This window comes from Vipera berus, assembly GCF_964194415.1.
Source record: "Vipera berus genome assembly, chromosome: 2".
NCBI lineage: Eukaryota > Metazoa > Chordata > Lepidosauria > Squamata > Viperidae > Vipera > Vipera berus.
This window is the reverse complement of record NC_138203.1, coordinates 37,199,400-37,312,940: the sequence shown is the minus strand read 5'-3', so window position 1 is coordinate 37,312,940 and position 113,541 is coordinate 37,199,400. Positions and strand designations below refer to the sequence as shown.

At 35.8% G+C, this 113,541-nt stretch overlaps 1 protein-coding gene across 1 annotated transcript; it reads right to left on the bottom strand.

The window, feature by feature from the left end:
* Positions 1 to 24,277: 24,277 nt before the first annotated feature.
* Positions 24,278 to 107,746, bottom strand: VCAN (versican; the record flags this gene model as incomplete). Its single annotated transcript, XM_081321118.1, has 14 exons — positions 24,278 to 25,450; positions 25,835 to 26,017; positions 27,305 to 27,449; positions 44,747 to 44,829; positions 46,416 to 46,574; positions 55,702 to 55,815; positions 57,292 to 57,405; positions 60,427 to 65,514; positions 73,524 to 75,698; positions 82,577 to 82,870; positions 88,802 to 88,929; positions 89,053 to 89,227; positions 93,975 to 94,352; positions 107,686 to 107,746. 14 exons carry the CDS (start codon positions 107,744 to 107,746, stop codon positions 25,320 to 25,322), a joined length of 9,228 nt encoding a protein of 3,075 aa, XP_081177244.1. The 3' UTR covers positions 24,278 to 25,319.
* Positions 107,747 to 113,541: the final 5,795 nt, after the last annotated feature.

The window sequence follows — 113,541 nt, the reverse complement described above, 5'->3', positions numbered from 1 at the left end:
TATTAGGATTTCTAGATATTTTTTCAGATTACTTTCTATATTACCAGAATATGCTGAGTTATGTATAGGACAAATGACTTATTAAATTTCTTCAGCTTAGAGTTCCCAAATATGTGGGAGTTTGTGTATCCATGATCCTTGGGAATGATGAGTGTTTAATTCTAAAACATCAGGAATGCTCATGATATTTCTGGTGGAAAATAAAGGTAGCAAAGTATAGTAAGCACTGGATGAATCTGCTCAGAATTAATAGCTCTGATAAAACAAACATTAAACCATGACTAAGTTATGTTTAACAAAAGAAATTTCAGATAGTGTAGATCATGCTGTGATTTATTGTGTAATCTTAGGCTCTGTTTGTGGGATTTGTTCCAAGGATCATAAATGTCTTTATTTGGATTCAGATAATAGAATCATATTGTCAGTAATTACATGATTTTCCTATATATTTCTGGACCATAATTCCAGCAAAAGGAAAGTCTTGTAACAATATATTTGTGGTTTGGTCTATGTACCACAATATTATAACTAACCAAGGGATTTTATCTTGACTGTTTTCAGAGGATTGTGCTCCAGCGGACAGCTAAAATAGCATATAGTAGCATTAGAAAGCATTCGCACACATTGCTAAACTTGTGTATTCTATGCAAAATGTTCCCATGTCAACATTCCCGAACAATCAGCGTGTTGTATAAATGACACAGAAATAAAATATCTAATGCTCATGGATTGATTAAAATACACATTGCAAAAAGAAACGTTGATATAATTGTGCAGACATGTAAATGAGTATCTGTAACTTAGCAGAATGTTCATTAAAGATGGAAACTAAATGGAGAAATTTTAAGGTGTGAATTGTTCATAAAAGAATAGTAGAATGATAGTACACTGGTTTACTTCAAACAAGATTGGCTACAAAGTTTGAGTGAAATTTCATAAACATCTGCAAGCTTTATTGAATAAAATAACACGAGATACATAAGACTAGATGCATGATGCACCTGTTTCCTCCAATGCCCTAATTATGGACACACCTTGAAAATATTCAGATCTTTTGTAATTGCCTAATACAGAATTAAAAAAACAAGGAACTAAAATATGAGAGGCGAAAATTAAATGGGGCAACCTCAGCTCGGCTTTGTGGGCCACAAAACTAGCAGTAATAGCAAAGAAATCGTTCATAGTTTTGAAGGGCAAACTACTACAAATTATTTGTTCTTCCCAACCTGAGCACCCTCAGGTGGTATTTTTCAGTTGACCGGGAAGCATCTAGAGTGGAGGTTGTGAATACTTATTCATGCAGTTCAGAACAAAGGATGTTTTCCTTATCCTTATGCTTGCCGACTTCAACTATCTCAAGATCATTTTTTTTTAAAAAAATAATGTCTATATTTCCTATTAATTGCAATGTGATCAAGTGCTAATCACTTTAAGACAAAACTTGTATTTTGTAGCTGCTTTTCTGGAGACAGCTATGTGGTACACTATATGGTATCTCTGCATTAGAAATGTATTATACTATAAGAATATTTTATTGCCATTCAAATATAAACTAGTTTCAAAAAACTTGATCTTTACATAATGGTCATATCGGTGGGAAAATTAGTACTACATCCTACAGAGCAATATTTTTTAAAATGACTGTACTTACACTGTACTTGTATTCAAAATATATCTGGTATTCTCTTCAAATATCACTATCATTCTTGGGTTTACTGAAAGAACCTGTCTGGTCATGCAAGGGAATAGACGGGTTTATTGCTTGCCATTATTTTGCGTTAGAAACTTTTTTTTTAAGAAACTTGAACACAAGCTTAACTTTTATACTGCCATTTATTCACATAGAACTTGTTTTCCTAACTGCAGCTTTTCATACTAATGATGAAAACCAGTGGTGGGATTTAGCCAGTTCACACCACTTCGGTAGCTAATTTTTTGTTGCCCGGACCCAGAATGGACTTCCAGAAGCAGCATCCACACAGAGAACTGGTTGTTCACATGTTAGAATCCCACCACTGATGAAAACACAGAGATAAACACCTATTTTGTAATTAATTCTTTTAAATACAATATTGTGAATAGGGTTTCTAAAATCAATTCAGCTATTTAATTTTCATGTTTAGAAGTAAGAATAAAGAATAAAAAGTAAGAATAAAAGAACCAATAGGTAGCAGCATATTTGTTATTTTGATATTTTTTTTTATTTTATAGGTCAACTATTAACACTAAGTGAATTAATATGCAATTTTTGTTAATAGAAAAACCATTACATTATAATTAATGTTGCAACTTCTTTAAATGTATATCCAGAAGGTTCCTTAGATTTTAGTGCAGCTATTTGCATGTAGGTGAATAAAAAAAACCCAATCATGATAGAGTAGCAATTAATTTTTTTCATTTAAAAATAAAATGTTATACCCAGTTTGATAACCATAATTCTAGTTATAGTGCCATGTATTAAGTGTGTACTCTAACTGAAATTAAACATTAGATGCTTCAACAATGTAGTCAGATGAAAGATCTTATTAGGATTTTTGTTTTTTAATCTTGTGCATGTAGAATACTTTGGAGATGAATAGCCAGATTTTTGCTACTGCTGTTGGTCATTTATTCACGTATTCAGCATCAGTTAACAAACTTAGGTCTCTTAGATTATACCATTTAAAATACAGGACAGATTACATTTGTGAATACTGTGCACACTCAAAGGTAGTGTTCTGTCATTGTTTTCTAATTCACTTCTTAATTTCCTTACATTGAATCTTTTCTATCTTTTGAAATTTCACATTTCATGTCATTCTTCAGAAATCTGTTCAGTTCCTGTCACAAAAGCTTGTTTTCTTCTGTGGCAGACAACAATTCTTTTAATGTTTTAATGCACACTACATTGTAAAACACTTTCTGAAAATGGAGTTTGATCAAAGATTAAATATAAAGGATTTGATCATACACAGCCCTCGGAAAGGTTAATCTTGGTGGGTTAGTCTTCATAATTTACACAGGGCTTTTTCATCTACAGAAAGGTTGTGTATGAATGTCATCATGCCAAGTAAATAAAAGATTGTTGAAATAATGGGAGCTACAGACTAAAATTTCAGGATAATTTAGTACTTGCTTTATGACCAATATGCAAGTCTTCCAATTTAGTACAATAAATCAAAAGTCAAAACCATTTAAAACTAAGTAATGTTAATTGGCTGTAATGGGATCAGTACACCTAACCCAGTGTCTCTCAACCCTGGTAACTTTAAGATGTGTGGACTTCCAGAATTCCCTAGTCAGTATGTCTTGCTGGTGAATTCTGGTCACCAAAGTTGAGAAACACTGCTCTAACTAAGGCAAGAGGCAAGAAAATACACATGAACAAAGGCAAAAATACTTGTCCCTAGATAATGTATGCAGGATCCAATCTGGGTCAGTCATCGGGACCAGAAGTTTAGTCTTCCAAGCTTTCAAACTCGTACTGGAGCCCATCTTCAGGGAAGTTCTCTCTAGCAGAGTGTGAGTTGTTCTGTATGTTGTATTTATAGTGCCTGTTGTACGTGACTTTTAGATGTTGATTGGGGTGTGTTGATGGCTGACCTTAAGTCATTAGCTGCTTGTGCTGCCCAGCCCTCACCTTCTAAGTACTTGATAGGCTGGTGGTAAATCAGCACACCCATTGACTGACAAGGAGCCTGTTTCCCAGGCTTCAATCACTTCCCTGGCTGTTTTTGTGCCTGCTTGCACAACAATCTTAGTAGCTGCAAAACTGAATGTATATCCTTGTTCATTGCAGTGTGAATCTACCAATGAGTTCGGGTCTCATCACCTGACCACTTGCTTGTGTTCTTGCAATCTGGTGGTTAGCTTCCTCCCTGTCTGTTCTACATACTCACAGGGGCAATCCATGCAGGGGATTTGGTAGATTACATTGGAAGTATCTCCCACCTCCAAGCAATCTTTATACGTCATATTTGTCCTCGTATGGTAGATGCCCACTTACCTACTTGCAGATCTTGGAAACTGCAGTCTACAGCTTCCGAAATGTTTTTGATATATAGCAGGCTGTGCCATATGATTGGTCTTGTACCTTGTTTCTTCCTTTCTCTCCCCACTCTGTTGCACAGACATTTTGTGACAAATGATTTTGCGTACTCATTCTGCTTGAATTGTTCACGCAGATACCTACCTATTATTGGCTGATAATCTCATTTAATTTTGGAAATATTTGCAGAGCTACAGTAAGTGTAAGATTAGGACCAAAATGGGCAAGGCATTGAGAACATATAATTGGTATATTATGCCCATTGCCTTGGGTCCTATTCCATGTCTAAATTTATAGCTTAAGATCAAATATTTGAAAAACATTTGTCACCATATGAATCTTCCCATAAATGACCTAGATGGAGACTGTTTTACAGGAGTCACTGTCATCTTCCAAGATCTAATTTTGAAACTCTTCTATGGAGACTTCCTGCCACTCGTGATGAATCTTCTAGCACCAGATATATTCAGTTTTAACTATTATGTTTTATGTTTCATACATAATTCTGAATGGTTTCCTGCTCTATCATTTTTTATGAATATATAATTCATAAATGAGAATAATGTTTTATTCTCAGAAGCCATCTTGGAATATAACTGAGAAACAGCATAAAATACCTATAGAAGTAACAAACATGCATCCTATGGCTGCTTGTATTAAGAGATGCACATGCATCACAGACTTGATATATATCACAGATAGAGCTATTTTTGCCACTGTTTACTCTTGTCTTTCCATATCATTTCCTATTTTTGGTACTCAGTTCATTGCAAAGTGAAATGCAGCTTCATTAATTAACCAATTTCATGGCAGGAAGGAAGAGGAGACAAATTCCCATAAGGATCACCAACTGTGTTAGCAAATTTGCAGTGGTTGGAGGAAAAAGTGTAAAAAAAACAGCTCTTGAAATAACAATACCAATAAAGCAGATTAGGTATAGAATCAGGATGCTTAGTCCAATAATTTTTGGCAGTCTGAGTAAATTCCCATGATAAAACCTATTTACCTAAACTCTGGTCTGAAATGGTTATGGGAATAAAAACAGTTGTATTTTTTTCCTAAAAACTCTCAAACCTAGTCTTATCCCAGCCTCACCCTTTCTAATGGCTCCAGGGAGAACAAAAGCAATTTGAGAAAATAGTTCTTAATAGCTTAGTCCAGGGGTCAGCAACCTGAAACAGTGAAAGAGCCACTCGGAACCGGTTCCCTCAAAAAAGGAAAAACTGGGAGCCGCAAAAAATATGTGGGCATGCATGTACATGCGCACATGTGCAGAACAGGGTTTGACTGAAGAGTGGAGCCAAGGTGAGATATGCACCTACCCTGCATATTTGAATTGATTGGTTGAACTTTTTTAGTCCCACTTTTTTGGGGGGGGACTACACATAGCAGAAGACTGGGAGCCGCAGGAGACGGCTGAAAGAGCCGCATGCGGCTCCGGAGCCGCGGGTTGCAGACCTGTGGCTTAGTCCATTGTATTTACACACTTTTTTGTAGCTTCTCCTACTGTATATAAACTATTTCAAATGTAAAGAGCCATCTGATCTCTGATACAAATAGGTTTTCAGTACAAATCTTGTATCATGCCTGACCATTAATATAAAACTAGTCAAGTCAGAATAAAAACTTCAGTATATTTTCATATATTTTAATAAAATAGAATTGCACCTTAAAACTGTGAAACAATCTCTCTATACAGCAAGAATGGCCAAATTTACTTTTCCCATAAGTCCAGTGATAAACAAATGTGCATTTAGTATGATGAAATAACTTCGAAATGATACTATAAATGTTGAGCCAATGCTATTCTATGTTAGTATTTGAAACCAAACCAAACCAAGTGTCTTGCAGAAATTGGAGGAAGGCCGAAAAACAATTTTCTGACAAACTTTTAAGTAAACTTTGCCAAAAGAAAGGTTGGTAGCTAGGTGTACTTACAAAAAACATCAGTGTGTAAATAAGAACAACTTGGACATGGGCCCAATAGTCACTTGATTAAATAAGGCTGCATCTGACCAGGTCTCATTAGTCATTGATAATTAATGTGCTACATTATTAATGAATTGCACATAGTTTTTAGACATCAAAGAAGCAATAAATTTAGGTCATAATACAGAAGGGAATTTTCTGTCTTAAATGTAATGACATGGGATTAATGCATTGGCACTGTGACACTTAAAATGGAAAGCCACACAGTCTCCTTCTCCCAACACAAGGACAGCTTACTAACAATTTCCTGGCTACATGTCTACATCTCTCTGCTTATATCTCCATGTCGTCCACAAATGAGGCAGCCCAAAGAATACTTAAGGTGTTAGAGTTCATCAATGATTTATTTTCATCAATGATTTAGACAAAGGGATAGAAGGGAACTCATCAAATTTGCAAATGACACCAAGCTGTCAGGAGGATACAGAAGGAGCTTGACAGACTGGAACACTGGACTGTATCTAACAAAGTGAAATTCAATGATGAGGTTCTATATTTAGGCAAGAAAAACAAAATACACAGGTACAGAATAGGTAGTACCTGTTAATAACTAGAGAATAGGTAGTTCAATAGTAGTATCTGCAAGAGGGAACTTGGAGTCCTAGTGGACAATTACTTAAATATGAACCAGCAGTGTGCTGTAGGTACAAAAATACAGACCTAGGCTGCATTAACAGGGATAGAATCAAGAACATGTGAAGTATTGGCACTGCTTTACAAAGACTTAGTATGGCCACACTTGGAATATTGCATCCAATTTTGGTCACCACAATATATAAAAAATTGCTGAGACTCTAGAAAGAGTACAGAGAACAACAACAAAGATGATTAGGGGACTGGAGGCTAAAACATACAAAGAACGGTTGCAGGAATTGGTTATGTCTAATTTAATGAAAGGAAGAAATAGAGCTGGCATGATATTAGTATCATAATATCAAAGGGGCTGCCATAAAGAAGAGAAGGCATTCTCCAAAGCACCTGAAGGCAGGACAAGAAGCAATGGGTGGAAACTAATCTAATCTAAACTAATCTAAACCAACCTAATGGGTTGGGGTTGGGTTTTATAATCGGTTTTAACTTCAATATGTATTAATTTATTACGGGCATTGTTATTTAATTACTTTTTAATATTTATTACGGGCATTGTTATTTAATTACTTTTTAATTTTTGTATCTGGTTTTTTATTATGTATTGCCCTGTTCACCGCCCTGAGTCCTTCGGGAGAATGGCGGTATACAAATTAAATTATTAAATTAAATTAATTAAATTAATCAAGCAGAAAACCAACCTAGAAATTACCTGACAGAACAATTAATCAGTGGAATGACTTGCCTCCAGAAGCTGTGAGTGCTTCAACACTGTAGGTTTTTAAGAAGCAACTGGACAACCATTTGTCTGAAATGGTATAGGTTTTCCTGCTTGAACAGGGGATTGGACCTCCAAGGTCCCTTCCAACTCTGTCAATTCCTGCTGACTCAGGAATTCTGGGAGTTGAAGTCCATGAGTCATAAAAGGGCCGAGGTTGCCTACCCCTGGGTTAGACACTGCTGTCTTCCATAGGCAGTGGTGGGATTCAGCCAGTTCGCCTCACTTCAGCAGAACTGGTAGATAATTTTTTGTTTTGAATGGATTTCCAGAAGCGGCATACACACAGAGAGCCAGTTGTTCACATATTTGAATCCCACCACTGTCCATAGGCAATTTTCTCATGCTGTACCACTGTTTCTTCTACCTTTTTTTTTTGGTCTCTCTTTTTAATACATGAAAGAAGAAAAGAACAGGAGAACAGTCAATCTTTGTCTTTTTATTTGTAGTATAGAAGCCTTCTAGCTGGAAACATCTCAACTGTATTTGCTGTCTACTGTTCCTAAAATTAATTTCTGTTTTCAAAAGGTTACAAGGAGGATCTGAGGTTTTTTCAGCCCCATAAGCTGTGGTTGAAAATGAACAGTTGCAGGTAGGGGAAAAAATCAGCAACATCCATCCAGATGTACATGGAAAGCCTTTCTGTTGATTCCTAGGAATTGTGATCTCAGCCAATACAAACAAGGGACTGTGATTGTAACTGAAGTGCTTTTCATTATCTTTTTTTTAAAAAGTAGATGAGTTCAAAGGGTTGAAATTTGATGCAACCTTCTGAAAACTTGAATACCAGTATGTTGTTGTTTAAGTTTTATACAAGAACATAGAGACTCTGTGTCTTTTCCCCAAATCCTTTTATACACCATTTCCAATTATCAGTGAATTAGGATTTTTATGGTAACAAAAGATAAAAATTATTATCAATTAAAGATGAACAGGACAGATGACAGGAATAGTACTGAGTTCTGCAAACCCATGGGGAAAATAAATAAATAAAGTTACCAATATTTTTTGGGAAGATATCCAATTTGGATTAAAATTCTATTGGATTCTGATTATTTAAAATATGTTCAAATTGTTTTCAAGTCTCAGAACACACTAGAACTATATGATTGATTTTGGTCTCAATCAAAGCCTAGAAGAAGAAGCAAGGACAAAAAATTTATATCTAATATTTAATTTAATAAAAATTAAATATCACTCAAGTGTGTTCTGAAACTTGAAAAAAATATGACCTATTTTTAATAATCAGAATCCAATAAATAAAATCTATTTGTATTATATTTATATGCTGGAGATCCACACCAATGCACTACCTCTTCTGTATTTCATGCCCATAAAGGGGCAGTAGGGGAAAGGCAGGACATTAAAGATTGAATTCTTGTCTATTTTCTAACTGCCCTTTTTCTATGAGTTTGCTAATCTGAGTTTATTTCTTTCTGCTTTTCTTCCCAGGCATAATTGCTTTCATGGTAACATGTACCTAGCTAGTTGCTAAAGTGTACATAGACCAGTAATCTATTTCTTGTTAATAAATTTATTTCCAGTTATAAAACTTGCTTCACTAAACCTTGTTCAGACTAGATCCCCACTGTCAGGAATGCTCACATGCAAACACACAGTTCAATCTCCAACACATATCCTACCTTTGCTTCATGGACAAGGCAATTGACATGGGTACTTCCTTTAATGCAATTGTGAAACAATTGTGCACAGTATTATGAGATGAGAGTGGTGGCCCAAAGTCCCTCTGTGAGTTTGCCTGACTGGTGACAGTATTAAATTGGAATTCTCAGTTCTAGTTCAACATTTTGATCAGTGTGCCACTCTGGATCTCCTTTCTGTAGACTAATCCACAAGAATCCATTTCCTTTTAAGGACTGCTACCAGTAGTTAGTTGACTCTTGGGAGAACTTGGGAATCCAAGAAAGAAGAGGATGCCAAAGCAAGTGCTCCCCAACTTTTTCTAAAATTAATAAATTAGTAAGCCAAATCAAAATTCCATTTATATTGCCTAATTTCCAAATTCCGGTATTACCAAGCCATAGGTCCAATGAAACTTTGTAAGGCTTTCTTCTGATTAAACATAATCTGCCAAATTATTCTTTAAATGAAATTATAGTAGAAGTTCAGTTGTTCTGGATATTGTCACATCCATTATCCCTATGGAATTCCATCTTAACTTTTTTTGGGGGGGGGATTAAGAAAATTTGCATTTCTCAATAATTATGATCCAGTTTGTCTTCCCATATATTTTACAAATATCCTTTAACTGAATAACATCCTTTGGTGTCCTAAAAATCATGCTAAGATTCAAGAATTGTGTTACTAAACTATCACATTATCTATCCATTTCACATTTTTTGAAAAGACTGGTCATCCCGGGTTAAATGGTTTTTCCAGCAATGCAAAAAGAGTCGCAATACATCGCTACATGTCACATGACATGGTGAGTTTGACACTTGTGTCTTAGAGGATAGTTGATGGGCCATGGGATACAGTAAAGTAGAACACAAATAGCCAATAACATCACAAACTTCATGCAGTTTCAAGGTCCATCTTTTCAGCCATTTGAATAGCAGTGGATATTAGTATTCAGAAAAAGAAAAAAAAATTAACTGAGCTGAGCTGGGATACCAGCTGTAGACAGAAATATAGAAGTGGCTTGCTATTACCTTCTTCTGGGATGTATTTAAATTTCCAACTCTAGTCAACAGCCTTAGGATCTTTTAGCAGCATTCAATCCAAAAAACTATCCAGATTTAAGCCTGATTAGCTTTTTCAACATAAACTAAGGTCAACCACCTGAGCTGGGCTAGGAGTCAGGACTGTAACATTAAAAATTCATAATAATAATAATAATAATAATAATAATAATAATAATAATAATAATAATAATAATAATAATAATAATAATAACAACAACAACTACTACTACTACTACTACTTTATTGTCACTTTGAATGTACACCATTTGGCATACATCAAAATGAAATTTCGTTGCATACAGCTCTCAAAGGGTCACCACCTCTTATATACACTCCTTGTTCATGGCTGTTCAAAGATGTTCAATGAATAGTTTATTCTTTCTATGTGTATTCCAGACTGTAGATGTTTTTCCCCCTATATATTTTCTTTGTGGTTTTTCTTTTTTTCATTCTTGGGTAGATTATTTAAATTCCAAAATCCTTTATGCATAGCCATTCTTCCCACAACTCTTGCTTTGCTGAGTACAAGGAAAGCATTAACTACTCAGTGTGTCAATTTCTGCTTCAATTGACCCCAATGTAAGCAAATGTTTCTTTTTTTTCCACACCAAGATCTGAAAGCCTTGGGTTTTTTTTTCCTTTATTTTTGTGCATGTCAGAAATAAATAGATAAAGAGCTCATCTTTCCCCAAATTGGTGCCTTCCAGATATGTCAGACTTTAACTCCAACATCCCAGGCCTGGAGGTTATCAACTGGAGAGGGCTGGTATCTTTGCAAAAGCCAGTTTTACTTTGGAGCGCTTAGATCCTGCAATAACACCATTAATGTTATTAAACAATAATATCTGCCTATTTCAGGTGTTTGTGTGTGTGTGTGTGTGTGTGTGTGTGTGTGTGTGTATCTACTTCTTGAAGCAGTAACTGAGACTCTTAAGCCACAAACATTGCCTAAAATTGTCACAATGTCACAATGTCAGTCAAGCTCTGTGTTACTTTGTATATACATCTTGAGAGGGACCAGGTTTCACATAGGAAACATTCTTACAAAGAAAAGCACACAGCAGCATAATTATAATTTAAAATATTACAATCAGAATAAAGTGTCTTATAGATGCCTTTCTGAATGTTAAAGCCCTGTTGTATTGCCTGATTTCAAAAGGAAGTATTAAACAAATTCTTTTTTATACTCAACTATACATGCTTTCCATCACAAAATCTTTCAAGCAATTTAGCCAAGAAGCAAAATAAAGCAACAGTGTCTCTTTTTTTTCGATTTTTCAAGCAAACCTCCAAAACAACATACCACTTTTTCCCACATATTTCTCAGGCATGTGAGAAAGGTGATTCCCTCTTCCACACCCTTAACTAAAACATTTACACAGATCATTTCTGCAATTACTTCCAAGAGAACTTTTCTATGACTATTTCAGACTTGCTACAGTAAAGAAAAAAGAAGCAAGGAAAAAAAGAGAGAGGGAACGAGCCCTGAAATGCTTTCCTTGACATTTTTGGCTGTGATCAACTTGGTTTGGTCTGGCATCTGCAGCTGGTTTTACATAACTTATACACAGTCCCACAGCAACTCCAATTACTCAAAAATGACTTGGTCTTCACAATGTACTTCTCTGTTTTATGTCCAGAATATCTTGGTAAAAAGGAGGTGGGGAAGAGGGAGAGAGAAGACACAACATGAACCCTGGAGAGATTTCTTAAATGAATCTCATGCCTTCCTTGTCTGTTGAATGAAAAATGGCTGGGATAAAAGAGATTTTCCCATTCTGGTGTCTTCCAGATGCACTGAACTGACCACCCACAATTCTCACCCAGGATACCAAGTTGAAGAAGGATGGGGTAGAAAGAAAGTGCTGTAAGTCAAGGAAAATGCAAATGTGTTATAAATGGGAGTAGGGAGAAAAAGGAATACCATCGTACAAACAAATTTATATGACTATATATTTTTTTTATTTCGTTATAAAACATTTATGACAATTGGCAGTTCAGTTCTGTCTGGTTTTATTTTTTTGCTGTTGCACAACAGTGAAAGAAAACTCTATGGCCAAGTAAGTATGGCAAAATGCTTAAAACATCTGCCACCTTACCTCTTAATGCTCATATAGTTATTGGCTGTTTTACAACTTAAAAACATGGAAAATAAATCCAACAGGGAATTACTTGGTATGAGGTTGATTTTCAGTCTACTTCACTAGGGCGAGATATAAAGATTTTACATTTTCTGAATAGCACTTTATGACAGACATTTGTTCCTTCACCTTATATGGCAAAAGTCATGAAAGGTAGATGTTTGGAAAATCAATCCCAGGCAAAAATATAAGAACCTTTTCCTGCAATATTTTAAACTAATACTGAAGCATACATTTCTTAGTATAGACTACAATCCCATATATACTATCTGGGGTTATTTTATAGAGCTGGTATATCTCATAGTATGCATCAGCAAGATATTTCTGTCATTGGTTATAAACATAATAACGGAATTTAAAATACTGCATGCTTCTATCCCTGCCCTACCTTTTAATTGATAGTTAAAATAATATTGTTTCCCTAAAGATTATGTTGTTGTTGTTAGTTGCGAAGTCGAGTCCGACCCATCGCGACCCCATGGACAACATTCCTCCAGGCCTTCCTGTCCACCTAAAGATTATAATACTATATAAAACATGGTTTTCTGAACCCAGATTTTATGTAAATGATTGCTTTTTTATTTTATTTATTAGATTTTAATACTTTATTACTTTATAAATAACTCAAGGAGGCAGACTTAATAATACTTCTTAATACTTCTTCCTGCTCCTATTTTTCTATATTCACTATGCCTCTTTTTCTATTTTTTTTCTATTTGCTATGTGTTTCATTGACTAAACACATGGAAAACCATAAGGACAGATCTTTCCTACAAACAAAAAAGTAGAATGGTGGTTTTGTAATTTGACTTATACCTTGGCTTGTAGTAACACTGAAGATAACTGATGAATATAGAAATTATGGTTATGCAAAAACTACCAATATATCAATTCTCACAATTCTAGCTATATGATCAGGGAATCATGAATACGATAAAAGTAATGAATTTTTAGGATTATTTTTTTAGGTCAAGTAGTAAAAAAAAGAATTTCCATGCAAATATATTTCCTTAGCTGAGTTGATCTCTGAACTGCCAGCCATAATGCTACTATCCCTACCAACATTTCATAGACACTATTATTCTTAGAATGCCTGAGTCTCAGTTCTTATTCACCCATTCTAAATTATTGATCAGAATAAAAAACTATTTAATAAGTTTATTTGACAGAAATTGTTTGGTCATATCCATGGGCAAAAGACCATTAAATCTTCCTTCTCTTCTTCTCAATCAGATGATAGATGCATAACCTTTTAATATACAGACATAAGACTTCTGCCTAAAGGTTATACACAGTCAATAATGGGATCTTGTTTTGCATATTTATGTGAAGACTATGCCCAATCACACACAATTAAATTTATGTTATCTATTTTATTAGCTTATGCTAGCCCATGCAAAAGATTAAAATTGTATACCATTTTGAGCTGGCCTTTTTAATTTGCCTCCATATATATTATAATTTGGGTCACAGAATTAGTTTTGACTCAGATGTTGTTCTAATTCATATTCCATTTTGGAAAATGCCATGCTGTCTTCACTTTGAAGCTTCTTTGAAATGGTGGAAAGGAAAATAAATACCAGCAATCCCTGCAATGCCACAAAAATGGGGCAGAAAATTTAAGTCATCTACTTGTCATAAATCTGAATACAAACTTCAAGAAAAGAGTGTGGAAGATTCAGAACATCCCAACCACCAGTCTTCTGGACTAAGATCAGGGTCTGAGAGAGGATGTAAAAACAATTCCTAGTAGACTATTGAAATCTAGCAATGAAAAAAATAAGGAATGTGCAATCTCCTCTGTCAGAACATCTAGATCATCTAAATGCTCATCACATAAAACATTATGTAGGGTGTTATGTAGGGTGATGGATATTATTAATATGTTTTGGCCCATGGCATTCTTTTTCAATTGCAATTTGGCCTTGTTGCTTCAATTTGTTTCACCACAATAGAGCATTTTGAGGCAAGAATGACATTTTCTGAGGGCTGAAGACTAGCTGGAAAGACTAGTGTGGCATTCAAGTACTCTGAAAGAAATCTCTGGATAAAAACCTGAGCAGATTCTGCCTTGTATACATAAAACAAAAGTGCTGTTCTTGAGCACATTGAAAAGTTTGCTGTTTTTCAACCTGCTTTCTTGGAATTGTATGGAAAAAAGTGCTCTCTTTATCTTGAAGCAAACAAGGTAGTAAATCTAGTCCATAAATGAGCTACCCTCAGAAGGCCAGATAGTTGCTATAAAAAGCACTCTGTTTGCTCCTGTGTTGCTAACATCAAATACTTTTCATGAACTCCTGAAAGTGCAAGTAATTATTGGGAGCTGATTTCTCATCTGCACCATCAGATGATAAAACATGTGCATTTCATGAGTTCAACAGAATTTATCAGAAAGCCATTAGCTGTTTATACCACAAATATCTCCATAGCTTATCTCAACTCTGGAATTTTGGAAGCTGAGCCTTACATGTGGCAACTTTTGTGAAAGCCAGAGGCATGCTTTTTGCCTAGTGTGAGAAAAAAGTAGCAAGGAGATCCAACAAGATAGGCCCATTGTACTAATGCTAAAACTAACAGAAAGGTGAGTAAATGTAGTTTAAATATGTATGTCCAGTACCTGCAGACAGTTACAGTAACTACATGTTCTGAGGTGAGGGAAATGTTTTTTTCACAACTAGATCTAGATCAAGGTGTCAGGAACTGTCTGATAGCAAAGATGTCCAAACTGTTATGACTCATCTCAGAGGATTCTGAGTTAAGCATCTCCACTTTGGAATACCTGTGGCCCCTGAACTATCCCAACAATGCATTAGATTCTGTCTTTTGGAATATCACGTACTAAGTTGCATATTATTTTCTCACTATGGAACGAACACTGAAGAAAATTGCTACTAAAATTTAGGAAATTTTGCAATGTTTTGACAAATCTGGTATTCATTAAAGAGAGAGGAGAAGTGGAAAATTGAAAGTGTCCCTTTGGTACTAATGCTTAAAATTTTCACCAGCTGCATATACTGAAATTGGGAGTAGGATGGCATACATTTAATAAATGATTATTATTATTAATCCAGGACAAAGTAATAATAATAAACCTTTATTGTCAAAGTACAACATGTGTACATTGAGATTAGCTGAGCCTCCCCCCATGCTCCCTCCCCCCAACACACAGTGACAACAAACCCTCCATCCTACCACACCATGTGAACCAACTACACCACACACCGGCCTCCCAAGTCAATTCTGCATAAGTTTACAGACATTATATCCCATTCAAAAGCCTAACAGCCCACAGATAAAAGCTGTTTTTCAGCCTGTTGGTACAGCTGGCTATACTCCTGTATCTCCTACCCGATGGTAGGAGAGTAAAGAGATACCGTCCAGGGTGTGAGTCATCCCTGAGAATTTTCCTCACTCTTCCAAGGCAATGAGCCCTGGTGATGTCATCCAGTGGTGTCAGGGGACAGCCCACAATGTCTTGTGCTGTGCTCACTACCCTCCTGTCCACAGCTGTCAGACCAGCATACCAAACCACAATACCATACAAGAGGACGCTCTCTATAGTAGACTGGTAAAAGAGGGTCATTAGCCGTTGTTCTACCCTGTTCTTCCGCAAGACCCTGAGAAAGTGAAGCCTCTGTTGGGCCTTTCTAGCCACCTGGGTTGTATTAACTTTCCAGGTCAGATCTTCACAGAGGTAGACTCCCAGAAATTTAAAGGAGGAAACTCTCTCCAAGCAGTTCTCCCCGATGTAAAGTGGGGCAGGTTCCTCCTTTTTTCTCTGAAGTCTAACACCATCTCTTTCGTCTTGCCGATGTTTAGGTGCAAGTTGTTGTTACTACATCATATGGATAGTTTTTGTACCTCTGCCCTGTATGCTGTCTCATCCCCACCTGTAATAAGACCCAAAACAAAGTGAGAGCTTCCAAAATGGTGTCTTTGGCTGTGACACTTCATTATTTACTGAGCAAAAGATTTTTGTGGTGCTAGCATAGACATGCTTTCCAGAAGGACCCAGGGATTACTGTTATAATCTAAGCATGAAGCAAAAGAGCTATGCACCAATGAACTTGCAGTTTCTTCCATTAGAACAGACATGTCAAACTTGCGATGTCATGGGATGTCGCGCAATGTATTGGAGCTTTTTCGCCATTGCCAGCAATGGGGTGGACATGGTTTCCCAATGAAGCATCTGGCCCGCAGGCTGGCAGTTTGACACCCCTGCATTAGAAGCTCCTGGATTTACAAATATTCATTAAATAAAAATTAGCAGTCCTTGTGGAAATAATAGTAAATGGGATCCTTACCAGCTAGCTATCAGCCAAGATCCAATGCCTGCAAATGTAGAAAACTGGGGCAACTGAGGAGTCCAGAAGAGAAATTCAGACAGCAGAATATCAAACTGTTAATCAGACCAAAACATGAGATTTGCCATCTTAAACACAAAAACAATCTTCTTAAAATAATGGAAAAGCATCCAAGAGGAAATGGCTAATATGACATTCCATCATGGCTGATCATGATCTGAAAGCTCTTATCATAAATACAGCATTCAAGGGAAATATATAAAGAATAAACAAAATAGTATCCAGGACTGATCCGGAATACTGTCTGTCTATCTATCTGTCCATCCATCCATCTTTTGGGTTGTTAGAAATTATGATTTTCTTCCAGAAATTCAAAGTGGTATAATTCTTTCTGCATATGTTCCCACAACAGCATCCCTTTTGTAACACTGGTTAAATAGATGTGTTTCTATGGTTTATTGTGTTTCGCTCCCTTGCAGTTGACATGGGAACAACTCTTTTCATGTTACCATTCTTCTTAATGCACAGAATAAGGCTGATCTTCAGCTATTGGATTGTTTAATTTCTTAAACAGAACCAGTGCAACATAGGCCACCTATGTCTGACATCTAGTGGTAGCTTGATAAAATTATTAGATGTGTCTTTTCTCTGGATCACTAAAATTTGCTTCTTTGGACTTTTTTTTTTGACAAAAATATATATCTTTGTGGAATTAGAAAGCAGCTGGTTATTCCAAAGCTCATTTCTTGTCCTTTGAAAGAGCTGAATTCTATTACTACCCAAAGAATCATCTAAATGAGCACAGCTATTGTTACAAAAGAATTCAGCAGGTGACAGATGTTTAAATCCTTGTATGAGAAACCTTTTTTGCTAAAATATTACTTTCTTTATACTAGTAGCTTTGCAAATCATACTTCCCAAGAAGAGATGAGTGGGAAACTTGCTCAGCTTCCATTTTAGTGCAAAACGTCAAGACATTGTACAATTTGTGTTTAACTACTAATGCTCAGAAGGCAAAAAGCATGCACCTTGATTAGCAATGATATAGAAGTAGTTTTCTATTGCTTTCTTCTTTTTGATCTCCCAACATGTCTTACAGGTCTAATATTTATTGAAGATTTCAGTTCAAAGGCTAATCATGCCCAGCCCTGCTTAATTCTGAATCTAGACAAAGTTGGCCAGGTACTGCCAACTGCTAAGTCACTTTTTATTATCTATAATTACTCATATATCAATATTTGCATTCTTGAGCACTTTTTGTGTTCTTTGCCTATTTAAAAAAATCATATATTATTTCAGGAAAATGAGCAGAAAAGTGATTGTGGAGAATGCTCATTAAATCAAAAATAAGCTTCAATGATACAAAAACATGCATAATATAAACCTTTTCCCCAAAGTACAGTGTGAATTTCTACCAAAATATGAGTGATGTAAAAACCACAACAAGCAAACCAATGAAAAAAAAACAGAATAAATTTAAGAGCAGCATTGTTTGCATAGTAGTAAGTGTCAAAAATGTCCAAAAGGCAATTTGTTGGAGCACAATCAAAGCTTTGCAAGTGGGAGTGGTGCTGACACATATACAAAGGGCTAGAGCTGTTATGCATTTCCTTGACTACCATTCTTGACTTTTTTACCCCAGTTGGGAAAGCCACTGCTTGAGTTTTTAGAGAAAGAAAGACTGAGATCAACCCTATCACATTTGTCCATATTTACTCCTGACAATACTGCAAACCCACAGCAACACCTCTGCAGAAATTAAAGATGACTCTAATTTCTAGAAAATTTGCAGCCATCTTGGAGAAAAGAAAGACTTCAGCTAAGGTAGAGACACACTGCTTTTATTTAGTTTCAAGGTCATAGCCTGGCAGTAGATGGTTCTCTAACAGCCTTTCTTTTAACAATGGTTCAACGGCTGATCCAGATTAGCTCTGAGGCATCATTTCAGCAGTGCACTTCTTTAAACACTTAATGACATCCATATGTTACGATGTTTCTTGGCTTTTACTCTTTTTCTTGGATACATCTTGAAAAGACTTTGGCTCCATAACTTGAATAGTTATCTCAAGCCATCGTTCTTTGCAAATGTCCTTGTTAATTTTGGCTTTTTGCCTTCATTGCAAAAGTTAACCTTTAAAAAAATGATCCCATTTACTTCCCCAAATTGTATTCTCTGACCAAAAAATGTCACTGTTTTATTCAGCTATTATTAGCATATTTTATGAATTCTAGTAACATAAGGAACAAAGTACACAGATAAAGAGCCTGCAATAAATTCTTATTTTTTGTTTGACGTAGTGGAAGAACATTTAATAATTCAAATGCACAGGAGTATGGTTCAGTAGTGGTATCCATATTCCATTTTCAGTTAAGACTGAGGACATCTCTGCCAAAGGACTGGTGTAGCTCCAAGTCTACCTGCATTCATTCATCATATTAAGGTATATTTAGCAATGGCTAACTGAATAAGCCACAACTAGATGGATCTGTATGTTATAGTATGCTAGTAACAATGGTTTGCCAAACTTCAACCTCTATAATCTTTTGGGACTAAAGCAGAATTTGGAATCTTTAAAATACACTGAATACATTCATTTATCAGAAGACAAACAATGAAATTGCCCTTTGGAATTTTTATGGGCAGGTTGCATTCATCCATATTGGGATTCTAAGAAAGCTTGAAAGGGGTTCTTTTACTTTTACTCTATTTAAAATTGCCACCCTATTAAGGCTTCATGCTATACTCTTCTATATAATGCATAGTTCACTAGAAAGAACATAACTATAAAAGAAATAGTTCTGCTGGATCAAGCCAATATGGTTGTTTTAATTTTTCATTGACAGCACCCTGGGTCTGGTTGTAAGATGAGTGCTCCACAGATGTTTTAAATCAGGCATGTCAAACTGCTGGCCCGCAGGCCTGATGCATCACGATGAAACCGCGCCCTCTCCATTGCTGCCAATGGGGAAAAAGTCGCGATACGTATCGCGACATCACGTGACGTCGCAAGTTTGACATGCCTGTTTTAAATAAACAAATCTTCCAGGAACTGTACTACTCCTTCTTTTTCTACATCAACTATTCCAGAGGGCAAGAATCATGATAGTGCAGTGGTTAGAGTGCAGTATTGCAGGCTAACTCACTGCTCACTCCAGGAGCTTGATTCTGCCTGACTCAAAGTTGACTCAGCCTTCCATCCTTCCAAGGTTGATAAAATGAGGACCAGATTGTCACGGCAATATGCTGATTCTGTAAACCTCTTAGAGATGGCAATAAAGCACTATGAAGCAGTTTATAAGTCTAAGTGCTACTGCTATTGCAATTAACCTTCCAGCAACTTTTTCTGATCTCCTATCAACATTCCTTAATATGGCTGTTAATATATTGTGTGCCAAAATATGATTTCCTGGTGTTTTGGCACAAATATGTAATCCAGGTTTTGTGGTTTACAGATGAGTATCTGGTGAACTCAACCAACTGGTTATTTGGTACACCATGTTTTACCAAAATCAAACCATGGTCAATTTCAGTATGTTAATAGCTTATAATGAATTTTGATTTTTCTACATTAATGCTTGTACTTGTAATGCTTGTACAATGCTGAGCTACAAGTTTCCATAATGTGATGAAACACCCCTACTAGGAAATCAGTGTAGGCAAATGACCATTATGAGCCAACTTCCCCACCCCAAAAATAAATCACTCTGACAGATAACCACTTAGCATGGTGGAAAAAAACCAATCAAAAGAAAATTATATCCTACAAACTTTTGATATAATGCCCTATATTTAAGGTGTATGAACAGGATAAACAGGTTTTGCTCTATTTAAATTAAATGATATAGAGTATCAGAATGAAGTTATTAGAATCTCACAATGTAGGAACATTTGGGCTATGAAAATTACTTGAATATACTTACTTTCCTCAAGTTGAGAAAATAAATGTTAGGGCTAGATGCAGTGTTCTCCCTTCTGCACTTTTTCAAAATACTCTTATATCTCATTTGCTCAATGCTGATCACTGATCTGAATCTGGGAGATTAAAACAGTACATCCTATTTTATTCTGCTTTACAGTATTTTACTATAATATATATGAGGTTTGGCACCTTCTGCATTAATATCAACATATGTCCAAAATGGGCAAGTTGCTGCTTCTTTTTGACACAAACTACTGTGATGTGCATAAGAAGTATTTCTATATCTAAAGTAAAAATAAGAAAATACATAATGCAAACATGACCAACCAGTATTTTACCAATGTATTTTTGAAAAGTTGCTGGTTATTGATCATAAATAACCATACACTCATATAACTGTGTGTTTTATACTTCATTATTTTATTATTTTCAGATATATCATGGTTCATTTTTAAAGGAAATATTTTTTCCTGGAAACTTAAATGAAAAGGGTTGTATTTTACTCTTTCCTAAAAAGAATTATTCAGACCAGGGTTCTTGACATTTCTGTCTTTCATTGATGTGCATAAAAATGAACATTTAAGCAAAGAACTGATTTGGATTGCTTCTGTGTTTTGCAGCATATATTAAAAAATGCTCATTAATTCCTGCCAGGAAAATTTCATGGATATGTCGATGAAGACAACAGAAATGAAGCTGAACTCAAAGAAAACTTCTTAAAAAATGTGCGGTGCAATATAGACATCTTGAATATCAACTTCAGACACCTGCCAGCATAAAGGTTCTCACAAATCTACTATATTTTTTATTTAATTGCCTGTCAAAAATTAAATGGCGATCTAACTGGATTATGCTGCTTGAAGTTTATGCTGTCAATATGCAGTTTATGAGAGCACTCACAAAATGTTAATTCCAAGTGTGCCAACAATGTAAAACACTAACTATATACACACATATATACACATACACACACACATATGTATGTATATGTATATTGTATTGTATTGTATTGTATTATATATTATATTATATTATTATTCTGTATAAAACAAGCCTTAAATAGCTAACCTGTATATGTGTATGTAAGTATTTGTGTTAAGATTGGATGGGCAGGGATTCCTTGTGATTTGGTTGCCTGGAGTTCATCATCTATTGAAAGATTCCAAGCAAATGCCAAAGACCAGATTTAGTCAATTCAAAGCAGCACTTGTAACAGAATAACAGAGTTAGAAGGACTTCTAGTCCAACCCACTGCTCAAGCAGGAAATCCTATACCATTTCAGACAAATGGTTGTCCACCCTCTTCTTAAAAACCTTCAGTATTGGACCACCCACAATTTCTGGAGGCAATTTCATACCACTGGTTTATTTTTCTCACTGGTTAGGAGATTTTTCCTTAGTTCTAGGTTGGTTCGCTCCTTGATTAGTTTCTATCCATTGCTTTTGTGAACTATTTGCCAAATATAGAAGTACAGTAGCCTAATGCTGGAATACCACTTTGTTCTTCTGAAACCTGATGACAATTTAAAGCTCCTGTTTATAGCTCAGAAAGACCTCTTCTTCCTGTGCTGATTTTTGAGTGTAGAGATTTGTTCTTCATTAAAAAATAAAAATATTATTTTACAATTGTTCAATTAATGAGTGGAGATTGCATTAGGATAATTATCTAATTATCCTGGGGAATCTGGCAATATTGACCAAAGAACCATTCACTGTTACAGCACTGACACAGGATTCAACATCTAGTTGCAGTCATGTTCTCACTGGGGACCAGCAATCCTTGATCTTTAGAATCCCTTTTCCATATTAGGTAGTTTTAATGGGCTACCGAGGGAAAAGTGGATCAGCTTGAAAGCAACTGTATGAACAATAAGCATTGATCTTTTGCACTTCCTTACAATATACATGGTCAGTTGAGAGTTGAGCAGAGAGAAGTTATAAATCTTGAATAATTTTCTTCAAGGCAGATGAGCAAAGCAAGGAAAAAAGGAGGAGGAAATGCCTGTATATATGAAATTCTATACAGATCATGGCGCTGTTATAATGCAGAGTTGTAAAAAGAAATCCGAGTTTCTTGTTCATTTTCTGAATCAATATGGCAAAGAAAGAAAATGTATTTCTTCATTTAGCACAAGGTTTGATTTGCTTCTTTTGAAATGCAGCCCAAATAGATCATGTTTCTGTTGCATTTTCACATCATTTGAAGAAATTTTGCTACTATTGGGTTAGGTCAAAATTTAATAGCTTTTCATTTCCCCTAATTTTCTTTGTTAAATTTCTGGCTTAAAAGCTACGAACTGTGTGCTCATATAAATCAAAGAGCAAAATACAAATACTGAAAAACATTTCCCCTAATTTTCTTTGCTAAATTTCTGGCTTAAAAGCTATGAACTGTGTGCTCATATAAAACAAAGAGCAAAATACAAATACTGAAAAACAGTGACAAAGTCTACATTGAAGTATTTTTGCATAAAACAGTACAAAATATATCATTAACTGAGAATAGTCTTAGTTTATACACTTACTATATATATACACACGGTATATTATAAAACAGCTTTAATGAATCATTAACTAATGATTGTGATCTACTCAATTTTGCATTAAAGGTTTATCGACTTGGGTTAAAAAGTTATTATTAAACTGTAATAAAAACACTATGAAATTGCTTGTATATCTAAGTATTTGTTGTTCTTAATTATCTGATTTCATTCTTTAGCAGAAATTGACCTTACATTGACTTAAATTTCAAGGACATGCAATCAACAGGAGAAAGCAGAGGAGCAAGTAAGATTTCTTTGGTGAGTCAGAATCATATATAAATTTGAAAGATCCACATTATACACAATAAAAAGCAAAATATAAATAGCAAAAAAGGACTTTAAAAGAAAACCAGGAAAATATGCATGGTTTAAAAAGTGATAATCTTTTATAAGATTATGACAGATCAGAATAATCAGGTACAGCCTGATTTTCTAATTTCACATTTCATAAAGTTGGTTGAAATAATTTGAATTTATGGATAATTTTAGCAAGAAATAGTACAGCAAAGAGGAAAATTGTGATGTACTCATTCTAATTCAATATCAGAATAACCACCATAAGACTGCTCGGTTTCAGAGAATGATGGTTCAGATGCAGATTTCCTCCACAATTTAATCAATTTAATTTTTGCTCATCACAAATTAGGGAATTTATCCATTATTATGTGGATTCATTATAGCATTATGAATGCTAAATAATATTATATAGGAAATATACCATATATGAAAGACACCAAATCAAAATTAACTCTTATAAATGTATACTACTTGAGCTTGCATTCAAAGGAAATATTTCCTACATAAAAAGTTGTGCATTGATCCAAGTCCAGTTTGTTGAAGTTGAGAATGCCCAAGAAATCTACTCATAACCTTTATGACCATTTTGGAAGATGTAAAGGCAAGCTAGATGAATAAATGTGGGGTCTTATACTGGATACTTTTAACAATAAATATCATCACAGACTTTAAAATTACCCTCTTCTATACCTAATTGTTCTAGTAGATTGTGTGAGGTTGAGTATTAAAGAAAAGATAATACCTGTCTTCCACATTTGAATGTACTATGAAAAAGAAGCATACAATATATTTATGGGCTCATATTTTTCAGAGGCAAAGATTGTGATTGTCACACAACTATCATTCATATTACCATAAATAAATGATCTGATTTATTAGATTTTATTTTCCCTCCAAGCATAAAAACATTTGAAACCAATTCTTGCTCTTCCCAATGTATCAGTTGGGTTTGACAGCTGTCAGGATAGAAAGAACATCCAATAAATTATATCTGTATGGCTTACTTCATTTATTTATGTACGCTTCACAGCTGCAGCATTCATACACAAACATTCATTACTTTATAAAAAGATTAAAAATGGTTATATATATTTTATATACAAAATTATTTACTTTTTTAATTTTTATTTTACAAAAAAGTAGGTCTATATATCTCCATCTTAAAATGCAGAGAGCTGTAAAATAGACCCATGATTAGTTTTGAAAAAGTTGATTTTTTTTAAAAAAATGGCTCTGGTTGAAAATTAAAGTATTAGCCTTTATTACTATTACTATTAATATTATTTTTATTATTAATCCTACAGGCCCTCCTTGTCGACTTTTTTAAGAGTCCTCAAGTCCTTTGTGATCAGTGCCAAGGCTGGAAAGGACAAAAGTTAAGTTCCATATTGGAGTCACTTCTTCTAAGTTGCTCTTATTTTCCTGTTCCTTGTGAAAGCTTTTCATTCCATAAATTCTACAGCTCTTCATTAGAAAATAGCTGTTTCTTCACCGAGATACTACTTTCACAGTTCATCTTCAGCTTGCAATAGCTGTGTCTCCTATGTTTACAAAATGATTGCTGATAACAGTTTAAAATTATTTCCAGCCTAATAAAGTACCTCCAAGACAAGCAACATAAATGATTAAAGATCTCTGAAGCCAAATGGTCATAAATAAGCCTGAACTTAGTCTGACATCTTATTGTATATACAGGTTTTTTTAAAAAATACAACACACTTAAACACTATTAAATCATCTTATTTACATTATCATTGGTGCTAAAATGGAAGAGTTTAATTACTACAGGTACTGGGGGAAAGAATCAAATAATCCCTCACCAATGACATACAGAAATTAACATACTAGATAGGCTGGAAATTATTCCATTTTCAATATTTTCATTTGTAGCCATCATTGATATGTGTTGTAAATACTCAGGTCCATATGTATTCCAAAATGCTGGGTAATCCTTTACTTTTATAAGGCACCATAAGTTAGGGCATTCTGGCATGGCAAATGTCCCACTTTTTTTTACCAGAGTGGGTTCAGCGCCTTGAATCCTGCCATGTCCTGATCCAACGATGAAAATGTTTTGATGAATTAAATGAGTTTATCTTTCCTGGTGAATAATTTTTATAATAATATTTTTTAGAATAAGTCCTTTGGAATGAAGATGCTGAAAAGAAAAACAAAGAGAAGGAAAGCTTTACAAATGTGCTAACCGAAGTATAAGCAGGATGAAGGAATGCAATGCATAACATATGTAGTCAGATTCAGACATTGGCTAGTGTACTATAGTCTCTTCCATAGTAAACTTTTTTCCCATTCTCCTGGTAAGTATCAAATCATTTAGTTGCCCAGTTCACTCAATTATTTCAACTCGTAGAACAAAGATATTGAATAAAGTAAATTCAGTGGTCAGATCACTGTGTAGAGTAATGATTGAAGATACTTTATGGGAAAGAAAAGTTGTTCTTCCTTTATCCTGTAAAGGTTTTCACCAGGATAGCAAATGATTTAAGCATAAGCAATCATATTTTCCTCCACATAATCTACTCACGATTCATGCAGCTAATTTTAGGTAAATCCCATCGCCCATTTCCTTGGCATCTGATTATTGGAACATGTCGCTGGATGAAGCCATCTTTACAATGGTATCTGATCAATGAGTTAATTTCATAACGGGGCTTCATTTTTCCAAAGGTCTTTGCATTTTCTACCACTGGTGGCTGGCCACAAGCAACTGAAAGTACAAATTACAATTTTTATAAACTGTAAGTTTTTATGTATCAGTCAATCTCAATCTCTACTCATTCATCGGTGGGTCTTCAGATCATATATTCTAACCACACAAAAAAAACCTATAAAACTTAAACCAATGATAAAAATAGAAAACATAGGAAAATATGTTATCAAGTTTAAGTGCATTTTTGTACAATTCCTATATACATTATTTGAAAAAGTTTTTGTCCATTATTCCACTAGAAGACTACATGTTTCTAAAAAGCTGCATTGTGTATATTATACTGCATGTTACATACATGGATATAGCACTTCCTTGTGCTATAAAAGTGGTTGTTTATGCAAATAACTAATCATTCATACAAGTCTATAGTCCACTATGACATGAGGTTTCCACTACTGGCCCAATGTTACAATTAATTCATGAATAAAAAAACACTTTACTTATTGGTGGTAATAAAGCACCTAAGTGGCCAGAATATATTAATATTGTTATGATTCCAAGTTTTGTTTGAGAGCCTAGAATTATTTGTTCAATGTGTGTAGCATATCCTTGTATCAAACTTCACATGTCATTTCAATGCATATTCCTTCAAGTTATAAAAATAATGTTAGAGTTCTTTAATATTTATTTGTAAGCACGCTAAGTAATTTGGTGTCATCAGCAAACCCAGCTATCAGTTTGTCAGCTTTAAATGATTTATGAAGACATAAGATTCATTGACCAGACTTATTCCTCTTATATATCTTAGTTGAAAACATGGACCACTCCCTCTCTATTTTCTGTTCTCTAAGCAACAAAAGAGTCATAAGATATTCAATAATTACTATGCTGGCACAGATTGGTGAATAATCTCTGAAATTTCAATGCTCACAAAAGCTTACATGTTCATATGCTTACTCAATTCTAAGAATTTGAAAAGTCTTAGTTTTATAGTACCCAGGTTGTTCTTTATATCTTCTAAAGATATTTTTATTTTTAATAATGCTTCTCACTAATTTAATTAGAATGGAAATTTTTACTGGTTTCTTTGTTCCTTCTTAGCTACATTCTAATCTTCTGATACAGTTATATTCCTTTCTTTAAGACAAGAAAGTAACTTTATATTTATATTATTTAAGAGCTCCTGGATATATAATTTCCTATATCCAATTTTTTTCACTGCCATAGCTCAACTTGTAATGAGTTGCTCATTTTTCAAGCATTAAAATCTTGCACATACAAGTTTATTGAAGTTTTAAAAGCAACAGTACATTTATTGCATAGGTCTAAATTGGACTTAGTTACCTGTTCCTTTCTTGCATGTGTAAGTGAGATGATAATTGCATGGTACATCATTCCACTGACCATTTTCATGCCAAATTATAACAACACAATCTTCTCCAGAAGAAAAGAAACTATCTGGCTGTTTTGGTCTCCAGTTTTCATATTGCTGCAGAAGACAAAACACAAATAATCAGAATGTGAAACCCAGCAAAGTTGTATTTGAATAAACTGAGCACCAAATAACAAACTGCAAATGTTGTCATCAGAAAAAAAAGTCAGAATAGAATATTTTAGTCCACTACAGATATAAAATTTACCATTTAAAAATGTACCTAATAGGAGAGGCTGAAAATCACTTTTACCGCAGCACGAGAGTACAAAACTTTCTATTCCTGTGAAAGCAAAATTGTGGCAGCAGTATCCACCTAATTTCTGCTGATACTGAAAAATTAAAAAAGCTTTCAAATCAGTACTTTTTAGATTTAATTTATAAGGTTTCTAATTTTTACATATTTGAGTTTCTTGCCTTCACTTTTCTGTAAAATGATACTACAGTTACTGTGAAGTAAGTTTAGATGCTTTGCGTTCTTCTCAAGGCAAATCTGCCATGGATGTCTACAGCAACATTATCTTGTTTATAAAGTTAAAATACTATATCTAATCCTACCTTGTACTCTGTCCAAAAAAAAAGAGTTTGCCTTTCAAAAGTAATCCCTTTGTAATTCTGGTCGGGTGTGTATTTCCTGAAAATGTTCTTGATTTACTCTAAAGGTTATCAAAAGTCTTTCTTAATGGCACAGTCAGAACAGCACTACAAGCAGTCCTCGACTTACAAATATGACTGAGCCCAAAATTTCTGTTGCTAAGCAAGACATTTGTTAAGTTGCATTTTGTCCCATTTTATGACTTTCCTTGCCACATCTGTTAAGTGAATACGTCAGTTGTTAAGTTAATAACACGGTTGTTAAGCAAATCTGGCTTCCCCACTGACTTGGCTTGTCAAAAGATAACCAAAGGTGATCACATGACCTCAGGACATTGCAACCGTCATAAATATGAGTCAGTGGCCAAGTGTCTGAATTTTGATCACATGATCATGGGGATGCTGCAACGGTCAGAAGTGTGAAAAGTCACTTTTTTCAGTGCTGTTGTAACTTTGAACTAAACAAACTGTGGTAAGTCGCAGACTACCTCTACATTATTTTTGCCTTGGTTCTTCTTTTAAGAAAAATGATCAGGAAAGGGAATAAATAAAAGGAATGCTTGAAGACATCTACCTCACTATTCCTTAGGATGTTATTTCTTTTCTCTTTACTACTAGAAATTAATGGAGATAAAAAAAATAATTTCAAGGAAAGCAAGCATGTCTATAAATGCTAGGCACTTATCAACGAATCCATCCCATAAATGGGTAAAAGACAGGAATTTCAAGGGCTTTTTTTCTTTTTCATTTCAGCACTTGGAGTTGTTTCATATACACACTTGTAAAAGGTTCAAATTGTTTTGTTTTAATCTTTAAAAAGTAATCCAAACACAGTATTTTAAGTACATTTTTATTAATGAACTAAATGTGCTGTTTAGTTACTGGAACCATCAAATATCTTTATGCATATAGTACATATTCTTTTTTACCGGTTTTCTAACACTAAATTTGCTTATCAAATGCAATGTTTTAATTATCTAAGTAAGTTAATTGCAATATTCTAATTTGGGATGCATTAAGCCTATTGCCAGTGCCAGGTAATAAAACATATTTTTATTGTAAAGAGATGAAGCAGTTTTCTTCAAGGCTTGATCAAACCACAGCGTGCCTGGACTTTGAAGTTGCAGCTGTCAATTCATTTCAAAAGGCTGCTTTACAGCTGTTTCCTACATATGTGGTTGAGTACATAGCATTCAATGACACATTGTTTCATATTGCCAATTGTTCAAGATTTAATTCTAGTTTAGGGGTGTCAAACTGCCGCCCACAGGCCGGATGTATCATACCGAAGCCATGCCCATCCCATTGTCGGCAATGCAAAAAGAGTTGTGATACCTCAGGACACATCACGTGACGTGGCGAGTTTGACACCCGTGTTCTAGTTGTTCCTTTAATCTGAAAGAATCATTTCAGATTCATTGTTTGACTTGCATTCTCTATATTTTAGAACCTCAGCCTCAGTTTTGGCTCAAGAGAGCTAAATGATTGCCTCTCTCAGATTATTTAAAATAACAGAATTGGAAAGGAGCTTGGAGGTCTTTCAGTCAAACCCCTGCTCAAGCAGGAGACAGTGGCTGAGGAATTCTGGGAGCTGAAGTCCACAAGTCATAAAAGGGTCAACTTTGAAGACCCCTGCCCTATAGTATAATTTTCTCCAGCACCACTATTCACAGGTATCAATTTTCCAATGGTCCATATTTTCCAGTGATGTATTACAACTATGAATATCATCATGCACCTTTGTATCAGCCTGATATATCTGCATTTCAAAATTTACTCTGAATCTATAATAGTTTTGCTCCTAAGTACCACTATCTTTATTTCACTTTCTCTTGGAATTTTTAAACCTAGAAATATATCATTCCTAGGCCTAAGATACCAGTTTCATTTCTACTTATTTGCATTGATAGGTAGTTTTGCCTGTTGATTGATTGACTGATTGATATAGAGCAGATTAATTCTTGCATTCTCTTTTTTCAGCAAGTTTTCTTAAATCTTTTTGTTTGCTTTTAAACATCAAAATGATATTATTATTATTAGCATATTTGAGGTTGCGAATGCTTCTCCCAGCAGTTTTATATATTTTGCATCTAAGTTAATATAATAGGGCGATATTTCATAACCTTAGCATACTTTCCTCCAAGTGCTGAACAATTTAGTTGTTGTACTTCTTGTAGCTCTTATTTTTAGATTGTTGAAGTCTGGATGGAAACATAAGGAACATTTTCTGACTAGCACCAGATATTAGTGCAAATGTTTAGTAATTCCAGTATTATTTAATGTACTCTTTTTTTGCTACCGAGATATAAATTGATCTTTCCCTGAGTTTTCTATACCAGTATAAAAAACATACTTATGTGGCATTTTTAATTTAATTGTCTTCTAAAGTTTTAAATAATTCTGGTGGGTTTCATTAAGTCCTGCAATTCTGCTCTTAGGCAGTATTTTCTAGAGTTCCTTTAATTCATTTTTAGAATATTGTTGATCCAACCTGTATAGTCCATGATATTCAAAGTTTAGGAAACAGCTGAAAAATGATAAGATACTAATTTATATTATTTCAACTATACCTTTCCAATTGCACAAATTGCTTTCGTTATGAAACTGTGTTGACTCTATGAAATGGGGTTTGTACAAATGCTCTGAGTGTACATTCAGTTTGTAACTAAGAGCATTTAAGTTCCAGGTAAGTCTTGGAAATCTTATGATCTTGCTACAAAACAACAAGAATAATAAAAACTAGCAAATTTTTGCAAACAAAAAAAAATGTTTCATATTGGATATCATCACTATGCACATTTGCTTTGGCATTGTAATTCTCACATTGTTTTTACCAATGCCAGACCCACTTAATACAGGCCCTTTAACTGCTTTCTTAATTCTTCATCCTTCATAGAAACTAATTTTTTATTACCTTATTTGGGCATAAATTCATACAACAACATTTTAAAATATAAACCAACTCTTTGTGAGACAATTAGATCTTGTTGTTTTTTTTCCTAAGTAAAAACGAAAATCAAATTTGCTGGCAGATATTAATTTGTTGAGGAATCTCAGCATACGAGATGGAAAGATTGTAAGCAATACTAACAATCCATATTTATTTTATTTTTATTTTTATTTTAATCCCATTTATATCCTGCCCTTCTCCAAAGACTCAGGGCGGCTTACAATTTAAGCACAAACCAGTGTGCTTAGCAATAGCCTTCATTCTATGTATATGACTGCTTATTAGGGCTTTCGCCCCCCTCCCCAAGCGGCATTATTACAAAGTCAGCTTATTGCCCCCAACAATCTGGGTCCTCATTCTACCTACCTCGGAAGGATGGAAGGCTGAGTCAACCTTGAGCCTGGTGGGATGCGAACCTGCACTAATTGCAGGCAGCTGGTGTTACTTAAGGAGGCATTAGCCCACTGCTCCACCAAGGCTCATACAGCTCATGCGACAACCCAACCCTTAAATTCTCCCACTGACTGGAAAATAGATTACCGTATTTTCCGGCGTATAAGATGACTTTTTAACCCATGAAAATCTTCTCAAAAGTTGGGGGGTCGTCTATACGCCGGGTCATCTTATACGCCGAAAAAAAAACAAATCAGTCGAGCGTCCCCGTTCTTGCAAAGCCGGGCCGCCCCGCGCAACCGAGCTATCTCCGGCGCGGCTCCAGGACACGGCTGGGCGGGAGCGTCGGGCGGCTCTCCCCACGCGAAGGCGGCGCTGCCCGTTGGCTCTTGGCCCGAGGGGAGGGGCTCACGCCCGCCGGACTCACCTGTCACCAGTTCTAAAAAAGAGGCTGCGGGCGGAGCTGCCCCACCCTGCGCCCAATGGGAGAGGTTCAAGGCCTGGGGGGGAAGCAGGAGGGAAACGCTGCGCCTCGGGGGCTGGCAGAAGCGCGGGAGCAGCGGGAGGGCCGGCAGGGCCAGTCGGGCCTTCGCCTCCTCTGCGACGGACAGGGAGGGCAGGGCATGTAAGTATTTTCCGGCGTATAAGATGAAAAACCTTGAAAATCTTCTTAAAAGTCGGGGGTCGTCTTATACGCCGGAAAATACGGTACACAAATTAATGTGAAGAAAATGAAGAAAAGTGAATGGCCCTCTTTCATGACAAGATATCACCTCTTAAACTCCAGATCTGTAATCTTGCCCCAAGATAAGTCTGGATTTGATTAAAGAAAAAAAAATTACCAGTGCAATATAAAGCTTATGGGTTAGTCCTCAGTGTTAAAGACAGCTTGCCTTTAATTAGGGCTGTTTCAAGCAATGTAAAAAGCAAGAGATCCTATATTCATATCTCTGTTCTTTCTGTTCTTAAGTCTTTCTTAAGTCATAGATATTGATGACAAGAGTTGGCAAAGTACAAACTGTTTCCCTGAATTGTCCAAAAACAAAGTAACAACGAATGGCCCCACAATCTGTTAAGTAATTACTTCATTCAAATAATCAGAATATCTATAGATATGTGGAAGCTCAAATCAGCTATTCCACATTCATTACAATTGGATCCAGAGCTTCTCAACACTGACATACTGATACAATACTGACATACTAAGGAGCCTTAGTGGAGCAGTGGGCTAATGCCTCCTTAAGTAACACCAGCTGCCTGCAATTAGTGCAGGTTCGCATCCCACCAGGCTCAAGGTTGACTCAGCCTTCCATCCTTCCGAGGTAGGTAAAATGAGGACCCAGATTGTTGGGGGCAATTAAGCTGACTTTGTAATAATGCCGCTTGGGGTGTGTGTGAAACCCCTAATAAGCAGGCATATACATAGAATGAAGGCTACTGCTAAGCTTGTAAGCCGCCCTGAGTCTTCGGAGAAGGGCGGGATATAAATGGAATTTCTGTTCCCTGATCTTTTTCTTTTCTTCTGCATGGTAACAGCCCCAATTAAATGACAAAAGATATAGGCCAGGGAAAACTAGAGCTGGAGAAGAGATGGACATTCTTTCAGAAGACGTGTAAATAATTTCCTTTTCATGTTTAGGATTAATTATATTTTCCCAGATTACTCTTTTTTAAATGGGTGCATGTTTCTTCCCCCATTTTATCAATCCCAAATGATAAATTTTGCTGAGAAACCCTGGCTAGGTTAAGATACTCAATAAATTATATACTTTAGTAGAGTTAATTATATGACTGCATTCCTATTTTTATCCATTTGCATTAACACCCATATCATGCCAAAAGAGGTAAGTCTGCCTTCTTAACAGCTTAGTGATTTGATAATTAATAAGTAATCCTCATACTTCTTCAATCTTTGAATATTGCCCAAGTCAGAACCGGTATCTAAACAATTATCTGCTGTGTAAATTAAAACTAAGCAATTGTTAAATAGAGTTTATTTGCAACAAGTTTAAAACACGGCCAGAAATCTTAATTATATGGTGCCACTAACTAGAATTTCCTTTTCCATAATCCTCTCTATATTCTGAAAAACACTCTTCCATTGTAGCAGAAACTTGTCTGGAGCTGGTTATCTACACAGTGTATTTCTTATATTGATCAATGTGCTCTATAATTTAGTAACAATGTCTTTCCATGACCAAATTCCATCTATTAGACAAGTGACCTGCTGAGATTACCACAGACAAAATCAATCGAAGATCTTTCGTAAATTTGTTTTCTTGTTGAAAGAATTCATTTCAATGCACACTTTTAAAAATAAATAGATTTTTCAATGTCAAACGCATGGTTACAAATATCCTTGAAACTTGAGCAGCTGAATTTGCTAATAAAACTGCAAACTACAATACATCCTGCTGTATTGCTGCATAATGCATGAAGTCCTGAAATTAAAAGATTTTTTTTTAAGTAATTACTTTCAAAGTTCTTCAAGGTCAGGAATTTTGTAATACAAACACTACAGAAAAGCATGTCCTTTAAAATCTAGTTTTTTACCTTTACTTTACTCCATTTTTAAATTTCCCATAATGCCCTTGATTTAGCCTCACATACCTGCCATAGTCAAGATGATCACTAGAGCCACCTGAATTTGGACATTTACAAAAAAGCTGGTGCAGAGATACAGATTTGAAAACCAGAAGTGAGTCAGATCATATGCTGAGTAAACACATAACACTTGCTAAGGTAACTGCAGTAGCTCTTTCTTTTTCTAGCTCTTGTGTGGCTGCTGTCAACAGCTGAAGCACAATCTGGGGGGGGAACAGCTTTGCTTGATTAGTTGCTAATGGACAGCAGAATCTTTAAACATCCTCCACTATCTTTCTGAAAAAAAATTGTTATGCTTTATTGAAAATATAATAAGCAGGAAGTGGTCTGGATACCTTTGTTAGTGGGGACATGTAGGTTATTCCAGATATGGGAATCAGTACTTACAAGACTTGAATACAATGTCTTGTACTCCTTGTGCTATTCCCTAAAATAACAAGTTCTCCCTACTATATTTCACTGGACAGATTCAATTTTGGAAATATCAAGGTCCTACCCATTTAAGTATTCCTAACAGAAGCTGTAAGGGATGCGGTGGCTCAGCGGGTTAGGACGCTGAGCTTGTCGATCAGAAGGTCGGCAGTTTGGCGGGTCAAATCCCGAATGCCGCGTAGCAGAGTGAGCGCCTGTTACTCGTCCCAGCTTCTGCCAACCTAGCAGTTTGAAAGCACATAAAAATGCAAGTAGAAAAATAGGGACCACTACGGTGGGAAGGTAACAGCGTTCCGTGCGCCTTTGGCGTCTAGTCATGCCGGCCACATGACCACGGAGACATCCTCGGACAAGCGCTGGCTCTTCGGCTTTGAAATGGAGATGAGCACCGGCCCCTAGAGTCGGAAACAACTAGCACGCATGTGTGGGGGAACCTTTACCTTTACCTTTAACAGAAGCTGTATGTATTATGCATGCCCTTGTACACCTAACATCCTATAATACCCTTTCCATCTGTATCTTTGTATAACATATATCTTGGCCTTCTATTTTCTTGGATCAGTATGTCTTTTATTATCTTTAAATACTTTTGCACTATTAGGGCTCTCATTATCCCAATTCTATTTTATTCTTTTTCCCCTACAATCCTTCTAAATATATATGCTATATATTTTAAGGGCCACTTACACACTGCATAGCAGCCAATCCAGGTTTACACCAAAAATATTAAGCTGGCTTAAATCTCTAGTGGAAAATTGTCATTCCTGAAGCTAGAGCCATTGCTTTTAGGTAACTGCATATTGCATACATCTTCAACCTTTCAGAGCAGCTGTCTATAGAAACAAGAAGGGGTGTTATGTAAAAAAAATAAGTAGACTTAGTATATCGTGCATCTGAAAATCAGTTTGAAATCTAAACAATCCCCTTCAATACAATAAATATTTTAAAATTAGCCAGTAGATGGTGCTGTCTAATCATTACTGTTGTAGGCTAATCAATGTCCTTGATTAAATTATACTAGAAATATACCATTCCTTTGCTGCTCAGTAAAATGTCCGTAGAAATTAACTGTATGTTACCTTGTGCGTTAGGTGAATATTTTCATCTTAATGGTATCTTTTGCTAAATGTGCTAATAGTCAATAAGAAACTGAGAAAGATTTGAAGGACAAGTTGTACAAGTTTTAACAATTTTTCGTTGTTGGACTAATGGTTTGACCAAAATATTTAGCACATAGTCTTAGAATTCTCATTTCCATTATTTCCCACCTTATAAGTATGAAGAACAAATGGACACTTCATTTTTCTGTATAACGTAATAATAAAGATGCTCATATGTCAAGGTCAAATTCTGGAGACTACATGGGCACACCCATATCCCTTTCTTGACAACTATACAAAACATGGTTGCCAGTGCTTACTGTATTTTTCCCCATTTATTGTCTAAATCCAGATGCCAGCAAGTTACAGAAGCATTTAATGCTATTTGAGAGTCCTAACAAGATTACGAAAAGCAGTTTGCAAAATAGAACAAAGTATATTATTACTCGAAACATGAAAAACCAAGACCATAAAATTAAAAGGAACACAATTAAAACATTACATGATATATTTTTTTAAAAAGGAAGAACATATAAATGGAATATTTTCACTGTCAAAATGCAATCGAGGTGGTGTTAAGCTAACAGGAATTTCATAGGTTATTTTTACTGCAAAAATCTGTATGTCTGTCTGCCTGTCTTACATTGAGATTATCATTAACAATTCTGCAAAAACTAAAATACTTATAGATTATATTTTTCTCTATGCAATCTTTAAACTTCTGTTTGTGGGATAATATATCTGTAATATTAATATTAATATAAATAAATAGCATTAATAAATAAATAAATAGCATTAATAAATAAATAGTAATATGAATAAAAGCAATGCTAATTAATACAAACACAACAAATACAAAAGCTAGTCCCAGCATAACTAATCAATTGAAATATAAAATATACAGGAAAACAGAAATTAGATGTACTGGAATACTGCATCCAGCTTTGGTCACCATGATGTAAAAAAGATGTCGAGACTCTAGAAAGAGTACAGAGAAGAGCAACAAAGATGATTGGGGGATTGGAGGCTAAAACATATAGGGAACGGTTGCTGGAATTGGGTATGTGTAGTTTAATGAAGAGAAGGGTGAGGGGTGACATGATAGCAGTGTTCCAATATCTCAGGGGCTGCCACAAAGAAGAGGGAGACAGGCTATTCTCCAGAGCACCTGAGAGCAGGACAAGAAGCAATGGATGGAAACTAGTCAAGGAGAGAAGCAACCTAGAACTAAGGAGAAATTTCCTGACAGTTAGAACAATTAATCAGTGGAACAACCTGCCTCCAGAAGTGGTGAATGCTCCAACACTGGAAGTTTTTAAGAAGAGACTGGACAGCCATTTGTCTGAAATGGTATAGGGTTTCCTGCCTTAGCAGGGGGTTGGACTAGATGACCTCCAAGGTCCCTTCCAAATTATTATTATTATTATTATTATTATTATTATTATTATTATTATTATTATTATTATTATTAATAATAATAATAATAATAATAATAATGTATAATGCCAGATGAACCTCCATCAGAATGGCATCAATAGCCAGACAGCCATTTCCTTTATGATTCCCTACTTAATTTTAGCATATCAAATGGAAATATTAAAATGAAATCTTACAATATTTCTTAAAAGTAAGACAGGAAGGGCAGAGCAATCAGTTCCATAAGCTCATTGTTAAAACCTTATTTTCATATCAGACAATTTTGCATAGCACAGCTTGTTTTAATAGACAATTTAAAATAGGAACTTGGATTGTCTCAGAAATAATGAAAAAATGTAAAAGGTATATTTTATGCAAAATGTGTCTATGCTACCATTCCTAATTAAGAGGCGTGCAGTACCACTTTCTATGACCTCTGAATTAAGTTCAATCCACTATTACATGGAATACAGTATGAAAATCAAAATGTATAAAAACATGGGTCAAAATAGCAAGCTCAGAATCTTGATGATTTTGGAGTATTAATTTATTAATCTATTCTTTGTTCTCCATGCAAACAGCTTAAATACACAGTTAATGTATATTTTAGATCACTGTTAGGCAACAAAATATGGAACTATGGCTATAGGATTATAGATTTTGTTTTCCAAAAATAAGCCCACGCCATGTTCCATACTGCACAGGGGAAAAAATACTGATTTTCTTTATAGTATTATGTGGGGATTACAACTGCATAATGCTAAAACCTCCAAGTTTAACCCTTTGTATTAACATGCATTCCAGCCTTCACTATAAAACTACACTGTAATTTTAAAATCAACAGTAGTCAATATCTAGCTATGCAGGTGCCACCTTCCAAAAGTCGGCAACCAGCATAGCAATTGTGAAGAATTCTGGAAGTTACTGCAAGACCGCACATCTGTAAATTGTACAGGTTGGGAAATATTGTTTTATGCAAATCATTGGACCCCACACATTGCTTTGTCCTTGCATCTTCCTCATTTTTAGCATAAAATGCACCTTTCTTGAGTCTCATTCCTAATTCTCATTGTTCTATCCCACTCTATTATTTCTCATGAGTGCACGATGAAGATTTGGCACTGTTGGAATTATTTTTATTTTTGCTGTCTTGCTTTGAGATTCCCTTGAGATTAAGATGGGAGCCTGTGAAAACATTGGATTATCTAAAAGACAGAAATCCTGGTCTCTCTTACAAAATCATCTAAAGCACAGGTGTCAAACTCGCCGCGTCACGTGACGTGTCACAATGTATCATGACTTTTTTCACATTGCTGGAGCTGGGGTGGGCACGGCCTCCATGTGATGCAACTGGCCCACGGGCTAGCAATTTGACACCCCTTTTCTAAAGAGTAAATAAATATCAACATTACATCATTTCAAATTGTTAAGGTATTACATTACAATTTGATGAGTTGCATGTTTGAAAAGTATTGGTCATAGATAATAAAACTCAGATGAATGTTTTCTGTGGAGGATAATATTGAGATGGTTGCCAAAACAACAGATGTAAGATAAGAATTTCATTTAAAAGTTGCTAAAAAAAGCCTGCTGTTTAAAAATAATAAAAGTGAAAGATTCCTGATACAGGTGGTCCTTGCTTAATAGTTATACATTCAGAAACTCTTGAAAGATCAGGTGGTGTTGAATGAGGAGTCCAAATTATGGTTCCTTGTAATTGTAGCCACCACAGAGTCCCTGCAGCCACATGATCACAACTGAGGTGCTTAGCAACTAGCTCACAATCACAATATTGCAGCATCCTATAGTGACCTGCATTTGTGACCTTCACTGCCAGCATCCAAAAGCAAAATCAATGCAGAAGACAGCAGGAGGTGGCAAATGGCAACCATGTGACATCCTGCTTAATGATAGCATAGGATTTCTTTAACAATGACAATAGGAAGTGCTAGAACTGCTATTGCTAAATAACAAGTCACATGACTTCACACTTTAAGACTGCATTGCTTAGCAATGGAAATTCCAGCATCAACTACTATTGTTAGCTGAGGACTACTTGTACCCACATAAATACGTATATTAAAAAAATTCCTACCCTCAAAATTGCTAATCTTTTAAATTTCTTTTCACAGCTATTTCAGTTTTTTAAAAAAAATAATGAGCTCCAGGACAAATCTATGTTTAATGTCTCTTGAAGATAAGAGCCTACTGTCAACTTTAAAAAATGAGCATGGCTGCGGCCATCTTCCTTATTCATTTTTGGTTGACACATTGAAAGTGGGGAGGGGGAAATTGCCAGGTGCATTGCTAGTCTAAATAAACCTTTGTCCCTGGGAACCAAGGTCATCGGCTGCTCCCAAGACTGCAGGCTGGATGTTTCGTGAGAAGCCCGCCAAGAAAATGTATTGGGAAACGTAGTTGCTTGCATAGCCTTAGGGGTGGGATTTCTTAACTTTGTATTGAGGAATTGTTACATGTGTCTTCAGACTTGGTTTCACTTTTGACATGCCAATCCTTTGTAACTAATAAACATGTTCTTTGAGGAATTTCCAAGCCTTGAAGTTCTGTTTTATTTGTTTTTGTCTGTCGGAACCATGACACCTACCTTGTTTTGCTAAGCAAAAATATAGACTAAAGCCTATTTGGTAGGCCTCTGTACTACTCTGAGCCGGGATGCGATTTTTTTATATTAAGCAATATATTTTAAGTAATTAGAGCAATAGGCTTTCCCCTCTTTAGAGGAAAGCAAAAGCAAATGTCTTATTTTATATACCCCTCTATTTTGAAGACCAAAATTTCTGTTTAGTTTTCAAAATCCCTTTATTGCAGGATTCCAAGGATGTCTGACACAACAGTCCTTTTATGTGCAATCTGTCCACAGTACTCTCAAGCTTGTTTATTTGTTTTATGTAGAGCAACTTTCCTCTACAGCAAGCTTATGCTTTCTCTTTGCCAAGAAAGAAAGAAAGAGAGAGAGAGAGAGAGAGAGAGAGAGAGAGAGAGAGAGAGAGAGAGAGAGAGAGAGAGAGAGAGAGAGAGAGAGAGAGTGAGTAATTTTGGCTTCACATTGGTGTGCTGGAGTCCCATGTTACAAACATGTGAAATGGGTCTACATTGAAAAGGAAGACCCATGACAGCTTTAAGGTGGAACTTGCCTGTTTAGTCGCTGCCAGCAAGCCAGAAGCAAGACACAATCTGGCTGCAGAAGCCGCCCAGTGCATTTAATAAAGCCCTGTATAATAAGAATGAGTTCACCACCATACAAAGTACTAATTATCAGCAGTATTTTCCAGAGGATGTGAATAACTCCCCCTTGTGAGAAAAAGGCCCAAGGCACCACTCTGGGTCACTCTGCTTAATGTGAAATACGAATGGGTCCTTAAGACTGCCATGCTTGTTTGCAAAGGTCCTGAATAGTGAAACAAGTTCAGTAGGAAAAGATTAAAAAACAGTATCTGTTGTTGTGGGTGGGGGTCCCCTCTTTACATAGTTAGGCTTTGATGGTATCAAAGTTGGTAATCAGGAATCCTACTGCATTATTTGAGATTCAGTTTCCCAACAAAGTTTTTGAATGCATTCTAATGATGTCTGAAGAGCTGCACTGATTCATGACACACATATATCATTCTGCTTTTTATGAGGCCTGAGCCACTGGAAACCAACTTCAGTAAAACCTTGGTTAAAAAAAAACATACTTTAGGCTGTGTTTAATCATCACTTATGTACCCCCACCCTTATCCTTGTATGCTCATGTATAGGTGGATTTCTCCTGATTTTGGCATAAATCCAAGTTTCTCAAGCTTTGAAGCATGTTTTTTCCCCCTACCCTTCTAATGAAGCAATAAGAAATTCAGCAAGAAAAAGGTAGCAACTCATTAGGTTGCTTGTAAATCTGAAGACCCTATGTATTTAGATGTAATAGAAACTCATAATTTTAACAGCACTTTTAATGGCCTGTTTTTAAATTAGAATTTAGGCTATATCCATAGCCTCAAATGAATCAGCTGAAACATCAATGTTTTTTTCTCATTGTCTGCAATACTAAGATTTCTATGAAACGTAGTTACAGTTTTCAGGAAAGTTTCTGATGTTGTCTTAAAACCAAATATAGCCATTTAAATTAAACAGTAAACAAATGGTTTACTAAGGTAGCTTCCCAATCTGAGACTTTAAATATAACTAGCTGGCTTGGATTAAAATCAGAATCAGCTTGGATGTTTCTTTTATTAAGAAGCAAGACTTGATTTTATTTCAAAAATGTTTCTTCTGAATATTAGAGGCTGCCCTTCACAACATTACAGAACTCCAGAGAAACAGCCAAGTGGGTTCATACTTGTCTTGTCTAGATAAATTTAAATATTTACCTGCTCTTTGGGTGGCTTACTTAATCTAAAAATATTGAGACATTATTGTGCAAATAGATATAAATAATCTTGTTTCACTCACAAAAAATCAGAGTTATGGCTTGTGGTTACCTCTGAATAACCTAACATTTTTTATCTCCAAAGCTTTGCTAGCAAATGATTCCTATTGCACTTGCTGGGACTATTTTTAGTATGGTGCGGCATATTAAAAATGCATTGCAAACTGCTATTTTTATTTTAATTCTAATACCTTTACAACAACTGATTACTTATTCTGAGAAAATGTAACCTGTAAATTCTAAAAAGGAAGAAATAGATTCTTAAAAGTTATCTAATTCATTGTTTTGTGATCATACTCTAGTCCCATTTTAGATTAAACTTAATTGTGAGGAAAAGGCATGCTGTGTTAGCCATCCCTATTTTGGAGCATTCCAAATGAGTCAGAGCTGTAACTTCTAGAATTCTCTGCAATTTGAAGAGCACTTTATTGAGTCACCAGCAATTATCGGCAGTTTATGTAAGTAAAAGAATTGTAATGATTTTTTTTGTACAAAAACCCGTTGTTGAACTATAGCTTACATTTTATTTAATTAAAATTTAATGACACTAGGTATTATTTCCAGGAACAAATTGTAAGATGAGGGGGGTCTTCCAATCAGGCTTACTGTTAGGGTTAGAATTTCTAATGGAAATATTCTTGGGAATAAAAGCTTTAGCCCAGGTTCACAATTCATGACTTCTCAAGGTATTAAAGAATTGGAATACACGTAGTGACATTCAGAACCCTTACTACTACTGTAGTTCATTTTCATTTAAAAAAGAGCACTATATAGACAAAAATGAAAATGGCTTCTAACTGCATTGGGAAAAGCAATGCATCAAGCCCTCAGTGCTTATTTTTTAACTTGCTATTGTAATTTTCTAAGATCAAATGAAGTTTTTCTGCCTGTCTGAAAAACAGAAGCAATAGAACAAGGTCCATAAAAGGTCATTGAGTTCAGCCACTTTTACACTGTAAAATTGAAAAAAAAAGATGATTCCAGGTGTAAACCTAATACATCAATGTGTTGTGAAGATTAATTAAGATCTAATAATAGTAGTACTAGTTCATTTTGACTCATACAAAGAGTTGTCAAAAGACTGGAAAGAACTATTTACCATATAAAACTACTGACAAATCACTACAAATGACAATGGAGAGAAATTATTTAAAAAGCATGAAAAAGTGGGATCAATCAGAAAAATGTTAGTTGGCAGATAGCCATATCCTTTTGACAAAATGTTTTTTTTTTCTTCTTCAGCTCAAGCTTAAACTAAAATTTAACACCCGAGGTTTGGTACAAGCTTGAACTAACATTTCATTTCCAGGAGTCTGGAAGTTATTGTCATGTGGCTCTTGGCTCCCTAACACAGGATTTATCACATGTTTAACACCGAGTAAATACTAAGTGATCTTCTGAATAAATTACTAAAGAGTGGCAACATACAGTATATTTGAAGGGTTGAGGAACAGCATGGATGGAAAACAAGGTTAATTGAGTCCACAGAATGATGATATACCGGTTAGTAACAAACTCCTTTCTACCACAATCCAAAACAAACTGTGTCTGAGACATAACAAAGCATATTAGTTCCAGTCATAAAATATCCCAGCATATGAGAGAATAAGCCATGCTTGCCTTTTTCATTTTCCACAGTCATCTTCAACAAGTAGCAGCTCTTCAAAAAACATGAATAAAAGAACTTGCTCCCATGAAAAAAGCCAACACAACTCAGCCCAAATTAAAATACATTACTCTTAGATTAATCCAATGTTTCTCAAACTTGGCAACTTTAAGATGTGTGAACTTCAACTGGCTGGGGAATTCTGGGAGCTGAAATCTATACATCTTAACCCTGTGGAAATCAATCAAAACAGTTTTTTTTAAAGTAACTTCTTTTTAAGGCTGCCATATGTGATATGTAGAAGTGAACCATTCTTATAAGCCTGAAACACAAGAACCAGATGTTTCCTTCAATTCTTAATGAGAGAAGGGCAAATATCAAGCACAGTCTTGCAACAATACACATTCAGCTCCTATAAAACATCTGTTTTATGTATGGAAGGGCGTATCCTAAATGGGATAAAAATGAGCCTATATATTAAAATGAAAAAGACTGCTGAATGCATTGAAGTCTTGTTTTCTTCATTTTTACATTTTGTTTTATGTTCTGTAAAGCAAAGTGATGTTTTATTTTAAAGTCTCTGCATTTAAGGTAGTGGTGCAGCTTCATTTATGCAGTTCAAACTATGTATGCCAGAGGTCCCCAACCTTTTGAGCACCAGGGACTGGTTCTGGGGAGTGTGTTTTTTCTGAGGACCGGAGAGGGCGTGGTTTCATGTACTACCCCGCTTTGTGGGTACGGTGGCGGTAGCGCTGGTGGGGCGCTCAGGGAAGGGGCGGTGCTAGCGCCAGCGGGATGCAGCATGAGTGTGGGGGTGAGTGCACGCGCATGTGTGTGTGCATTGGCCAGCTCTTCCCGTGGCCCGGTGGCCAAGCGGCCATGCGGCCCATAGATTGGGGACCCCTGAGGTATGCCATATACCACCTGAGCTGAACTAGAATTTTCTAAAGCAGAATCTGTGCAATACAGCTGTGCTAGGATTACACAATGAATCTCTGCCCCTAGAACTACAGGCCAACAATTTTATTAAACAATGCAGTTTAAGCAGGAGACAACACCATGGGTGGATTTGTTCAAGACTCTCTACTGCTTCATCAGTAAAGTCTTGCCCTGGAAACAACTCTTTATTAAAAGCCCAGAACGTTGCAAAATAGTGTCTCTCTAGAACCTGATTTCATCAGACTGCAAAAGAACGCATTCATGCTAGAGTTTGTGATAGAAAAATGTTGGATTAAAGTTTTTTACTGAAATTGGAACGAATTGTGATATCTTAAGTTCATTTACAGAAGACTGAAGTAAGTGACTGAATGGTCTAAGACATCAATGAAAACATGTTAAAAAATTTTAAAAGAGTTCAGAGAAAGAGCTATTGTTATTATTCTTATTTGACATTATCATAGTCAAAATTGCACCAGGATGCTACATACAGCATCAAGTTTTGATTGGTAGGACAACAGAGACTAGCAAGGTAAAAGAATGCAAAAAACAGATGGACTTAAGCAGACAGCCTTACACGTTCTTGCCCTTTCATTTACCACAGGAATTATATTCCTTTTTTTAGGGGGGGGGGAGCGAACTCCATTTAAATCAACAGAACTTGCACAGTTTAAGAGAAATACATTCAGCTAGATATTAAAGAAGAAAAAAATTGAAATAACAGAATGGACCAGGAATGAGGAAGATTTCGCACCCTCAAACCCAAAATGACCTATGTACAATTATTTGACATCATCAATTATAGTAAGAAGAAACAATACTGTTATATCAGATTTGGGTAATATATTACAGCCAGCACTATCACAATCATTACAATATTTGCCAGAAGTGGTCTCTTACCAGCACGCTGCCATCTGTCCAGCGGAAGTCATTCTCATACATCTTATCATTTAGGCCAATCCATTGATAGTCATGTCCTATACCTACAGCAAAAATGTATTTTTAGTAACTTTTTACCATTAAAGTGAATTTTCTGAAGATGAAACTGAAATGAAATCGGCCTCATGATTTCTCTAAAACCTATTTCTATTGTTTCTTGTAGAAGAGTTTATTCTTTCTTCTAAAAGCTGTGAATATTTATAAAAGATATTCTTACTAACAATATTTTAGCTGATCTTCTGTTTTTTCTTCTCTAAATGGCAAGATTGTTTCAAAAAGCAATACACCACCGTTAAATAGAACGTGGTAGCAATTACATGAAAAAGCTTGCTTTGGAAATTTGTTATATTTAAATCTACATCTTCAGCAGATATACAGATGCGTTAATATTTGCAGCTTTGATTTATCTCTTTGCATATATGTATGACAGAAATTCCTTCTATCAATAAAGCATCCACTAGCACAAATAAAAACACATGGATATCTAGGTTGATTTTCATGTTCAGTGCTCAGTAAAAAAAAGCAGCCTTCACAACGCTCCTAGTTTTACAGGTAGTCCTTGACTTATAAAAATTAATTTAGTAACCATTTGAAATTACAATGGCTCTGACAAAAAGTGACTTATGATTGGTCCTCACATTTATGACCAATGTAGCTACTCCATGGTCAGATGATCAAAATTCGTAACCTGCATGTATTTATGATGGGTGTAGAATTCTAAGGTCATGTGATTGCCATTTGTGATCTTTCCACCTGGCTTCTGAGAAGCAAAGTCACTGGGGGGAACTTAACAGCTGCATGATTTGCTTAACAACCATAGGATTCATTTAACAACTGCAGTGATTCACTTAACAAAAAGCTCATAAAATTGGGCATACTCACTTAATGACCACCTTGCTTAGCAGTAGAAATTCTTGTACCATATGGTCGTAAGACAAGGACTACTTGTATTTCCTAATTAATTTGCTGCTCTGCTATGGCATGTACACTGTTCTTTTCAAGCATGTATTTTTCTTGCTAATATCAATCAGTTTCCAGGGGTATGGATACGGCAAACAGCTTGGCAGAAAATCAGCAATTCATAGCTTCTCAAAAGAGAAGTCACACTTGATACTGAGAATAAATACTTGTTTTCTTTTGAGAAAATACTTAGATTGAATATCATCACCAGACACTAACCCAGCTAATGAATACTATTTGCAAACAAAGCTTATGTGCATTAGGTCTTCAGGCAGGATTGTAACAGTCATAAATGCTAGCTATTTGTAAGAGGCTATTTGGCCCCCAAGGGTCAGTATTTTAAAAGTGCCTGAGGATGAAACAGTGTAAGTGGCAAGATCAAAATAAACATTCCATAATGATTTGTCTCACTCTAGTTTTACACTATTTTTTTCCTTCATGAACTAAATTATTCAGGATTCAGAGTATTATTCAGAGTAAAGAATATTCTTTTCAACACCAGCAAATATTGCAACCTCAGCTATTACAGAGCTGGAAATGAGAAGAACAGAACAGCAATCAAGAATAAAATGTCTCAGGAATGAAAATGATAATGAAAATGTTTAGTGTCCTATGAATTATTTATTTTACAGTAATTTACTCCCACTGTACTCCAACAGAAAGCACCTACGGTTTACAAACAGCTGTTCTTCGTGAGACAAGATGCTGGTTAGATGGGCACCCTGCAGGCGGCACTCTCTCTCCGCTGCATCCCACGTCCTGCGATGGGCAAAGTATTTGTAGCACTGCCCTTGAAACTTATGCCATCCATAATCACAGGTCTCAGTGTCTGCAACAAATGAACATAAAATTGTACAGTGAGCTTGCATAGTCAATGACCAGGATTGCCCACTAACCGTGTAAAATTGAAATAAATCAAACAGAAATATCCGATGACAAGTTACATCTAAAGAAATATGAAAACAAATAGTAGCATATACTAATTTTGTAAGGCATGTGTGTCATTTATGTGTTTTATTTAACATCAACATGTATTATTTGATGCCTGGCTTTCAGCAAGACATACTGTAGTATGATGGAAAATAAGAGCATTCTTGAAAAGAAACTTCAGTTCTGGCCTGGAAATTAAAAGGTACTTTGTAGGAGACCATTGTGGTCTGGCAAATCATCCCACCATCTAGAACAGCCTTCTTCAACCTGATGCCCTCCAGATGTATTGGAACAATGGCAATTGAAATTCAGTATATCTGCAGTTTACCAGGTTGAGGAAAACTGGCCTAGAAACTTCAACTGATATATACAAAAGCATGTGGAGAACAAGACGTTTTTAGACAAGTATTGCTATTTCTGGAGCCAAAACTTTAAGCTCTATTTTAGAAGCAGAATGTTTTCCAGATGGAACAGGAAATGGATTGCCTTTTTAACAGAGGCTGCTATTGCAGTGAAATCTGTACAGAAAGCAGAATTCATGTATAGCTTTTTCCCTTTATATCTTCCAAGTGTGTCTCCCTCAATCTCCTGTAGTATAAATTTTTACACAGATGCCATTTGATTTTGTGCATTATTGTTGGGTAGAGTGGAGGGGTACATAATCTAACTGAGCAAAATTTAAGAATATGATCATACAGTGATTTAAATTTTCATTGGTGGGCAGGAACGGAAATAAAACTGCAAGCCTGAAAATTTTCCACACTTAAATTGAAAAGTGCTACTTTAATTCCAATTAAGCAGTATTTTTTACAGTAAGCATCATAAATTATTCTGTCTTAAGCACATAGGATGGAATTAAACTCTCTAAATCAAATCTAGCATTAAGACATCTATCATACTTCCAAATTAATACCAGTAATGACCATAGAAAAACAGATTTTGTGAGAACATAAAAAAAAACCCTGCCAAAGCAACAGTCATACAGATGGAAAAATGTTAAAATATAGGTGTGGCTTTTTTATGTGTGGTTTGTTTAATGAACGTTGATGACTGCATCCTTACATGACAATTGGAAGACTACTATTCTGCTGCCCTAAAAAAAATCGAAAGTAACAAGAATAACTCTAAACAATGGAAATAGTTGCTAAGCATGACCAAAACAGTGTGACTGAAAGAGAAAAAGAAGTGACCGTAAGCAAAATACTGTATGTGGTGCAGCTTTATGTTACAGGATCCAATCTGGGTTGGACACCAGGACCAGAGGTTCAATATTCCAAGCTTTTGGACTTGTGCTGGAGTCCATCCTCAGGGAACTTCTAAAGGCACGGGTTCTTTGGGATGCTCTATGTGTTATATATACATAGAGAATATGCACAGAGCAGTCCAAAGTACACATTCTGGTGAGAGAAGTTCCCTGAGGGTGGGCTCCAGCATAAGTCTGAAAGCTCAGAAGACTAAACCTCTGGTCCCGGTGTACAACACAAATTGGTTCCTGCAACCTTATCTTGGGACATGTATATTTGCCTTCATTCATAAGACATTTTAATATATACAAATACTTATAGAAAGATACTGTATAGTACAAAGTCTGGTGAGTTTTGAATATTTATTGAAAAAAAGAAGAGGATGTTTACCTCTCCTGTAGACATTTATTTATTTATTTATAATGAGACTTGTATGCCGCCCTATCTCCTGAAGGACTCAGGGCGGCTAACAACAATAAAATACGAATAAATACAAATATTAAAAAAGAATTAAATTGTGTCAAAGTCCCACTAAAACCAATAAAAACATTTAAGATCATAATTAAAAACCCCGTTATCATCAGTCCAGGTCGGCCTGTTGGAAAAGATATGTCTTAAGGTCACGGCGAAAGGACCGAAGGTCTGGGACCATCCGGAGCTCCCGGGGGAGTCAATTCCACCAAGAAGGTGCCCCAACAGAGAAGGCCCTCCCCCTGGGGGTCGCCAGCCGACATTGTCTGGCCGACGGCACCCTGAGGAGGCCCTCTCTGTGTGAGTGCACAGGGCAATGGGAAAATGTTCCTGGCAGCAGACGGTCCTGCAAATGCTAAAGTCACAGAACATTTCAAAAGCAAGTCACTGGTACATAATAAAAAAAATGTTGCATTAAATGCAGGAAGTTTCCAGCCAGAGGAGGGGGCAGCCTGTCCTCACAAAACCAAGATTATGAGGTAAGTTGAACTGAGAAACAATGACTAGTCTAAAGCTTTTGTAGCTATGGGGGAACTGTAACTTGTGTCATCACATTCAGTAGTCTAATACAGTGGTTCTCAAACTTTTATTCACCATGGCCCATGGCCATGTACCCCCAAAACTTAACTCAAGATTTAAATAACAAATTTTTTTCAAGCCTTTGCAAATCTCCTGTGATGACATTGCAACCCCCCAGAGGTCTGTAGACTACAGATTGAAAACCACTGGTCTAATACTTTAACCATTATATAGGAATTCCTTATCTTACAACTGGACATTTAACAATTATTCACAGTCATGATGTCCTCATAACAGATGCTTTACAGCCCTCATAAAATGTCATACCAGCCCCGTCACAGGACTGCATATATTGAGTGCTTGGCAACCTGTTTACATTTACATTTTACATGGAATCATTTGATTGCCATTTGAAATCTTCTCTGCTGGCTCCTCAGAAAGTCAATGGGGAGGCCAACAGGGAAGGTTGCTAGCAGAGGGGAAGTTGGATTTGAGGTTGTACACTGTACACTGGAGCTATGGATCTCAAATCTGGTAAAATGCTAGCGAACACCATTGTTCTCAAGATTATAATGACCCATGTGGTCACTTTATGACTGCAACTGGGAGAGCCAGGATTGTAATCATTTTGCAAAGAAGTCACGTTACTTAATGACCACTTATCTCAACAACTGAGATTTTGGGCCCAATAATGGTCATAAATGGATGACTACCTATACCACGCTGGCTTTAAAAATTGTTCATTTGTTTTAAGTACTAAAGAAGTGTCAGCCTAGTTTGCTTTCACTGGTATGTATTCTGGAACTTTAAAAATTACTACACTCACTAGTGTATAGATATTTCAGATAGGAGTACTTAGTTGATCATGAACAGTTAAGTGTTGGATCTGGTTAGTATTTGGATAGGAGGCTACCAGGAAAAGTTGAAAGTTGAAAATCATCTCAGGGAAAAACACTGGTAAAAGTTCTTCTGATCCTCCCTCTCTCTTTGACATAGGCAGGCAAACAAACATGAATCTCTCCAAGAAGTCACTGGGAGTTGAGCTTGACTTTGTGGCTTCAGTCATTTAGAATGTTTCACTAAACCTAGAAGTTATTCCAATGCAGAGAATCATTCTTATCTATGGAAGTTGAGTACAGTATACAAACATCTTTACAAAGACAGCAAATTTTATACCTACAGCATGATTAAATGGCTTTGAGAACCGGACTGCAGCTGAATGGCAGACAGAAGTGTTCTAACAGAGCTATTAGAGAAATGAAGCAGCTGGAAACATTGCAGCATTTCTTTACAAAACTTTACCAGCAGCCAAATACCATAGCAAAGTTTATTTCAATAACTGTCAATATCAGAGTTTATACATGAGTTTTTAAGAACAAGAGTAATCTCAATTTTCCAAGCTGATGACTCTGAGATAAAATATCTTATGCGGCAAAATCTTGTCGCACCTTTAAAAATCAGCATGGCTATCTCCCAACTTTCAAAATTAAGCCTACAGGCAAAGACAGTACTTGCAAATATTTCAAAAAGTAGCTCCTTAAATAAAAAGTATTGCTCTTTAAATGAAGAACAGAACACAAAAAATGAAATGACACTGGTTATCTTTAGATATACTTGAAGATTTGTCTTCTTGCAATTACACCTGTGTAGTTGAACCTAGCAGCTTCAACTCCATATCTGCATTCAATAAATACTACAAACTACAGTAAATCAAATTAAGAAAAACTTACACATACAGACAAAATCAAACTACAGAAGCAAAGTGAAAAAAATGAAATGAGAAAAAAAGACAAGAGAGATTCAAAATTAAACTATATTTTCTGTTCTGGTTAAAAATCCTTGAATAATTTATACAGGGCATACTGCTTTTCTTCAGAGCATGAAGTTACTTTTTCCAAAAACTATTATCTAAAGTCAAGCCCATACATTTAAGCAGTAAAGAAATAATAGTTGTAAGCCAGATTATATGTTCCTTCATTTCTTCTACTATTGGGAATCTTAGTGACATTGTCATTCTTGCCCTGATAGTTTGCACATGTTCCAACAATTACACGCAATGGAAGCACATGCAGAATAAACACGCTTATCAAAATGTCTACTATGCATTTACTGGTAATATCTTTCTCTTTCTATGCCTTTGAAGAATATATTAGGGAAGGGCAAATTTCTAACAGAAGTTCAATCCCTTGACAGAACCCTCTTAAAATTTTCCTAACACAAATAAGAATAAATAAATAAATATTAAAACTGCTATCTGGTGCTCCAATAACTCTCCTTAATACAGAACTCTTTGCCTACTAAAAAACTGGAGATCCCACAATGCATTGCAGCCATCTTTCTCTATGGAGCCATAGCCATTCTAATGCTTTTAAAGGGAATTAGGCAAAGCTATTATAGATATCACTCCCAATAGCTATAATAACCGTACTGCCAGCATTGGGGCAATGTCATTTTTAGAACTAGCTGCCAGAGAGTTTCTATGGTCCACAGGCTGATCACTGCGGAATCACAAGTGTGGGCAGCAACTCTGGCCAGGCCTCTGATCTGATTGAATAATACTGTTTTTAAATGAAAGACAGCTGTTATTTCAGTGAGGTGATTTAACATGTGTTAATAGCATCAGCTACAAATGTCATTCTGACACAAGGGAACTATTCACATTCTGCCATGTGGCACCATTGAAAGCATTTAATGCTAATGTCTTATACTGACTAGAGATAATGGAAAATGTGACACAATCCACATTAAAAAGGCACATTGGGTAAAACTAATATAACCCTTTAGCATCAGCAAATATCTTAAAAGGTATCTATTTCATAGCTACTGACACTGAGGAGTAACTAAGGACTTAAAAGATGAATTGGGATAGAATTGGACAAACAGCAAAAATTGCCAGATAGTATTGCAAATTGGAACACAAACAGGTTTAGGCACGACCAACCACTAATCATGAAGTTTACTGTCACAGATCTACTCTAATAATACAATCATAATTCTTTCTACCAACTTGATTAATAACTATGGATTTGGTCAGCTTCTATTCATGTTAGCATTTATAAAATTTGATACTCTGCATGTTTTTCAAATCTAACAACATGTGGAATTCAATTCCCAGCATTCCCCAGTCAGATGATGTCCACATATCTTAAAGGTACCAAGTTTGAGAAACACTGTTCTAAGTGATAAGGGCTAAATACAGAATTCTATCTTTCTTTGCAGTTAACTACCCACTTTGCTGTATGGACTGAAAGGACAATGTGTTAGGGTCATGATCCAGAAGATATAGACAGGACTGGGATTTTAATTTTGCTTAAGTAGTAGGTGCAAGAGTTTTCTGGAATGTATAAAACTAGTCTTAAGCCTATTTTCAAGATTATACTGTTTAGTGTTTTTTTTTCATTTCAAAATTATAGAAAAATGTTAAATTTGAAGGCACAGCAATAGAATCTGGAGGCCTAACTGGCCAAGTGTGAATATACAGAATCCAGTGCTATTCATACTTAATATCCAATATTACTTGCTGCATTTGATGGGAAAAGTAAAATTTGAAAAATACAATAAATTGCAGAGTGGGTCAGTTCTTTCCAACAGGGAAATGAGGATTAATTAAAGTGCTTTACATAGCATGAATTCTGGAGAACATAGCAGTTCAAGTTGTAAAAAACAAAACAAAAAAAACTCCAGTCATTTTCAACAAACTTCATTGTGCCCTTTCTCTAAAACAGTTATGTTTTACCCTTTTTTATTTTAGGTAATATGATACTGGGATGAATTACATGATATTGGGACTGCTTGGTAAACAATATATCCTTTAAATTCTTTTATGGAATGGAAAAGTTGGTACTTGGTGCCCTTCAGAACTTCCAACTCACAAAGAAAAACTAGATGAAGGAAATTATCCTTATATAGATAGCATAAAGATATTTTCTAGATAACAAACAAGGAAATATACTCACTAAGTATCTCACTTGAACCCCTCAGTCGGTCATTATAAATGGAATTCTTCACTATCTAATAGATCTCAAACACTCCTAATACCCTCTTAGACCAATATCTTAATCCACATCTACACAAGGGATAGTTTCATGCTCTGAATCACAACAAAGTCAGATTACCCAATTCTTCTATTTTTACTAGTTAGGAAAAGTTATTGTTAGTAATTCCCTATTAAGAGCAGAGGTTCTTCAATGAGAGGCTGGAAATCAGAGGGATTTAACATCTTGCCTCAGATTTAAGCAGGATTTTACAGAACTACCGAGGTAAGAAACTGTATTCCAGGAGTCACCTACTCTCTAGAGAAATGGGAAATGGAAAAATATTATCTAAGGTTCGTGCTAAGTTTGATTTCTAGTCAATTGCTAGTCAATGCTTTGTGATCACCAGCATCATTTTTATCTTATATAAGCTTAGTCATTGCATGGTTTTTTTTGTCTTTGTCCAACTTTTTTTTGTGTCCAACTTGGAATCTCTTTGTATCAGAGCTGTTTGTGGTCTGTCACTTCTTTATCTTTTCCTGTATATTTTTCCATTGGAGGTTCTAAGAAGCTTTTTATGATTTTTTTTAAATGGTCCATCCAGTTAAGCCTGACTCTGGGTGACCCAAAATCAAGACTGTGCAGTCTTCTTGGCAGAAGTTTTCAAAGTGACCTGCCAGCACCTCTTTTACAGGGTTGAAGACAGCAACTGGCTTTCATGTCTAAGGCAGCAATCAAACTCACAAGATTTCTGGGTTCTAAATCTGCACTTTAACCACCGCACCAAACTGACTTTCATCTATAATTTTAGAACTTCTATATTTTTAGTTCCTCTGCCGCAGAATGCCTTGCATATGACTATTTAAATACATATTTTTACCTTCTTTCTTTTCATTTTTATTCTAGAAAAAAGCACAATTCTATGTATATCTAATGACACTGACCTAGTTCCTAAAGTGGATGGGGTGATGTTCCTAATAATGCACCTAAATTCACGAGGCCAACCTTTCAACTGTATGACACTGTAGTCATAAAGCAGAATTTAAAGCTATAATGATTTTAAAACTTTTGTGGATCTATTAGGAGATGTATTTTCAAATTAACTGCTAAAAATATTTGTCAACTTATGGTCTTATGTTAAAGAGCTGAATTTAGAATTATGTCTATTATTAATGAGGCTAGTAAAAATTAATTACAATGAATCTAATCCTTTGCTTTAGGTTTAAAAAATAATGCATCACAAAAGTACTCTCAGCCTCATAGACTTTTTTTTCTCAAAAGCACTTTTAAATCCACAGCCTTTCACCCAGTAGGCTTAGGATAAAAGGACAAGCTTGGAACCTGCCAGTATTTATGAAATTATATAATATACTTATATAATTATATATTTATATACTTCATAGGGACGCGGTGGCTCAGTGGGTTAGGATGCTGAGCTTGTCGATCAGAAGGTCGGCAGTTTGGCGGGTCGAATCCCAAGTGCCGTGTAACAGAGTGAGGGCCTGTTACTCGTCCCAGCTTCTGCCAACCTAGCAGTTTGAAAGCATGTAAAAATGCAAGTAGAAAAATAGGGACCACTACGGTGGGAAGGTAACAGCGTTCCATGCACCTTTGGCATCTAGTCATGCCGGCCACATGACCATGGAGACATCCTCGGACAAGTGCTGGCTCTTCGGCTTTGAAACGGAGATGAGCACCGGCCCCTAGAGTTGGAAACGACTAGCACGCATGTGCGGGGGAACCTTTACCTTTTATACTTCATAATTATATAATTATAAATTATATATTTACATAGAATATAGAATATGTAAGTATATACTTATATACTTTATATACAATACAATGATTTCTTCTCTAGTGAGAATAAATCCAGTCACAGTGATATTTCAAAAATAAGATACCATTTTCCTACATCTACAGTTATGAGCAAAGGAACGCAACTTATAGAAGAAGCATTTTCACTCCCTTCTTTTTTGGGCGAACTTTCTTTATTACCTTGGGACAGGACTTGAACCTACGCTGAGAAACTTGTATTTATTCTTAATACCATTTTGACAAAAGGAAATCAGAGAGATATAAGAAATATTTTATAATTGGAGGACTTCAGATTTAGAAGCAAAAGAAACATTGTATTAGTTCAGAAATGTTTTTGCTTTGTTCAGGATTCAATTCAGTGATAAAGTTGTAGAGTAGAACTATCATACTATGTGTACTAATATAGAAATGTCACATCAAAATTTCACAAAGTCTTTTATTAACATCCTGTGAAAATTTAACATGGCATTTGGGTCAAAAAGCATGATTATTTTTATCATCCTTCTTATGTTTAACTTTACATCACATCATGTACAAATTCCATGATGGTGTACAAACTCCATCCCCAAAGATACAAACTCCAGATCTCATTAGGACTTATTACTGTTCGTAACAAAATACAGTATATTACAGCATTTAGTTTAGTGAGTTTTTGTAGTTCATTAAACTAAACGTTGTAACTAAATTACTCTCTTCATCTCTAATTATCAGCAACAATAAAAGTTTGAACACAAGAAGAAAAAATAAAGCTATATAAAGGATGAGTCACTTTTATTTATCCTGTTGTGTGTAGGTGTGAAATCTGATTCCATAAAGGAAGTATTAAATATTTAGAATTAATAATATAATACACAAAGAAATAAAATGCATTCATCCTATACCTGTGGCATATGATTCTTTTTGCCACCTTTCATAGATTATTTGAAAAGAAGGATTGAGTATTTTTCATTGATTATTTCAAAAGTAGGATTGATTAACTACACATTTCAAACTGGTCTCTCACCTTTTTCACAAAGTGCTCCAACATAGCTTGGGAGACAAATACAAGTAAATGTACTGACACCATCAATGCACGTGGCACCATTTCTGCAAGGACTGGATTGACATTCATCGATATCTATTCAAGACAATTACAAATAAATAATAATGTTTTAAAACAACTATTCTCACTTGCACATTGTGTGTGTGTGTATGTGTGTATGCACACACAGACACACACACACATATAATCATTTACATGAAATCCATTAATAAATACTTCTACTTGCATATGTATGTATGTATGTATGTATGTATGTATGTATAGTGGCAAGTAGAAGAATTTATTAATGGATTTCAGGCATCCTAATTTATAAAAAATAATGGGTTTTTTTCAACATTTGACTATACTTCTCACACAGAGAACATTTCTAAATGCAGTAGATCAACCTGCCCTTGTTAAAAATCATCCTTGATCTCTAACCTGCATATTCAGTATACCTGTCACTACCTGTACTGCTGGGAGGGGGGGATATATTGCAGCAATTTCTTTTTGAAAAAGAAAATCTGGGTAATTATTGCTGCAAAGTGTCCAACTTATTCTAACCTGTCAACATGAAACACAGAACTTCTGTAACTTTAATGGCTGTAGGCATTATCATTCATACTGTTTATTTTATCTTTATCTTGCTGCCCATTCAAAATAAATAATGTATGAAGTAATAAGTAACAATTCTTCAAAAGGTAGAAATGCAGGTTATATGGAATAATGAAATAACTGGAAATGAGCTTCAAACCCCATCAGTGTAAGGAAATCTATCATTACTAAAATTGCTTCATGCCTTTGGCTGAACAACTCAGCAAACAAAAAGATCATCTCTTTCATTAATTTAATAAGCATTCTTGTGACTTCAAAAACTCTTTAGTTTTTAATAGATTTTATTAAATAAAGATGATAGAAATTTTTTAAATAGAAATGGAAAACTGGGCATTTTTGAAATATCCTTCCTAATTTGGTACCCCTTTAAATATATTTGATTAAAATTTCAGAACATCTACCTAGAACGTATTTCAATATATCTGCAGAGCACCCGCTGGAGAAGATTATTTTTTTTTAAATAATAAATTTTATCTTTCTGTTTCCAAGGCTCTGCTAAACTGATACTATGTTTGGAAGCAAATTGGGTTATAATAATTGCAGTTATTGATGGCACACATAAACTTGAAATAGGTCAATATTTTTCCGTATAGCACCCATTTATCAAAATAAGACATTAATATAACTATAGTTTGCTTCTCTATTATTTATACCTGATCATAGTCTTTTATTTATTGAAGGAAAAAGGAAAATAGAAACATACAGATAAAATTTCTTACTATGCAACACCGTTATATAGAACATGAATAGCAAAGTATAGCAAATAATGCATGTTTTGTAACCCTAATGATATCCATTTTTAGATATTCCATTTGTAGGTACATGGCTTGCATTCACTGAATGGCTAGATGAATGTCTATCGAATTTATGATGTAAATCTCAGTATTCTCTGAACTTTAATATACATTCTGCATATTAAGCAAAAGTCAAATATTGCAAAAGATTTGTTCTACTTACCTACTTCACACTGATCACCACTGAAACCTGGCATGCAGGTGCAGATATAGAAAGTGTCACGTGGGTAACAAGTGCCCCCATGCAAGCAAGGATTGCTTTTACATAGATCTTGGCCTGTAAAAATGAGTTCATTTATATATATATATATATATATATATATATATATATATATATATATATATATATATATATATATATATATATATATATATATATATATATATATATATATATATCAGTTTATTTGGATCAGTTCTATCTATGCAGAAAACTTTTTTGAATTTATCTCAATTGCTACAATCTGCTAAAGTAACCAATTAAACATTATAAACATGCAAGCAAATATAATTAATTAAGCACAGTATGCAGCAGTAGCAATAAATCATGCTTTCATAATAGGAATGAAACTATACTACATCAGGAAAATTATTTTTAACAATATTTTGTTTTCTTCTAATGGTACTTTGTTTTGATTTTGGCTGCCTTAATATTCTGTTGAGGATTTAGCTGATATGATATGACAATTAATTATAGCCAAAATAGTTAAAACATGTACACAGTGAATGAAACAAGTATTATCTGAACGAAGTTAGTTTATGTGCAATGACTGGGTAGACAGAACAATAATTCTTATAGCATACATTTTGTTTGTTATCTTCTCAGTGTGACTTGTGACCTTGGATAAATGCAACTATTCAGTTCATACTGTTTTAATCAATTTATAAGCACATTCTATTTTTTTTAAAAATATCACTCAGAAGTCAAATCACTTTTTCAATCTATTGTCTTGCCAAATAAAACTTCTAAAGTTTAATTCAGGTTGCTTTTGTATTTTTAAGTGAAGGTTACATATATATAAAACTATCACTTATTACTAGAATGACACCCACATATTAAGTAATTATGTGAATCTGTTGTGTCCGAAAGTAGTACATCAGGCCCAAATTGCAGGTTTTTAAATATAACTACTGAGCAGATATTCTATGCTTTGACTACTTATTTTGTGCAAAACCTTCAATAGAAAACTATGAGAAATCTTCTCAAATCCTTACCATAGGGAAAAACAATTTAAGCTAAATATGGTGGATATCCACAGATAAAAAGTAGGAAAAAAACCCCAAATAAATTCCACATAGTTTAAATCAGAGGTCTCCAACCTTCTGGGCACCAGGGACCGGTTCCGTGGAGAAAGGTTTTTCCATGGATCAGAGAGTGCATGGTTTTGTGTGCTGCTGCATCTCGCAGATGGGGCTTTGCTTGTTTGTGCGGACCAGTTGCTAACAAGCTGCTGGGGACCCCTGGTTAAAATGTCTTACATAGCTAGCTATGCAATTCATGAATCTCTTCTCTATATGAATACTTTATCCATAATAATACTGATTTCACATGTGCAAACTCACTCTGAATCATACTGAATGTGGGCACAATGGAAAAATAATACAATTATTGAAAATTCCAGGAAAGGCAAAGCAGACAAGGGAGAACTGGTATTCACATCTGCTGTCCGGTATGAACTGCTTTCATCTCAAGATCTGGATACAAAAGTGAATTCCACTTTTTCCCATCAAAATGACTACCGTATATACTTGAGTATAAGCCGACTCGAGTATAAGCCGAGACCCCCAATTTCACCCCCAGAAACTGGAAAAAGTTATTGACTCGAGTATAAGCCGATCCGCCGTTCTGCAAGCCTCTGCCGCCAGCAGAGGCTCGATCCGCCATTTTGCAAGCCTGAATACACAGGAATACCCTGTGTGGCCGCGGCTCTCGGGGAAGCCCTGGCTGTCCGCTTCCTCGCTCCACGCTGCCATTCGGGGCCCGCGCGTTCCCCGGGCAAATCACGGCGCCCAGCAGGCGAGGAAACACGCCCGCTCCAGTCGCCCCCCCCTTCCCTCAGGAGACGCGAAGCAAGTGACCGCCCGGAGCTTACCGAGGACTTGCGCGCGGCCGAGGCTTCGGTGCTTCCAGGATCGCGCGCACCTCTCCCAAGCCGCCGCCGTCTGGAGACCTGCCGAAGTTTGGGGAGGTTTGGGGAGGTGCGCGCGCACCTCCCCAAACCTTCCCAAACGTCGGCAGGTCTCCGGACCTCCGCGCCCTGCCTGCCTGCTTCTTTCCGCTGCGGAAAGAAGCAGGCAGGCAGGGCGCGGAGGTCCGGAGACCTGCCGACGTTTGGGGAGGTGCGCGCGCACCTCCCCAAACCTCCCCAAACGTCGGCAGGTCTCCGGACTTCCGCGCCCTGCCTGCCTGCTTCTTTCCGCTGCGGAAAGAAGCAGGCAGGCAGGGCGCGGAGGTCCGGAGACCTGCCGACGTTTGGGGAGGTTTGGGGAGTGGAAAGAAGCAAGCAGGCAGGGCGCAGAGGTCCGGAGAACTGCCGACGTTTGGGGAGGTTTGGGCACCTCCCCAAACCTCCCCAAACGTCGGCAGGTCTCCGGACCTCCGCGCCCTGCCTGCCTGCTTCTTTCCGCTGCGGAAAGAAGCAGGCAGGCAGGGCGCGGAGGTCCGGAGACCTGCCGACGTTTGGGGAGGTTTGGGGAGGCGCGCACCTCCCCAAACCTCCCCAAACGTCGGCAGGTCTCCGGACGGCGGTGGCTTGGGAGAGGTGCGCGCGATCCCGGAAGCACCAAAGCCTCGGCCGCGCACAAGTCCTCGGTAAGTTTTTTTGTTGACTGGAGTATAAGCCGAAGTGGAATTTTTCAGCCCAAAAAGTGGGCTGAAAAATTCGGCTTATACTCAAGTATATACGGTATTTCTCTTTCGTATTTAGCCACATATAGATTGCTGCATCTCTTAATATCACTACAATTCAGTGAATTTCAAAAATCTGCTAACATTATTGTATTAGTAATCATTTTTTCTATTCCAAAATATTGACAAATATTTCACATTTAAATCATGCAATATCTTTTCCTTCATGCACAAATGTACCAGGTGAACTAGACAACTAGTTCTAACTATCATAATAGATACTGCTGTCACCATTCCGATGATTATCCAGTTCACATACTACAGTTGTTCATATAATGTGTGACATATATTATCTTCACAGTTTATCTTCAGGCAAGCACTTTCTGATAAATAATAAAAATAAATAATTGTGGCAGAGGAAAGAATGCACTTAAACAGCTTCTCCCTTACCTGGGATCTGAATTGCTGAGCCTTCAACTGAACCTTCACCTGGACCAATCAGGAAATCTGATCCATTGGTAACATCCAGAAGCAAAAATGGTGGAGTTACAAGTTCATTTGCATTTACATCCTCTGTATTTATTGTCTGTTTGTTATAATCAGGAACTGAATATTCATTTACAATGTTAGAAGAAATAGTTGTTGATTCTGGTTGGGCTGTTTGAAGTTTCACAAGTTTATCTGCAGATGGTGGCGGTGAGATTGGCCAAACACTGGCTTCCCCATCAGGACCAAAAACTCCACCTGCTTTACTCTCATGTGGAATTGGAGAAGGTCTGCTATGTATCCATAACAAACTCCCATCAGCACTATTTCCATCTAATTGATTTAGCTCCTTTATCTTCTCATGAGTTTCTTCTTCTAAAAGGTCTTCAGTATCAGAATGAAAAAAGCTTGATGGTATCACTCCTTTTGAAAGATGATCTTCTAAAACAGTTGTTTCTTTTGTAGCATCTTTTGGCATTTCTTTTGTTTCCTGTAGATGCCCACCAGATGTAGGTATACTTTCAAGGAATCTGTTCTCCAGTTCCACATTAGGAAATGCTGTATTATTGGACAAATCTTTCAGAGCAGGTTTGTAAGTTACTGCTGTGTCAGCACTAACCTCTCTAAATGTTTCTGGTGCTGGCAAACCATGTTTGTTAGAATCAGTTGACGATGAAGAACTTCGCATGATTTCTTCTGGATGTTCAGAAACATCATTGAGTAAATGCACAGTCACAGGCAGTTTGGGTGTTTGCGTTGTGAGAAGCAAGTTCTTCATATCTGTTTCTACTGATTTTGTGAGTTCAGTTTTCATTCCTTCGTATAACTTGTAGCTTGTTTCTTCAGATTTAGTTACATTTTGTGAAAGAAACTGATTTGAAGCAGTACTTTCTTCAGGCTGATGTGTTGTCAAAGTTTGTCCTGTTTTTAGAGGCATGTATGCTAGCGTTGAAGGAAGAACCACAGGTTCCTGTTTATCCATCTGTACTTGTCCTTCTCCTGACATAGTGGTAATTTCACTTTCATCAGCTACCACTTGATCATCTGACACAGTTGGGTGTTTAGATTTGGATTGCATCATTTTTCCAGATTTTGTATGTTCGGTTCCATATCCTAAGTCAGTGGTATTTTCTTTAGAACTAACTGGAGATGATATGGTGGAACTGACAAGAAGAGGTCGTAGTGTTGGAAGCAGAATGGATAGTTTAGGTGGGTCCTGAGAAATTGCAGTTTCTGTTGTGAAAAATGAAACATCTCCTGAACCCACCTCTGATGCTGGGGTATGATCAGATAACATAGATTCACTGTGTATGAACTTATTACCTACAGAACTTTCTTGGTTACCTGTAATTTTATCATCAATTAACATTTCGGGTGTTGTATTTTGAATTTTCATTGCTGATGTATAAATATTATACGTTGAGTGTCTTCCAGGCCTTTCAGTTGTATGATCTATAATGTCTTCAATACTTGCACTTGATTTCAAATAATCAGCATCAATAATTGTTGTTTCATCAGGTAGTACTCTATGCCCTGTTCCAATAACATCAATGAAGCTAGAAATATCCTCAGAATAATTTCTTTTGAAACCAACTACAGGGATTAAATCTTCATAGTCTTTTATGTTGTTTGTGGAACTCTCATATGAAAAGCTCTCTGAAATGTCACTATCAGATGTTGCTGTATTTTCATGGTTCTCTGTGTGGGTGTATGGTCCTTTTTGGAATCCATCCATTGCAGCACTTGTGTTCTCAATGTCTGAATAATGAGGAGGATGAGTTAGAAGTGGCAGTTCCCAGTTTGGCAACTCAGTAAATGATTCAGATTTTTTCTCTATTACATCTTGCCACCCAGATCCTTCTCCAGAACCATCATGTTTTCCAACACTCAGCACTTTGGGCAATAAAGTGGTTTCTGGTGTTTCTATTGTTCCAATAGTAGAGGGTTCAATAAATATCTCTGAAGCAGGAGTCATATTTTCATGCTTCACAAACACCCAGGCTTGCCCTTGGGAAGTTCCATCTGTTGCAGCTAGTATTTTTTCTTCTTCCTGGTAAGACTTTTCTTTATTCTGATCTTCAGAAATGAACCAATTTGTGGTAGATGTCTCAGTAGGTACATTAGATAACACTGGAAAGGTTTCATCACTGGCTGAAGACAAATTGTCTTCTAGCATGGGTGGATATTTAAATTCATATTTGGAACCATCCGTGTGCCTCTCAAATTCTTCCTGTTTTTCCTCTGAAAAAAGTTCTTCTGAACTTTTAGGATGAAGAGTATCAAGTTTTAATGCATTAAAACTTTCTGTTAATGTAGCAGAATTCCCAGGTGCAGTAGTATGAACCATAAAGAACTCATTTTCTGAGCCTTGTTTTGACAAAAATGGAACATTCACTTCTCTGGTTATTGGTCTATACATTGTAGATGGGGAGGAAAGCATGTGACTGTCTTTGGAAGGAGTAGTCTTTTCTTCCAACCATTCCTTCTCTGCACTTACTAATAAAGTACTTGCAGTTTTTTCATATGAAGGGGGATATTTCTGTAAAGATTCAGTAACAGAATTAATATCAAACTGTAGTTCTTTTGCATGTGGATTAAATGTAGAAGTACCAGTAATTCCTGGCTGTTGTGTTATGGAGTCTGTTTCTATAATTTTTCTTTTTTCTTTATAATACATTTCTGCCTCCAAATGGGGGGGCTTATCAGAAGCTCTTGTTTCCAATACATTTGGCATTTCCTGTTCCATTTTTGATTTATTAACAAACTCTCCCATAGTACTTTGGTTCACTAATGTTACTATGGTGGTACTACTTATATTTAATGTTGTAACTGGTGTATGCTGAAGTATGCTACGTTCTTCACTTTCGTTTATTTGATTTTTAGATCCTTGTATCAAAAATTCAGATGAAACTGGTTTTTTGGCAGAAGAGTATGTTATAGGGTCTAAGTCTCCAGAACCTGATTCAATCAATGGTAATTTACTATTTTCTTTTTCTGTAGGACTATAACTTTCCAGCATCATACTACTTGTGTCATTAATTGATTCCTCTCCAGAGCCTATATCCACAAGATCAATTTTTTTGGCAAAGGTAGTTGGAGAAATATTTTTTCTATCTTCCAGCTGAAGAGATTCCATTCCTTCATTTACTATGAATTCAGAAGTTCCTTTCTGCACAGTTATGTTATTTGCCACTACTGTGGAATACTGTGCAGTACTGCTGGAATGTTTTACAGTCTTATCAGTTTCTCTTGATTCTGGCATTAACTTCATTCCTACACTGATGTCAGGAGAAATGTTTGTCATACTAGATGTTTCAAACAAATTTGTTTGCTCTTCTATTGCTATATTTGTTATCACTTCTTCACTTGTCTCCCCAACAGACTTGTCACTAAATGGCAATAGCACACCTGCCTCTGGTTTATCTGATGTTCTTTGGCTGTAAGTTTCATTTTTTGATTCTTGACTTTCTATTTTAGTGTCTGTAGCCTCCCCATAAAATTTAGCATCCAACACATCCATTGTATGATTAGTATGAATTGCATGATGGGGGTCACTTGAAAGCCTACCTATTTCTTTTCCTTTACTGCTTCCATATTCAGACCTCACTGAAGTCTGTGTAGTGGCTTGACTCATACTATCAATTCCTTCAAAACCTGCATTTAGAAATTGGGAGTCAATACTTACCACTTGGCTGGTAGGACCCCCCAAAAGTATTTCTCTATTAGGTTTCCTCCAAAATTCTCCATCACCAGATTCTTCATTAATGGATAATCTATTTTCTGTGATTTCTTTGGTTCTGAGAGGAATGATTGTTTGGGTAAGAGCTATGGATCCCTCACTCACAACTCTGATGTTATCATGGAAGTATTCATTGTTATTAAACAAATTTTCTGTGTTGACAGCAGTTGAATTCTCCATATTTAAAGACATAGAGCTTGTACTGTCTTCCTTATCCTCCTCCATATTGATCTGATTTTCAGCAGTGCTCAAAATTATTTCAGTAACAGAGTCAGTAGTAAAAGATTCTGCAACAGTATGTTCAGCAATAAACATGGTCTCTTTATACAAAGAAGCAGGAGATTGTGAAGCAGAAGGCATAGGTTTAGGTGGCATAGGTTTTCCATCAATTGAGAAAATTTCCTTACTAGAATATTTTTCTTGTTCTCCTGGTTTTGTTAATGCACTAGTTGATTTATAACCATCTTCCTGAATAGACCCTTCTGGCATATTCAATAAATTAGTACTGGAAGTTGTTGTCAATGAATTTATATAAGAATTAAGTATATTATGTCTAATTGTTGTATTATAATTTCCTTGCAGAACAGAAGTGTCATGTTGAGCTACTATGTCATCTCCTGTTTCTAAGGATACAGTGGTAGAATGAAGTAACCAGTCTTGAGTAGAAGCTGTTAGAATTAACTGTTCAGAGTCTTCTTTTATCTCTATGCTCATTGTGTGGGGAGAAGCAGAACTTATTGATTCAGGCTGGACAGTTAAATCTTCTAAGTGTTCTGTTTCAGACTGGCCATGGAAATATATTATCTCATGAACTTTATGTGTAGATTCTGAATCTCCACTAAAGACTTCTTCCATCATATCATATTCTGCTCTCAGCTTTTGTGTAACAGCAGTATCTCCCGTTGATTCATTTGGCTGCATTGTGGCTGAGAACTCATTATCAGACACCATGTTAGTTTCATTGATATGCAGAAAATTTACATTTTTGGAATGTGCTAAAATTTGATCACTTCTTGCTTCTTCAGCTTTTATATCTTTAGGTGCAGTGGTCACTTGCTGCTTTCCATTAATAAACTGCAATGGTGGAGGAGTTGTGATAGCAGTAGTATTCTCACAATCAACTTCTTCACTATCATCTTCCTCCAGATGATATATTTCAGGATAGAAATGGTCAACAATTAGGGTATCTTCAGAAACATCCTCAGGACTTGCTGTACAGGGTTCATCAGTGGCTGATTCACCATCTAGTGGGGGTTCATCTAGTTCATGATGGATGTAGTAACCAAACATATCCCAAAGTCCACGCAATGAATCTGTAAAACAAAGAACCTTTAATAATAATTTTAGCATTTTAATTTGTCATAGGTAGTAATTAATATAATATAAACAGGAATATTATAAAATGCATTAAAAGGAAAAATGTATCAAATATCCCATGTTTATCCAATAAAATGTTCTTGCCATCAGGAAGGGTCCATTAAGTATCTCTTAAGTTTTCACAGACATTTCTGCTCTGAAAGACACACAATGCTGCCATTGTATTCCTAATCATTGAACAACACACCACAATTATTTTAAATTTGGTTCTCTGTCAGTTATGCAGACCTGGTCTAAAGATCAATAGAAGGTAATAAAAAACTTTTGTTTTAGACATACTGTATGTAGAATATCAAAACATTTCAGTAGGTATCAAAGAGCTATCTACATCAAGTAGGCATTAATTTTTCTTAGTCTTTATAATACTGAATTGATATAAAGACAATTTGCACAAATAAACTTTTCTGGGATGACATTCCCTTTATTTTAGACAAACTTGCAACCATGTTTTCTTTTGCAATATTCAAACAATTCCTCTTCACAGCTCCCTTATAAAGAAATGTTGATATAAACAGGGATGATTATCACCCTGGGCACTTTTCACTCTGGAGCTTTCACATTAAAAAAACCCCATAAATCTTTAGAATTCTAGTTTACATTACTAGTGAATATCTGCTTCAGAATACACTAGGGATTCTCAAATTTTGAAATATCATGGTGTCTAAACTGATAAATATACTATCTATGACCTTATTGATAAAATATGGTTTCTTACACTGCTGTTAATCAAAGAATTTTGTTGGTGAGGGGAAGGGACAAAACTGGTAATGAGAGTTATATCAAATCACTGTATGCAGATACAGTACAGTGTACCTTTCTTATTTTGACAGTGGCTATAAAATAAGGAAGTCAGGGTTCTAGTAAGCTCAGCAACTTTTATATGGCTTTAAGTCTTGACCTAAAATGTTCAGCGGAATTTCCCAAATAGTATATTATAGCTGGTGAGTGAGATAAATATAAGAATGCATTAACCATGGAAGCAACACTTTAAGGATCAGTGAACTCAGTAGCAAATCTGAATCTTTCCAAACACATTTTACTAAAGTTTATGAAATCATTTACATTGAGCAATTTTAGTAAAGGTTTTTAAATATTTCACCCCATACTGTAATTAATCATATATCAAAGACGTTCATGGTTTAAGTAAAATGAGAGTGTCAAATATCTAAGTATTTATTATGCTTGGAATCACTAGTGGAAACAGTGTTCCTTCAATCTAAAGCAGATGTGTCAAACTGCCAGCCCGCGGGCCGGATGCATTACGAGGAAACCACGCCCACCCCATTGCCAGCAATGGCAAAACAGTCCCGATACATTGCGCAATGTCACGTGCCATTGCAAGTTTGACACGTCTGATCGAAAGTAAAGTATATTTACTTTAGATTGAAAGCGGAAGGTCATTTAAAATTCTCAATGCTGGGAAAAAGCTAAATGTTGCTGAACAGGTTAATAAATTGCTAAGCACATTGATTTGTGCTTCTTAGACTGTAAGCCGCCCTGAGTCTTCGGAGAAGGGCGGGATATAAATGGGATTAAAATAAAAATAAAATAAATAAAAATAAAGACTCCTTAGCAGCTGCTTATCAGTTAAAGTCATAGAAAGAAATCCAAAACACATCCTTTCTTTAAAGAAGCTGATGTTAATGTATCACTGAAGTCAAGAATCTGGAAAATATTGATGAAATTAAGTGTCTTTATCTCAAAAGCTGCAAACTTGGGCCTATTTGTTGGGAAGTAATTCACTGAATTCAGTGGGACTTCCATATGAGAACAAATACATTGAATAAAGTATTAGCTAATCTGGCAGTTTAAAATATTAAAATATTAATTTATATTACAATAATATAATAGTGGTACTTTATAACTTATGGTGGTCCAAGAGAATAGCACTGGTGTGTGAGAGTGTGCGCATGTTCTGAGGTGTTTCAGAGCATACTGTAGCTCACCTCTGTAATTCTTTAAACACAGTTCAATATCGTATATGATTACAAGTGTGTGAAGTTTGTGTCCAAATCTTGTAATATTTTAGGCAGAAATAGTAAAAATAATCACGACACTTTGCAATCACATGAGAGTTTTATCCTGTAGAAAAAATGAAAGTAGAGTTTAGGTCTTCTATATTTACCTTTAGGGGGTACACTACTTTGCCTGCATTATACAGTCATTTCAGTGACTGTGTATTGGTTTATATAAGGAAGTTTTGAAAATGTTGATATGATGCAAAATTTAAAGTACAAAAACTAACCAGAACCCTAAATAATGGAAATATATTTCTTATTTTGAACTATTAGCACAGTCAATAACTTTAAAGAAAAACTAAGGCTGGAAATCATAATTCAGTGGCAAGTAAAATCATGTAATACATGCAATAGATAAATAATAAATATGCATATTGCTGTATTGCACATTTATGGATCCTATTTATTATTTCAGTTGAGTAAAAAATATTTGTTTACTAAGCATTACCTGTTGTTTAGTCAGGCAAGCCAAAAAGCTATTGTTTCAAGTTAGGCTTAGATATTTGTCTCAATTTCATAAAGTTATGATCAAAGAAAAAATTGGGAAACTAATCCTTTCTGAAAGGGAATTTAAGAACATTACTATATTATAATGATTCCTACCCCAGAAATGTTAGGTGGCAACATTTCATGTAATAAGTCATTGTTGTAATGATCACCATATTTATCAAAGCCAAAGCTTAAAATAACTTATCAATGTTAAACATCACATTGTAAAATTGTAAATTGACACTTCTAGATATTCTACTAAATTAAAAAGAAAAAACCTAATGCAAGGGCTGTGCCATATAGTTCCTGTATTCATCTATGATTTTGATTGCTAATGTAAAACGAAAGATTTTGTAAGGTTAATTATTTAATAAATGACACTAAATTTTAAAAATAGTTCATTAAATGTGTTTGAAAAGCATTGTTTAATATTAAGTATTTTTACTGTATGAAATTATTTATATTTATAGTACCACACAGAACATTAGCTCTGACTTTGGCTTAATGAGCAATGACCCATATCTGTGCTGCCTCAGGATATTTCTTCAGAAATAACATTTAGCTTGCATTGTCTATGTCAGACTTCTTTTGGCTCACAAGGCAAAATACTGCTGTTCATTCCCATAACACAAGAGTTCAGATAGCAAAACTATGAACTCACCACAAAAGAATTCCAGGAATTGCTATTATTAAATGTTATCACTATATATAATCATGTTCATATTTCTTATACCTCCTTCGCTTATAGATAATTTATTTTGGATAGATAGAGTTTAATTAATTCCTTGGTTTGGTAACATCTAGTATCAGGTTGTTCGTCTTTTACTATTGTGACCAAAATTTCACAATGTGAAAGAACAAAACATTTGTGTTTTAATAATGTCTGAAAGGAGAAATGACTTGTTCCAATTACATTTTTTTCTGACTGGAAATTTTTATTAAGAGTTTCATCCACGTGAAAGGCATGATTTTAAAAGTTGTACGTGTTATGAACTATTTTTTAAAAAAATAATAGAACTTATACCACTAATTACATATTTATGTTTTTGTAAGCTACCCATAATCATTTAGGTGGTAGTATATAAAGTTGTAAAATAATCATAAGGAGTTATTGGGTTCATGATATCTTAAAAGCCACAAGTAAAACACTGGTATTTCTACAGTATGTAATAGCCTTTTTTTTTTTTGGCAACAGTGGAAAATGCAATACACACACATACACAGAGTAACATGTTACATAACAATGCAGTTTCATAATTACTATTGGTAATGTGAAAGAACACAAACAAAATCATTTATAATATGCTTCTCAAAAGCAACTTACAATGGTAGGCAAAAGATTATTTACTCCACTATTTAACCTTAAAAACCTATTGCTTGCTGTTATATGAAAAATGGGAATAATAAATTCTCCAACAACAGACATATCTTTCAAACATTTCAAATAATCTCTCTCTCTCTCTCTCTCATACACACACAGAGAGACGGGGGGAGTGAGCAAGGGAGCGAGAGATGGTTGGCTTAGTTCTATATATAATAAGCAAATAGTGAATACCTATGTCAGATTCATATCATCACAACGTATCTGTTATTAAAATATTGACATCCACTGCAAACTGTTATGTTATGAAATAACATAACATATATTATATACTTTAATATCAAAGGCTTTTACTGATAGGTAATGTCTGTCAAAAAAATGTCCCATTTTGGAATAGTATGTTGCTCTAAGTCTGTTATAACCACTAGGGGAAAAAAATCTAATCAGATTTTTAATATGTTTTTTTCAGTCTCCCAAATGCATTTCTAACACTGTTCCAGCTTCTATCTAGAACTGGGTTACCCAAAATTAAAGCAAATATTTGGTCATTTTGACACCTTGACTAACACATAGCCTAAAACCAATTGGATTGCTTTTGTTAATATAATCTGACAAAAGACCATCACAAGCAAATTACCTTCTGACAAGTATATTATCTTTAGGATCAGAAAAGTCTATGGAGGTTATTAAACAGAAGTTTTAACACATAGAATTCAAAAATTGAATTGCCCTGTACACCGCCCCGAGTCCCTTGGGAGAGGGGCGGTATATAAATCCAAATAATAAATAAATAAATAAATAAATAAATAAAAATGATTTAAGTTATTTAAGTTATTAAGTTTGATTGGCACCATAATGTATTCTGTGTCTATATAACCTTTCTTTTCTCAAGAACTTTAATAAACATTAACTTTTATTGTTTTAGAATTTTGTTCATGATACTTAACAGTATTTGAAAAGCATTTTTCATCAAATATGAATGAAACAGAATACTCATTTGAATGTTAGATGAGATTCAATCCCTACAATAGTAATGAACTATCTAGGGATAATTCTCAAAGGTAAAGGAGGGCTCTTTCTTATTAAAAAAAGAATTAAGAGTGTCTCTACTGACAAACTGGTGAAATTCTCCACATGGTTTTATCTTTTTAAAGAACTGGATAATTCTGCATGTAGGATTCACTACTTTTGTCTCAGAGAATAACTAAACAATTAATACTCTGTCAAGAGAAAAAGCTTTCCTTTATCAGAGTTCCTATAAAAAATTAAAGGCATTATCAGACTGATTTATAGGTTCTATTAATTATATATAAATCAAGCCTATTACTTTTGTAAAAACTTTCAAATTAGCTATCATCTATGTGCTTTCAGGAATAGTCCAGAACTATACTGTGGCACCTTTGGAACATCAACCACCATCACCAATGAATTTAGTCCTAATACTAATGACTAGTAATGTGTTTTTTCTTCATGAGGCCGGGAATACTCTGGTAACAGGAAACTCGTGTGTAAGATTCTGATTTTCTTTGTGATCTTGCTTCTATTTATACTTCATTGCTTTTAAATGGTTTTTGAAGAATGCTTTAATTGTTGATTTTATTATACAGCGTCTAGAGCAGGGGTGTCAAACTGCCGGCCCATGGGCCGGTTGCATCATATGGAAACCGTGACCATCCCAGCTCCGTCAATGCAAAAGACTCACGATATGTCGCGACACGTCACGTGATGTGGCAAGTTTGACACCTATGGTCTAGAGTCACATTTGTGAGACAGCAATATAAATTTTGTAATAAATAAATAAACAAACAAATAAATAACTGCTGGGAATTTTGAACTTCCATAAATAATTTTCAAGCTTGCTAGCCTGTATTGCTTTCTTTATATTAAAGGCTGAACCTTCATAAACAAGTTCTAGCTCAATTCCTCAAACAACTCTAATATATGAAACCCAATAGGTTTAACAATAAGTCACGGATTCAAATGTACTACCTTAAAATATATATGTCCCTAATCTTGCCACATTGCCCTCCCTTCAAGATTCTTTCCTAAAGTTATCCTTGATTTAGAAGACTATTGTCCATATCTTCTAGCTTTTGAAGTCTTCAAGTGATCTTTGAAAACCCTGTGGCTGGATTTTCAAAAACACAACATTGTGGAAATCTGTGACATACCTGGCACTTGACTCAAAGGGCTTAATTTATTCAAATCAACAAAATGCTCAGTTTTAACCCACAGTCTGACTGCAATAAAGGATGCTTACTCTTTTTGTTTTAAAGGATCTGGTTGTGATTAACATGCAAAAGGCAATTACTTTGTATATACAATTTATATTACAACACACTAAGATAGCATTTCACATGCAGGCAATATCCAAAGAACAATAACACCAAAAATAATAATAATAATAGGAAGCTGCTTTCATAAAGTAAGTCTATTTTAAAAAGTTTAATTTCAGATTGTTTGAAAGCATATATTTTAAAACAAAATCTGCTGTAGAATCTTTTTATAACATCTTTTTCAATCATTTATGTAAAGATGCTGGCTTGTAAATTATTTCTAATACAACAGAAGTCATAGTCTCAGTACCTTCTGATTCAGCAACAATCTCACTTTAATCCATGAACTCGTCACCTAATAAAACACTTAAGTAGAAATTTTTCTGTGGACGGGGGGTTTCCTCGTACACACCCCAGACCTTCAATCATTAATCTGAATTAATATTTCTTTTAAATGCAGTGTTGTAAAGATGCTATGTCATTTACCATCTTCCAGGATATTTTAAATTCCTAATGTAGTTTACAACTACTGAAAAAGTTAGTATCATGCTAACTAGTGTACAAACCACTATAATTATGATATCTGCAAACTGGATACATTTTGTATCATTGGGAAGAGATAAGACATTCTTTATTTAACAATGGAAAGGCACTTTCAGGGTCAAGAATCTAATCCAAACAGTTGAGACTTCCATATAAAAACTTCCATGTTGTACATCACCCAGAGTCACTTTCTTGTGAGATGAGCTGCTATGCAAATATAATAAATAGATAGATAGATAGATAGATAGATAGATAGATAGATAGATAGATAGATAGATAGATAGACAGACAGACAGACAGACAGACAGACAGACAGACAGACAGACAGACAGACAGACAGACAGATAGATAGATAGAACAGTACTTAAAGTAATTCTTGGTTAAGCAATCTATTCATGCCCACTATAAAGAACAACAGACATAGGCAACAATAGATATTCTATTTATGGAATAATCAGAAAGGAATATTCTGTGAAATTTACAAGGGTAATGTGTTGCTTGGGGGGGGGAAAGGTGAAAAGGGGATAATATAATTCTACAAAACAATGTCATTAAGATTTTTTTACTAGTCATGATATATTCACCATTCAGAAGAAATCATCACATTAATTCAGAATCTGATGACATCTCTGTTCTGAATACCCAGATTAAAGCTGCACAAACAGTGCCTTCAGCTAAAACTGAATTTTATTTATTTATTTATTTATTTATTTTAATTCCATTTATATCCCGCCCTTCTCCGAAGACTCAGGGCGGCTTACAAGCTTAGCAGTAATAAATAAATAAATAAATAAATAAATAAATAAAAGGTTTGATTATAACCTTCCAATTTACATATTATTTACTTTACCCAAATTGCATAATATATTTGGATGTAAACAAACAAAATTAGTGCATATTTTGTTTAGCTGATAGCACTGCAAATGCCATTGTTAATAGCTACACACTATGGAATGTTAACATATGGCAATGCTACACTCAAGTAGTAATGCATGGTGTGGAAGCCATGAAAGTATAATGTCTTGTTCCACAGGTAATGAATTTCAATCAAATGATATGGTAATATTAAGCAGTAAGCTCAAATAATATTGTATCAGTGTTTAACAATGGTAATAATTTCCATATTCACTTAACCAGCAACTATTAGTAATATCCTATTATGAAGTATTTCAATATTCAGATATAAAAGATGCATACAATAATTGAGGACTAGTTTATACATATAATTTGTCATATGTCTCTGAGCCAAATATCCATATTAGGTTGAACATCCAGTCTCAGTATTACCTGTATCTTACCTGTATCATTTTGTGGAATAGCAACAATATATACTATGTCAGTTTGGTTTTCCAACCCTGTATCAACCTCTGAAGTAGCTGGGGGCTCTTCTTGAGACTCTAAAACCTCTGTGGGTGGTCCTGTGGGCTGGGAAACTGCAGTGATAGTTGATGAAGTAAAATATTCAGTATCTATTTCTGGCTCTACCGTTTTGCCTGTAAAATCATCATCAGTAGTTTTAATGGGAGAAATAGATTCATCAATTATCAGCACATCTTTACTTGTATCCTCATCAGGCTCCCTATCAATCAGAGGTGGCTGCGTTTTGATAATTAAAGGTTTGGATGCTGAAGGTGGTGGGATTTTATCTACTGCAGTACTGACAGTGGTGGCAATGCCAGTTACCACCATTGGTTTGCTTGTTGCACTAACTGAAAATGAAATAGGTTCCATTCCTATGTTCTCTTCTTTTGTTCCTGATCCTTCTGGACTATGAGTTGAAGTATCTACTTCCACCATATCAAACTTTTTAGTGACAGGAGCAGCTTCTTCTCTAGAGATGGGGACTACCAATTTGTCCAAGGTAGAGCTATGTTCACTTCTTATAGTGGGTTCTATGGGAGGAACACCTGTTGCTATCTGCTTGGGATCAATGATTCCAGGAGAAAATTCAGACAGTGTGACTGTTTTGTAATCTCTCATTTTTATATCAGGACTTGTTTCTGTAGTGGTATAATTTATTTCATATGCAGATCCTTCAGCAGCTACGTCATGTTCAGGTAATGAATATAATTCTGGAACAACAGTGGGGAAAGCTGGGTCAGTGACCAATGTTTGCATAATTAGATCTCTGGTAACAGATTCCTGTTGAATCACTTGTATGACTTCTGTGAGTGCTGCATGAGTAGTAACTATACCTGAATCTTTAGAAATCTCATCTTCTTTGGTGTCTGAAATCAAAGAACTGCTATAGTCTTTCTCTGAAATTGCAACAGGAGTTGCGGTCTTTGTGGCATCTGTAAATATAAAAGGTTGATTTATTTCAATACCTTCTGTGACCATTGCTGGGTAATCTTCTCTTGAAGTATCTAAGTTTGGTTGCTGTTCAGTTGTATTCTCCTTATTAGTCCAAATGTATTTTGCATCTGTTTCCATTGTTTCTTGTTGCAAATCTGGTGTTGGTGTTATTAGGTGGTGACTTGACACTTCAGCTCCATAGCTGGTAAAGAATCCTTCTACTTCATTTACATCTGTAGCAACAGGCATGTGCCTTGTGGCAGACTCGGACCCAAACATGCTTTTTTCACCTATTGATACTTCTGATTCTGAAAATATATCTGAAGCTGTGGGTACTGGAATAAATGTCACAGTATCTTTTATCTTCTCTGAAACTGCAGGTGCCACTGTGTGCTCTTCTTCCTTCTCTACTGAATCTGTTGAGTGTACCACTCTAATTCTGTCAGATGTTGTAAGCACTGGTATTTCAAAGCCTGTTGAATAAGCTGGGGCAGATATTGTTTTGCTTTCAAGTGAAGTTGTTACTGAATCTGGGGTATCTGTGGCATTCTCATCTAAGATAGGCATAGAAGATACAATTTTATCTAGCTTAGAAATGGTACTAGATGTTATTAGCTTCTGATCAGGCAAAACAACCTCTTTCTCTTCTACAGATTCATAAATACTAGTGAGCAATTCTTCTGGAATGACAATAGTTGTGAGTTTATCATCACTTTTTGCTTCCACTGGTATTCTGGTGGGTTGTGTGCCAATATGTGTTTCTTCCTTTGTTTCTAAAGGTACACTCAGGTTATTCCCTGCTAGAGCATCCACATGAGTTCTTTTTGGAGCTACTTCTATTTGTTCAACTGGACTTTCAGAACTTGCTTCATGGAGATCAGAAATATCTTGGGTAGGTATACTCTCCACTAAGTCACTTAACACAGTCTCTGATTGGGTCGTTTTTGACAAATCAGAAATGTCCGTAACAGTTTGAGGTAGAAGGGTAGATAAATTAATGATTTGAGGTGCCTTCTTTTCTTGTTTTACTTTAACCGTTTCTGATGTGAATAAAGTTATATAAGGATGAAGTGTAGTTTTTGGAGGAATTACATTTAGTTCAGTTAATGATTTGGCAGATCCACTTTCCAAAGGAATATTCAGTTCAACAGTTGAAGAATCAGATACATTCTCTTTACCTAGCAAAACATAATAATAAACACATTAGAAATATTTACACTAGTTTTGTATTTTATCATTACAATAGCTTGAATCCAGAATGAATTTTAGAGATACTGAACACACATTCTTTATCTCAGCCCATGACCCTAAAACATTATTTGTTGATGCTTTGAAGAGAGTAATTATAATTAAATGAATCAATTTACCGCACATGTAAATCAATACATCAATCTGTAACCTATTTAGTTGATTTATGGAATAGGTCAAGTCTCTTAGGAACACAAAATCAGACTTAGTAATACTTTGTATAATCATCATCATTATCATCATCATCAATTCTTGTGGAAATTCAATGAAGCAATTTTTTAATACTGCAATAAATAGTTATTTAAGTAAGATTTTTTTAAAACTGGGAAAGATGGGCCACCAGTTGCAGCAGAATTTATGAAACTTAAATTCAGTCATTTTCAGCCATTTTGAGATGTTGAATTATTCTATACAACTGTTCTGAGAACAAAATTAAATTCATAATTATTGTCCTTTATTCTTTGGATGCAAATATTATACAAGACTGAAAAGGTGGCTGCCCTTATGTTCTCTGAACTGATGATTATTGTTACTCATCTGAAGTCAGGAATTCTGCATTATTGAACAATTTGTGTTTTATACACTGAACACTGTAATAAACCATTCTGCAATTGATAGAAGCAATCTACCCAAGTTTATTATACTAACAGTTCACTTTATTTCAAAGGAACAGTTCTTCTAACAGTATATTTCATTATAAGGATGCACATAAGCAGGGACTTCATTGACTTTGTAGAATGTTCAGTTTTAGTGCAAAAATAGGAACTTGTAACCAGCAGTAATTCTAATGAACAGTGCACCTTGCACTGTCCTAATGATTTACAGAATAATTTCATGCAACAGCTTTAGAAAAACCAAATAAATGGTGATCCGCAACCTGTGGACTGCGGCCCACTAATGGGCCGTGGTCTAATCACCACCGGGCCATGTGAGTGCCCAGTTGGTGCATGGGTATCCATGCACACACCACCTACTCACACAAGTTTTGTTGTGGGCACTTGCAGCCCCACTCACTCAAGAGTCACCGTGAACATTGTGGCCACTCACAGTGGACACATGTACACATGCGCCTGCCCCACCCACAAAATCTTCCCCTCTTTCCCTCCTCCCCCAGCTCTGGGCCTCCAACCCGAAAAAGTTGGGGAAACTCTGATATAAATTATAGCATGTTGTATACAGCCAACCCAAGGAAGAATTAAAACCAAAGGGTGCAAAGAAATAGGGCCAAATAATTTTCTTCCTGACTACTTTGTAACTATCTAAAGAAGGCTCTTTACACTATTTAGCAGGAAAAAATAACAGATATGGTGTTGTAATCCAAGTCCCACTCCTTTATACGTGCATGTCATATTAATGAAACTTGGGATTGCAATACTGCATCCACCATCTTGTTTTTTTGAAAGTATTTTATATTTATTACAGTATTTAATATTTATTTGACATTTATTTGTTTAAATATTTGTTATGTATATGTAGGGGTGTGGGTCTATACATATGTTGTATATTGTATGTTTAGGTGTGTGTCATGTATGTTTCACTTTGAGAGCGGGCAACCAAATTTCATTTTTGATGTGTGCCGTTGTGCCCACAGTAAAAAAATGACAATAAAGGTTATCTTATCTTTGAACACCCTCCACATAGATGCTGCAGGCAATAAAAATATATAAAATGGATAATGCCCTGTTCCAATATTTCTCGATCTTGGTGGTTAGGGAATTCTGGAATTTAAAGTCCACACATATCTTAAAGTTGATAAGGTTGAGAACCATTGCCCAATTCTGTCAATAGCTTCTGCTTTATTTTTTCCTGTTAAATTTCTCAGTACAGTACACTTAATTTTCCACAGGGATTTCATATTTGGAACTTACCTTATTATTCTTGTTTATACTTAATATTCATGAATAGGTTTAACAAAATCCAGAATATCACATTACATGTCCATTAGGGAAAAATTTTTATTCCAGTTTAGCCAGATTTTTGGGTGGATTTCAACTGATTTTTGCCAATTTGCAAAAATCAGGTTTATTTGACTATTATTACCGAGTACTGAATGATCATTATGAGCATCATTCAGGAAGCTGAATTTTATTTGTAAGATTTTTTTTAAAGGATTTAGGTTAAAGCTGTTTCTTCTCAAAGGAGACATTCAGTATAATTAAACTGCCTTTTGTCTAAAAAATGATCTAGAGGAATTTTTTTAAAGGTTTTACACCACTTTTAACCAATTGCTGTTGTACAGATGTTTTGCATTATTGAATTCCTTAATTCATGTGATCTGGGGGATATCTTTTTGTGCTTCTTCTGATGCAATACATGAGACACTTGTTCCTAATAAAAAAAATCCAGATTGTTTGCAGAAAGAAATCAGATTATCTTACTAAACATTTGTTACATCAAAGACTGTCCTAATTTATGTACTTTTTTAACAACCTGAAAAAAGCTGCTTTGAGATTCTTTGGAACTGGAAAAAGTGGTCCTGCATTTCCTTTAGGAACTTAATGTGGTACACAAAATGTGATATCCTCTCATTTTTCCCACAAAAACTTGGTGATGTGGAGAGAAAACAATTGGCCCAAAGCCACCCAGTAAGCTTCTATGGTGGAAGGTGGCCCTGAATTTGAGTCCTGCTGATATAATCTGATATCCTAAACACTTGGTCACAAATGCTCCCTTTTATATTATGTATTTTATGGAGCTGGAGACCACAACTCTTGAATATTGTCTAAACTGATTTTTTAAAAAAACTTATTCAAAAGATTAAGCAAAATAAAGCAAAATTTAACTTTATGAGCATCCTTACAAAAAAATAATAATGGATTGCTACAGTAAGTGCCTGAAAAAGTGTTCCCTTCTCCCCCCAAAATAAACTGGAATGAGTAGGAATATTCCATGTGATATAAAGAGAACAAGACTGTAGTAACCTGCTCTCTTATAAATATATTTTGGCACTAGACATGCCCACGATGGCAACCATTTTCTGTACCAGCCAGTTCTACACCAAGATAATTATTTTGTGGGAACATCCACAACATGTTCTTAAATTCTAAATGTGCTCCAGTCCCAAATGATTGCCTATTCTAATACCAATTAATCTGTTCTGACACATATCCTACATTGCAGCATCTAGATTTCACGATTTGTTTTAGTAGAGTTCAGTGAAAATTTGTAAACTCAGTTAAAAGAGTATGGTTAATTTCACTGAATTACTCTTAAAGAAGAAAAAAGGAAGTGTCATCAAATACTCTTGTATAGAGCAGGGCCCATTAAGAATATATTTTGCTCTAAAGTAGTATCTTGTTTTACAGTATTGAAAATTAATGAGTAGCCCTGGTAAGGTCTTATACCATTATTTCATTAATGCTTCCATATTCATAAGAAAAATTCTTTGAGGGACACATATATATGTGAGATACTTTAAACTGCATAGTCCAGCACAACTTCAGAGAATTTGTTTCTAATTAGATTTAGCTTAGCTTCGTATATAACGTTTTCCTGAAAATGAAAATAGTTTTTATTGTAAGCTGTAAATGGGCAATAATAATATATAGTGATTGGGTCAAAAGATGAACATTTCATACATTTATCAGTGCACCTGTCAAGATATTGTCATCACTAATATTTTTATATAATATTTTATAATGGGTGTGTGGGTGGGTGTGGGTGTATTCTTACTCCTTATCCCTATAACTCCAGCTAAGCTCATACCTTTCAAAAGGAAAGTAGGGCTACTGTTAAGACCCATTCTAACGCACTCTATAATTGATCATAAACTCTCTCAGAGCAAAGCTAGTAGTCACAACTACTGAATATGTCATGTATGGGCATTTGTGAGTGAGTAGTGACTATGAATCATTTAATTGGTTGGATAGGGAGAAGCATGTGTAAAGGAAAACATAGACAGCAGAAAGGAGAAAGGACATGAACAAGCAACTGGGGAGACAGTGATGGCAACATTGATGACTGCAGCTAAATAATATGTTGCCCCAAAATAATGTGATATCTGAAGACCGCTCTGAAAATGAGTAGTACATATATATTTCATTGTACCCTATACTATTCAGAAAGTCTTCCTCTGGAACAGTGTTGTTGGCTGGCCATAAAAAACAAAAATTTTCTCTAAGCTTTAATAATCTAGTGAGTGGGATTTATGAACTGAGTCTAAAACCAACAGTAAACATGAAACAAATTATTAGTATTTTAGAAACTATGTCAGTGGTTCTCAACTTTTTTTTCACCACAGACCCCCCAATACTTAATTTAAGATTGAAATAATAAAACTTCAAGCCTTTGCGGGCTGCCTGTGACATCATGGTCCCCCTAGGGGTCCACGGACCACAGGTTGAGAACCACTGAACTATGTTATGTCAGTAAAAATAAATTCATTATTAAAATGATTGCCATCATTGTTGTGGTTTCCATTTTAAAAACTGCTTGGGGCATTAAATAGCCAGAAAACCAAGTAATACCAACATGTGTACTTGGACTTAACTTGGCACAGCAGGTCTCAATTCACTATGTAAAATATATTGGTTTATTTGTTGATTAGTTTGGTTGGATACTAAATATTAATTGAGTAATTGGACCTGTCCCAGAATTGGGATTTTCTTTTTGTCTATATGCTCTGCACCACCTAGTCTTGTGTAATTGGAACAGTATGCAAACATTATAAAATAAATTGCTTTCTATTAAAAAGGGTAAAGGAGAATTAGAGCTCTGAAAATAAATCCAGAATCTTTACTGGGGAATGCCTGCAAGAACAACAAAGGATTAAAATTATATCACATATGATATGACATGATTATGTAAATGAAGTTATTATGCAAATTTTGATTTGATGAAATTACATCATTTGCACAATTATGACACAGGGAACATCACTGTTGCTATCGAGGAATAAATAAAAACATAATCTAGGAAACAAATAGCTGTCTATGAAAAAATCATTAACCATGTGAACCCCAGCCATCAATCAGGGAGAACATCTAAATTTTAGGATCTTTTACATGTTCTGGAAAATTAGTGACAATTATTTTTACTTTCCAAAGCTTTATTTTTCTATAAATAGAATTTATAGACTTCATAAAAAGTTTCTGGACTTAACAGAAAGGTTGACATTGTGTGCATATCTCTTTATTAAAAAGATGCCTTTCTGCTAAAGATTTGTTGTGTGACTCACAGAGAGATCACCATCATCTAGATAATTTCTTGGAGGTCTAATTCATTTCTGCTGCATCAGCACTCTTCATCATTTCCTGACTTTGCTGATAGTGACACACATTATATGAGTCTGGTGGTACTGAGCTAAAATTTGAGGTTCTCACATTATGCTACATACGTAACACAAGTAACTCAAGGATTGAGTAAGTAAGAACTTCTACTTCAAGATAACTGATAAAGGGGTCCAGTAAAAGATTTGATTTTTACTGTACAAACATGCATCCTACATAATCCAAGCACTGCTGCAAGCTTTCTTAGCTACTTTTTCCTGCAGCTGAATGTACATCTCCGATCCCTCCCCCACCCCACAATTAACCATTTCTAAATTACTATAATTATAAACTGTGCTTTGTTTTCTATCCTAAATATATTCTTTACAACAGAGGAATCCAAATTTATTCTTTATAATAATGAGTTTCTTTTTTTAAAATACTTGATGGGGACAAAGCTAACAGCAGCAGCAATCCAAGAAAAGCTCTCTTGACTCATTTTCAAAGCTCCACTTCCAATGTAAAATACCATGCTGTCTTTGGACATTAGACCTTTGATCAAGTTGCTTCTTAACAATGTTTTATTCAGGTTCATACGCTCAAGGTTCTGACCCCACACCTCAAAAAGTCAAAGGATAGAAGGGTTGAAGGCGAATCAAGAACACATTTATACCATTCATGTTTTAAATAGATGAGGACGTTGACGGCAGGTGGCATTCCTGAAGGTTTGAGCTACTTGCCATTTGGCAGATAAGGAACAACAAAATAGGAAAACAAGACAGCAGATGAAAAGCTGGGTTTGTATTCAAAATCACCATTAGTATGGCTAGGTGATTAAGTGATTAAGTTTGGACTACAAAACTGAATTCTTTAAGATTAAAATATAATCTTGCTGATTAGGATGGAATGATGTGTTTTTGTAATTTGACTATTGATAAGGGGTGAGGTATGAAAGAAGAGCTTTTTTAACTGAAGTACTAGGGAAGGTACTAAGTTAACTCAATTTTTTACACTTGTCTGGAGGGAGAAGGAGTCATATTTTATTTATCTTTTTTCCATTTCTTTTCACTTTTTTTACTTTTTATATCTTTGCATATTTCCTTGTATTACTTTTTTCAAATTTTGTATTTGTAAACTCTAATAAAATTATTGGGGGGGAAAGGAACAATTTGTATCCTTCTAAACAAGCTCCCATCCGTGGCCAAGTTCTGCTAAGCTTCAGTAAGAATTGTGTGGTTGAAATCCAACACATTTGGAGCACATTAGATTGGACAAGGTTACACAGTCATTGGAAACAGTTAAGGTTTTCCTTGGATATGCAAAAAAACAAGGTTCATCTAAGCTACTATTCTGTAGTCTAGTCATAGAAAATTGTACTCAATTTGTGGAAAAGTGATGTAAAAGTTTTTCCTAGAAATCAGGGAAGTAAAGATGAGATTCCCCAAACATAGACAAAAAGTACATCAGTTCTTTTCGTTAGCATGCAACAATTCACGAGCTGATTTTATTACAAGAAAGAAAACTCAGTAAATTAGAATAAATATGACAATTAAAATGTGTTGCAGAAATGCATTCTTAAAATAAATATCAAATATCCTTACGTTTAAAACAATATGCATCAAATTTGCTATCTGGGTAAGGAAAGCCAGTTTGATTCTCAAAGCGATATAGCGTTCGTACTCCAAGTAAACCTCCACCACACTGGATTCTTGCCACAGAAGCCGGATAGCGCACACTGCCATCTGCCAGCCAGCCATAATCACATTGGTCAAAACCATTTCTCCAGGCAGCATGCAGATCACCAACTGAAGCAAGAACTGCCTCATGTTCTTCACACAGAGTTTGGGCTTCTTTGAATGTTACCTTGTTGGGAGAAGTTACATGGAAGACATCACCTATAAAAATGAAAACAAATTAACTTTTTCAAAGAGGAATGCATGCCACAAATGATTTAAATGGAAAAGTTATTTTTAACATTATTGCTGTAATAAAATTGAGCTATTTTTGTACTACTGGTCTGATTTGTTGTTCTGATAAACTTTACCTTTAGCACAACGTGGCATAGTGGTATATAAACAGAAATCAAGTTTGAAGGAACAAATGCAATGTTAGAATGAGCTTCTGATTTGCTTCTGTATATAACAATTCTTGTTGAAATTGCACCATTATACAATGTAAATTTGGAAAGGGCCATTTAGGCCACTGATTTAGGTCCACTGATTGCAGAAATCAATATGAAAACTTTCCTGAGAAATTTTTAATTGATCCGTATTCCTGAAAAACCATTTCGTTTACTATTTATTTATATAAAATATCTATATGGCCACTCATCTTTCACAACTCTGGGCAACTCATAACAAAAGCCTCTAAAAGCCTCAGCCATCCTCCTTGGATGCCTCCAGCAAACCATCCAGCCTATCCCAGGATGAAGTTTCCATCTCACTGTCTCCAGCACCTGGGAGGAAAACTAGCTGAAGGCTGAAAGAATGAGAGTCTGCCAGATTCTATGGGGAAGGGTGTTCCACAGGAACCTAGGTTCTTAAGATGTAATTGTACATAAAAGATGTTGGGAGATGAAGCGAAAAAATGCTGTCCAGGGATAGGTCAGATATGAGACAGTACAGTCTGTAACTGACTACTGGGTAGGGCAAGAGCTCAGAAGAGACCTCTAGTTTTTTGGGTTGTAAAGGAGATGGGGCAGAATTGTACTTTCAGCCATGCAAGATTCTGCTAATGTAGCTTTACAATAAAGTAGAATTAGCTTATTTGGTCTAGTTGGTGAGGTTGACACTAGGTCCCACTAGATGTCAACACTGAAGGGAAGGAACTTGGAGCATGTCCTTCTATATGACCTGGCGGGATGGGCAGATATCCTTAGGGAGAAGTACTCCTGCAATAATCTTGTGTGTAGGGCTTTAAAGGTGATAACCAACACCTTGAAGTTCATCTGGAAAGAACTAGGAACCAGTGCAGGTTGCACAAAAAGCAGCGTAATGTGAACAAACAAGCACTGCTGCATTTCTCAGGAGAAACTTCTGGGTGGTGTTCAAGAGCAGCCCCAAATAGAGCACATTATAATATAATGAAGAAGTAACCAAAGCATTGGTAACCATGAGCCAGACTTCCCTGTTCCACAGGATAAAAGGGCACAATTGGCCCACGGGATCTGGGGAAAGCCCCCTCTGGTCATGGCTGTCACCTTGCTCTTTGAGCAGGAGTTAAGAGTCCTGGAATACTCCCATATTATGCACTCCGTCTGGGGAAATGGGACCCACTAATGATCAAGGTTAACACATTATGAGACCTTGGGACAGGCACAAAAAACTAAAGCCACTCTGTTGCTAGGGTTGAGTTGCAGCTGGTTCTTCCCCACCTATAGTTTCCAGGCATTGGAATAGCAGCACCTCAACAAGTATCACTCATTCACCTTTCCTATGGTCAGATCTCAGATAGTATATGCTTCTTGGTTTAGCAGTCTTTCCCTTTTGCAAACCATAAATCAGCAAAGGCATTCTATAAATATGATCATCATATCTTTGTCATATTTAAAGAACAAGAAGAATTCCTAATAGTTCAGGATTATTAGGGAATGAATGAATGTGCAAATTTAATGCTTAATAGTCCCACATACAATTTCTTCTATATAAACTAATTTCTATCATTTCTTCCTACAGGGAAAAAAGAAAACAATCTAGTTGAAATTCATAGCACTGAGGTATTCAGTCTTCCCTAAAGACATCATTTCAAGGGAGCACAATATTCCTCAGGGTCCTTGCAATTTACAGTCTCTTCTTCTGAAAATTCTATTCATCATGATGAGTATTTCCCAATAATTGGAGATGAGTAAATGACTGGAGATATCCACATCTTGTTAGAATGGCTGAATTCGGTGGTGGGGGTGGGGGAGTCATTTCAAAAAACAATGTATAGATCAGAGTTTATGTACTGTGAAGACAGAAGTACTAGCTTTCCTGCCAGAACACCTGAGTATATCCTCAACATCTCTGATAACAGGATACTATTTATGCAGATGACTAAATCACAGTAACACTTTTCAATAAAACAATAAAAATGCCATTAACTTCAACACTATATTTACACTGCTATTCTGCCAAGTATTTTCTGCTCATAAATATTCTCTTGGGTTTTCAATTTGACCCACTAGTTCTCTCTTTGTTTTATATTTAAAAATAAATAAATGTGAAGCTAGCATTCTACAAAACAAAATGAACCTGTCAAGCTTTCTATTTCCAGAAATGATAGTGATGAAACAGGCTTTCCAAAATTTCAAATACAACCTGATTTGGAAAAGTTGGGCACTTTTACTTCTATTCCATTGAATTCATCAAATTATAATAAATGTTAGCAAAATCAACTAAGGCATTCAGCACTGCAGTCTATAATGATGTGGGGATTTATTACCATTGCAGAAATGTAGATGCTGAATAATGTACTGTATCTGCAGAGCCAAGGAAAGTTTCCCAAACAAAACAGCTTAGATGTATTTTTCCCACATGTTCCACGAAAACATAGAGAAAATCCATCTGGCAAACTTGTGAATGACACAGCCACAAACATTAGAAGCAATGTAAAGTAGCTAGAAAGAAGGGAGTGGGATTTGAGAGTTAAAAGTAATCTCCAATGTTTTGATAGCTGGGCTCCATCCTGAGAATAACTCAGCAAAATTTTTAAGGTAAACAACAGAGCCAGGAGCAAGATAGTTTAGCTTTCCCTATGCCTTACAATAACAACTCTGACATGGAAACCAAGACACTCTTTGGAATATATACAGCAATGTGATTTCTATTGGCTTGGCTCATAATCAAGGTTAATTGCCTGTTCCCTAAAGTCAAAGCATTGTTAAGAATTTCAAAATTTTCTTGTTGTGCATATTTGGACTATTCAACTTAAAGGACATCTGATTTTTTTTTATCAACAGCAGCTGCACCATCATCAAAACCATAGCCATTATTTCTCCTGTTCCCCTGCCCCCCCCAAAAAAAGCAGGACACTGGCAAATGTTTCGCCTGGAGAACAACAAAGCAAAAAACTCTGTTCCCTCTCATGCCAAAAAACCTGAACTCTAAATAGATGATTAATTATGCTTTCTGTGACATACAATTATTTTGTTGTATGCAGAAATAATGTTTATTTTATTAATAATAAAATGATTTGAAAATCTCTACTCAAACTAAACATAGTCCCAAAGGTGATATTAAAAATTAAACTATATAAATCATAACGAACAAATTAGCATAGTAAATGAAAAGAAGAGATTTACAAACTAGACAACCTGTGACCTCTTGTATCATCATTTCTATTGTGCAATCATTTCATAGATATTTTTTACCTAAACAGATCAACAGAATGACCACCGGCAGGCAAAAAGCAATGGGAGTGGGAATGATTTTCAGCTTCTTCCCCACTGATTGTTTGTGGGGAGCATGCAGGGAAAAAGTCAATGGGGAAGCCAGCAGGGAAGGTTAAATGTTGCTTGAGTAGGATTTCCCTGAGTTCTTTTGTGTTTATATTGCACCAGCCATTCATACACCTCCAGGAACCCTCCCTGACCCATGCAACATCCTCACACTCCTTTCCCAATTTGCACTGCACCTTCAAGCACCTTCCATGACCACCATGCAACTTGAGTACCCTTCACACCCTTGTGCATCCTCCCTGATCCCCGCCATGCTTCTTATCCCATCAACCTTCACTGCACTTCTTGCACACCTCCTTGTTCCCTTCTCCATCCCAGGAGCAGCCACTTATCTGCCCACTGGCTTGGTGTTGCAATTTCCTGCTGGCTTCCCCACTGACTTTGCTTGGGAGAAACCAGCAGGTAATGTCAGTGATCAGAACAGAGTTTAGATTTCCTGCTGGTTTCCCCATCAACATGTGGGAAGCTGCCAGATAGCACTGGAAATTACAATCAGTAATCATTGCAGTATAGCAGCAATGAAGTGGTTTCAACTTTTCCAAATTTCAATTAGCAATAGGTCCTGGATTTGGGATGCATTCTGTAAGTTAGCCCATTTGAGGTACCTTTATTTAAAAAATGTTGCCCTATGATGTACTGTTTTGCACAACTGAATGTTACAAAAGACAAGAGATTTTAAAAATATATAGATAATATATAGATAAATCATGTTTTAAGCCATATCTAAAACTAAACAAGGAAAGAGACAAAGTAAGCCTTTGAGAAGTCAATAGCATGAATAAAGTGCTCTGTCACATGTTCCTTCCATGATAACCTCTTTTCTGGGTGGGACAAATTAAGAAATTCAAAGAACACCTTAAGCTTATATGGGAATAGGCAGAGCTTCAATAGCTATATTCTTATCTCAAACAGCTTCATGTGCCGTTTGCCACAGTGACTGGACATGATTAAACTTGAACCATATGGAGGCATCCATCAAAGGCATTCTGCTGCAGAGGCAGATCAGAAATATTTTACAACATATACACTTCAAACTTAATAGTACACAATGCTGCCCAATTTATTGGGATATGAAGCAGAAAATCCCAATAGCAACTGCCTGCTCCAAGGAAAAACACAGTAGATGAAATGTAGTAATCGAAAATCTGCTGACATTTCAAGAGCCTAAATTGGTTCCTGAGGCATTGAACTCACTTTACTCAATGGATATGAACATTTTTTTTCCACTCCTGACTGATCATTTCTCCCAATATGAAGCATTCTACCTCCTTTTAATACTCATGTAATCATCCTCAACATGAATATTGTTGTAATGTAATTAATTGCAATGTAACATTCATTATCAATAGAGGGATTTCTTCAGTCTTTCTTGATAACTAATGGTTTTGGTTATGGAGCAGTCTTATGGGTTATATGTTATATTTATGTGTAGAAAGATGGCATTTACCCCTAATGTTTGGAAGAGTGTTTGTTATAATTCTTTACAAAGGGAAAGGTAACAATAATGTATTCAAAAACTACCAGAGGATTAGTTTCTTAGGTGTGTCTGGAAAGGTTCTAGCAGAATTCTGACTGAAACAGTATGAAAGGTAACCATTAATAATATCTGTAATAATAATAATAATAATAATAATAATAATAATAATAATAATAATAATAATAATAATAATAACAACAACAACAACAACAACAACAACAACAATGCAATGCAACTTTGGGTCAGACAAGGGGCACCCAGCCCACAGGCTAGGATTCCTGCCATGCAATTTCCAACATTGGTCACTTATCAATGCAACTCACACTGTCTAGTACAGACATGTCAAACACAAGGCCCGGGGGCCGGATCCGGCCCACGAAGTGGTTTCATGCGGCCCGTGAAGCCATCCTGGAAACAGTGAGGGAACGGCCCCCACTGCCTTGGCCCTGGCCCAAAGACCCTCCTTCTGCCAGAGACCCTCAGATCTGTCCCACTCCTGCCCAGGCCCCCATAGGCACCCTTGATGCGAACGATGTAGAGCTGGCCATGCTCACCCAGTAGGCCATATGCACTCTAGCCACGCCCACCCAGTAGGCCATGCCCACTCTGGCCATACCCACCCGGCCCCTTGAGGGCAACCGCAATGCTGATGCGGCCCCCAATGAAATTGAGTTTGACACCCCTGGTCTAGTAGGCTGAAGTCTTTACTTACTTAAGGGGAAGCGTAGCCCCATTCAGCACAAGTTGTACACCATTTCCTAGTCTCAGGAATTATCAACAGACAATTGTATCAAGGTTCACTTTCAATTTAATTGTCCTTTAATGTATTCAGACACTAATGCAGCACTTCCACAACTTGTTAGCCACAATGCATAGTGCTAAAAAGAAAGAAGAAATAAATGTGTTGCTTACCATTTATGCTTCCAACGTAGCAATAGACATCATAAGTTTCATTAGGAAGGCGATATCCATAGGATCTGACTCCTTCTTTTCCCATCATGTCCCCATAACAGCCAGCTCTAGGTTGCCTAATAGGATATCTGCAGTACAGTAAGTGAAATAAAGTAAAGTAAATGAATAATAGAGAACAACATGTTATCTTGCTACCATAAATGTAATCAAGCTATTAGATACACCATCAAAAAGCCACTTGATCATCTCACCTAACAGTTTGATCAGCCAACCAGCCAGCATCACATTGCTCAAATCCATCTTCATATGCAGCTTTCAGTTGTTCAGGATTTGCAATCATAGCACCATTCTCCAAACAGGTGTCCTGAGCCTGTTTGAAATTCATAGTGTACCTACTGGTAGCCGCACGATAGTGAAACACAACACCTGCAAAGATAATAAACTTATATTGCATCAACTTTTATTTAAAACTAAATTATCCTAGGCAGTGAGGTCAGAAAGAGCATTCAGAAAGGTTTTCAGATTGTATTCTATGCCCCTATTAACAGTACAAAGATTTTTTATAACTATCTTTTGCTCAGTTTAGAAATCTGCAAGCTACAGAAACCATCATTATTCAATTTTTTTTTGCATCACAGTTCTGTATTTTTCCAATAGCCTCTGGCCTATATGGAAATAAAACTGAAGACTTCATGCAAAATAAATTGTCAGTTCTTTGCCTTCTATTCTATACTGCAAGATAAAAAGACTTCTAAAGGAATATGAGAGTCATGTAGAATTATTACAGTTATATAAAAGTCTGACAACAACTATTTGGGTCCTTGTCTGAGGAACAAAGCAGTGAAGAGTAGAGCAAATATCTTCCAGACATATTTCTATTCTTCTGTTTAAAAAAAAAATTGAAAAGGACAAAACAGTGGCTAAATCGCTTATATAGAGATTGTGGCTTTAATCAGAATTTTAAAATATGACCAAGTATCCCATTCTTTTCTTTTGCATTTTTCATCATTATTTTGAGTGTATTTTTAACATAGGAAGCATCAAGAGTTCTAAATTAATGGAAGGTTTAGCTCATAACATTTCACTGTAATGAAAGAAGATACCAAAAATGTTCACATAAGTATATAATTAATCTATATTGCTATTAGTCGGCTAAGATTTCTTAACAGTATTTGGAGAGTCTAGATTCCACCATGTTCTTATTGTGAGAAAAAGACAAATATATGTTAGAAATATATGTACTGCTGTGGAATTTCCCATACAGTATATTGTATCATTGTTTATTTTGCTGTTAGCACAGTAACTCCTACACTTGCAACGGCACAATGTTGCTATTTTTTGTATTGAAATACGGTATGTATACCTGCAACTATGCCATAACTCTTTCAAGTGACTTCTTTGCAAGACACAAGCTTTGTGTCACTAAAGTTTGAAGGTTTTAGACTCAGTGGGTCCCAGATTCACTCCAGCAATAAAAGAGCTTGATCCATTCTCACCAAGCCTAGTGTCAGCTACTTGGACACAATAGACCATAACATTTCCTGTCTCAGTTAATGAACTGGAAAATGGTTTCAAATGCACTTTAGTCGTAAATAGATGAAGCTATTGATCTACCCAGCATACTTCTTTATTTTTCTTAAAATGTAATAACCTGATTTAGTTTCATGACTTATTTCTTCTCACAAATTCACAGGTTGTTGCAAACTAAGTTCAGAGATCTTCACAGCTGTATAGACAGATTAATTAGAACAATGGGGTTTTTTTCCTTTCTCAATCATCACAAGACAAGGTCATTTCAAAGGATCTATCTTTTTAAAATCAAAAATAAAGTGTAAAGCATTGCAACAGGAAAACAAAGAATTAAATATAAAAAATGGAAACACTTTATATTTTGATAAATTATATCTTGATAAATCATAAGCACATATATTTAAGTATAAATTTCACTCATTTTAGCAATTTGGTAAGTTTATTTTTAAATAAATATTCAGCAGTTTGATACTGTGATAACAGAAAGTGATAAAAAGGCTTAAAGTTTGATTAAAACAACTGTTTTTATTCTGTTATCCAGGAATCCCTGGTGCCCATGAAGGTACTTCAAGTAAGTGCTGTCACTAAAAAATTTTAAAAAGTTGTTGAAACCTTACGAGGCTACCAAAACTTACTTACTTACTTCTTGAAAGACTTCAGAAAAAATGTCTTCATATTTTTAGATTTGGCAATGTTGCCAAATATTAAACTGCTACAGTCATCATTAATAGTAGTATTAAGACACAGGAATAGGCTGAATCACTTTTATATGTGATTAGCAAACTTTAAATTGCTATATTATCATTGCAAATTACGTAGCAGCCCTCAAAATTTGCAATGATAATGTAGCAATTCAAAGTTTGCTGATCACATATAAAAGTGATTCAGCCTATTCCTGTGTCTTAATACTACTAGATTTAGAACTGTCCAGTACATTAAACTTGTTTATATTAGAAGTACTGTAGGATAAATCCCATAAGGATATATGGTAGGAAGAATTGTTGAAACATTTCCAGTAGCTAACTAGTGTTTGCTATGGCCTAAAATTCCCTATTAACTCAGATGATTTAAAGACTTTATGATCCCCACCACCATGGGACAAGTACATTTAACATAAATACAAGAACGTGTGTCTGTTTCCAGCTTTTGAAATTTCTGGACAAACCATGCCAGCTTTTTTCTCTTAGCTTCTCTTCATTATAAAAGAAAAAAATCTGGTAATCTTTTGATTGGTAAGAAAAGTTAGTACCTGAGTTTGGTTTTAATTGGAGATGGTCTTTTTTAATTATGCATTTTTAGATTACAAACTTGTGACTCCTAGGATAACAGACATAATTTTCTGATATGCAGTAATCAGATAATGGATTTCTCACTCAGCATAAACTCCCCTTCATCCTTTTGCATTTTTTGAGGAAAAAGTGCTGAAGGCATATGAATTCAATGGAAATTTGAGAATGGAATCCCAAATATGTTTAGGCAGTAGCCCTAAAAGTTGGCTGATCTATAAAATCAAGCAATTCTAATCTCTATATTCATGTCATGAAAACATTTATTTATTTATTTATTTATTTATTTATTTATTTATTTATTTATTTATTTATTTATATTGATTGATTGATTGATTGATTGGGTTGAACTCTGCTTTATTGATGTACAAAGTGGCTTCTGACAATCCATCTCTTAGCAGCAGGTAACATATTATTTATTTAATCCCATTTATATCCCGCCCTTCTCCGAAGACTCAGGGCGGCTTACAATCTAAGCACAAATCAATGTGCTTAGCAATAGCCTTCATTCTATGTATATGCCTGCTTATTAGGGCTTTCAGGGGGGGCCCCAAGCGGCATTTTTACAAAGTCAGCTTATTGCCCCCAACAATCTGGGTCCTCATTTTACCTACCTCGGAAGGATGGAAGGCTGAGTCAACCTTGAGCCTGGTGGGATGCGAACCTGCACTAGTTGCAGGCAGCTGGTGTTACTTAAGGAGGCATTAGCCCACTGCTCCACCAAGGCTCTTTTAAAGAACTTCCCTGTATTTATCCTTTCATAAGAGCTCCCTTCCACAAAGTTCAAAGTCTCCACCAAATGTTGGCTTCACATAAAGTGCAAATATATCAAATTAGCACCATGAGTGCAGTAATACAGCATTTTCAGCAGATGTATTGCATCATTGGCTCCTATTCATTTGATGTCTAAATGTCTTAGATCCTTTACACATCTTCCAAGCAGGATCTACAATATATACGCATCTTCAATTTATTGATAAAAAGATAAAAAGGAGCAACAGATAGGATGGATGTTTCACAGAAGATAAAATGGAGAATGCAAAGAAATTTATGTCCTTGGAAAGCAATAGAGATGTTCTGTTCATTGTACAAATATTCAAGGTGAGAATCTTTTGCACTTATAGAATAATGTGATTCCAAAAGAAACATGATATGAACGCATAAAAATCTAAAGATGGTTCATAGTGCAAAGGAAGTTAAAGAAAGATAAATTGAGATAGAAAATGGAGACAGAAGAAATAGATGACTATAACATATGCAGGAGATGGTCAGTACACAGAAGCATATCATGGAGATTCAAGTTTAGCAGATTTGGAATAAGAAGGAAAAAAGTAATCTATTGAGAAAGGAAAGAGGAACTAAACATGGAACACACAAAGAAAAAAAGAGATTGATTCATTAGCAACAATATTTTGAATACAGACTTCATATCAAGTGTTTAGCACTATGCACCTCTAAGTTAAATTGTTTTCTCAGCATAAAAGTAAAGAAGTACACATTTCAAACTTTTATAAATAGTTTAAAAATGACACAGAATGTCTATGCACTAAATCACATTTTAAAAATTCCTATGGGCTAATTATCCCTATTTTAGCAGCATATAAAGAAAATAAGGAAACAATCAGCAACAAAGGACTTTTCCCAAATTGAAAAAAGGGAGATATTTGCTTTTTATCTTCTGTCTCCCTTTTCCAATATCCATTTTCTCTTTTTGCTACTTAATCTTTCCCACGTGCTGCTAATTCAAATACAAGGAGCCAGATTTCCATGAAAACAGCCCATCTCCTTATATTTGTCAGGGAGACACAGAAAGGTTGATATATTGCTGACATTCTGACTTAATGAGGTTGTAAAAAAGAAAAGAAAAGCTATACATAAAGATGTCACCTGCCACCCCCTGGCAGTCTAGACCTGCACAAATCTTTTGAAGTTGTCCTGAAAGTCTTGAGTTTCCAAAGGACAGTTATTTTAACGTTTGAAGGCCAGATTAACTGTTGCAACTCATGGGAGGGCATGGTTGATTTAAGCTGCTCTCTTAATTGGTGAAGATGGGAAAGAAATTAGCTTTGAGATTCAATGCATCTAAACAGGAAACATAACAAGGGATATACATAATTTCTACTGACTATGCCAATTGGACTTAATGGAAGTCCTCAAAGACAGCAGAGGGAAAGGTCTGATAAATCATATTCTTACTGACCCTAAGTAAAACCATGAGAAAGAAAAATGGCATAAAATATTGCTGCCAAATTAGTATTTCTCTGTGGTGAATATTAAAATTTCAATTCATTTTTATTTGATAACTGTAATTTAAATTTCACAAAGTAATGCAATAGTATGGTAAATGGAATTCTCACCATCAACTGCCAGTGAAACAATGTCTTGGGTATCTTCAATTCCATACATTACATCACAGCGATAAATCCCAGCATCACTTGCACGTAACTTCACCATAGTTAATGATGCATCACCAATGTCTTCTGGATGGCTTGGAACTGACACTCTTCCCTTGTAGCCTTGTCCAATCTTTATATTCCCATTCTGGGCCACCAATACTGTAGTTTCTTTGAGATCTTTTCCACCTTTGTCCTGTTCAATCTTTGACCACTTAATCCGGAGAAACTCACTTATGTTGTGATAGCTTGGAGGCAAAGTCGGCAGAGTTGAAAAAAAGCATGGGAGGGAAGCTCTTCCAGAGAGTGAGCCTTTCACTGGTGGACTTTTCTCCACTTTAACTGAAAGAAATAACAGTGTATAACTGAGCTAGTGAAAGTTGATTGACATTCAATGCACAAAGCAGGGATAGTAAGATTAGCCTTTCTCTTTGCAACTCAAAGCAGTGTAAGTGAGAAAGAAATTATAGACATGAAATTCTGATTTTATCATTATAAACTTAAAATCATAAATAAATGTAAGATTATGAAGGTTTCAGGAAAATACACCTTTGATTCTAAGCACGGGTTCAAATCACATTTCAAAACTTTTCTAGGATGAGATGAAGTCAACATTCAACAAAGAATATTCAAACTGATAATGGAGTTCTGGAGATGGCAAGCAGAATATGTGCAGGTAGTCCTTGACTTGTGATTGTTTAACAATAGTTCAAAGTCAGGGTTTGGAAAAAGTGACTTACAACCTGTACTCACACCTACAATCTGTCATTGCCTAATCACAGTTCAGGCAGTTGGCACCTGGCTTGCATTTAAGACTGGTTGCCGACGCCTGCAGTCACATGGTCATGATTTGCTATTCTCTTTTGCTGATTTCCAACTGGGAAAGTTAGATGTGCTTAATAGCAACCATAGTCATAAAATTGACTCTGACTTGACTTATGACAGAAATGCTGGCCCCAGTTGTAGTTGAGGACTCCCTTGTACAACCTCACCATTTTTTTCTTTAAAAATCGTACCATGAGAATGGCCAACATTTATTTTAATATACATTTAAAAAAGAAAAGATTACATGACTAAAGACCTTCCCTTAAACTTTTCCCATAGCTATAGTCACTATAGTGGCTGGATGGAGTCACTGAAGCAGTAGGTGTGAGCTTAAATGGACTCCAGAAGATGGTAGAGGACAGGAAGGCCTGGAGGAACGTTGTCCATAGGGTCGCGATGGGTCGCACATGACTTCGCAGCTAACAACAACATAGTCACTGCCACTCGAAACACATCCACTCTTTAGCAAGGGAAAAGATTTTTATTGGTATCCTGATAGAATGCTTGAACTGCAAATGGACAAGCTTATCCAAATGGTGTATCATGAAGAGAACTGCCCATATAGCTTTACTTTAAGCCAGGGGTGTCAAACTCAATTTCATTGAGGGCCGCATCAGCATTGCGGTTGCCCTCAAGGGGCCGGGTGGGTGTGGCCTGGGTGGGCGTGGCCTACTGGGTGGGCGTGGCTAGAGTGCGTATGGCCTACTGGGTGGGCATGGCCAGCTCTACATCGTTCGCATCAAGGGTGCCTATGGGGGCCTGGGCAGGAGTGGGACAGATCTGAGGGTCTCTGGCAGAAGGAGGGTCTCTGGGCCAGGGCCAAGGCAGTGGGGGCCGTTCCCTCACTTTTTCCAGGATGGTTTCGCGGGCCGCATGAAACCACTTCGCGGGCCGGATCTGGCCCCCGGGCCTTGTGTTTGACATGTCTGCTTTAAGCAGTCACTGAAGTAGATCAGGGCTGGGCAATCCCCAGGTTGTATTATTCCCCTTACCCAACCCTGCCCACCCATCAATTCCAGGCATTTTGTTGTTGTTTCTGGGATTTTTGAAGATTCTAATGGCAAAATTCAGTGGCAAAATGAGAGTTTCTAATTTATGACTTTCTCCCCTATTTTAAAAATCAAGGAAGCCCTAAAATAACCTCTTACAGGTTTCATAGATCTATTTTGAGTTTAACTTGCTGATTCCCTGACCCAAAGTTTAAGCCGTGCTCTAGTGGCATCATCACATCACTGCAAGGGCAAAACAAGGCAGTTCCAAGTTCATTTTGCATGGTGAACCTAATCACATAAATTTCTAAGTTAAAAAAGTATCATTATATTAACAATGGAAACTTCCAGTTTCTTTATATGGGATGCTTCTATACAAAGGAATTTTAAAAATGTATTAATTGGTGTTTCCTGGCCGCATTCATTTAAATAGATTAAATTACTCCAACACATAGTGGAAGAATATAATATATTTATATTATATTCTGCTCAATCATATCTGATTCTCTTTAAGCCTCCTTTAAAAGGGCTAATGCTAATGATATGCATAGAGATTCCATATGAGAAATAATCCCGTTCATGTTGCCAGCATGTTTCTAATGGAAGGTTTAGGTGCATGTTTGGAACTAATCTGTGCAGAACTCTTGTGTATACTTTAATCATGGCAAGATCTAACTCTCCTTCGTGATTTCAACATAAGAGAAGACCATTGGAATTCAATGATCCCAATAAAAATTTATCATTTGGCTTTTTCTTCACTCTGAACAGCTGGCTTGGTAAAAATCCATTCCATTTATCCTGTCGCATAAATCCAATATTAAATGTAAGGCGTGAAGGACATTTGCCAAAAGCAAGTGAAAAAAAATTAGCCGGTAAGATCTATGGACCAAGAGTTGGTTTATGTTACAGCAAAATAAATGATGGAGTAATTCTATGCAAGAGTTAATTCATATTTACCATGTATCCTAGGAAAAAAGGAACGTTTTCTTTCTTTTCAGAAAAATATTTCAGACAGCCAGTTGTTCCCTTTTAATTATTTCCTTTCTAACCTCAGGGCTTAACGTATCACTCAAATAAAATATTCCTCAGTAGTTTGGAAGGAAGGAAGGAGGGGAAAAATAAAATTTATGGATGGTTCCTACACGATTAAAGAACTTTTACCATCATTTATATCTCTGCAGCTGCAAACACTTTACAGTAGACTGTTTCCATCCAATATTAGTATATGGCTAAGGATAGCGCTGGCTACTGTTCATATAACCTGCTTGCTGTGCATCTGGAACAGGAACTACATATTTGCTAGATCTACCAATCCTTAATCCCTCATGAATTTATTCAATGTGGTTTGGCAGATTAAGATATAAAAGCAGTCTCTGCCCTTTTCTTTTAATTAATTGAGAATAATTGAGAAACATACATATCTATAAATAATTCCTGACTACAGCACAAAATGAACACTGCTTATTTGCGAACATTATTTCTTTTCTTTTTTTAATTCTATGCTTAGAAATACAGAATACATGAGAAATATAACTTTTATTAGACTAATACATTGATTAATTAAAAGAATATTTATTCATATATATTAAATGTTGAGGAAGGGAATTAAAAGAAAGTTACTATGAATCTTCCACCCAATGAATGAGGAAAGATACTGCAAAGTTATGCACATGGCATCCATTGTTGGAGGGTGTCAAAAAAAGTCAAAATGATGGCTATAATCATGCAGTAGTCAGTCACCTTTTTTTTAACTTTTTTGACATCTTCTTCCCTTGTAGCTTTGCCAGATTATGCTGTCCCAAAATACTTGTTTAAGTGAAGGGTAACATATTGTCTTCTCCAAGAACAGGAAAAACATCGCAAACCGAGTCATATTTTAATACTAGCAACAGAATAGTAATTTACACTGCATTTGAAGGTTGCAGGGTCATATATGACTCACAATGTTTAATGATAACTGACATGATTAAACATAATGTGACATAATATCATAATACAATTGCCTGTTACATAACATGGAGCTTTGTCCCTTCAATTCCTCTTAGCAGCTGCCTCCTTCTGCCAGATATGATCTGCAAAAACAGCACCATCACTCAGCAGCCATTTTGTTGCTAGGGTTGTCCAGTTCTGCAGTCCAGATCTATTATCCCTAATATGGCCAGTCTGTAGTGTTAGTAATAAGCACTTTTCTAACATTGTAAGATGTTGGTCTGAGAAAAATGGAAGACCAATTCTGTAGAGGATAGGCAGAACAAGGATGGATGGATGGATGGATGGATGGATGGAAGGAAGGAAGGAAGGAAGGAAGGAAGGAAGGAAGGAAGGAAGGAAGGAAGGAAGGAAGGAAGGAAGGAAGGAAGGAAGGAAGGAAGGAAGGAAGGAAGGAAGGAAGGAATAAGCAGGTTCTACTTCTTCCCAGCTTAGGTGACGTGATGTCTGACCTGTGCTATTTAAAAACACTGTCACTAAATGTAACTCTACAGCTTCCCTTTGGAATGAAAAGCAATAATAGGAGCATAATGTGCAGAATACATGATTAAAAAATATATGTGGGAATCCAGACAAGCTTCTCCTCATGATCATGGGCAAGTTGGAATCTTAAACTATATCAAATTTTTAATTAAAGCCATTAATCTCAAAATGAATCTGTATTAACTGTAAATGATATCTCTCCAAATGAAAGTGTGTTGAGGAAGCAAGGTAACATCAGAATAGTCCCTTTTTACCCAGAAAATGGTTGTATATCTGCATCACACCAAAACACATGTCAAAGGAGATTCCCTGGCAGGTCCTGGAGGAGAAAAGAGAAAGCCAAAGCTTGCAAAATTACATCATGGGGACTCTAGAGCAGTGTTTTTCAACCACTGTTCCGCGGCACACTAGTGTGCCGCGAGATGTTGCCTGGTGTGCCGTGGGAAAAATTGAAAAAACACTGACCTAGGAGACAGCGGTGAGAGGAGGAGGAGGAGGAGGAACAGCCGCGGGCGGAGCGGCGCTGCAAGACTCTCTGGCGGGGAGCGCTGGTCACCGGAGCCTTGGCTAAGCTGACGGCCCTACTTCGCTGGAAGCAAAAGCCCGGGAAAAGAAGTGGGCTCGACCTCTCTAGGCACCAGGGCTCCACGGCAGCGTAGCTCCGCCCCCTTCTCTGGCTTCGGAAGGTCTCTTGCTGAAGAGAGAGAAGCTGGGGAGAGGCGACCGGCTCGTTTATCGGAAGAGGACGGACGGGCGGCTAGCCCAGCTCGCCTGAGCTGTCGCGTGGTTGGTTGCCTGCAACGTTCGAAAAAGCTCTTCTTCCCCAGCACGCGCCACTTACTCCTTACTCCCCGCGCGGCTGAGGATGCGAGACTCCCGCCTGGTCGGCTGCCTGGCTCCGCTTTCTTTGCTCGCCATGACCCCTCGCCCCAGCCCGAAATAGAGGGATCTGACCGCTTCGCTCTTGGAGGCTTCGCTTGCGTCTGAAAAATTACACGGCTGATTTTTTTTTAACCTGTCCTTTTGATGCGTTGCATAATAAAATGTCCTTTGGACCAAAGCAATTAAAAACCTTTGGGGTTTCCCCCGCCCCCTCTGGAGTGAAATGCTTTTGATGGTAAAGGTGAGAAAGAAAGAAAAAAGGAAGGGAAAAAAGGAGAAAGGGGGAAGGGGAAAAGGGAGGGAGAAAGAAAAAAAAGGAGAATAGAAAAGAAAGAGAGAGAGAGAGGAAGGGAGGAAGGAAGGAAGGAAAAAAAGCAGGAAGAAAAATTAAAAAGAAATGCAAGTAGCTTCCAGTTTCCACAAGAAGTAGAAAGCAAGAAATTGAGAGAGGGAGGGAAAGAAAGTGGGAGAGAGAAAGGCAGGAAGGAAGATAAAGAAAGAAAAGAGAGGGAGGGAAGGAAGGAAGGAAGAAAAGAAGAGAAAAAAGAAAATACAGAAAGATAAATTAAAAAGAAATGCAAGCTTTCCTTTTCCTTCACAGCAAAAACAAACAAACAAAAGCCCCAAAATAAAATAAAATGAAATAAAGAGGCTAATAATAATAATAATAAGAAGAAGTTGGAAGGGACCTTGGAGGTCATCTAGTCCAACCCCTTGAGAACACAGGCCATCCTCGACTTACGACCGTTCGTGTAGCGACCGTGGGGAGGTCCAACGGTGAGGAAAACGGTGGAGTGCCTCGTGATTTTTTTCATGAAACAAGTGTGCCTTTGCCCAAAAAAGGTTGAAAAACACTGCTCTAGAGCATATAAATTCTCCTCAAGTTATGACTACTGGAATTATGACCACTGGAACTAGAAATTCAGTCACTACATGATGGTGTTATTAAACAAGTCACCATTATATGACTGTAGCCAGTTGTATATTACCATAGTCTTAAAGAATCACATGCTTGTTAAGCGAATCATACAGTCTTTAAATGAATCCAATTGACTTAACTTGTTGGGAACAAGCTGGGAAGGTCACAAATCACAATTATGTGACTGCAAGACGCTGCAAGCATGTGAGCGGGTTGCCAAGTGCCGAAACTGTGATCAGTTATTGTGGAGGATAATGCAGCAGTCGTAACTTTTGAGAATGGGTCATAAGTCACTTTTTCTAAGAACCGCTGTAAAATTGAACTGTCATTAAACAACTGGTTGTAAGTCAAGGACTACAAGAGTAGGAAATAAGAATATAGGGAACACAGTTAATTGAACTGCTTCTGTTCAACAGGAGCTGCTGACAGGCTAAGTGAAATGCTTTCTGAGAGCCAGAAAGCTACTATTTCAGTCATTTGAAATCATGCTAAAATAATATCTAATCAGGCTAAAATAATATCAATTCATGCTAAAATAATATCCAAGGCAAGTGGAAACACTGATAACAATAGATCAGAAGCTGAGGAAGTAAAATCACTCTGACTGGTCTGAAAGGTAACCTTGGAAAGCCAGACCACTGCAGAAAGCTCATTTAACAGCAGGTCTGCAAGGAAATTGCTCCATCGGAGTGTGAATTAATAATTGAAGCTACTGAAAATGACTGCATAAGAGACAAGAGTTAGGAGCCTCAGCAGATTTTTCCCTTGGATTATAAAGAACATTTTTATAAGATGCAAGTTTACTTATATCTGGACCACTGACATATAATCAGCAGTTATGGGCTCTGACTTTTAACCTACATGGAAATATCAAATGAGGGGGAAAAAACACAAGGGAGGAGGACAACCCAACAATAATTGCTGATGATGAAGAAGAAATATCCAATGACTGTTGATTAATATGATTCAGAACTAAAGAACTGTCTGTCATCAGCGTAATTTGCGTTGCTTGATCTGATTAACATCAAGGTCAAAGAACCTTTCTTATTCATCTACCCTGAGCCACATACATTGATCTGAATTTTAAATAATCTTGCATTTCTAGCTTCAAATAATCTATTTATGAGATTATGAAGTTCTACATTTCGAGACTACTGATGCTGGGGAAAGATGGTGTTTTTTTAAAAAAGTAAGCAGAAAAGGGTTAACAGTTTTACAAAATAAGCAATGAAGGAGCAAATTAAAAGAAAATTTTTTCTCTGTACTAGTGCTAAACCATTGCCATGAAAAAATGACAACCAGCTCAAATGGGCATTAATCAAGTTCATGCTTTCAGGCTTTGGTAGCTATTAACTAATGTCAAGTCTAGAGCCAGTAATATTTCTAAACTAGTAGTCATTGGGAATGAAAGCAGAAAAATGCTACTGCTCTTACACCCTTTTATAAGCCAATATAGGAGCAAGATGCTGAACCAAATAAATTGTTAATCTAATAAAACACTGTCAGCAGCAAGAAAAAAAATAACATAAAAATGGGAACAAATCTCATAAATGGAACAATTACATACTGATGTCTAATGCTACTATCTAAATCACATAATCTGCATGCTAATGTCATAATGCAGGGACACCATTTGCCTCGCTTGCCTTCCTATGGCTGACGTTTTGAACAGCATCCTTATGTTCTAGTGCTCCATACCTATAGACAAAGAAAAATTGACAAGTACAGTATATAACCCTAAGACGTCCCAATGATATTTATGAATTTACCTTACGGGAATCATTGTTGTAATTAATTTTTCATCTTGAGCGATAGTCACTAAAAAATAGCTGCAAATAATGTCTGATAGCTATCCACACAACTACTCCAATTTTAAAGATATCATTGTATCAGACTTATTTCCTGAATTATTTTTCCATTTATATGTTATGTGTCAGTGCTGCAGTACATGCTGATAGGATAAAGTGAAGTGCCAAAGCTCTTAGTTTTCAACTATGAATTCCCTCTGATTATAGTTCTTTAGTTCAGTGTTTTTCAACCTTTTTTGGGCAAAGGCACACTTGTTTCATGAAAAAAATCACGAGGCACTCCACCGTTTTCCGCACCGTTGGACCTCCCCACGGTCGCTACACGAACGGTCGTAAGTCGAGGATGGCCTGTGTTCTCAAGGGGTTGGACTAGATGACCTCCAAGGTCCCTTCCAACTTCTTCTTATTATTATTATTATTATTATTAGCCTCTTTATTTCATTTTATTTTATTTTGGGGCTTTTGTTTGTTTGTTTTTGCTGTGAAGGAAAAGGAAAGCTTGAAAAACACTGCTTTAGTTAGTATGCACAGATAGAATACACCTTAGAACAGGGGTGTCAAACTCGCAATGTGTCGCAATGTATCGCAACTTTTTTTCCATTGCTGGCAATGGGGTGGGTGCAGTTTTGGCATGACGCATCTAGCCCACAGGCCAGCAGTTTGATACCCCTGCCTTAGAACAAGAATTTCTTGAACATCTATTCCAGGGGTGTCAAACCTGCCACGTCAAGTGACATGTCACGACGTATTGTGACTTTTTCCCCTTGCTGGAGCTTGGGTAGGCATGGCTTCCGCGTGACGCATCTGGCCCATGGGCTGGCATTTGACACCCCTGATCTAATCCTTTTCCAAAAAGGCCTATGTATTCACTTTCTAGGCAATTGAAACAGCTGTGTAGTTTAATTTAAACAGAGATAGTTCTATATCCAGGCAATCCAGAAAAAAGCTGTATGTACTTTACATCCCATGTCCTAAAAATCAGGAACAGAATTTTTATCACCATATTCCTTCTGATGTTAACCAGAATTCCAGCTCCCCTTTATAGGAGGTCTCATATCTCTAGCCTTTATTACGCGAAACTAATACTTTTAAACATTGTATCCTTATTTCTAAAAATGTGCTGTTTCCTTTTGAAGTATACTGTATACCAACACACTAAGGATTGAAAGGAAAAAAAGCTTTCCCTTAGAAAGTTTAGCTTGCACTAAGTTGTGACCTTAGTGTAGAAACAACCTATTGAATTCAGATGGAACAGGTTTCAAGTATGACCAGCAGTGTGTTTATCATTACTTTGGCTACTCAGCCCACTATACCAATGTCAGATCAAACTGTATTAGTATAGCATGCAGAACATAAGTCTATCTGTACTGTTAGGTAGATGACTATGGCCTAACTGGTTGGGCTGGCAATATATATAAACTATGATTGTATTGTAGTAATAGAAACTGTATTGTATCACTTTAAATGTGTGATGATTGGCCAACGCTGTTTTTCCAACGGCCATAAGAGGGAGCTAGAGACATAGCTTCTCTCTCTTATTCTCTGTTTTTGTTTTATGCTTGTGATTTTAACATGTTACAAACTTTTATTAATGTTTAAATTATATTATTGTGTAGACTTTGTGATCATCTTTAACATTAATATTTATTTGAAAAACTAAATACAGATAGTCCTCAATTTACAAACTTTCATTTAGCAACTGTTCAAAGTTACAAGAACATTGGAAAAAATACCTTATGACCATTTTTTACAGTTATGACTGTTGCAGCATCCCTATGGTCATATAATCAAAATTCATAAGTAGAGGACTACCTGTATAAATAATAGAAAAGAATGAAATATATGACAATTGAGAGGCACTTGTATTGTACTTCCTACAAGATAGGATAAGCGGCCAGACCATCACCACCATTATATATTTCTGGGAAAGATATGCTGACACTATTCATATGATTTACAATTACAAAATCTCAGCTTGAACATATAACACTGTAATCCAATAGCTCCACTTTTAAGGAAAGATAGGTCTTTCCTTCAGCGTTTCTTTTCCTTAAAGACAGTTTGCACATAAGTAAGAATCTTCTCTAACTAAAACAACTGCAATTCCCAAACCAGTAATGTATTAAACATCTAGCAGACATGCATTAAAATAAAGGTCATTGACCTTAAAACAAAACTGAATGTTACTAAGCAAAGTTAGCTACCTCAAATTATTAAAAATCTTAATTCTCTACCAGCCTCTCAAAGACAAAACAGAGATTTTTTTTTCAAAGAGAGGCTTCATAATGGAAGGAATAATTTCCAAGGAGGGATATTCAAACCAATCCATCAAAGTCTTAAATACCCTGGTCAGGTAACTTCCAGGTGATTCTTATGTTAATATTGTTTAGTTTAAAACTGTCATTAAAAAAAATTATCATGGAATGTGGATTCAGTCTGCCTATGTCTGAGCATGTCCCTTAAATAAAGATATGATTTACCAAATGGAAGAGGAAGCCAGATCTGTTATTGATTGTCCAAATTTTTTAAAAAGAAATCAATCAGCAGGTCTCACACTGCCTTTTTGAAGTGCTGAATTGTTAGCAAAATTCTAAATTGTTCTGTAGCTAAATCTTAATCCAATCTCAAAAAATTTGCTATAAAAAAACCAAAACTTAGACAAGTAGAAAAATATAAAAATCATAAGGCATAGATGAAGCCTCCTTCAAAATCAGCTCATTGGTGTCTACACAAATAGTTCTTTTTGGCAAATACTGAAATGATACATGACGACTTCCTCCAAGATTTTTTAAAAAACTGATTTATTTTACCAACCTAGTCTACAGCTCTGGAATTTCATTGTGGTCACCCATCTGAGTCTTCCTCTGCTTAATTTTTGAGATCAGCAATGCTACCAGCTTAAGTCATATAAAAAAATATATAGCCTTTCAGACTCTTTCTTATTCTGACATTCTGTCCAGTAAGCAATGCCAAAATATAATGAATAGCTTTTTTAAAAAAAACCTTGCATTTCACCACCAAAAAGGTCTTGTTACATGAATCTGTGAATTATTAATATCATTAATACCAGCAATAATATCAATTGTAAATACATTGTTCAGAAAGGGCAAAAGGTATTTATCCACTTTAGCCTATTTATTGTTTATGAAATGCCATTATTCTTGAAAGTACCTACATATATTATACTTCAATGGCCTGATAACACATATTTCTAAAATAGTTGAGTTTTTAAAGTGTCATCTCATATATATTCAAGTCCCTTCAACTTTTTTGTGAATCATATTCTACCATACATTTCAAAGAAATACTCCCTACAAACCACCCACTGGCCACACCTCAAGTGGTGCTATACTATCAAAAATGGCCTATATGGAACTCCCTTTATATTAAGATGTAAGATTATATTTGAGATCAATCTGTTTCTATACAAATTGATAAAGTAGATATTCCATGTACTTGCAAAAACTTGCTCAGAGCTTGTCAGAGAAGGCAATAAATTTAATCTTAACAAAATCTCTTTTGTTCTAACAGATGGCTTACAGTCTGAGTTACTGTATAAGAAAGGGAGGGAGCATAAATCAGGCATAGTGATGGATGAGTTACTCTTTAAATTCTCACTGTAAATCATGGAAAGCTAGCCAAATGTACATTCCATCTGCAGCAATAGCATATATATCTAAATGTAGAGGCATGAAATTACCCATGCACACATATGCATGACTTTGAAAGCAGTTCACTGCATTCTTTGGTTATTCATTAAAACTCACCAATCTTCTACAAACACACTTCAAAGAGCAACACACTCTACAATTAAGACTTCTAGGATTCATCTAAAACTACTTTCCTTAAGCTCTGTGCATGCATATGTACAGAAACAGAAAGCAAATTTCACCTGGTGGTTCTATCAACTTGTCAATCAAACTAATTATGATGAAAAGTCCATATGCACATAGCTCTATTTACATAAAAGCTGATGTATGCAGTCTGTAAGCATGGTTTTCATATTGTTGAGTATCTCAATGTATAATTAGGAAACAATCAAACCCAATACTATCAAATCATTAGACTATATAAAGACATTATCCACGAGAGTTTTGCTAATTCATAGGGCTGCTTAAATCATAGAAATACTGTCATTTAAATGTCAAAGTGGTTACACCTCCCAAAAATTCATTCCAGCCAATCCAAAGGCCTTTTCAGCCTGCCTGTGTATGCATGCTCATTCATAGTAGATGCTTCTGCAGTGAGTTGCCACAACACTTTAACTTGTGGTATTGAAAGAAAGGAAGGATATGAATAAAATGATGTGTACAGCTTTATTATCAACACACTTCCCTTTGATTTATTGACTTACACAATAGTTCTTATCTTTGTATAGTAAACAATGTTCAGTTCACATAAGGAGCTTCATTCTGCTGTTAAAAACTTGAAAGTCAATTAGAAACTGCTCATGAACCTTAATAGCAAAACTCAGATGCAATAAGGAATAAATAAAAAAACTTTAGCAACAGCAAGCTTTTTAATCTCAGAGGAGCTGCCATCCACAGGGAAGGTCAAAAAAGTCAAGATGATGAGTATAATTGCATGACTGAAGTTCCACTCATTTGCACATGCATTTATCCACTTTACATGTGTATGCAAAAGGAAAGGACTTTAATAACCAGGCTGTGATTGTCATCATAACATCTTTGCTTCACCACATAGGCCCTGCTATCTATAGATTTTTTTAACTCTTATCCTGGATGCAAGTTCCTCTAAGTTCGATGATATTAAATCACAACAGATTGTTCTTTGTTGAGAACAATTGAGAATTGCTCAAAGTGGCACTAAATCACTGTTAACTCTATGCTTTTATACAAAATTAGATTAAAACCAGTTACATGTTTTTCACCAATTTGGGCAAATGGGCATGTTTAGAGTAAGTCGCATACAACCAGTGTTTGTTGTGGTTGCAAAATACCTTTTCCCAGAGGCAAAAAAGCATTGGACTTTGAGGTCTGTTTGAGGTGCTTTTGGAAATAAAAAGATTTTCTTCTTGAAGTTAGTGCTTTGATGCACACGGGGTTCCCAGTTATTTTCTACAAATTAAAAGAAGCTTAAGAAAATTAAGGAAGGAAGCTGGGAGGTATTAACAAATAACTCCATTAGGCATATTATCACTCTGGGATACTTTGTGGCTCTGGTTTCACTTAACCATGGAATAGACAAAGTATGCAAAGTATCTGGAGATCAGCAAAATAATTAAATGGAATTTGAATTATAACTAGACCTCCTCAGAAGTAAAACCATTACCATAAACTTTCTATCAATCAACGGTGATAGCTCCATACTATAGTACATCCAGTAGTTAATACTAGTAATATAAAATGGTAATAATAGTCATAACAAGTATTGTAAAACAATCACAATTCTACAGTTGTAACAACAGGCCTTCTGCATGAGAAAACATTTTGCAAAATAAGAATAAATTGTGGTTATAATTAAAAAAGAAAGTTTTATTTTTATATTTCAGTAATTAAAGGAGAAACCTTTAGTGCTCAAGGTACCAGGCTAGAAACCAGGAGACCATGAGTTCTAGTCTCACCTTCAGCTCAAAGCTGACTGGGTGATGGATGGCATATAAATTTAACTAATAAATGAAATATGTTATAGCTCTCCAATTTATAACTGCGGAATAACTGATACATTTTCACTATCAAAAATTATCATTTTTTTCCAGAAGTCAGTTTCAATATGTCAGCATTTATATTTATATTTATATACAATATGTAACTTCTTACCTTTGTGGAGAGCACATGTTATGGATAAGGTCCAATACATCCACAAGAAATGTTTTAACATTTTGACCTAAAAATAGAACAAAATAATCGCAAGGTATATTTTCATAACCTTAGAAAGCAATCAAAGTAAATATCTTAACAATGGCTAAAGCACCGTCTAAAAACTAAAAGACTGAGAGTTCTAATCCCACTTTAGGCATGAAAGCCAGCTAGGTGATTTTAGGTCAGTCATTTTCTGTCCTCCCAACACAATTCACAGATTTGTAAAACCAAAAACAAAACAAAAAACCAAGTCCAAAAAAATCTAAAGATTAAAATAGGACTATTGTTTTAGACCAGGGGTCTTCAAACTTGGCCCTTTTATGACTTGTGGACTTCGACTCCCAGAATTCCTCAGGCAGGCACGCTGGCTGAGGAATTCTGGGAGTCGAAGTCCACAAGTCATAAAAGGGCCAAGTTTGAAGACCCCTGTTTTAGACCAACTATAACCATGTAATATCAAGTGCAACTCACTTAACAGCCACCTTGCTTAGCAACAGAAATTGTGATTCCAATTGTGGCTGTAAGTTGAGGAGGTAGTCAGCTACCTACATTTATCGCGAATTTTTTTAAAATTGCTGTTTCCTAATGCTGTGACTTTAAAACTTAAATCAGTTGGCTGATTTTCCTGCTCATTTCACTCTCCTATGAATCAATCCTCGCTCTCCTCACAAAATTATAATGCTTGGAAAAGTGTAAGGAAATAGAGGAGGAAAACAAGCAGTAAGGCAGATAGACTCAATTACATAGCAGGGATGGGTACACTGCATGAAGACTTGAAGGGCCATATTGGGGGTTAGACCATTCTAGAGAAAATCTTTCTACGTGGTCACTAAGAAGTGACACCAACTTGATGGCACTTAATCAATCTAGGGTGAAGAGTTGTTCAGACATTACCCCTGAATTGTATCTGAAGAAAAATAAGAGAGAAGAAAGGAGAGGAGAGAGGGAAGAGAAGAGAGAAGGGGGAAGGAAGTAGGAAGGTTGGAAGAAAAGAGGAGGAGAAGTGGGGAGAAATGGGAGGGGAGCGGTGAAGGAAAGGGGAGAGGAGAGGAAGAAGAGGGAAGTAGGAAAGAAAGAGAAGGGAGAAAGAAGGTAGAGACAAGGGAAGAAAGAGAAGGAATGTGGATACAGTGAAAGGGCAAATGGACGAGCAACATCAAAAATTTGTCTGTATGTATTTATGTTATTAAAAGGGACACGGTGGCTCAGTGGGTTAGGACGCTGAGCTTGTCGATCAGAAGGTCGGCAGCTTGGCGGGTCGAATCCCGAGTGCCATGTAGCAGAGTGAGCGCCTGTTACTCGTCCCAGCTTCTGCCAACCTAGCAGTTCTAAAGCACGTAAAAATGCAAGTAGAAAAATAGGGACCACTCCGGTGGGAAGGTAACAGCGTTCCGTGCGCCTTTGGCGTCTAGTCATGCTGGTCACATGACCACGGAGACGTCCTCGGACAAGCGCTGGCTCTTCGGCTTGGAAACGGAGATGAGCACCGGCCCCTAGAGTCGGAAACGACTAGCACGCATGTGCGGGGGAACCTTTACCTTTACCTATTTATGTTATTAAGAGTATTTGATAGACAAGAATGTAAAAAGAATGTATGTTAATCTGTCGATATGTATGGGGGAGAGTTGGAAAAAATAAAAAACCTTTTATAAAAAAAACCTCACTGCGTCACATGACGTGTCTCAACATAGTGTGACTTTTTTCACATTGCTGGAGCTGGGGTGGGTGTGGATTTCATATGATGGAACCGGCCAGCAGGCCAGCAGTTTGACACCCCTGGTATAGGTAATCCTCCACTTACAAAAACTTGTTTCATGATCGTTTGAAGTTACAGCAGCAGTAAAAAAAAAGGTGACTTATGTCCATTGTAGCCTCATGGTCATATGATCAAAATCCAGGGGGGGCTTGGCAACTGGGATGTATTTATGACAGATGCATTGCCCTAGATTCATATGATCACCATTTATAACCTTCCTAGCCAGTTTCTAACAAGCAAAGTCAAAGTGGGAGGGGGGAACTTAGATTTACTTAATAATCACATGATTCACTAAATTGCAGTGATTCAATTAACAACTGTGGCAAAAAAGGTCATAAAATGGACACAAATTTACACAACCATTGCCTTGTTTAGTCATGGAAATGTTGGCTTAGTTGTGGCTATAAGTCAAGAACTACCTGTATAGATTTCATAATTTCAGATACTTAATTCTGAATTTCTGAAGTGCTGTAACTTCTTGAAGATTAAGTTATTTCTGTATTATTTTCAAAATACAAAGCAAACTTCTCCTGATGATCAGACAATTTTTGCATGAATATTTACCATAACAAAATATTTCTGAATCTGAAATTTGTACCTAAAAGTAGGGAAGTAAATGGAATGGACCAACCCTGGTTTGCCAATTTTAAGCATATAAAAATCTAACACATTCTTTAGGCAGAGATAAGATCAGCTATGAAAGCTAGAACTCCGCTCCAAGCTAATTTAGTCCAATTACTACATTCTTGCCAAAAACATGTCAGGTTTTCAGCACTTCAGAATTGCCCAGTATTTTCTTATTCCACATCATTGCTCTTGGCAAGAACAGAAGACACAGATAAAGATTTAAATGTTCATAACAGAATAGGGAAAAGTAGCCCAAAACTGAAGTGTCTGTAATTAATTTCACATTAAGTATTCATCCTTAGAATTCTACTGCTTTAAAGTCAATATGAGAATCAATAGGGGAAATTATTATATATATGCTATATTTTATGACAGAGTGATGTATTTACAGTTTAAATGGCACTGAATCCAACTAGATTTGAAGTGGCTTTCAATATACTGCAAATGCTAGAATAACACTCCTTTTAATCCAAAATAGGAAAGTGCCTTCTAAGACCTTTCTTATATTTACCTTAGAGCAATACATACTTTGCAAATCAGAAGGCCTCTACTTATATACAGCCTTCTTCCTTTTCTCCATCATATTGTTGGCTGGATCCAAACACAAAGGCCACCTTATCTCATTTCCTAAAATATTCCTTATTTCAGGGAGCATTAAAGCAATATAATTGTACACTAATCTCAATATAGTTAAGAATAATTTTCACTCCCTGTAATAAGTTAAAACACAACAGATGTTTCCAGACTTGCTTTAAGGTGTTTTGGTTCTTCTAGCTTAAAGAATGAAATATGAAATCTGGATGCTAAGTGCCACAAAAGAACATATAGTATTCTAATTAACTAAATAGCAGCACATTAAGTCTCTAAGGCTGTGTTTGCTGAGCAAGCTGTGACCAAATACTTTCCAGATGTTTAGTAAAATAAAAGAATATGATACAAGTCAACAAAATAAAATATGCACAACATTAAAGAATCAACACAACCTCAAAATTAGTAAGTGTAGAAATGAAAAAGGGAAAAAGAAAAAAGCCAGGAAATTATTTTATAAACAAAGAATAACCAAAGGTCTGCATTATTCTTTGTTTTTAAAAAATCAAATATCAAGAACATATCAATGTTCAACTGATGCAAATCAAAAGTAGATTTCTACTTCCAGCATTGCAGAATAATTCTTTTATCCAACCTTTTGCCTGAAGAATCCACAATTCTTCATAGCTGGATATATAAAAATAGTAATATACCCAACAAGAACAAACAGATTTTCAACATACGATTGAGACAGAATTGTTAACAACCCTGCTGACATCAGCCCCAAAAGCATTAATAGATGAAAACCAAATCAAGTTAGTCCTTTAATTACATCTCCAGCAGCATGAAGATTGCAAACTAACCTTGTTAAAGTTCCTGTAGCATTCAAATACAGAAAGCAACATTTTTGTTGCTTATTAAACTTACTTTAGTGTCACAATTTCATATTATTTACTGCAATCCTTTTGTTCACCAGGACAATACATTCACATATCTACTACCATCAGCTACCATCAGTTATATTTGGATGATGTGGCTTTAGCTGTATCTGCTTTAAGCTGGATTTCCAAATAAAGTTAGACTAAGGTTGCCTTTGCTCAGTCTCCCCAGCTTGTTCTCTCTAGATCTATTGTTCTTCAAACTGTTGAATTATAAATCCCAGGGCTTTCAGCTGTTGGTTGTATTAACTGAGAAGTAATCCAATGCAGCTGGAAGACCTTAGGGTAATAAGAGTTTCTTAGATGATCACCGCCACTAGGCAAAAACATACTTTTTTTCCCTTGGATTTTATGCTGCAATATATTTACTGTTCTTCTTACATGCATACATGAATGCAGCTGTTTCTGATTTACAACTTGGAGAAAACAGAATAAGGTTTGACAGAGCCACCAGTGCGTGAATGAGCAAGCACTCTCTATTGTAGTTCACTGAGGATCAAACAGGTTCAAGAAAGCATACAAGCCTACGTTGTAAGTATCTCAGAAGAAAGTTTTCTCTGAGCCTTACTCCTCCCATTTTTTTCAAGGACTTCTTAAGAAACATACACTTAATGGCTCCTTGCTTCTTGAACAACTTTATCAGTCAATAGCTGGCCTCCTTGTTTTCAACTATCATGGTTGTGAAAAGAAAAGTATTAAAGGTCTCCTTTCAACTGGAAAAGCCTTGTTAGATACTTGCCAAAATATTAAATGTATTTGTTAATGACTAAGTGATGTTTTATCCAAATTGAAGAGAAAAAACAAGAAATAGAAAAGGTAATTGGCAGTTGCTTTCATTACTGCTATCAAAAGGAAACAATCATACAGCTTACTGCATTAAGAAAAGGGGAAGATTGTAACATCCTTTGCCATCTTGGGCCCTCTGATATTTTGATTCCTTGTTCCATACACATTTAACACTCTCAGGATTTATTTTGCAATACTAATAGCTGTTGTTTCTTCTGAAGATTTGGCTCCCATGAATTTGGCATGGTGTTCAAAGCATGTTTAACCAATTCCATTAAACTTGGTCCCAAGCAAAACTTAAAACTGAAATCCAAGTTGCAGAAATTACTTCTCTGGTTTCATGCTTCCAGCGAAGTTGAAGAAAAAAAAATTAGACCCTGTACCTCATGGGAACAGACTCCAAATAAGTACTTCCCAACTGTATCAACTAATAAGCTCCTTGGAGTACTACACCATGTAATATACTCATACACTCTATTATTCATCATCACTCATCATCTTCATTCCTTTCAGATTATTGATAGACCGTTAATTGCCTAACACTGATTAGGTTCATTATAAATTGCACTGCTTAAATATTCTGTCTCCCATTTAATTAACTTTGCCAGTTTTACCATATTACTGCCAGTTGATTAATTGTTCTGCTGCTCAGTTGGTTAATTTGGGCTATATTCAATCAATCACTGTCTCTTGTCACTTGTAGTGATTCAAGTATTACATGGCAGAATCTCCAAATGATTACACTGACACTCCCCCAAAAGCATCATTTTGTGTTCCAGACACAAAAGCCTATGAGTTCTATATAGATGCAGTTATAAAGCAGATTACATTTTTAACTCAATGTCAAATGCAGTCCACCAACCAGGTATTGCTGTCCATTACAATAGTTCTGCTTATTTAGATCTGCAGAAATGAGGCGTGTTCTTAATAAGTTGCCATTAGTGGTCCATGGTAGATCATATATTGGCATAAGTAGGGCTCATACACTAAAATGAAACCAAAGTATGATTCAAAGTATAAAATCACTCTTAGAATGCACTTTAGATATAATTATATCTAACTAATTAGATAATGTTTGTGGAAGAGAAACTTGGCTCAGAGTAAGAAAAAAATGTTAAAGTTTATATTTTCAGAATGGTGTAAACTGGATGCGATTTTCACACTACAGAGATCAGGACC